The 144,179-nt window shown below is 44.1% G+C and overlaps 1 protein-coding gene across 1 annotated transcript; it reads right to left on the reverse strand.

Moving 5' to 3' along the window:
* Positions 1 to 20,456: 20,456 nt before the first annotated feature.
* On the reverse strand, positions 20,457 to 99,807 carry TNFRSF19 (TNF receptor superfamily member 19; the record flags this gene model as incomplete). Its single annotated transcript, XM_079721774.1, has 10 exons — positions 99,587 to 99,807; positions 89,553 to 89,655; positions 86,951 to 87,061; positions 72,755 to 72,933; positions 62,593 to 62,678; positions 29,903 to 30,067; positions 29,293 to 29,418; positions 25,935 to 26,055; positions 24,929 to 25,334; positions 20,457 to 20,489 (listed from the first exon to the last, which is right to left on the reverse strand). Exons 2-10 carry the CDS (start codon positions 89,619 to 89,621, stop codon positions 20,457 to 20,459), a joined length of 1,296 nt encoding a protein of 431 aa, XP_079577900.1. The 5' UTR covers positions 89,622 to 89,655; positions 99,587 to 99,807.
* Between the last annotated feature and the right edge of the window lie 44,372 nt (positions 99,808 to 144,179).

Genomic DNA, 144,179 nt, shown 5'->3' on the forward strand with positions numbered 1-144,179 from the left:
GGCTAATGTTAGTGTTAGGGCTAGGGCTTGGGCTAGGTGTAGGGCTAGGGCTATTGTTAGGGCTTGGGCTAGGGCTAGGGTTAGGGTTATGGTTAGGTTGAGGGCTAGGGCTAGGGTTAGGGTTATGGTTAGGTTGAGGGCTAGGGCTAGGGTTAGGGTGAGGGTGAGGGCTAGGGTTAGCTCACTGGAGGACAAAGGTTATGAGGGCTCACGTGTGTTTGAGAGCCCAGAGGAGAGAGTGGCGGCGAGGCCCACCCAGGTCCGTGCCTGAGGCAGGGTGTCGCAGAGGAGAAGGTGAAGGCGAACAGCGACTGCCCAGCTCCTCCAATGTGTGGCCGCACTGAGACCCGGCCCCTCCTGCTTTCCTGCTCCTTGGTTCAAGAGCCGGGAGGAGGGGGGCCGAGCTCCCTACAGAGGCCCGGAGTGCAGAGTAGTTCAACATTCCATCTCTCACCTGGAGAAATGTAGCTTTTGGGGAAGGTGTGTATATATAATATTTTTAAGAAGCAGAGGTGAATACATTATAAATTAATTTAAAAATCAGTGTCTTCTTCCTTACCTAAGAGATTTGTTGAGGTTTCTCCCCAGGTTTTTCTGACCCCAAGTCCTCTCCTGGACCCTGAGCACCTCTGCCCGGCACCTCCCTGGCCAAGAGCCCGAAAGGGGAGCAGGACCTTCAAGCACTGCATTTAGGTGAAGGATTTCATAAGCACTAAAATACTAACGATTTTTGCTTTGATTACTTATCTTCCCACCTGGGGTCACCTATTTTTGTAGAACTCATTTTTTCTCCTTCAGCTGCCCCAGCATGATGCATTTTTTTTGAGCCAAATAATAAACTCTGACATTCATTTTTGTTTGTTCTTTTGGCCATAAGTAAATACATGTTTAAGCAATAGCTCTGTACAGCTCCTGAATGACGCAAAAACAGCAGCATGTTTTAATTTTAGGTTTGTAGGTCATGGAATTGGAAAATGATTTTAAATATAATGAAAAAAGTAATATACTTAGAAATCTATACCATGAGAGGTAGAAAGCTATTTCTCACCTCAGTCTCCAAAAGACCCAAGGCCTGTGCCTGCCCGAGGTGACATCTTGGGCGTCGCCCTCCTTGTCTGCCCCCTTCCAGCCCTCGAGCTTGTGTCTCTCTGTCCCGTCCAATCACACTGAATTTTCCCAAGTTCTCCCAACACATGACAAAAGTCAGCCGCTCCCGTTTAACGAGCACTTTCTTTGTGCCGGACACGCATCTAAGGTCTTTAAATACATCAACACGTGTAATCCTCAGGACGACCCTGGGAGGTAGGTACCATTTTCCATCCTTATTTAGAGATGAGGAACTGAGGCCCAGAGACGTTAAGTTGCTTGCCTGAGGTCACACAGCTTAAAGGTCAGGCCGAGTGAATCCAGCCTCAACCTTATACTCCACACCTGTGCAGAGCTGCCCTCACCCCTCCCCCTGCCTGGCCAGACCCTTCTCGGTCTGCAGGAGCCCGCGCATCCCCCCAACAAGGTCTTCACTGTGGGCAGAGCGGCAACTCCCACCCCAGGGGTCTCATTTCACGCACCCACCACCCCGAGCACGATCATCTGCTTCTCCGTCCATCTCCCCCTATTCCATGTCCCTACCGGGGTCCACACAGGTCACTTTGCACTTTGAGTCTAGTGCAGGGGATCAATACACATTTGCACAAGGCATGGGAGACAGGCGTGCATCACACAATGGATGAGCCTCTCAGCTGCTTGTGGCTGAAAGCGGGCCCAGGTCCCGGGGATGGTTTCCTGGCCTCAGCCCGCTGTCTGATGCCCTTGGAGGCTACCCCCAACACTGCCTTGGCCCCTGTGCCCACTCTGTGCCCACCCTGTGCGGGGCCTTCTTGCCTTCTGCTTCTGTCATCCCCAGTCTCCTCTGCTGCCAGCCCTTCTCTCAGCTTGAAACATGGGCAGACAATAGACCCCAAGAAATGACAGAAAGACCAGGCCTGGGTCTCGGTGGACAGAGGTGGGAACAGGCCACCCAGTCCCTGCCAAGTTCAGCCTTTGATGGCGTCCGGCAGGGCTGCCTGGAGAGGCTGAGAAAATGCCCATCCCTTCCTGAGGAGCTCACCCAAGGCTCCCAGGGGGCCACGGCCACGGCTGCTCTGCAGACCCCCCAAGAGCCCATGGGCCGTGCTGTTGCCTGTCCCCCAACATGCTTAGAAGAGCTGCTTGGCCAGTGGCCCCACGGCCTCCGGGTCTGCACGCAGTGGGTGATGACTTGCCCCGCCCTTGTGGGCCTCCCCGTCCCCTGGGGCTGGGCCTGGCTGGCCTGTCCACACGGAACCAGCTCTGCTGGGAATTCTCTCCATCCAGCCCTGCCCGCTCACCCTCTGCAGGGCCCTCTTTCCATCCCCTCCACCTCAGCTAAATCTCCGCCATCTGTGGGCCGGCCTGTGGGCTCTGGGGGCTCTGGGGAGACGGCCCTCTTCCCTGGTCCATGACGCGATACCTCAACTATGCGGTTCACAACTGCTGGGCTCTGTGCGGTTGTATCCCTGGATCCCGTTACGAGCTCACATATAATTTGTCGGCCTTCTCTCATTCCCCTGAGTTCTTGCTCAGTGTTTGTTGTTTCCAAACACTTTATCTCCTTGCCATTAATAACTATGTTTGGGATTCTTGTCCTCCTTAGGGTAATCCTTGCATTTTTTCCACCCTGGACCGCCTTTTATTTACTGCCCTTAATGATCGCCCCTTGCTTTTTGCATCCTATTCTCATCCTCAACTGGGAGGCTCCTGCAGTTTCGGTTAATGGGCAGCTGCCTCCCCGGGTCTTCTGGGCAGGAAGGCGATGCCAGAGGGACGAACGTTACCACGGACACCCCTCCTCCTCCTGCCTCCAGGCCCTGCCTGCTGGGGCCTCGGGGAAGTCCTGCGAAGACACAGAGACGTGAGCTCTGATGAAGACATAAAATAACCAGGACCGCGTGACTAGGATCTCACGCTCGGGCCCAAGTGTTCCTCCAGGGGTGAGGCATTCTTTTATCAAGGGCAGAAATTAGCTGTGTTTCCCATCTCTTTTACATGATGCAGATGGGTTAGTACTAGAACAAGATTTGAGATAAAGTTTCTCCGTAGTTAATCCTGAGGCATGGGATGGGAGCCAAGGAAAGATTTCCTGGGTTGGGAGTGCAGGTGCTGGTAGGGAGAGTCTCTTCCTGCATGATCTTTAGAAATAAAATGGAGATTTTTCTACCAGGAGGGCTCAAGTCCAAGCCTTGTCAAATGGGATCCTTAATACATTTAGATTCTATCAACATCTTCTGGCTTTGATTCCAGCCCTTTGGATATTGTTCTCAATAATACTCTCTCCTTCTGTTCTATGTAATTGTTTATCTCAGTATCTCCAGAGTTATTTTGGTTTAGGAGCACACTGTAAATTACAAAGGAGCAGGTTTACAACAGGCGTGCTTGATCCTGGAAACTTATTTGATCTCCATGCATCTGCTCTCAGACTCTGAAGATGGTTTACACGTGAACCATGTAACCACCCTCCTCGGTTCTCAAATCTCACCTTAAATTGACAGTTTCAGGATCAACCGTCTTGGCCGTCAGCAACTCCGGGGCGGGATCTCAGCTGAGGGAACAATTTGAGCTGAATACCTACACTGCTGACACTTAACACTACACCCCAGTTGCCTGCGTCCTGGGACAGCTGTCGCAGGAAATGTGGCAAATGCAGTGCATGAAACAGACTAAGTGGTCGGTGAATGTGTGGACGGTTAATGGTGATGATAACATGATGGCAGAAGTGGTCCTAAGTCAGTGTTTTCCCCTCTGGGTCTCACTTTTCCCATATTGATTTTTTATAGTCAGGACTTTCCCCATATTAATTGTTTATAGTCAGGACCTTTCCTTTACCCTCCCAGACGCCAGACCATACTACAAAGCTACAGTAATCAAAACAACATGGCACTGGCACAAAAACAGACATGTGGATCAATGGAACAGAATAGAGAGCCCAGAAATAAACCCACACACCTATGGTCAATTAGTCTTCAACAAAGGAGGCAAGAACATACAATGGGAAAAAGACAGTCTCTTCAGCAAGTGGTGCTGGGAAAGTCGGACAGCCACATGCAAATCAATGAAGCTAGAACACACCCTCACACCATACACAGAAATAAACTCAAAATGGATTAAAGACTTAAATATAAGACATGACACCATAAAAATCCTAGAAGCGAATGTAGGTAAGCCATTCTCTGATATAAATTTTACCAATGTTTTCTTAGGTCAGTCTCCCAAGGCAATAGAAATAAAAATAAAAATAAACAAATGCGACCTAATCAAACTTACAAGCTTTTGCACAACAAAGGAACCATAAACAAAATGAAAAGACAACGTACAGAATGGGAGGAAAATAGTTGCAAATGATATGACTGACAAGGGCTTAATTTCCAAAATATACAAACAGCTCATACAACTCAACAACAAAAAACCAAACAACCCAAGCAAAATATGGGCAGCAGACCTAAACAGACATTTCTCCAAAGAAGAAATACAGATGGCCAACAGGCACATGAAAAGATTCTCAACATTGTTTAATTAGAGAAATGCAAATCAAAACTACGAGACACCACCTCACACCAGTCAGAATGGTCATTTCTAAAAAGTCTACAAATAACAAGTGCTGGAGAGGGTGTGGAGAAAAGGGAACTCTCCTACACTGTTGGTGGGAATGGAAGTTGGTGCAGCCACTATGGAAAACAATATGGAGGTTCCTCAGAAAACTAAAAATAGAATTACCATATGATCCAGCTATCCCACTTCTTGGCACACATCAGAGAAAACTATAATTCAATAAGATACATGCACCCCTATGTTCATAGCAGCACTATTTACAATAGCCAAGACATGGAAGCAACCTAAATGTCCATCGACAGATGAATGGATAAAGAAGATATGGCACATATATACAGTGGAACACTACTCAGCCATAAAAAGGAATGAAATAATGCCATCTGCAGCAGCATGAATGCAACTAGAGATTATCATACTAAGTGAAGTAAGCCGGAAAGACAAATACCATATGATATCACTTATATGTGGAATCTAAAATATGACACAAATGAACCTATCTATAAAACAGAAACAGTCTCATGGACATAGAGAACAGACTTGTGGTTGTCAAGGGGGAGGGGGTCGGGGGAGGGATGGATTGGGAGTTTGGGATTAGCAGATGCAAACTACTCCTCTATAAAGAATGGACAAACAACAAGGTCCTATTGTATACCACAAGGAACTATATTCAGTATCCTATGATAAACCATAATGGAAAAGAACATTTAAAAAAGAAGGAATTTTATATATATATATATTTTTTATATTTTTATTGTATATATATATATATATAAAACTGAATCATTTTGCTGTACAGCAGAAATTAACACAACAGTGTAACTCAACTATACTTCAATAAAAAAAAAATAAATATAGTCAGGACTTTTCCCATATTGATTATTTATGGTCAGGACTTGATTACACATAAGTCCTTTCCAACTCTCAGATTTATTCCATACATGGGGGTTGGCAAGGCACACCTCTCACCCCACCTCACCCAGACCAATGCTCATTGAATGGCATGGATTTTCATGGAATCGGCTAAATTTTCCAAAATCCTCTATGTTCCCTAAAGTGCTACTTTTCCAGCCTTTTTATGTTTGCATGAGAATGAGCTGGAGCTGTGGGTGGGGAGGGATTGGGATTGACATGTACACACCACTATATATAAAATAGGTAACTAATAAGGACCTACCGTATAGCACAGGGAACTCTACTCATACTCTGTAATGGCATATATGGGAAAAGAATCTAACAAAGAATGGATATGTATATATATAACTGATTCACTTTACTGTATACCTGAAAATAACACATTGTAAATCAACTACACTCCAATAAAAATTAAAAAAAAAAAAAAAAAAGAATGAGCCGAGGCATCGTAAGGTCAGAGAAAGAGGCAGGATTCTAGGGTTCCCTTGTCCACTCTTCCAAGGTTCCCCCAATTTCCGTTCCTTCCTTCTCCCCACACTGCACCCCCCCGCCATGCTGGTCATTCAGGGCCCCTTGTTTGTAAAGCCCAAGGAAGTAAATACTGAGGCCAATCTTCTCCCAGACTGAGGAGATCATGAACCCACACCCAGAGAGAGTGGAGTCACCAGTCAGGCTTTCTTGGGATAACCTGGACTGCCGCCCTCAGAGCATAACGAACACCATCCATTCTCAGTCTCTGGAGGATCACGCCAGGCATTTAAAGCCATCACTGACTGCTTTTGCTACATTTCAGAAGACATTTGCTTTTCTCTGATTAGCCTATACCAGGAAATCCAAAGGAAGCTTCATCTTTGTTTTCAAGGCACCGTAATTTGAGATGCTTCGGACACAGTAAAACCAGAGGCAGGGGCCCCATTCCTTGTCCCCAAGGCGGGGGTTACTTGGCTCACGGGGACAGGGCTGCCCGGCACCCTTCTAGGCCCTGGTCCCAGCAGGCACAACGGACATTTAGAATGAGAGACACAGGAGGGTCGGGGCAGGGGAGGAACGTGGGGAGGACCCCGATCCCACCTCCTTCCCCCTCCCCCTCGGTCTCCCCGCGTCTGCTCACCCCCAAGTAGTCACGTGAACGTGCTCCAGGCCGGGCCCAAGTTTCTACCCCACGGGGGCCCGATCCTGAGTGAACACAGGGGACCCTGTGCAAACAAGTACTGAGAGTTTCAAGATGCTGACGGCAAACGGGGGGTGAAACCAAGCGAGGGCCCTCCTGCGAGCGAGCGGGGCCGCGTGGGGCTCTCGGGCGGCACAGCCTCGAAGCTGCCCGATCCCAGGACATGGTCACAGAAGCTACGCAGCCGGGCCAGGCCCAGGCGGGCTTGTCAACACCGGGGCCCGGGCCCCTGCGGCTACTGGGCGGGCCTGCTCCCTCTTCCCCGCTCTGGGGGTCCTTCGCTGGGGGGAGAAAACAGCCGCGGCCGAGATACAATCTCAGCTTCAGCCCCGAAGTCGGGGAAAGGGAGGCCAGGAGAGCCGGGCTGTGCTCGGAGGGCTTCAGAGGAATGCGAGCCCAAGGTCTTCAAAGGAGCCACAACAAAGGAGAAATCCTTCCTCCCCACCTCGGGCTACGGCTACGAGGACTGGGATCAGATCAAGCCCCGCAGCGCACTGGGGAGGGAGAGCTGCAAGAACGCCGAGTTAATGGCTGCCTCGAGGCCCGAACCCAGGCTGCTCCCCCGGGCGGGCGCGCACCCCGCGCGCAGGACGCTCGGGAGGACCAGAGCATCCGGGGGACCTCCGGCGTCCGGAGGCTCGGTCACCACCGCCGAGCTGGCGCCCCCAGTCTGACACGGTGTCCCAGCAGGACAGGGCGCTGGGTCCCCGCAGGGCGGGCACAGGGCGGGTGACGGGGAAGGGACCCGGACAGGTTAATGTCCCCAGCGGACTCTCTCCGCGTGCTCCCCGCCTTCTTCTGCCACAAGAAAAGCAAAAGAAAAGCAGCCAAACCCCCAAACAAACCACCTTTCTTCCTACCAGCGTTGGAGCGGTCTTGCCGAGAAGGCTTGTCCGGCAGTTCCCGGTGCTTGGGGTCCCAGTGCTGGGGTCTGAGCCGACGGGTGTGGGTCTCTGTGGGGACGCGGGGCCGCTCCCAGGCCGCGTCCCCCGGCCTGAACCTCAGGGAGAAGGCCTGCTGACCCCCGCCCGCTTGGCAGTGCTCCTCCCGGGCCGCCGAGGGGCCGGATATGCGGGCTCGCTGATGGATGTTACTGGGTGCAGGTGTGGCTGCAGCCGCCCCTCCTGCCCTCCATCAGCTGCATCAGCTGTGGAGCCGGGGGCTGGGGGCTGGTTATTCCAGCAGCAGCCGGCATCCTGCGTGGGCCCCAAGTCCTGAGGCTTCGCAACTCAATTACTAATCATTCGGCCTCCTGACTTCCTTACGCTGCACGTGGTTTGATTGATTCTATTGTTTGAATCTTGCAATGCCATATACCGATGTTCTTGCACTTAAGTGCACCTTTGGGCCTGCGTGTTCATTTTGAGCATTAAATTATGCCCCAGGACAACCCAGAGGGGCAAGACTCGATGTCCCCATAAGCCAGATAGAGAGCCAGAGAGTGCCTTGAAGGGGGGGAACCAGGCCTCTGGTCCACCCTGGCTTGTTCCAGGCGCTGGGCATCCTGACTACACACTGCCAGCCCTGCTAATCCTCGCCTTTGGAGGGGGTGTAGAAAACCTTGAGCAAGGCACTTGGCAGCCCTGGGGCTCCCTGAGATGCAGGGCCCAGGGCAGGGTGCCTGCTTTCCTGGATCTAAGGGCATGACTGTAGAGATACACACTTGGTCCCGGAAAACGGCCGCTGCGAATTTTCTTTCCCTCATCTTCTATTTTCTTTCTTTCTGAAACTTCTTTTAGATACATGTTAGACTTGCTCACCTTATTTTTCACGTGTTCTATCATATGTCCCTTCTATTTCCTCAGATCCAATTTCCAGCCCACTGATATTCAACTGTCTCTTCTGCTTCGTAGCCATTTGTTGTTTTAAATTTCATTTATCATGTTTTTAATTTTTAGAAGTTCTATTTGTTTATTTTCTACACCTGCTTGTTTTCCTTGCCCATAATTTTTTTTTTTTTTTTTTTGGCCATGCCGTGCAGCATGTGGGATCTTAGTTCCCTGACCAGGGATCGAACCCGTACCCCCTGCAGTGGTAGCACGGAGTCTTAACCACTGGACCACCAGGGAAGTCCCATAATCTTCTATTTCTTTTTTTGTATCTTTAATCATGTAACAAGATTTATTCCAGACGGTGGCTGGATGGCAGCAAGTTCTTGGAGATGTAATCTGGCCCTTGTTGCGTCAGCTGGTTCTTGCTCTGGGTGTCTGCTCTCCTCTTCTGAGATACTTTGGTGACAGACCGGGCAGGAGGGCTTTCTCAGATTGTTCTGTCTGGTCCCTCTTGCCCTTGGTTCTTTCTTCAGAGTCTCTTCTGTCCCTGCAGGTAAACTTCTGTGGCACATCAGCACGGACAGAGCCCCCGCGTGGGGTGCAGCCGGTGCTGCCTGAATCCCTGGCTCTCTGGGCTTCCTGGGTAGCTGGTTTTTCCCAGGCCTTCATCCCCTGAGGCAGTATTGGATAGGTTTACCCAACAGGGACCGGTAGAATCCCAGAACAGAATCCCAGAATCCCAGAACAGAATCCTCACAGAACAGGTGGATCACAGCAAACACTCTGGGCCACGTGCCGACACCAACTTCCTAGCTGCTGTCACCTCTGCAGCCTCTGCCCGTCACCCTTGCTGCTTCCTCCACACTTGCTGGTCTGGCACCTGCAGCCCACCCACAGCCTTTCATGGCTGAGATCTCCTTCCTGGATGCCAGGTTCTGGGAGATTCCCTGGGAAGCCTGGCCCGCTGCTTCCCAGCTTACTGCCGTCTCACTGTCTGCACACGTGCATGTGTGCACCCAGGCTTGGGGGGTGCGCATCTCCATGCCGGCCCAGAGCAGTTTGCTTGCAGTGGTGCTGGAAAACCACCCCCGGCTCCAGGATGAAACACCGCGGTCTCCTTGTACCCCTCCCACCTCCTCCTCCCTTACACACACCTCCTGGAGGGAACAAGGCCGCCAGACCACAGTCTGGCCTCAGTCTCCCTCCGCCTCCAAAGAATCCCACGTTACTGTGGGGAGCTCTGAACCGACCCCCACAAGCCCAGAGGAACAGGCAGAAGCAACTTGTCGACTGAAAAGGAAAAACGCACGACCTACAAGTTGCGAGTTACGCTTTCTTCGGGGAGCTTGCTGCTGAGGACCATGGCCCAGGAGACAGCCTCTCAGATGCTCTGAGAAGCTTCTCCGAAGGGGTCAGGGAGGAGCCGGGATGCACAGGAGTTTTTGCCGGAAACAATCAAACATGTAGTGGAGCATCTAATGATGACCGCTAATCACAGAACACAGACATCGCAAGTTAATGATTTTCGTGCTTTTCTGTGGATGGGAAGATGCGAGAGTCTGGGCTCATCGAAATCCTTCCTTAGATCTGCATCTGAACTGTCTAGGGCCAGGGTCCTGTTTTTCTCCATCCTGAATCCCCTCAGGGTGCACCATCCTGGCTGATGGTTTGATGCAGGCAACATTCCCTGTTTACTGGAAGGCAGGCAACATTTTCTTGTCCGAGGCCTCTTTCCATTTTGCTTGCAGACTCTTTCCACATCTAATTATACTGGTAATACATGTAGAGACAGTAATATCTTCCACTTATGGAGCACCTATTCGGTGATAGTTTTACATATTTTCTCTCTGATTTTTACTATATTCTTTCTGGAGAGTTAGAAATCATCACCATTTTTTTTTTTTTTTTTGCAGTATGCGGGCCTCTCACTGCTGTGGCCTCTCCCGTTGCGGAGCACAGGCTCCGGACGCGCAGGCTCAGCGGCCGTGGCTCACGGGCCCAGCCACTCCGCGGCATGTGGGATCTTCCCGGACCGGGGCATGAACCCGTGTCCCCTGCATCGGCAGGCGAACTCCCAACCACTGCGCCACCAGGGGAGCCCCCCCTTCCTTTTTAAGGCTGAATAATAGTCCATTTTGGGGGTAGACCACGTTTTGTCTATCCATTCCACTGCGGATGGATAAACATTTTTGAGAGAGGAATAAAAGGATCAGACGACCTCCCAGGGACCCATGGCTGCTCTGGTGTTCCATGGTCTGCACACTTTTCATAGGAGCCTGGTGTTTCCGCCCCAACAGCATCCAGAAATAGTGGAGGTGCGGGGTACGGATCACAGCCAGGTCCTACTATTTTCCTGGGGTAACAGTAAAAGAAGGATGGGACCCTGGGGCTTGAACTGGAAGCCACCAACGGTATGTGGCAGGTATGGAAGGTGAGCTTGGCTATAGGGGGCAGGGACAGTGCTGTGACATGAGGGGCTGTGCCCTTGTGGTGGCTGCTCTGAGTCTCCATAACCTGGGATTCCAACTTGAAGAACACAAGGGCCTGAAAGAACCTCTGATTCCTTTATATTATAGAGTAAGAAAAACAATCCAGAGAAGTGATGGGCCCAAGCTCCCTCAGCTGTTGGTGGCTGAACTCAGACTAGAATCTGGTCTCTCTGCTTTTTGTCTTGGTATTCATTATCATGAAGCCATTGCTGTCTTCCATGGATTCAGAGCCAGGAGACCAAGGATGGAGTGGGGATTCTCTGGGTCCACGTCTGTGCATTTGCAGAGTAAGAGGTGAATGGTTCTGTGTTTGGAGCAGCGCTGAGATGGGCCAGGTACCCCCTGCAGGCCTCTCTCACTCCCTGGGGCAGCCTCCTCATAACTCTGGGCTCTGCAGATCTCCAGGCTGAAGCTGCAGGACTGGACAATCTCTACGGTCCTTCCAGCTCCATCCTGGGGCTGTAGGTGCAGCCAGGAGTCCCACGCCTTCATCCCACACAAATGCGGCCAGAAGCCCGGGTCCCCTCTCCCTGCACCGCAGTGTGGAAAGGGACTCCTCGGCTGCATCGCGTGACCAGATCATGGCTCTGAGGGTTGGAATCCAGGGTTCACATCTCAGCTCTACCACTATTGGCTGAAAACCTTTTTACATGTTTTCTACTACTTTCTACCATTTACTGACTTTAAGGCTGGTTTTTACTGTCTTTGAATCTCCATTTCTTCATCTGTAAGATGAAGATCGTAATCCTGCTCGTAGGACAGATGTGAAGACCAAACGAGATAACGGATGTAAAAGTGCTGAATAAGAGATGAGCTGTTTTCAAATGTCACGTTATTATCAGGAGGTCCCCAAGCGCGGAATCTGGCTTTGAGCATATTCATCACTTCCGACAGAAATGTGCAGCGTGTAAGGTCTAGCAGTTAAGTATTGAGATTTTAAACAAGCCTTGAATATCCAGATAAATACCATTAACTTCAAAGACGTTCCTTAATTGGGCGATTCATTATTCTGATAATGTTGCTGTTACTTAAGATTTCTTTCAAATGCATCTTTTAGAGCTGTCTCCAAAGCCGGTATTATCTTTGGTAGAGGTAACTCTTTATCCATTGGATTGAATTTTGGTGAAAAAACAATATTTATACCCATGGAGCCATACAGACTTTTGACCATAGGGGCAGATCAAGCCAGATAAGGCACATGTGTTTAAAATGAGGAACACCTTCTACGCCATGAGCTTGTTATCCTGTGTGGCGGACTCTACTGTTCTGTTTAATGTAGGATTTTTCTAAAATTCAGGCTCCTGCTCTACACTAACAAATTCTACATTTTGTTTGAAGAGGTGTGGAAATTGACAGCTGAATTGGTTTGCTTATGAAAGGGCATGCTGGATTTTTAGGAGATGCCATTCCTGGGACCCAGAATCCCAGTCAGAGGGCAGCACAGAACTTGTGTTTAGAATGAAGACAGTGTTCCCCCAGAATGACTTATACGATCATGCAGGTGGGGTTGGCTTTTCGGGAAGGGAGAAGTGACGCCTGCAGGGACTTTGCTTTGGGTCTTGGGGAACAAGTTTCTCCTGGACTCCTGAGAATGTCCTTGGGAGCTGTGGACGACAACAGATGTTCTTGCTCCGATTCTGTCTTTGAGTCCCCGGAAGACCTTGGGCGCTTTCTGTGCTTCACAGGAAAGCAGTGCCCACTGCCCGGGCTGCTGAAGAGGCAGAATAATTACAGGTTCTCTGTACTGAAGCTCTCAGCCAAAGGGAACCACACTCGCTGGCTGTTTTGCATGTTTCACAACAAATGACAACAGTGTTTTCAGGCAAGCGCTCACCTCAGAAGTGTCATTTTGGCCGTTCCTCCAGAAGAGAACCATAGCTTTCTTTCTCTTATTCTCCCTGAACCAACGTCCAGTCATCGTATCAAAACCAACAAGAGCCAGGCCTTTCCCTTCACGGACGAAGCCTCTTTGGCAGGAGGCCATCTGCACAGTAGAGAGAAGAGAGAGGAGGGGGGAGACCGGATGGGAATTACGAGAAGGGAGGAAAGGGAGTCGGGGGCAAAGGGAGCTGGGCCTGAAGAAAAAGACGAGACGGTCCAGTGGTTTCCGAGCAGTGACCTCTGGGTTGTGTGACTCGGCCTTTAAGAACACCTGGGGCCCCTCGAGATTCTACAGTCTGCCCGAAAGAGAACCTTTCACTCATATTACAGCTCCACAAGTTCTGGTCACTGGTGTCTATGCAGCTTGGGGACTGACTGATTGATTAGTCTTTGGTCCTTGTATTAGTCAGGTTTTCCCAAAGAAACTGAACCAGTAGGGTGTGTGTGTGTTGTAGGGGGGGTAGATGAAGAGAGAGGTTGATTTTAAGGAGGTAAGAGATTGCGGAGCTGACGAGTCTAAAGTCTGCAGGTCAGGCCAGCAGGCTGGAGACCAGCAAAGAGATGATGGTACAGCTTGAATCCAAAGGCGCCTGGAAGCAGAATTCCTTCTTCCTCAGGGAGCTTCAGCCTTTGCTCTTCAGTCCTCGACTGATTGGACGAGGCCCACCACACCGTGGAGGGTCATCTGCCTGACTCAGAGTCTGCTGCTTCAAATGTTCATCTCATCTAAAAATCTTACCTAAAAAAAATGCCTTCACAGCAACATCCAGACCAGTGTTTGACCAAATACATGTCCACCGTGGTCCAGCCAAGTCGACACGTAAATTAACCATCACCCTCCCCAACGCCATATCTAACTGGGATCCACTCAGAGAGTGACTGGAATCCACAGCATTATGGGTGGTTGACTGGTTTATGAGCTGAGAGAAGACATTCTCTCAAGGGGCCTCAGCTGGAACCTGACCTTCCATAACCTCCTCATCAAACTCACCTTCCAGGAAGGGACGACATCCGTAAAGGCGCCTTGTCCTAGGCTTGACAGCCGAGCGCAAGAATTACCGCGCAGGTTTATTAGATGTGCGAGTCCTCGAGGGAATACAACGTTCACGGTCGGATGGGACTCGGATGCGACCTGAGCTCCCCTCCTGGACGCGTTTTGGGTGCTCTGCGTGGACGGAACGGCGGCCATGGGCGGCCCAGGAGGTGGCCCCCGCGTTAGCTGGAACCTGCATGGCCGGGGAACGGGGGACCCAGACCTTAGGCCACGTGGTGAGGGCCACAGTGGGGGGACGGCAGCAACGGAAGGAGGCAGGCTTCCTCTCTGCAAGCTCACACGCGCGTCTTCCCTCCCCACTTTTGAATGGCGCATCTGAAAAAACACTGAATCCCAGTTTCTCTCCCTAGGCTTTAGGGACATTCGGATTAACACAGTCATTCGGCAGAACACGGGACCCTTGGGTCACGTGACTGCAGCCGCTCCTCATTTGCTCCGCCCCCCATCCCGCAACCCGCATGGGGTCGCTTCCCTCAGTGAGGGCGCAGGTTCAGGGAGGGCCCTGGGTTCTCTGTGCAGCTCCTCCCTCACCTTCCTGCTTGGGCTCCATCTCCAGCCACCTGACTACTTCTCTCTCCGGGCACTCACCTGGGGTTAAAGTTGCCCGGGCAGATCTCCCAGCAGGGGTGCTGAGTGCCAGGGAGCCGACAGGCTGCACCGCGGGGACCAGGGCGAGCAGTGGGGAGAGCTGGGGGAGCAGGCAAGGCTGCACACAGGCTCCCCGGGCCTCGCCGCCCTCCCCAAACCAGGGGCCAGCTTCGAGACTTTCTGGGCCAGGCTGCTCGGCCACCCGAGGAGCAAACAGCCAACGTGGCAGCGTTTCTAAGACAAGCGCGAGGGGCTGAGGAAACACGGGCAGGCAGGATTTTTGCTCTCAGACGAAGGCGGCTGGCTCAGATCTAGAAGCGAGTGGACAGACGCCTGTCACCCAGTGGCCAACTCAGGCCAGGCGTCTGAGCAATGCTGCTGTGGGACATACGGCCACCCCGGGGCTGGGGAGTGAGTCCCGTCCCCAGCCGAGGCCTCTCAGGGACCGGGAAGTGCGGATCTGACCTTAGCAGGTGCTTCAGCTGAGCCCCAAGCGTGCACCTCGTGCTCAGCCCCGTCTCCGCTGAGATCGGAACAGGACAAAGGTGAGCCCCATGAGAGAAGAGTCTCAGCCCCGGTGTTTCCAAACAGGGACTGGCCGTCCGCCTCTCCATGCACAGCTGGCCCACGCCCTGCTCCCAGCCAGAGGTCTAATTTCCAAGCTTCTGGAAGACTAGAGATTTCAGGGTTTTCAAGGCACATCACCCATCTGTTTAAAGGCAAGTAAACTCCCTCCAGGGCAGAGTCGACACCCCGGGCACCACAGGCTTCAGGCCCTTGTCAGGCTGGAGCCTCGGCCTCCCCCCAGACCTGGTCCCACCGCTCCCAGAACAAGCTGGGCCTCTCCACATGCTGCTCATGGGGACCTCGGCCGTGAACAAGGGTCCCCAGCTTCCGTGCTCGTCCGACTGACCACAGATCGTCGCTGCTCCCTTGCGCCTCAGAGGAAGCTGCACTCTCCTTACAATCGCGCCCCGTTTGGTAAATACTTAGAAGGCTTGTCTCCCTCATACTTAGTGTCTGCTTCAACCTCGGCACTGCATTTATGACCGAGCACATACCCTATACAACTATATACATATATCAAGATATTGAAGGAAGGAAGGAGGGGCTGACACAGGAAACAGCTTCTTCCCAGTGAAGACCTCTGAGAGGAGTTAGATTTGCGCTCAGATTTCAGGGGACACAGTTCTTACCTGATTCACCAAGGGGTGATGTGTACCAGGCTGTGGGCACCTGCCTCTCTCACCTGCAATTAAAGGATTGCCAGCCTATTCTGCAGACCTTCTATTGACTGTAAACAGTCAACCCAGGGGAGGAAAATCCCTCTGCAGGACACTGCTGGCTACAGGCAACCCCAAACAAAACTGAGAGAACACAGCTATTTCTGTCTTAAGGAGGAATAGTTAATGCCATTAGAAACTAAGATAAAAAAGAAGGAATCCTCTGTCTTTACAGATGAATCATTGAAACCTGCTTCAGAAGACCACCCATGGTTCCAGAGAAAGTATTTTGCTGGTTAAGTTTTTAACGTTCAAGTCTCTTGGAAAGGCTAATTTGAAAGCAGCCAGAAATCACACTAGTTCAAATGCCACTGGTGGTTTATGAAAGGACTGGCCCTGGCCTGCTGAATCTCTACGGTAGAAACCTTGCAACCTTCCTCTGGCTGAAATGTGACATTAAGCAATATTCCTGAGAGCTGACGGCTGATTGGGACAATTACGTGTTTAGAATCATCCACCGGGTCTTCGTGAAATGTCTTCAAAATTATAGAAGATTTTGGAAATTCTCAGATTGCTGTTTAGCTTCAATATAACTGAACGATACAGTTAAGCTGTACTTTCCTACCTTCTTGGATGCCAAATACGTTTTTAAAAACTCAGACAACTTCTCAAGTTAAAATGGGACAAATGGACATATTCAGAATGACAAGTGGACAGCTGCAAACAGACTCATCACAGCTGTAATCATGCAAATGTGTCATCTGTGTGATGACAGAACACTTTGGGCCTCCTGCTAGACCCTCCTAGGACCTGAGCTACTTTCCTCAGAGAGCCGGTGGTCCCCCAAGGCTCCCTCTCCCAAGTCCGCACGGACACTGGGAAAGAGGAGAGAAGCTAATGAATGTCCTTCCCTCATGGAGTCCACAGGGACATTTAACACCAAGCTGGTGACACTGCAAATAACCTATTCTGGAAAAAGAACCTGAAAAAGAATAGATACATGTATATGTAGAACTGAATCACTTTGCTATACACCTGAGACTCGCATGACATTGTAAATCAACTATACTCTAATATAAAATAAAAATAAAATTAAAAGAATAAATGAGCCATTTTTTTCCAGGAAGTCTAAATTCCTCTCAAAATCTAGGAACAGCTTACAAAGCTTTACTGAGGGAAGGAAGGGAAGGAAGACGGGGGCGGAGAAGGGAGAAGGGGAGGAGCTGGGAAGAAACACGGGCTCTCACGGTGACCAGCACTGCCCTGTGCGCGTCCCGCACTCCCACAGCCCACCTCTCCCAGGAGAACACCCCACTGACCTCAAAAGAGAATGAATGGAAAACTTCTCCTTCTTCAGACCTTCCCTCTCGGTGTCACAAAATGAAGGAAAAAAAAGAAAGAGGTCATGATAAAACCTTGATACTAAAGCTTCTCAAATAACTCGGTACATTTTTCAGTAGCTTGACCAGCCCGAGAGATGTAACCAGAGGATTCCAAATCTCCCTCCTAGAGTCTGAAATCCAGAGAGGGACACGTGGGGAAAGAGGAGATCTTGGTGAGACCCTCCATGCAGAGCAGAAGGGGAACACATACCTGCATTCACACCATCAGCCATTTTCTCACCAGACGTGTTGGTAAGAGTACCAGGTAACAATTTTATTCACAAATTTAAAAAAAGGTCTTACAAAACTACTTATGTAAGAAAACCAACATTTACAAATTTATCAATTCCAGTATGCAAAATAGTCATGATAAGGTCTAAATTGATGCAAGCTGACTGCCTTAAAGCAATGATGGATATTTTTTCCTTTTCTATTTTTTTTTTTTACTAGCACAGACAATAGTGCTTAACCTAGGTAACAGCAACATTAACACTTTATCTAAAGTAGAAAAATCTACATTTGAAAAATACATTCCATATACACAAGATTAGAAAACCCCATGCCTTTACGTGGCTGTTCTCCAACCCTGAGCTCATCCTTGTCAGTGAGCTTCTGCAGTGCCGGAAGTCACAAGCACCTGCACTCCCAGCCCTGTTATTAGCTGATGGCCATTCCTGGCATCAGCACCCTAGCAGCTGTTTATCTGAGTTCTGCAGGATATTGATATGAACTGCCAACTGGATTGTCCTCTACAGCATTTACAAAGAGTGTAGACTATAACATCGTTGTATGTTTCCATAGCACATAGTAGTAAACTGTCTTCCTCTGGATAAAAATAACCCAGGATTGGGACTTGCCTGGCGGTCCAGTGGTTACGACTTCGCCTTACAATTCAGAAGGTGCGGGTTCGATCCCTGGTCAGGGAGCTAAGATCCCACATGCCTTGGGGTCAAAAAAACCCAAAACAAAAACAGAAGCAATATTGTAACAAATTCAATAAAGACTTTAAAAATGGTCCACAACAAAATAACCCAGGATTTTTCAAATGCAGTATCAAATGAAATCAATTTTTTAACCCTAAGTATTTCTCTATTGATCAAAAGTGATGTTTCAGGATTTGTGGCCAAAGTCTCATTCCCATCCATCTTAGCTTTCTCCTGCAAGGGTTTTTGCCTCCGAAGTTAAAGAGGGCTCTACATGTGGAAAATATACTCAGGTTACAAAAAGGAGCACAACCCCGGCCCACTCTGATCACCCCTCTGTCATCACAAAAGTGATCAGATTACAAACTACGGACGGCACACATGTGACTTACAGTGAAACTTGCATTTTCGTGGACCTCTTGTGATCAGGTCCTAAATACTTTACATATATTTCGTAAGGGCAAGTCTCAGAAGAGTTGGTGAGTACCAGAGCTTAGGAACCATTGGTTTAGGCTAAAAAAGGAAGAGAAAAAAGAAAGTCAATCAACTATGACTGGACACCAGGTAGACAGGAAAGGCTGTGCATTACCACAAGACCCTCTAATTTCCCATTTCAGTGAAAGGAACGGAGGTCACGTGCACGACATACCCTGAGCTCATGTCTGCACAGGGATTCTGAGCTGCGGATGGAGGGACACTCCCAGCACGAGGAAGAGGCCTCGTGAGAGCTCACGACTGCGGGAGAGCAAAGCACGGGGCAGCAAGAGGGAAGATAAAAGTGTCCTCGGGAAAGGCAGTTCTAATGCTCACTTTAAACTCTTTTTTTTTTTTTTTGGCTGCATCGTGCAAGCTTGCGGGATCTTAATTCCCCGACCAGGGATTGAACCCAGGCCCTCGGCAGTGAAGGTGCTGAATCCTAACCACTGGACTGCCCAAGAATACCCTCTAATGCTCACTTTACATGTCAAGTAGAAGACTGATTTGGAAACAAAATATCTCCGCGTTCTCTAACACAGGGATGTTCAAAGGTCTATTTCTTTTTTAAGTGCAAATAGGACAGAGCTAAGAGTCATCACTTAACAGACAACAGCCAGAGCCGATCACGTGCGTTCAAGCAGGAAAAAAATAAATGCTGCTCAAATAATTCCTCTCCAGGGCGCAGAGACGAGCAAACGAGCCATCCCCTGGCTCATGACTGCGCTGGGTTATTTCTGTCTCAGCTCTAGAGCTAATTCTAGTAGGTCAATACCAAGGTGGTAGCGGATGGATCGCCTTCATAGAAGCACCAGACTCTTAAATCCAGCGTCGTTGGGCTACGGTGGGAATTACTGTGCTGAAGAAGCTTAGGAGATTGGTGGGAGCCCTATGATATCCTGGTCAAACTACACGATGGCAGTTATAATCCATTCACCTAAATGCTGCCTACAAGCTGTGCTTTTTCTTCTGGTCCTAATATGCAGAGTCTCCTAAGACTACTCACCTGGTGTCATGCTTCAGCAGCAGGGAAACCTGATATGTTGTCATTTCTAAAGCCTTTAGTATAAAATACGATGCAAATAAAAGGTCATTATCAATACCGATTCTCTATAAAAGAGAAATTCTGGATCTTTTAAGCTCAGTCCCAGGGACAGAAGGAACAAATGCTTCCACATCAATGGATTTTCACATAAATCTGCTCATCTAGGATGCGCATGCTAAGGGGTTTTTAACGCAGAGGGAGGGGCAGTCCTTTCCCAAACACACGCCCTAACTCAGGCCCCTCTTGTTAACTAATTCAGCCGCTGTTCACAAGACAGCAGCTGAGGCGAGAAGCGTCAATTCTGCAAGATTTGGTCTCTTCTGATTCCCAGTTAGGACAGCTGACATCATCTAATAAACCCAAGACTCAGGCAGGCCATGTGAAGTCAATTCTAACCTCCTATGCTAATTATTTAGAAGATGAAAAAGTGACCTTCAGGAAATAAAAACACTCCCTTTTGAACCCATCCTACCTAAAAACTAAGGTAACTCATCTGACGTTGCCTTTTCGTAGGATGTATGAAATTATTTCTGGAAAGAAAATGTAAATGAAAATGTATACTCCGGGTCTTCAGTCTTGGCAAACCACCTCCACCGTGAAAAGAAGCATGAATGCATTTCTGTTTCTCGTTATACCCCTAAGCTCGGTGGCTGCAAACTTGGCCCGTCAGCCTCTGAAGTTAGCCTGTAGCGTAGAAGCTTCTTGTGTAAGAAAGATGCAAAGTCTCAGAAGTGCTTGGAGTGTATTCCTTGAGGTCTCAGCTTACAGCTGGTCTGGCTCAGAAGCAACTGGTTGAAAGGCTTAAAATGCCATCAGTGTGGTTCAGATTTACTTTCTTCCCCCAGAAGCCACGCGAGGTCCAGACGGTGCTGAGTCCATAAGCAGAGGAGGGGCTGCCCTTTGGGCTCCATACGACGCTTCACTGCAGAAAGAAGCAAGTCCTTTCAGCCTCCTGAAACGGTGACAGAGGGACAGCTTTGAACACAGCACCTGACAAATTAAAGCCTTAAACTGTGACTGTAAAAATTTATGGTGCTTAGCTTTTACTAATTGTGCACATGAATTTTATAATATATGGACAAGAAGTTCCTGTAAGGGTGTCGCAATATCAGGGATCCATGTGCTCTGAGAATAAAAATAAAGATTTCCTAATAGCCCACAGTCACTCCATATGTGCAAACAGTCCTTAAAAGATGAAAAAGTGCCCCAAACAAACTATATCAATGAACAATTCTTTTGCTGATTTTCAACTTCAGTCAAACATTTAAAGCTCGTTTCTGTGTTGCACTCCTTTAAAGCAATTGTAGGTAAAGATTTTAGGATTCTTTAGTCTATTCTTTAAAAGAACAAAGATGGTTAATAATTAATGCTATTCTTAGTCTTTGAACTTAAAACTTCTGTGAAGCCATTGGAGAAAGTTTAGAAAGAGTCTGGGAATGAGACTGCTCTTATAATGACCTCCCTGGAATACTCACACATACGTCACAGGGCAAACGTCCTCGGGAGAGAGCAGCCTTTAGATCTGTCCCTTATCACAAAAGCACAGTGACCTCACTTTGGGAGGGGCTGAGGCTTGGGTCACCTGCGTGTTATTGTACGTGAGTGAAACCTTCATTCACGCGGTAACCCTTCATTAACTTACCACTAATTTGGCATTAGTGACATATCAGACACATTTACAGAAAAAATTTTTTTCAAAGGTCTAAGGAGATTATCTAGAAATAGAAACTTCTGAGGTTCTCTCAATAATAAGGTAGTTTTATCAAATATGTTGATCAACTGATATAATAATAACAACCATATTAATGCTACCAGGGAGGAAAATTATACTTAATTGGCCAATAAGGAAAGAATAGAGATTTTGAGAGATTGAGAAACTAGAACCCAGGTCATCTCATATCTTTTCTACCATCCCTTCCATTATTTCATGTTGACATTTAAAATGTGGGTTAAGAAACACCACCAAAGAAAGCTTTTCCTGTTATTAAACAGGCTGGCTTCATTCTCCCAAATATCTTAGCAAGTGATGGCTCAATATCTTAGTCCTGGTTCCCTTCTGGGGAGGTGTGTTTAGGGAACATTTGATTAAAATGGAATCATGCAGACTAAAGACAGTCCTCACTCCTATTTGCTTTATCCTGAACCATAACTATCATTATCAGACTCTGGGTGGCATTAAACTACCCACAGGAAGACTACCATGTAAAAATAAATTTTCGGAAACAAATGCATCACACATTAGAAATCTGAGCCTCACAGCAAATACAGACAAAAGTCCCTTGGTGCACTTGGCAATAAATCGAATCGTCACACTGTATACCTTTAACTTATGCTATGTTATATGTCAATTACATCTCCATAAAGCTGGGGGAAAAAGAGTGAATAGAGGTTAAAATACAAGTGAATGAAACTTGTATTCAAGTGAAATAGAGGTTAAAATACAAGTGAGTGCCTGGGTAGGAATTTAAAGTTCCATTGAAAATAAAATAGAAATAAATTGTTTAAAAAGGGGTGGGGCTGTTTTGGCAACAGCTGCCCTCATCCACCCCCCAAACAGAAACCCCCAAACAGAAAACAGTGCCCTCCTGAGTTAGGAGTGAGCCCACATCAGGGGCCAAGCTCACTGTACTTGAACTTGAGGAGCCAGGAGTCCTGCCCTCTGGTCCATTAATAGAAAGCTTCTGAAATCAAATTCTTTGCAAGAGGTAAGTTCAGTAACTACAACTAAAAGAAGTGTTTTTCAGAGTTTAGAAAAGATTCTCGCTTAAAATGGGCTCAAAATATTATTTGCTATTTTTAATTATATGGAGAAAATGGAAATGACTTACATTTTAACAATCCCTTTCCTGAATTCAGGATGTCTTATTTAGATTTGCCAAAATTATCTAATAGTTCTAAGACAACATATCTTGGAAAGCCTATAAAAACCCTTCATTAATAAATTACATGGAGTGGGGCTTCCCTGGTGGCACAGTGGTTGAGAATCCGCCTGCCAATGCAGGAGACACAGGTTCGAGCCCTGGTCTGGGAAGATCCCACATGTTGTGGAGCAACTAAGCCCACGTGCCACAACTACTGAAGCCCGCACGCCTAGAGCCCATGCTCCGCAGCAAGAGAAGCCACCGCAATGAGAAGCCTGCACACTGCAAGGAAGAGTAGCCCCGCTCACCGCAACTAGAGAAAGCCTGCGTGCAACAATGAAGACCCAATGGAGCCAAAAATAAATACATAAAATAAATAAATTTATAAAAAAAATATTTGGTGATGTCCTTAGCCACTGAGAATTACCTCAAAAATAAATAAATAAATTACATGGAGCAACCTGAATGTAACATTTCCTCATTCATCTTATATGTCATTATAACTTTCCATCAGACTTTGAGTTGAAGGTATCTTTATGTAATCATAATTACCTTGACAACTCTCTTTGAAAAGAATTCATGTCCTGATGCACCAATCTTACATACTAAACTACGTTTCTACAATTTTGCATCCATGTAGCTGGGACAAAAGGGCTCATCCACCCTACCTCCACCTCCTCAATAACATAGACAAGAAAAAGGGCAGGCTGAGTTGCTTCTGACACGACTTGGCTTCGAGGTGCTTTATTCCTTAGTTTTAGAATTTACACCACAAAATTGGGGACAAGCTACAAAATTAAGATGAGCAGTGATTCTATTTACTGACAATACTCAGAAGAACTGTAGCTAGTCTGATGGTGGCACCGTCACTGCAGCCACTCAGACTTTCTTCTGACAGTAGATACACGAGAAGGTGAAACAGATAATTCGTGAAGGTAACACAAGCAAGTTTATCATCAGAACCAAGTGACTTGATGGAGAAGAAACTTCAGCATTTTGTAATGAAAATGTGACTCAGATTAAATATTAAGTGTCCTAAGATGTTCATTTTAGAGTACGTGGCAAGGCATCCGATTGGGATGTTGGGATTAGCTGCCAAAGGGCCCTGTATCCTGTCTTCTGCGTCCTCCTCCCACCCGTTCTCGGGGCTCGTTAGCTGCTCTGGGCCGCTGGGGGTTCTCTGTCCAAAGGTCTGTGGGCCACGTCCATTCTGAGACCTATATGCACCTAGGCCAACTCTTAAGTCTTTTCTTATCATCCTCATGAACAGTGTGAAAATTAGAGGCCGGCTCCAAAGAACAAGGTCAGTAAGTGACCTTTCCCAGCTATAGCGGTACGTAGTCTGTGCTTTTTAAACTGCCTAATTTGTTTGATTTTCCTCCTTTCATTGATCTCTTCTTCATTTCCGTTATTATGAGAAAACCAACATCGTTTTTTCTCCAAAGCCAACAAATGTTTTCAGTACAGAATTTCCTGTACATGCTTTATAGATTTTCTTCATAGTTAAAAAAAAAGTACTGCAGATTTAGATGCATATAAACCCACATATTTGTTCTTAGAAGGAACTATCTCCATCCACACTGACTTTAGACTCTTTCTGATTTTATTAGACAAAGACAGGACGTCTCAAGGAAACAGAGGTGCTTTCCAGGAGCCCGCGCAGCGTGCTTGTGGCTCATCGGCCGCGTCCCTGATCTGGGGCAGGAAGGACCAAGCATGAGAGCAGCCCTGTCTGTGCAGAACAGGGCTTGCGGGGCCTGGGAGCCCCTGTTGCTGTGATTCTGCCCTTTCATACTCAAGGCCGGCATCATTCTTCCAGAAGAACGTACACCAACAACGTATGTGCTCACATTCAGGAAACGCTTATACACATTAAGCCAAACTCAGCAAAGGCCACCTCCTCACCTGGAGGAGAAAGCAGGGACAGGGCCCATCTCCCTTCAGTCACGACCTGCCCCACCCCAAAACCTGATTTCAGACCCTTCCATCTCGAAGATTCTTCTGCTGTATTTGGTGCCAGATCACAAGCAACAATCAATTTCCAATGAAACTGATCAATCAGTCAAAGCAAAGCGATCTAGAAAAACCACAGTGAAAGAGAGAGGAGGGAAAAGGGTAGCCGTGGGGGACCTAAATTCTCATTAACTTGACCGTGAATGGACAGCATGTAAGTACTGGGCATAAGAACATCCCAGGGGAAGACAAAGGTGAAGAACTGCTTCCAAGAAGCTCCCATAACTAATTCATCTCTCAGTCAGGATGGTGCTGGGGTGCGGTGCTGGGTAGCTGGAGTGACAAGAGGAGAAAAGAATGAGGCTGCCCTGGATGGCCTTAGAGATGAGCTGTTAGTTAAAAAAAAGGACTCCTGAAATTTAATTTAAATATATTCTCCTATAACATACAAGAAGTTACGAAGGATGGAAAGACCTTCTCCCCAGGTTCCCCCACATTTAATGGGGGACAGAGTCCTGTTCCCTCTGGGCTTCCTTAAGTCACTGCTGTGCTCACACCGAATCCATCGCTGCCTTACCTGGGGTGACGGCTGAGTGGCCAGGTGATGGACATCTCCTCTCTCCTGAGCCAGCTGATTTCTGGCAGTGAGCGCGTCCTGAGTTAGCGCTGGTTCTGGCACTGAGTTGTTGAGTCTCGATAAATCAGTAGTTTCTGTAAAGTTTTCAGGATGAGCTTGAATTGGAACTGCTCCACCAACCAGACCTCGACTACTGTTTGAGTCCAAGGATGCTGAACTTGCACTCTCTGGATTGAGAGACTGAACATCTTCTCCAGGGAGCTCAGGATAAGAATCGCAAGAAGAGATGTCGTCACCACAGCTGGGATTCTGCATCAGAGGCCAGGCATCCGAAAACTCGCCACAGATGGACCTCGAAAGGGACCCGAAGAAAGTTGGCATTGCTTCCCCCGCTGGACCTGTGTTTCTGGACACATGGTCGAAAAAGCTGTAAGTACTCTACTGGGAGAAAAACCTACTACAAAGCAACATTCCAGCTATGCTTTTCAGTTTTCTAGATGAAATAAACAACAAGTTATTGAGTCAGAATTCTCATGCTTCCTTTGTTATAAACTTGCTTCAATATAGTAAGTTAAATTACTACGTTTACTTTAAAACCGAATTTTTATACCTACTTCTAACCAATATAGTTAAACTTAATCCGATGTCTAAAATAGGCAGTTTCCTGGGTCTTAATTGAGTTCCTTTGATTGCTGTTCTAAAATTCTCTGAGTATGTGACATGCTAAAAATTACTTACAGATGATGGAAGTGTCACAAATCATGAATATAAGACAAAAACAAAATTAGTGGAATATAAAGAATAAAGAATGTTACACTGGCTATCAGTAACCCTGAGACACTTAGCTAATTCTTGCCAAAGTTCCCACCCCCTACAATGTCTAGAATGTTATTCATAATACTAAAAAAGTGATGTCCCATAGTTTCACATGAAAATTGGTAAATGAGTAGCCTGTATATTTGCACGCAGGAACACGAAATTATATAGATTAAAAATACCCATTTACCTGTCCTGAAGAACGGCCTTGGAGTGCACCCTACAAGCAGGAGTCTCCCGGCCGACGCTGCAGGCCCCGTCACAGCACGGGGATGGCATGAGATGCACGGGCCCTAGGAAAGTCGGCAGGGCTGTGAGGCGCAGTGCTTGTTTATACCAGTTCAGCGCTGCTCTCGAAAATTTACCTATTCCCCTTTGGGTGACTTTCGGGGGGGAAGGGGTTATGAGGTTTAAATTTTTCTCTTTTTTCTTATCTTAAAAATGATGGACCACTTCTATGAAGGACCCGGAAGAGTCAAATTCCTGGAGACAGAGAGTAGGATGGTGGGTCCCAGGGGCTGGAGGGCAGGAAGAACAGGGGGGTGAGTGTTTAAAGGGGACAGGGCTTCAGTTTGGGGTCGTGGAGAAGTTCTGGGGACGGTGGTGACGGTTGCACAACAATGTGAACGTGCTTAATGCCTTCCAACTGTACACTGAGAAACGGCTAAAACGGTAAATTTAAGGTGATGTCTACTTTACTACAATGAAAATAAGGATGAAGAGGAATGATGAGAGGGTACGTGAAATGAGACTTCCACCTATGGCTGATGGTTTGTGCAGAGTGGGCTATAGCCATGCAGCGCAGAACATAAATGTCTAAACCCTTTAACTCAACACACACACAACTTTCTGTTTTTTTACTGCTACGAATGTATCTTAAAGAATAAGTATCTATGTGCACACAGCTTTGCAAACTATTATGTTCACTGAAGCGGTATGTATTTTTGGTTACAAAGATAAAACACATTCACTGAAGAAAAAAACTTTAAAAATAGAGAGATGAGATCAGAAGTTAAAAAATGAATCTTCCTTAATTCCATAAGCTGCAAAACACTGTCCACATTTCTGAACAGCCTTCTAGACTTCTCTCTCTACATATATAGACATGTGTAATTCTGATTTTATAAAGCTATAAAAATAGTAAAACATACAGACAAAATTAGGAAATTAGCATTAATCATGCTGTTGCGTAAGAGAACATTCTTGTTCTTAGGAAACAAGCACTGAACTAAAGGGACACCTTATCTGCAACAGATTTTTCTCTTTTTTTGGCTGCACCGCACAGCTTGTGGGATCTCAGTTCGCCAACCAGGGACTAAACCCAGGCCACAGCAGTGAAAGCCCAGAATCCTAACCACTAGGCCACCAGTGAACTCCCTGCAACTGATTTTTAAATGGCAATTTAAAAACTGTGTACATGTCTATGTAAAGCACACAGCTGGCCCTTGAACAACGTGGATTTGCACTGTGTGGGTGCACGTATCGGAGGATTTTCCTCAACAGTAAATACTACAGTGCCACACGACCAGCGGGCGTGTGGCTCCGAGGATGCAGGACCACGGATACGGAGACACCGTGAACACAGAGAAGCCACAGAGACAGAGGGCCAACCATAAGTCACAGGTTGATGTTTGACTGGGCGGAGAGTGGGTGCCCCAACCCCCAAGGTGTTCAAGGGTCGACTGTGTACACCCACCATACTTGGAAAGAGATAAAAATGATAAAGCCAATGTGGAAATGAGATAAAATGTTAATACTGGGGGAATCTAGGTACAGGGTATGTGGGAATTCTTTGTCCTATTCTTCCAACATTTTTGTAAGTCTGAAATTATGTCAAAATGAAAGTGAAAAGAAAATAGGCACTGCCACTGAGGAGGAAGCAATTTATATGATGAGCGACACTGAACCTGGGCGGGCGACAGCGGGGGCGGATGCTGTCCAGTCTCTGCATTCTATTACAAAAACGTGCAACAAAGCCATCCACGTATTTAATCTTTCTTTTCAGATAGAAGTGACGATGAGGCAGGGTTTGCACAAAGCTGTACTTGATCACATTTCAAACCCAAGTTTCTCTCTCAAGCGATCCTCTTTGCTAACTCTGATTTAGGGGCAGTGCCTGGGCTGCCTTGAGAATCACCAAGGCATCGGTGCTGTCAGGAGCTGAGTCTACGATCTGTGCAGGCAAAGGCAAAACCAGATCCACGCACGCTATGGAAATCCCATGTTTTATTCTTAACCCTAAAGCAGAAGACAGTAGTGGCCAGTAGAGAAATAATTACGTTGAAGATGCCTTACCCCACATATTAAATATTAGACTGAAAAGCTGAACCCTTCAACTTCTTGAAAAGAAAGATCGGACAGTTCTGAGACTATAAGCAATTGAATTGGGAAATGTTTAACTGCAAGGAAGGTTACAGGTGACAAAATGCTGCTGCGCTATTGCAACCACAGGTGCCGGGGGACCTGTGAGGGGGGGATGGAGCATGTGGAGGGCAGGCTTCCGGAAGGGCTGCGGCCGCCTTGATTCTTACTTTGCAGAGGAGGTGAGTTTGTGGGGACAGGGGCAGGAAGTGTGCCAGCTGCTGTGACCTTTGCCCGTTTTTGCCCACGTTAGACCCCAAGTCCATCTGAATCACAGGCAGACGTGGCTGTGTCGTGCCTCACAGTTATTGCTTTTTCCCAAAGTGAAGGTTTGTGGCCACCTTGCGTCGAGCAGGTCTACTGACAGCATTTTTCCTACAGCATCTCCTCACTTTGTGTCTGTGTCCCATTTTGGTAATTCTCACAATATTTCGAATTTTTCATTATTTTTTCATTATTGCTATATTTGTTATGCTGATCTGTGATCAGGGATCTCTGACGTTACTACTATACTCGCTGAAGGCTCAGATGATGGTTAGCATTTTTCAGCAATAAAGTATTTTTAAATTAAGGTGTATATATTATTTTTTTAGACATAATGCTGTTGCACACTTAATAGACTACAGTACAGTGCAAACATAACCATTATATGCACTGGGAAACCCCAAAATATCACGTAACTCACTTTATTGCAATATTCACTTTATTGCAGTGGTCTGGAACCGAACCCACAGTATCTCCAGGGTCTGCCTGGACTTCCCTGAACTTTCACTTCTGTCAATAACCCCAGAGGCAATTATGGTTTGTGGAAAACCCTGTAATAGGTCTCCCTCCTCCCTCTTCTTTAAGATATCCCAAAACACACTAAGACACTTACATGCAGGTTCAGGTGGAATCCACCAGACAAGAAAGGAGATGGGTCCCCTGCTCTACAAAAGGCTCATAGTATTTTAAATCAATTCACCCCAAAATAAAGGCAAACTTGCTTAAAAAGTTACTGAGAAATTCTAAAATTTTAATGAGATGCTTCTTTTCTGTTAAATACTTAAGAGACACAAAACACCCAAAACATCAGGAGACGGGGGAGAATGACTGTATTAGATTAGCTTTAACTAGAAAACTAGTGGGAGCAGTTCTTTGCAGCTTCAGGGCCTGCATTCCTAGTGGCCCCCAAGTGCTGAACTTACCGCAGGTCTGGGCCGAGTCCCGGTGGCACTGACAACAGGCGTGGGGCGCAGGGGCGCTGAGCCGAGGTCTGTCGAAACAGGACAGTTCAGAACTGTTGTACTGCAGGTCCTGTGCCCTCAGGGACCCTGCAGAGGCCAAGAACTCGGTCAGCAAGACAGCTTCCCCAGGAGGAGCCCACAAACATCCCAGTGCAACCAGAACTACCCCAGCTTTTGCTGTTATAAAGGAAAGGAGAGCTGTTGTTCACATTTAAAAATACTTCTTCTTACACGGAAGCAAAGATATGAAACAATCGGTCAAGACAGCTCGAGTTGTAAGGTACTTGTGTTGCCAGAACTCAGACGAGCTGTGTTTCTGCCGAGGGGCGGGGGTCCCCCTGCCTCCTCAGGTCCCCGGGAAGTGGTGCTGCCCGGTGGCCGTGCCCTCAGCGCCTTTTGGCAGGAGGCCTCTTGGGGAGCAGGCCCCTGGGATGCCTGTTTCCACATGTCCTCTCTGTCCCTTTGGCTGCAACCTGACTCTCCTCTTAGGTTCTCGTCAAACACCCAGATGGCAGTGATGACCAACACCCTTCACCAAGATGCTAAGACACAGAAAGAGCTCAGAACTCACAGCTGGGTTTCTTCTCCATAAACTGCCGCTTACAATATATGACGCAGAGGATGAGCAGGGCCAGCAGGACGGTGGCCAGGGCGCTGCAGATCACGGCAGCCAGGGCCGTGTCCCGTGGGCTGGAGGCCGTGGACGGGATCCTCACCAGGTTGACCTTGCTGGTACCTGAAAACCACGTGGTTGGAATCAGCACATCTCGACCACCTAAGGGGCTCAGGTGCTCACACTGAACTCGGGGTCCCCTGCAGCAGTGGCCTTCATGCAACATCAATGAGACCAGGGGGAGGTGTTCTAGAGGGCTCAGACACTCCCTCCGCCCGGGAGATCGCTTGAATACCGCACCTCTACCTGCAACTCTCCTCTGTTCCCATGACACCAACCACGCGCAGCCCCGACACGTGTGCTGTCGGGCCCGTTGGACCAGAACCGTCTGCGAGTTGGGAATCTGTCATCTTGTTCTTCCTCCCCAGCACTTGGCAGTGTGGGCCACAGAGCAAGCACTCGACATGCGTTCTTTAATTGGAATTAGATCTTCTACAGTTTTAAGCAGGCTGAACTAAAGTATGCTTTGGGGGTCAACTTTAGGGGAAAACCAGGACTTGGATCATTCATAACCTCACAGTAGGCCTCCAATTTCTGAGACAGTGAACATTTTTTAACGCCTTAGCTGTTAAATTACTGAACAACACCTAAGTTTTGGAGAAAAAGACCGAACACTGCTGTGACCTCAGATTGACAGCACATCTCAATTTGGATGAAGCACATCTTGAGGGCCGTTTGCCCCTGTGGCTCACGGTGATGGTAATGGACTTGGCAGCCCTAGAGATGACAGGTTGGTGTCTGCATCTGTGCTGCATACAGCACAAAAGGCCACCTGGTACTTTCTCCCCACCCCTGACTGCATAGGCCCCACCCCCATCCCAACCCCTGAAGCCTGATTTCCACTGTATGACCCCTGAGGCTAGAGCCAGAGAGAAACTTCAGGGTTGATATTATTGAATCATAAAAATACAACAGCAGGAGCGATCGTTTTGGAATGTTGCATCTTGGTGTATCTACACTCAGTGATTCTGGGCCACCCTCATACACGTTTCTTATTGCCACTGGGAAAGGCACGTAAACCATATGCCTTGGACCTGGATGAATAAGAATCTTAATCCAATCACACATTTTGAAGGATATTTGTTTGTAAACATGTCTTAATATTCATAAAAAAACAGTGCTTCTAGCTATGTAGATATATTGTCATAATCAAATTGCACACGTTAGATGTTCATCATACAGCAAGTTAAATAGATTACACCTCTGACCTGATAGAGATGAAATCTAAACCTGAAACAGCCTCTGTCAGTGGACAAATTCACAAGAGGATGTATGAACACAAGCACAGCTGTGCAAACACTGGTAAGTAAATACACGAACAGGAATTTATATCGAATGCAAGTAAAATCGTGGGCTATGCTTGGGAAACATTAAGTATTACCTATTGCGACCAAATGGTGAAGTTGATTTATGTCTGTGAGAAAGTGGTTTAGTTCAGAGTGAGATCAGGCCCCTTAGCTGAAACTTTCCACCAAATAACCAAGCTCTAGTCAATACCAGGCTTTAGCAGAACTGTTATCAAAATGAGACTGAATACATTATTTGAGTGAAGATAAAGTTCTTAACTACGATGTAAGGATTAAGTTAAACTCATTAATCAATGGAGTATTAGATATTCAGAAAAACCCTAATGGGAGCCAGGAATTCAGGTTAAAGTAGATCAAGATGAGAGTCTTCTGGGTTCTTATTGTTTAAAACCTTTCTAAAATGGATTAGTCAACTTCCTTGCCTTCATAGAAAAAGAACTGTTTCTAACACAAATAAGCTGAAATGCCCTCAAATGGGTATTATATTTTTAATTTGGTGGTTTGTGACTCAGGGTTTATTTTCCCCAAGCCAATCAGAAAAGTCTTGGTAACACATATCTTTCCAAGGAAGGGTGCTAATACTGTGATTTCAATACTACTGAGTTGTCATAACATCCATTTTAAACATAATTACACCAAATAAGCTATTTCTCTATGCATTTCCCAGGCAGGAGCATCTGAAGATGAACAAGAAAAATACGGACATTTCACCTCTCAGTTTTTGACACCTATATACGAAAAGGCATCTTGTTAACGCAAACACCCCTCCCAAGAGTCCCCATGGGAAGCACGCTCCGAAAGCCACATCCTTTATTCTTGTTTATATGGACAAGTTTATGACAACCCTTACAGCAAACACCATCTTTTTTTTTTTTTTTTTTTTTTTTAAGGGGAATGGGTTCATCATTCTCAAGTCTGTCACATCAGCAATGCAGACATAACTACAGAAGCTATGAGAGACCGGGCCAAATATCATTAGATTTTAGAACCACCCTCAGAAACTCATTCACATCAGTTCCCGATAAAAGCCTATTTTCTTATCATTCTTTTGACTTGAGCAGTAAAAACAGAGGGGAGGGAGCGGTACCAGCTGTATGAAGTGGCTTCTACCCTACTAAGTTCTGGCTCAGAAAAGGATTTATCGACTACAAACCAAAAAAGATTGATTCTCTGACATGTAGCTGCTGCCATGATACTGAGATTCAAGATTCTTTCCACCCACGGCTTTAACTCAATTCCCTGACCAAGCACCTCGATGCCTACAAGGCATCTCACCCTCACCTTGCTAGGATCCTGAGGGTACTTCCAAGGAATCGGGAATAGGACTATCCACATTCTCTGGAAAGTTTTAACTTTTCTGGAATACAAAGGCATGTCTTACCCTAACCGATTAAGCTATCAGATTCTTCCCTGATCTCAGCACTACCCTTTGGCAAGTTACTTCAGAGTGAGAGCTGTTTCTTGGCTTAAATTTTACGTTCCAGGACACACTGTACATGGGCTCAGTTTCACGCTGAACATTTCAGTGGGCTCAGCTCAACTGGACGATGATGTACTGAGTGTCTGTAGTGACTAAGACGTCTCAGTCCTACAAGGCCTGACGTTCGCTGAGTGAGGATCTGAACAGATGAGAACACGGGGGGCACCTGCAAGGCCTGCTCCCCGCTTTGGAGTGGGACGAGGTGAGCGAATCCGAGTAGCTGAGACGCCCTCCTTGCCCCTCAGCCTCTAAAGAGCTTCGGAACGTGGCTGGGGAGACGTGTGTGTTGGGGGCATTTGTTGCCGGGCTCTGACTGCTTTCGGGAAAGTCCGAGGAGGAGCTCAGGCCGAGTGGACCTTGGTGTGCTTTCCTCCACCTGACGCTGACACGCACCTCCGGTGACCCCACCCTCCTGACGATGGGGTGAAGTCCGCTGACCACCCTCTATTTATGGAGGAGAAAACCCAGACTTTGAGGGACTTGCTCAAGGTCACACAGCAACATGCAGGCAGCTTGAGAACCGGAACATGGCCTTCGGATCCTTTCTGGCGGACCACCCTGTCCAGGGATGCAGGTAAAACATCTGTCAGGTAACGACGAGCAGAACGTGGCTCATCTCTGTGGGGAGAAGGTGGCCGGGCCCCAGAGAGACCATGGGCCTCCTGATCACAGACCTGTCCACGTGTCCAGGTGTGCAGGTGTCCAGGTGTGCATGGAAGCGGGTTGCACTTGAGGGTCTCTGGCCCAGCGTGGATCTCAGTGTCGCACGATGAGCTGGGCAGAGGGGAGACTGTACGGAGGGGCTTGAGTCTGGAGTGGATTCGAGGGCGAGATGGCAGGAGGGGCAGCGCCCAGACGCCCTCCACCAGTAACCGTGGCTCCACTTCCTCTCGAGCCCCTGCTTGTTCAACCTCACGCCCGAGTAGGCGGTGTTTAAGAACCTGCTGAACAAAAGCGCCCCCTTCCCAGAGCCCACTCTCCACAGAGGGTGCTGAACAGGGACGGAACTGGTTGGCGCCATCTGGCCCCTCCCTGCGCCTCAGCCTCCCCAGGGACAATTACACAGGGCCTCATACATGGCACCGAGGTCCACTGCGAGGGGCCATGAGAACTTCTCTCAGGGCGGAATGAGCTCCATACACACCTGCACACCTGCACACCCGGACAGGTCTGCGGTCAGGAGCCCGTGACCTCCCTGTGGCCTGGCCGGCTTCTCCCCACAGAGGTGAGCATGGTCTTTACAGTAAAGAACAGGATTAAGTCAGACGCTGCATCTCACTTCTCTGAACTTTAGGTTCCCAGTCCAAGCTGCTTTCCCAACTCCAGAGTCACAAACCCAACGGCCAGCTGGACGTCTCCACGTGGATGGGGAAGCACCTTAAGCCCAGCATATCCAAAAACGAGCACTCCACCACCCCGACCCACCCTCTTCCCAGCACCCGCCCTGCGCCCCACAACTCTCTCCTGCCATGGCCTCGGTCTGCAGCACCCTCCCCGGGCTGCGAGCATCACCCCGTCACTGCTGTAGCTCTCTCCTCAAGTGTCACCTACTCACTGAGTCTTCCCTGCTGAACTCCTTAAAACTGTCATCTCTCTCCAATGCCCCCCGGCTTTCCTTTCCTCCCCAGCACTTGCCACCATGTGACATTTCATATATTTAACCTGGGTGCTTCCTTGCCCTTCTCCCCTGTGGTGGCAGCAGTACAGCCCACTCTGCTTCCCCAAACCCACCCCCCTGCCTTGTGTTTAAGCTGGTCCAGCAAGAGACTACATTTCCCAGCCTCCTTTGTAGCCAAGTGTGATACGTCCAAATGAGAGTCAAGGGGGCCCGGGAGGATGAGCAGAAGGGATGGTGTGGCATCTGTGTCATCTCCACTTTAGGGACAAATTACTCCAGAGTCCCCTTCACTGGGGCTGGAGCTGCATGTAGCAGCAGCCCAGTCTGGATCCTACGGGTGAGGAGGACAGATGAAGAAGCTACCCAAAGGCTGACAAAGCAGCAGGGGCCAGACGCTGGGCCTCTGAAGGATGCCTGCAGCACAGCTGCTCCACCAGCTGCACCACCTGGACGGTCACAGAACAGAGAGGACCTGCTGTCTTATAGAGGCTGCAGTACTGGGGGGCTTCCTTGTTACAGCTGCTTAGCCTTGAGCACAACCAATTAAGTCCCTCCCTGAAATACAGGCTCCACAAGGGCAGAGATGTCATCGGTTTTGTTCACCACTGTATTGATGATACTTACAAGAGTTCTGGGCACACAGCTGGCACCCAATAAATATAAACGATGAAACGAATGCATGTCTGTGAAAGAAACAGGAAAACCCTAAGTATTCCCCAAAGTTTGTTAAATGGCAAATTGTCCAATCACTGAGACGAGATTATACCCACAATGCGTTTGTCCTTTACCCCTCCACCTCTGGCTGGTGACAGTCCAGGTGCAAACAGCTGGGGGAAAATAACAGTTTCATCTGCAGGCACTTACTTTACGTTATGTTAATTTGACTCTGGGAGAAAAAGCAAGGGTTGCTCAGATTTATCAATACACAAACCTTGAAGGTTATTGGCTATAACCTCAGAGTGAGAATGAAACAAACATTTAGCTCTCTCTATTCAATCTGAATTAGCACCCCATGGACTCATCAAAAAGGGATCTGATTTAAGTTATTATCTGCCAAATGTAATCTCAGTTAAAAATCCACACTTAGCAACAATTGATTTATAGTGAAATACCAAAGAAGCCAGAAAAGGAGAGGACCTTCCGGAGGTCAATCACATCTTCCAACAGAAGCTGCTTTGCGGTCAATTTCAGAAACTGACCGTTAGGCAAATTGGATACAGGGAACGATTAAATCGCATTCCTATCATTTAACCAAATTAGCCATCTTTATCTTACATTTTTACCCACCCCCTCCCCCTAAAACCACTCAGAGGGATGGAGAAAATTACATGAACATTTAGAGATCTGCTAACAACAGAAGCCCATGAATTTTTTTTTTTTGTAGAAAGTCATCCAAATTAACATCAACATTATCACAGACACCAAACACCTACAGAGGGCCGGCCTCTTATTACCCACTTTTGAAATGTCATAATAATCCTTCACAGCAAGGGTTTTACAGATGAAGACGTCTGTTCAAATCTATAAACAGTTTTTCATTTAAACCACCATTGGGTATTCATATTCTGGAAAGCAAACCAGACTACAGGGTTCCTTGGTTTGTACTCCGTTTGGCTGGCTTGTTTGATTTCAACATGAGTATATTTTTAAAAACTGATTTCTTTCCTCATTCTTTTCAATCAAATTTACTGTAATATAAAGTATTCAACAATTTGAATAAAAGATAAATTATTTTTAAAAAATGAAGACATCTGTACAAATCTATAAACAGTTTTTCATTTAAACAACCATCGGGTGGTTGAATCTAGATTTAGGCCCGATTTGTCTGTCTGCTCTTTTAAAAAATATTAAGCTATGCTCCTTCCAATATTCCAACAATATTGCTTAGAGCAAAAAATATACTATGGTGTGAAGGACTGCTAGTTCAAATTTTGTACAGACCAGTAAATTCTACTTAATTAGCTAACATATACAATATAACTTGACCTAACTTAAAACACAGACAGAGCTTCACAAATTCAACCTCTCTCGCCCCCAGATTGAAGAGGCTCTTGCATGTCATCGCAGTGAAAAAGACATATGGCTCTTTAAATTTATTTTTTAAATGTTCTTTTTAAGGTCTATATGGTAGAACTAGATGAGTGTCACATAAATAGAGTAGGGAAGAACCAGCTGTAAATGAACTAATCATGCTTTCTGTCTGGGCTTCCATGTTTAAGATCTCACTAATGCCTGTGTTTTCATCAGACAGTTCACATAAGAAAATAATACAGCAGGTGCCACACTACGTGACAGATCACTTTGGAAACTCCAACAGAATTGGAAATGTGAGCCTTTTCACTTGTCGATGACCATGCTTTGGCACATGCAACTCAATTAACAATTAGTTCAGGAAGATAAACTTACAATTTAGACGTTTGCTAATAATTTTCAGTAATACATTTTATCTTTGACTTTTATATTTCTTTCAAGGAAAGTACAAATCAATCCACTGCTTTCTGTGCGCTTTCATTACCACAACCACTACCAAACAAAAAACCCATGCTGAATAACTGTTTAACAAATTTAAAACCTGATGAAGCTATTTCTAGGTATGTTCTTTCATTAAAAAAATATATTAACAAAGAGCATCTTGCAATCTTAACTGAGGCAAGGATATAGTCCTGGAGTGTAAGGTTTATCTTGTCAATCTAAACTGGTTAAACAAAACTATCTATGGTAACACTCAATGTATGAATTCCAGATGTACTAAAGAAGTCTGTCAATAAAAAAAATAGTTGGATTTTTTTCCCCTCTTCTAATTTATTTATTTGTTTATTGAGGTATAGTTGATGTACAGAATTATATAAATTTCAGGTGTAACAATGTAGTGATTCACAATTTTTTAAGGTTATATTCCATTTATAGTTATAATAAAATATAGGTTATATTCCCTGTGTGGCACATTATATCCGTGTATCTTATTTATTTTATACATACATTCTCTTCTAATTTAGATGAGGGTATTGATATGCAATTATGATTTACAATTTTTTTTCACCTCCTCCCCTTTCTCTTGCCCTGCCTGCCCCTAGTTACAAGGGACACACACATTAAAAGAAAGCTTCTATTCTTTTTTTGGCATTTGAAGTATCCTTGGTTTTATTTAAAATAATAATAATGATGACGAAGGAAGGGCAAGAAGACATGATTACATTTTATTTGACATGCTAGAATAGCACTGTTCCTTTTGCTTTCCAAGTGGAATTTGTTGATTATGGATAACAAAGGAACATGTAAAGAAATAATATCAGTAATTTATTTCTGAGAAATGAAGACAGAGAGTATCAAAAGTGTCCCTGAGTATTTTCTTCTGATTTTTTTGTAGACCTAATAAAACTAGTTCTTACTTTTCTAAATGCAAAGTATAAAGAATATAAGTAAATATAAAGTATGGTTCTTATCCTCAGGCAAGTTATAATCCAGCTGGGAGGAAAAAACTGTGTAATTCTTATTCATGGAGATATCCTTACCTAAATGTGCCCGGGTTGTTTTTTTTGGCCAGCCATGGGGATAAAAGTTTGTTACTGAGGATGTTGGAGTACATTGTAGAGGAGGCTTGAATCCTCAGTGATGTCAAATATGAAATGGAGTCTCTAAACTGAGGGTGGGCAAGCTTTTCCTGTAAAGGTTTGCAACCACTCAGCTCTGCTATTGCAGTGAAAAGGAGCCAGAGACAATATGTACCTGAATGGCTAGGGCTGTATTCCCATAGAAAGAGCAGGGATCAGGATAGACAATATGTACCTGAATGGCTAGGGCTGTATTCCCATAGAAAGAGCAGGGATCAGGATAGACAATATGTACCTGAATGGCTAGGGCTGTATTCCCATAGAAAGAGCAGGGATCAGGATAGACAATATGTACCTGAATGGCTAGGGCTGTATTCCCATAGAAGGAGCAGCGGTTTACTGATCCCTGCTCTACATCCTCTCTGCACTGTCTACCACCAGATTTCATTTATCTGTTGAGATAAACCCTTTGGAGTTGAAGCCACCGGCATGTTCATCTGAAATAAACAATAAATAAAATAGTTGGATTTTTAAAATCCATTTAATATCAAGCACTCTGACACTGGATATAATGTAATGTAAAAGAGTGAGTCTTTATCATTTTACTTATCTTTCATTTTAAACTTTGGTCTTTGAACTATGTGGTTTGTTTTTCAATAACTGATACAAAAAACATTATTTGAAAATGAGATTTTTTTCTGTTTGCACAGAAAAAAACATATTTTTTAAACTGAATTGATTTTTTTTTATTGTGGTGAAATATACATAACATAAAATTTACATTTAGTGACACTGAGTACATTCACAACATTGTGTGACTATCACCACTAAAGTGATGGTTTTCCTCCCCCTTTTCGCCCCATGTCCTGGTAAGCACTAATCTGCTTTCTGTCTCTATGAATTTGCCTATTCTGGATATTTCATATAAATGGAATCATGAAATATCATGTGACCTTTTGTGTCTGGCTTCTTTCACTTAGTGGAATGTCTTTGAGTTTCACCTATGTTACAGCATGCATCAGAACTTCATTCCTTCTTATGACTGAATAACATTCCATTGTATGGATGGGCCGCATTTCGTTTATCCATTCATCAGATGGTGGATATCTGAGTTGTCTCCACCTTTTGGCTACTACGAATAATGTTGCTATGAACATTTACGTTCAATCTTTTTCCATATATGTTTAAACTTTTCACGAAGATACACAGCAACGGTTCCACACGCTATCAAAAGGTACATTATTGCTATTTCACTAAGGAATTAAGTTAATCAGTCACTCACCTATTTAATGTTATTACACTAAAGCACTAAGTTAATTAGTAAGTCAGGAAATAAAAACAGTTCCCGGGCAAACCAAGAGAAGAGTGGAAGGAGACAGCGCCAGAGAACTGGTCAGGATCAGTGCATGTAGGGATTTGTAAACCATAGTGAGGAGTTTGAATTCTATTCTAAGAATAATAGGAAGTATTCAACAATCGCAGAACATATTTATAGCAGCAAATGTCTACATTTAAAAAGATCTAGGGCTTCCCTGTGGCGCAGTGGTTGAGAGTCCGCCTGCCGATGCAGGGGACACGGGTTCGTGCCCCGGTCCGGGAAGATCCCACATGCTGCGGAGCGGCTGGGCCCGTGAGCCACGGCCGCTGAGCCTGTGCGTCCGGAGCCTGTGCTCCGCAACAGGAGAGGCCACAGCAGTGAGAGGCCCGCGTACCGAAAAATAAATAAATAAATAAATAAAGTAGCAAATCAAAGTCAGTGCATATTAAAGGATTATACACCATGACCAAGTGGGATCTATCCCATGAAGGCAATGATGATTAATCATAAAAAAAATCAATCAATGTAATACACAATAAAAAAATGAAAGGAAAAAAAACACATGATCATCTTATTTATGCTAAAAAAGTACTTGACAAAACCCTAACCCTTTCACGATAAAAACACTCAATATATCAACAAGAGTCCTTGCCTGCGCCTGCCCCGAGCCGGCGGTTCTCCGTACACCCAGCACCCAGCACCCACAGAGACATGCCGTGTGCCCACAGAGCAGATGTGGGCAAAGCGGTGGTGGCCAGGCTCAGACTGGGCTGCTCCGATCCAAGCAGATTTGTTCAAATCCAACAACTCCTGTAACACTTTCCGGTCTTCCTCTCAGAACACCACAGCTGCCCCAAATCCAGCGAGTGCCACCACGAGGCACGTGGCAGTGCTCTGTAGTCAACAGCCAGTCTCTCGGGGATCTCCTCCTCCCTTCCACATCTCTGCTGTTAAGGGACTCAGGCCTGGAAACATCTCCACTCCCCCATCTTCTAAACCCCACCCAAATGGCATCCAGACATCCAGTATGGCAAGGATGAAGCAGGTCTTCATCGAATCTGCTAGTTCCACAACTTATTTTATTGACACAGAAATGTTGAGGATCCCACATTAGATTGCTTTGAAGAGCATGATGAATGCCAATACTAAATTTGCTGGAGTTTTATGTACAAGATGAAGACAGACAACATTTAAAATTACTTAAGATATGATTCCTTTAAATGTGGCTTAAGAAACATGGACACTTAAAACTCCACTTTGAAATAAGAATAGATTTTGTCTTACCTAGAGATAAAGGATGGGATGTGGAACAGAGATTCAGTTTTCATTTGGTTCATTAAATCTGTAAGGCCATAAGACAAGTCATATAAAAAGCTTCCAGGATTCTACTTATATGCACATTGGAAGGAATTTCCAGGTGTTACTGCAAATCTTCAAGGTACTGTTTCAGCAGTGCTAATTTAATGCTGATACACTCTGGACAAAGTTTTACACTGTCAGGCTCTCACTGCTCTCTTGGGGACTGAACTCTTTCCTCTGAGGCTTTGGATTTGACATTTGATGATTTATGTGCCAGGGCAATGATGGTTTGGAATCTACCCCAAATACAAGCATAATGAGTAAATTTTGCTCATATACTTCCCACCTATTCCTGGTCCACAAGAGCACTAGATTCATTAGAGTAAACTGATTCCAAAGAGGTTGCACTGACCTAACCCTAACTCTAACTCACACATGTAAGGTCAACTGATTTTTAACAAGGGTGCCAAGACCATGCTCTTCAACAAATGGTGCTGGGAAAACTGGATATCCATGTGCAAAAGAATGAAGTTGGATACTATCTCATACCATATTAAAAAAATTAACTCAAAAGACGGATCAAAGATCTAAGTTTAGGAACTAAAGCTATAAAATTCTTAGAATAAAACATAGGGTAAAATCTTCATGACCTTGGATTTGGTATTTGGTTCCTTAAATACGAAAGCATAGCATAATAAAAAAATAATAATAATGGGAAGGGATTGGAGGGTTTTAAATGTGGAGGGTGACATGCTCTCACACTTTAGAAAGATAACCACCTACTGGATGCTGAGGTAAAGAGAGAAGGACAACAGGTGAGGGAGAGTGCAGTGGTCTAGATGATAATGATGGCTTGGGTTAAGACTGTAACCATGGAGATGTTGCCAAATGGTTACGTTTGAGAAATATTTGTTGTAAGAGCAACTGGATGTACTAGTTGTGAGTCATGTGCAAGGAAAGATGGAACCAATAATGATATGAGGTTTTGGAGTGAACCCAGAAAAACTATGGTGCTATTTACTAATTGGGAAGGCAGAAGCTTGAAGGACACTGCATTTGGTGGGGGTCGGGAAGGAAGGGAACTCTATTTTAGAAATGTGAAGATTCAGATACCTGTTACCTGTCTACCCGGAGCTGCTGAGTTGGCAGCTGGATATCCTAACAAAGCATAAAAGAGACTGTAATTGGAGACACAGATTTCAAACTCTTGAGTGTATAGATAATGTCCAAAGCCAGAGGACTGTAAAATCACCTACATGCGTAGTGTAAATAAAGAAGAGGACCTAGGACAGAACTCAGGTACACTGTGAAATTAGGAAATCTGATAGAAGAGGAGGAGCTAGCCTCTGAGATAAGAAGAAAAGAAGCCTGAAAAAGAATTCATTTCAAGAAAGTAGTGGTAAACAAAGGTTAATGGGATGAATTCTTCCAATTCTTAAATAACTAAGCAACATCAGGATTTATTTGGGGGATTGGTTACAGAAAGCAAATTTCAACAATTCCAGAGGAAAGTTAAAACAGATGTGTGATTTTTCGCCTCCGACTCCAGACTATACTACAAAAGCTACAGTCATCAAAACAGTATGGTATTGGCACAAAACAGGTACATGGATCAGTGGAACAGCACAGCCCAGAAATAACCCCATGCACCTATGGTCAATTAATCTACAACAAAGGAGGCAAGAATATACAGTGGAGAAAGACAGTCTCTCCAATAAGTGGTGCTTGGAAAACCATACGCAAAAGAATGAAATTAGAACATTTTCTCACACTGTATACAAAAATAAACTCAAAATGGATTAAAGACCTAAATGAAAAGACCACAAAACTCCTGGAAGAAAATACAAGCAGTACTCTCTTTGACACTGGTCTTAGCAATAGTTTTTGAGGTCTGTCTCCTCTGACAAGGGAAACAAAAGCAAAATGAAACAATTGGAACCTAATCAAACTAAAAAGCTTTTGCACATCAAAGGAAACCATCAACAAAACAAAAAACCCTACTGAATGGGAGAAGATATTTGCAAATGATATGACTGATAAGGGGTTAATATCCAACATATATAAAGGACTCATACAACTGAATATCAAAAAAACCCAAACAACCTGATTAAAAAATGGGCAGAGGACCTGAACAGGCATTTTTCCAAGGAAGACAACAGATGGCCAACAGACACATGAAATGCTCAACATCACTAATCATCGGGGAAATGCAAACCAAAACCACAGTGAGATATCACTTCCCACCTGTCAGAATGGCTATCATCAAAAAGACAAGGAATAACAAGTGTTAGTGAGCATGTAGAGAAAAGGGGACCCTCCTGCACTGTTTGTGGGAATGTAAATTGGTGCAGCCACTATGGAAAACAATAAAATGGAGGTTCCTAAAAAACTACAAATAGAACTACCATATTTTTAAAAAATTACTGACCTTGCCCATTGCAGCTGTCTACAAATTTATTGTTGAATGAATCTCTGAATTAAAATGAAACTAAAATGTGATTTCAAAATACGATATCACAAAGTAAAATAAGAGGAGCGAAGCCCAGCGGGAGTTTATAACAAATAGTAATCACAACTCAAGCAAGATTTCATTACTCATTAAGCAAGATTATTTACATTAAGAAAGTATCATTTTCAAAGGAATGATAGAAGGATTATACTACGATTTGCATCTTTTTTTTAAAAGGAATCATTCTGACCTTACTTTTGAAGCTTCACCCAAATCATCGAACTTGACATTTCTGTTTACCAGAATCTGAGCCAAGTAAACATTGGCCAGACCATCTTCTAACATCTGTATTTGGGGCAGTCAGTTGTGTGCAAGTGAAACCAAAAGTTCATCGTGTCACACCAGTTTTCAAACATGCTCTGAGTGCTGAGTTCCCAAGTTAGTGCCCTAAACTGTTTTTATTGATTTTCCTTTTTGAACTGAGAGCACATCAAAAACAGTGCAGCTAGGCAAGCATTCTTCCTTTGTTGAGCAATGTTTTAACATTTGTTTATAAATACAGAACTTCTGAGCTCGTTTCCTTCTTTTAAGTTCCCTTGCAGGCACTGCCCTAATTACGAGTCCTTTCATGATTTAAATGCAAGTGAATCAAGGCAGAACCCCAAGGGGGCCTCAAGCTTGCTTTCTTCTAATACTAATACAGATGAGTCACAAATATGGTTTTATCATAAGCAGAACCCACCTCTTAGAAGTAAACTCTTGTATCTTTATTTCCCACTTGGCCAAGTTGGGCTAACCACTGAGGATAAATAAAGTGACATGTAAAAGCTGAAAGGCTACAGAACCAAAGAAACCCAGGGTACCCTGTGATGGCACGGTTGGGCGCCCTGATTGTGGGCGGCTCTCAGGTTTCTGAGACCCCCACAGAGGACCTCTGAGCCCTCTCTCCATCTGCCATTCTGCCTTGATCAATTTCTGTTTCCCTCTGGGCTGCCTGCCCATCGCTGCTTTATTGCTATTCTCAGCTTGTTACCATGTTTGTTGGGAGGAAACTATGAAGAAAATGTGAAGTGTCCTTCTGGAAACTGGAGGGAGGGGGAGGGTGGTGGATATAATTCTATGCATTCTTAAATTGAAAGCATTTAGAAGTGTCCTTCGCATTTATGTCTATTCTCATAATCTTTATATACAGAGTCTTTCCTTTAGATTATTAATAAACATTACTCTCTATTACAAAACATGTTAAAAGATATGATTATAGTCAATATTCCAAAATGGTTCCGATTATTCCATTATTATCTTTTGAATTAAAGAAGGAAAGTCCAAATCTTGCAATGAAAACACTAGCGATATGAATCAAAGCTCTGTTTTGCATTCTGGAAAGCTTTCATCAAAACATTTTTCTGAATTTCTTACCCTAGAAGAGGTGTGTGATTAAAAGAAGAGGTGTGTTATTTAAAGAAACTTCTTTAAATAACAGGCCTATCAGTTCTTATCTGCAACTTTATCTCTGCTCCTGGAAAATTCTGTTTTTTGTTGCTGTTCTTACTTTTTAAAATATTTTAATTTTAATGGAGCATTGTTGATTTACAATGTTGTGTTAGTTTCAGGTATACAGCAAAGTGATTCAGTTATACATATATATATATATATTCATTCTTTTTTAGATTCTTTTCTCATATAGGTTATCACAGAATATTGGGTAAGTTCGCTGTGCTATACAGTCGTCCCTTGTAGAAAATCTTAACTAAAGTCAGTGCAGAAATGAGATAACTGATTGTTAATAGTTTGGAAGTGACGGAACACTATTACCAATCAAAGGGTTAAAGATAAGAAAACAGTAGCAGTGACCATACAGATAAGTTAATACACGTAATAACGAACAACTAGCAGATTCTAGTGGACATCAGCTCATATAAGTGGAGCTCATGCAAGTTGTGTTCACATGAACCTGATTCTACTGAGTGAGAATTAAAATAGCAAACGCACAGCTCTTTATCCCAGAGCTGCCGTGTAGGTGGATGCTGCTCGAACTGGAAGCACTGCTGGTTGATGAATTCACTTTGCTGCTGAAGGTCCAGAGCTCCACTTTCAAAAAGGATTGGACAGAAGCCTCCCTCCACTGGTCCAAGTGTGGTACGTGGACGTCTGCAGGCCTTTATCCTTTCTTCCTTCTCTCTTTTCCTGGCTTTAACATGTACTGTAAAATGCTGCACATACTCTTTTTTTTTTTTTAACATCTTTATTGGAGTATAATTGCTTAACAATGTGTGTTAGCTTCTGCCGTATAACAAAGTGAATCAGCTATACGTATACATACATCTCCATATCTCCTCCCTCTTGAGCCTCCCTCCCACCCTCCCTATCCCACCCCTCTAGGTGGTCACAAAGCACCGAGGTGATCTCCCTGTGCTACGCGGCTGCTTCCCACCAGCTATCTATTTTACAGTTGGTAGTGTATATGTGTCCATGCCACTCTCTCACTTCATCCCGGCTTACCCTTCCCCCTCCCTGTATCCTCAAGTCCATTCTCTACGTCTGTGTCTTTATTCATGTCCTGCCCCTAGGTTCTTCAGAGCCATGTTTTGTTTTTTAGAGTCCACATGTATGCGTTAGCATACAGTATTTATTTTTCTCTTTCTGGCGTACTTCACTCTGTATGACAGTCTCTAGGTCCATCCACCTCACTGCAAATAACTCAATTTGATTTCTTTTTATGGCTTAGAAATATACCATTGTATATATGGCTGCACATACTCTTGGTTAAGAGCTGGCTCTGCCATTTACTAGCTGTATTACCACCGGCAAATGACAACCCCAGTTTCCTTATCAGTAAAATCAGGAAATAACAGTATCTACCTCGTAGGATTTTTGTGAGACCTGAACGATGTGATGCACATGGAGGGTTAGCATGGTGCCTCCCACAGAGAACCTTCTGTGTTAGCCATGCTTCCTCCTGTTATTACTTGGAACCAGACATTATATTCTAACTGTTATTATGTCAGAATCTGGAGTGTTTTTTAAACCAACTGAATCACCTGCGTAGTGGGCAGGCCGCTGAATACACTGATGGGACAGCCTGGGTCCTTGTTACATGGCCCTAGAGGGCAGGAAAATTCAGATGGAAAATTCACAATGAAGACAAACCAACATGACTCCCCAGAAGTTTAGACGCGTTTCTTACAAAAGACACAGCTATCACTACTTTTATCTAAGTACCTCAAAGGGTCTCACCATGTGATCTCCCAATGGTAACAGAAGCAATGTTATATAAGAATAAGCGACCATGAGCAAAATAACTCAACCTCATGGAATACTGTGAATGAAATGGTAAAGCTACTACTAAGAAAAGCCTTTAGGAAAAACAACTTTAGGCAAATCAGAAAAATATTAATGGTCAGGCACAGAGAGAGCTCAGAGAATACAGAGCAGGGGTACACCTGCCAAGACTCTGAAGCAACCCTCCGGTCCCTCTCTAGAGGGATGTGGCACACAAGCTATAGGACCTGTCCTCACTGCTTCTTCAATACACTGGCGGAGCATTCCGTGTGGATGAGACACAAGGTGAGAGCCCCAACTGAGGATAACGTTTGTCCAAGATCTCCAAGCCTCTCTCAAAGCCTTGTATTAAGCACTGTTGGTACAGGATTTGGAGAGAATAAACTAAAACAATATGCTTCTTTCTATTCTAGCTCCTTGAGCACTAAGACCACAGTTTGGACTTATTACCAACATATTGACAGATAAACAGAAACAGACTTTAAGCATAAACAATGATACATATTTAAATTCAATGCAAAAAAAAGGGGCATTGAAGGAAGAGGGATTAATACAAATGACTCTCTGAAATCTGTATTTTGTCATGTATGTATTTGCCTGGTTCTATTGCCAATATTTAGATGGTCTGGCCTCACTGTGAAATTACAGCAGAAAAAAAGGCCAGTTCCATGGATGCGTGATAACTGCCTTTGTGGACAAAGGAATTTGACTTATTCTTTTCTGAGGGTGGATGGTGATGCTCGGTGAGCATCTGCAACGTGGTGGATAGCCAACGTGGGAAGAGAGACCCTCTTATTTGAGAGGAAGAGGGGTAAAGGGGAGACAGTGAAGAGGAAGGAGGCTGGACCACCACCTGGCCAGCACAGCGCTCACGACCAAAAAGACATGCTGACCGACGGGAAATTCTACCCAACGTCGGGGATGTTTCACCCTCTTGTCTCTCCTCGACTTTACCTGTGACCTTTTACCTGAGAGTCACTCTTGCTCCCACCTGGGGACACCTTAGGGTCAGGAAGTCAGTGATGCATGTATTTGCAATAAGCTGATGGTGTGAACTGAAGGAGGAATGTGGTGGGTTCAGATTCTCACCAGCACAGCTACCCAACTACATCTTCTGACTTTAATTACTAACCTGCGTGGTTACAAAAAATGATTTTTAAAAACCGGCGGAAGTCACCAAGTCTCTGCTTGGTGTGTGTAGAGACGGGCTTGGTTCCCTGTCCAACTGAGGCCATGTTTTCCACTGCGAACCTCATCCGACTAAGTAAACGAGCCCCCACAGCCTGTCTCAACGGAGTCTTGGGGAGCCCAGCACCTTCTTCCTGAGAGACGGCACCACCCAGAGCGTCTCCGTCGCTCCATCCATCACCAGCCGCGTGTTCACCGGTGCAAATGCCCTCTGAGGCACCGAGGGAGCTGACAGCCCTTAACCCCTGAAGGACAAGCACTGTACTCTGCCAGCAGGGTTCTGCTTTGTTCTAAGCTGAAAAGCCACAGTATCATCACTCTGACTACAATAATGAGTACTTTGTCTTTCAATGGCCAGAAGAATAATGATTTAAGGATGTCCTTTCTCATCCAGCAGGGTTATGTATTGCTTTGAAAACTGTCTTTCCAAATACCTGGATCTCTGTCCCCTTCTCCCTCCCACCAGCCTCCACTTGGTTCTCACCCACCATCTCCTCTGCACCCTGCAGACCCTGCCCTGCTGCCCGAATCTGCCAGCAGTGGCTGCTCTGGACTCGGAGCCACCAGCTTTCACCAACACTGGCTGGGAGCCCCGAGGGGCCAGGGGAGGACAACCCACCCAGGGGCGGATGCACTGAGCCCCGGCGTGGTCCTGGCGGGAGGGGTGAGAAGCAGCTGGGAAGTGAGCCTCGTCCTCACCAGGCCTGTTGTTCCCCAAGGGCTCTGGTCCCTGAAGCTGACCAGTCACTGCTGATCGACTGTTACCACACGGAGTGGTAAAGGTTTCCTTTTTTCATTTCTTTAAATTTGGCTTTGGATCGTATTTATTAGTACCAAAGGTCAATGTTTCTATCCAGAAAATGAAAATTAACTACATTTATAAGGCATTGAGGACTTCCCTGGTGGTGCAGTGGTTAAGAATCTGCCTGCCAATGCAGGGGACACGGGTTCGAGCCGTGGTCCGGGAAGATCCCACATGCTGTGGAGCAACTAAGCCCATGTGCCACAACTACTGAGCCTGCGCTCTAGAGCCCGTGAGCCACAACTACTGAAGCCCGCGTGCCTACAGCCCGTGCTCTGCAACAAGAGAAGCCACCGCAATGAGAAACCCACGCACTGCAACGAAGATCCAATGCAGCCAGAAATAAATAAATAAAACAAATAAATTTTTTAAAAGAAGGTAAGGCGTTGAAGTGAACAGCTTTATTTCTTCTCAGCAGGACAAAAGGAAATTATAGATGGACAAGATAAACAGTTTTCTACTCCTCAAGGTGTGTGTGTCCTTGGAAGTGCCATCAGAAATGCAACAAAAAAACCAAAGGAAAACAGGATTCAAGGGCACTCAGCAGCCCAGTGATAGGCCTGGAACAAGTGTGCTGGAACAAGTGTGATAAGATGTCGGACAGGCAAAGGGGTCAGGAGGGTGTTAAGAGAGGTGCTGGGGTGGGGTTAGGATGAGGGGTTCGGGCTCCCAAAAGGTAGAAAGGCAACCCCAGAGGCCTGGGGGGTGGGGAGTGACCTGAAAGGCTGGCGGTCAGAGGGGATCCTGAAGTCCAACCCAACACACAGAAGCATCCCCGAGAGGGGGAAAATCCTGGCTAGGGACCTGTTGCCACGAGGCTGAAGGTCCCAGTAGCTGTGACTTGGTCTTGGTCAATTATCTAACTGAACTTGGTTTCTGCTCTTCTTTTTTTTTTTTTTTGAAGCTGAAACAAGCAGCTTACCTATCTATCTATCTATCTATTTATTTATGGCTGTGTTGGGTCTTAGTTGCAGCATGAGGGCTCTTCATTGTGGTTCGTGGGTTTCTCTCTAGTTGTGGCGCCCGGGCTTAGTTGCTCCGCAGCATGTGGGATCTTCCTGGACCAGGGATGGAACCTGCGTCCCCTGCACTGGCAGGAGGATTCTTAACCACTGGACCACCGGGGGAGTCCCCTGGTTTCTGTTCTTCTTAATCTTGCTTCCAGATCACTTGGCTTAGAGACCTGTCCCCCACCAGAGCTGTGCCACATATTATCATGCATATCTTTGTGGGGAAAAGAAGGGAAGGACAGACAAGGCAACTGTCACAGCAGAGTGGCTGGTGAGACTGGGATGTGAACCCCAGGCCACCACTACCCGCAGTTCAACCGCACGATCGACCAGCGACTTTCACCGCCCGGTGCTGTTCGGAGAAAGTCTGTGATGCCCAGAGAGAGCTCGGTACTTTAGACTTGTCTCTGGCACTGGGTGGATTATAACTGTTTGGTACTGTAATTATGATAAATACCATATTTAACACTGAAAAAAATTATAAGCCACACAATGGCCGCAGATTGTCTATAGCATTCCTCTGTAAACAGAATAAAGAAAAAGATTTTTTTCCTGCTTTCAAGGATGTTTTTCTTCCTTTTATTATCCCACAGTCCCATAAGGTCTTGCTGTGTTTATTTGACTGATGAAACAATGAAGCTTTTAAACTTCTACACCCAGAAACAGAAAAGACACCATAAAAGAAACACATTATTATGGCCTCAACCATCTGTGCTGTAGGATACACAGACTCAAAAATAGTTTTGCTTCAACTGCGACTAACAGACCGGGTTGCCATCTGGGAATTGGAACAAAGACATGAAACTTGGGCCCCTGCCCTCCTGGTTCCTGCGCAGGACTCTGCTTAACCCCTTGAGTGCCAGGCTGCACTGGGGACCCTGGACTCCGTGTTCCCGTGAAAGCACGACCTTGTTCGTTTGACCTCACCCTCGGGGAAGGCAGTGTCCAGCTCAGCATGCTTTCACCTAAGGACTCTGCCTCCTGAACTTCTCAGCTTTCCTGTTATTAGTAAAGTGGATAATTCTTATTTACCTCCCTGCAGTATTGAAAGAAGTAATTTTTTGTTTTTGGCTGCATTGGGTCTTCGTTGCTGCATGCAGGGTTTCTCTAGTTGCGGCGAACGGGGGCTGCTCTTCCTTACGGTGCGCGGCCTTCTCATTGTGGTGGCTTCTCTTGTTGTGGAGCACGGGCTCTAGGTGCGCGGGCTTCAGTAGTTGTGGCACGCGGGCTCAGTAGTTATGGCTCGCAGGCTCAGTAACTGTGGCTCACGGGCTTAGTTGCTCCGTGGCATGTGGGATCTTCCCGGACCAGGGCTCGAACCCGTGTCCCCTGCATTGGCAGGCGGATTCTCAACCACTGCGCCAACAGGGAAGTCCCTGAAAGAAGTAATCTTTTGTGAAATTATTCTAAAATGATGAAACTCAAATTATTTCCACCCATTTTTAACTTCCAACGAAGAAAAAAAAAATGTGTGTATGTCTCTGCCCAGTTTCGCGTGGCTGGGTCTAGACTGAAGAGAAAATCTGGATTTGGACTGTGTTTCTTGCTGTCTCTGTTACAGCAGAATTGACCCTGCTCTTAATTTATTTATAACCTGACAGTTGACAGACCTTATGGTAAAGAACCCAAGTCTGGGTTAGGTTGGAAAGAGCACATATGTCCTGAGGTTTGGAATGTGAAGCAGATTCAGGACTTCAATTGAGGGGGCTTTATTTCCTCTCTTAAACCTATAAGAATCTTCCTTTGGTAGGTGAAAAAACTGGGACACAGACAAGTTAAATAATTCATCTGAAAGTCAGCTGTTAGGACCAGGACTCAAAAGCAAGCCTCTTCATAATGAAGATTAAATGAGCTAATCCACAAAAACATCAAGTAGATATTGGTTGGCAATAGTCTTGGGATGATCAAATGAGGTAGTTATGTGAGTGTCCCTTCAGTGCTAATAAGCGTTAGAAGTAAGAGAGAAACTTCCAGGATCTTATTTTTTAGATCCTTCTTGTGTCCCCAGGGCCTAAAATAATAGAAAACATTTACCATGCAGTAAAATCTTACGACGTGATATAAAATCGTAAGTTCACCTCTTCAAAATTTGTGTTTTGCCCAAGTTTAGAAAAAAATCAACTGAACGCTATTGTTCTGTAATTTTCTTTGACATCACAGAGCAGGTAAAATATAACAAATATTATTACGTTATTAATATATGCAGCCAAAAAAAAAAATTAACTCTTGAGAAACGGGTGGAAAGCCCGTTCTTCTAAGTGCATCCTTTTATCGAATCAGCTAAAACCGTTGCATTGAACTGGTCCCCTGCTTCTTCCCTTGCTCTCCTGAAGTCCATCCTCAGGAGCACAGAAGGATCTCTGTGAAATGTGACGTCAGACCCTGTCACTCCTGCAGTTACCATTCTCCCTCAGAGGACAGGGTCCTCCTTGGTCTGCATGGTTTCCCAAGGCCCTGCACCCACTGGCTGGGCTCCTGCCTCTGCTCATGCTCTGCCCTCCTCCCTGCATCAGGGACCCTGGGACAGGCCTTCTTCTGGCCACCTTATCTTACATAATACACCCCTTCCCCGGAGTATTAGGGCGTCGACTCCTTGAGCACTGGGAATTTAGTCTATGTTTTTCACTGCAGGGTCCCTGGTGCCACGTCAGTGCCCAGAGTAGGATCCAGTACATCTGTCCGTGAACAAGAGGTCAGACTGGTCGACAGTTATCACATCAGAGAGCTGTCTTTATGCCCTCTGCTTTCCAGACTAGCATGAGGCCCCCAAAAAGGACTCCCTGGGAGACTTCCTGAGCTAAGCAGCCAGGCTAACACCAAAAATTTGAAAAAGTAATTTTCCTCATTTTAAAGAAAAGCAGGCCTCTTACGACCACTGGAAAGCTTTCCAGGGATGATTGATTTTCAGTGCACTTTTTAAGTTTGATACTGAAGATTTTGCAGAAAATCATTTAAACACAAAATTCGACATTTCACACCAGAACCCTTTGGTCTCCACATAGAAAAGGAAACGTGGACAGAAAACAGTAATATATGCACACATACATTTTTTTTAAATGCAAGAGAACAAAAAGGTGTCTAAACGCTGTCTTCAAGACAATGGTACGTATGATAAAGAGAACCCCTCTGAGGTGACTCCAGGCTCTGCTTGAGATGCTCCCCTTTGGGAAGACTTTCACATCTCCCCTGGGGCAAATGATGACACAGCTGTGCACATCTGTCAAAACCCACTGAACTGTGCACGTAAAATGGATGCCTCTTCTTGTATGTCAAGTACATTTCAATAAAGTTAAAAAATTACTTTGGAACAGTTAAAGACAAAAGAAACACTTCTTCCCTTTCCTTATAATTGTACAGTATTAAGAAGCGTCCTGAATATTTAAGAAAATGGATACATGATTAATATACAGACAAAACCCTCACACTTAATTTCTCTGATACGGTCAAAATAATAAATGAAGCAGTTAAAATACTTGTTTAAACACCTGAAATGGGATATATATTTTTTTAATTCCTATTTGATATTTGAGTTTAAGCTTCTAAGTTTTACTGTCTACTACCTTTTCCACCCTTTGAGTTATTAAAAATAATTTTTTTTAACTTTTTATTTTCCCTTTATTTTACATTACTTTTTCAAGTAGGATGACTCAACTACACTTCAAGTATAGTTTCAATGTTTTTTCCTTAAGTTTGAAATTAAACTCTTACTCCTGGTCCTTCTGAGCTGGCCTGGAGGGGCAGGCCCGACCTGGGCGCCAGTCCTGGCTCTCTTCCCTGTGACCACCTCCCGGCTATGTGAGGGCAGCGCAGGCTGTGGGACACGGATGGGGTGTCGTACCCTCCGGAACTCAAGCCCTGCTTGCTATTTTATTTTATTTATTGATTTTAATTAATTTATTTATTTATGTTTGGCTGTGTTGGGTCTTCGTTGCTACACACGGGCTTTCTCTAGTTGTGGCAAGCGGGGGTTACTCTTTGTTGTGGTGCGCGGGCTTCTCACTGCAGTGGCTTCTCATTGTGGAGCACGGGCTCTAGGCAGGCGGGCTTCAGTAGTTGTGGCACATGGGCTCAGTAGTTGTGGCGCACGGGCTTAGTTGCTCTGCTGCATGTGGGATCTTCCTGGACCGGGGCTCGAACCCGTGTCTCCTGCAGTGGCAGGCGGATTCTTAACCACTGCGCCACCAGGGAAGCCCCGCTGCTTGCTATTTTAAACTCTCCTGAGGCTTCTCTTTTCCCTCCTCAAAGCAATGTTCCTCCAATGATATCCCTCGTCAAGCAGTTGGCGTGGGAAGCAGCCGGGCGCTCACCCACGTTTCAAGGCGAAAACACCCCCCTCTACGGGGGCAGCTACATATTCCAGGCGCCCTTGGCATGTGGCCCCTAAAGGACCAAGCGCTGGTTTCCAGGCAGCAGGAGCCCTGGCACACCACCTCCTGGGAATAAATACTCTGCTGCGAGAGAGGGAGTCATCGCTAAGCTGCAACTTCGAGTGTTTCCACTACGGGTCGGGCATAAGCTGTGAGACGGCTTTTCTCCACACCTATTTATTTCAAGCGTTTAACGGGTCCACACACAAATCACTGTACCCTTTGTAAAAGTCCACAACTTAATGAAACAGGCCTGCTGGATTTTATATTTTTTAAATAAACTGCCCTTAATCTAACATTCATTTAATTTAGGGATGGCCTTTAACAGACCACAACCTGTTTCTTCGTGAGCAAATATTTAAACGAGTTCATTGACTTTAAATGTCTGAAAGAGACTGAAGATAAAGGCCGAGAAGCTAGATTTATAGACGACTGGGTAATAATCAACTGCCTGCTCGAAGGGCGGGATCAAAGCCTTCAGCGTCTCCAGACCAGGACTCTCCCACCTCCCAGAAGGCAGCCAGCTGACCAGAGCTCTCAGAGCATCTCCAGACTCAAGGGACACGGTCCACGGACCCAGTGAAGGCAGCTGAACTGCCCTTTCCTGTTCGTCTTCTTATGCGGGACCAAGTGAATGGCTTACAAATATGTGGCAATTTTATATCGGGAGAAAAGAATGCACATAGAGCGCACGAGTGTAAGAAACAGTTTGCTCTTCAAATTTTTTGATTTTTATACCTTTAATGAGGCTAGGGCTACGGAAAGATAAATACCCGAAACAGCTAAATAATTGTTCAAAGCAGATGTATTTACCGCGCACTGTTTCCTCTCTAAAGAGGCCGAGACGTCAAAGCTGTCCTGCTACGTTTTCAATATCCTTGGAAAACGAGGAGTTTGCTACAACGAATCGTCAGCCTATATGTAGCACACAGCTGTTTCCCTCCAGAAGCTGATCTGCTCGACACACAGGCTGACCATCTGCAATGGAAATCACGTCACAGGCGTGACAGCAGCTTGTCCGTTTCACCGACTGTGACGGGGACTCCCCCCGCCTCCCCTGTCTGCGTCCAGAGCAGTACTGAAACCGGCAGTGCCTGTCGTGAGTGACAGTAGAAAAGCCCAGGCGGGCTCCGTCGTTGAGGTGGACTTGGTCCCTCTGCTCTACACTGCATGGCAGGAAGGCACGGCGTGCCTGGCGCTCTGTGGCTGCCCCGTGGGGTCCTGCGTCCCCCCGCTGCACGCACAGGCTGCCTTTGCGCTTCTCCCTGCGTCCATCTCTCTGCCTGTCTCAGCTGCTCCCCCGCTTCCTGCCCTCCGCCAGGCCGGCTGGGCCGACAGAGCATCATCCCCAGTAAAGCCTAGGTGGACCCCACGGGGGTTCACGAGGCGTCCTCGAGGCAGGACATTCGTGCCGGGACCCTGCAGGGAGCCCCGGTGGATCTCCGTCTGCTTGGTTCCCCCATAAGCAACCTTCCGTGACCACTGTTTTAGACGGTTTGTCAATAAAGTAAGGGAATCACATAATACTGAGAAAAAGAAAGGGAGGAAAAGCAGAGAACTACGGAAAGTGGAAGGAAGAGAGGAGAATGGTTCCCTAAACCAAAGAATAAAGAGTGACCAGCACGGGGAACCTGCTTCAGATGCCTGTGGAGGCTGCCCTGCAGCCCAGGCTGTCTTCTTTGATCTCACTGTCCACCTATTCCCCACCCTGTTCTGTTTAACAGGAAAGACCCAAATCTTGAAGAAGCTGCCCTTCTCCACCGTTTAGGAGGTCCAGGAGCCCCCATCTGTCCTGAAGCAGTCTGGAAGCTAGGCTCCACCAGCACCCCCAGGGCACCAGACCCCCCACCCGACACTTAAGAGTCACGGCCTGAGGACCACAGACTCTGTGAGCATCCTCTGTAAACTGAGCCGTTCATTAGCACAGGGTGGCTTTGTGGGCCTGTCCTGCAGAGGATCCAGGAAGGAATCCAGGAAGTCAGGCCACTAAGTATTAGCAAGCCCAGGAGAAGAACTCGCTGTTGCAGAATCAGAAAACACACACAGATGCAATAACATCACATGGTGTTTCCAAAGCAAATGGATTTGCTATAAATCTTTTGGATTATATGCATCTCTCCGCATCTCATTCTATGTCACTCACTCTGATCAGATTCAGTGAGTGTTTTAGTCCCTGGCAGTATGAAGAGTCCTGGGTGCTGGCAGGAACTGGCTCCTGAACCTCAGGGGTTCAGCTGGAACACAGGTAGCAGCTGAGGTCACCTGTATTTCACCACAAGTAACTGGAAAACCCATACTGGCATCGATTTCAGAACACTCCCCATTATTTCCTTTTAAATTGGTTTTCTTTAAAAGAGGTGTTTACCAGGCACCCTTACTTCAAAACAATTTAGCATTGCAGATCAAGAGAGAAAAATATCAGTGCCTTTGGACACACTAACACCAGTGGGCATCCATCCACCTGGCCACCTGTGGAAGGCTCACGCAAACATGGACAGAGCAATGCGTGTGGCAGAGACAGCCCTGAAATCCACCTGAAATCCAAAGCCCACGCCATACTCACTCGAAAATATCATTAATGTTTAGAATAGTATGTGAAAATTATATATCTCAAGTGGAAAAAGGATACAAAATTGTATGTACAGCATAATTACACCTATTTTAAAAAAAGATCAGTAGTAGAGATAGAAAAAATACTGAAAAGAAAACCACCAGAAGGCTGTATTTTGTATGTGCTAATGCTGGAAATGTTTTGTTTATGATGTTCTCCCCTTCTTTTTTTCTATTGAACTTTAAAAACTATCTTTAATGAGCAAATAATTCTTTTAAAAGTTTACTTTGAAATTAGTTTTACTCGTTATTTAGATGACAGCTTGAGTTTCCTTTGGAAAACAATCAATCTTTCATAATGGAATATATTACTTACGGGTGCAGAGACCTGCGGGTGTTCTGAGAGTACTGAGTCATGTAAATTCCTAAATAGTTGCAGGTTAGCACAGCTCCTGACTTTCCTTCTCCCCCACCGGGCGCGACTTATCTGATCGCTTATCTCTTCAGAATCACGTGGCTCATTTTACAAAGCCCCCAAGAACAAAGCAAACATCTAGGTTAAACACCCTTAAATAAAAACCGCTTTGAATTTTTTCAAAACCATTTGTTCCAACTACAGTTCCAAATTAAGTAAACACGCCTGAAAGAAATCACACCAAATCTGCATTTCTTATCAGGCCCGTGGCAGGACACAGTTCTAAAATTTCCTGGTGTTTTTCTCTATTTCTCCTAATGCTCTAAACAGCTGCACCTCGTCAGGAGGTGAAGCTACGATGAGGGGCAAAGCCTGAAGCAGGGGTTTCTACCTAAAGGTTGCCATTTATTTATCTGCTTCTACAGCGATGTCAACCAGACATCCTCACAAATTAATGCTACAGGCAGACTAACTGATGTTCACACATCCATTATTACTTTGTGGGGAGGAGAGCTTAAAGCTCATGTTGGCTGGGCAGCGGGCACGAGGCCTTGGGCAATGGGACAGAGAGGAAAGCAGCCAGCCGGAGTAGGGACTCTTCAGCCTGATATTCTGGCCATCCGAGTAACCAAACGCAAAAGTCCAACGCAGCCCCTTTCTAGGTAACCTTCATTGCTCAGCCCCCAGTGCAGGGGGAGGACCAGCAAGGCAACATCAAAGCCAGCTGCATCTGAGACCCTCCCCGAGTGGGGCAGTTCCCAGCCCCCGTACCCCACAAAGGGTACACCTGGGGTGGGAGGGGCCGCAGGCACCATTGGGAAGAAGGCTGGTGTGCTTCTGGATGCGAGTCCATTCAGTTCTATCTAAACTCGGCCAACATGGCATGCTTAGCCCCATTTTCCAAGGAGTAAGTGGAGGTTCAAAGTGGTGAGCTGACTTGCCCAACGTGACGCCATCGGTCCAGGCAGAGCCTGGATGTGAATCCAGACTTCTTGATGGTCCCAGGCTGTGTCCTACACTCTGCTGCTGGTAGACGCCAAGGTTCCGAGGACTCTTTAAGACTGGGCCAATATAAAGAGTCAGGGGGGATAGAAATTTCCTTCTAGTTTTTTTTTTAATATTTATTTTATTTAGCTGCGTCAAGTCTTAGTTGCAGCACGCGGGCTTCTCTAGTTGTGTCGTGTGGGCTCTGTACTTTGTGGTGCACGGGCTTAGTTGCCCCGCGGCATGCGGGATCTTAGTTCCCCGACTAGGGATGGAACCCGCGTCCCCTGCATTGGAGGGCGGATTCTTTACCACTGGACCACCAGGGAAGTCCCTCCTAGTTTTTGAAATCAGTTTACAAGGAATACAGGTATGCCCTACAGGGAGAGAAACGCCTATTGAGACATTCTTGATCACAAATCGAAGCTGCAGAGAACAGATCTGTTATCTGATGGCTAACGTCTCCTCCATCTCCTGTTACCCGCTGTCCGGTTGAGTGAGGCGGCTTCCCACACTCACTGCTGGTCTTTGAACCACTGCCTCTGCTAAACACCAGACCCCCGGGCAGGCCCGCGGCCCTTTCTCCAGACAGCAATTTCTCCCAAATGCTAGGAGGTGAGGCCTAGGCACCCAGGAAGCACTGCATGGTAGAAGGGGCAAGGAAGGAGCTGAGAGCTTGGAGCTCCTGCCCGCCCGGACACCACACAGAGGATCACAGATACCGACCATCTCCTACTCACATCAGCCTTAGCCGGGGGGTGGGGGGCACCCCATTTTACAGACATGAAACCCAGCCCCTGGGGAGTTCAGTCACCCGCCACAGTTACACCAGCCAAGACAAGGATGGGCCTGGGTGGCCCTTTGGAGAGCTGACGGAAATATGGGAAGTCTTCAATCTTGTGCTTTCTGTTAAGTTTTCTCGTAATCTCACGAAGCAAATCTTCGGTTTGCTTCAGGTATCATATATAAAAAAAGTCATTTATTTACAGTCATTTAAAATTATTCTGGTGTTATTAACACAGACAGTCATCCTCTTTAAGGACTTCTTTGTTGCTTGCTATAAGCTGTGCATCTGGGGCACGATTTCGGTATGTCTTGTGGCAGCAGAACCCCTACAATATCACAGCAGAGGCAAACAAGGCCTCACCACGACCACTAACCCCAGCGGAGCCTCAGTGTTCCTGGGAAACCCACCGCTGAATCTAATCTAGCCCGTCCACTCTCTGGGATGAGACCCTCAGCCACCTGCGCCGGTCCAGCCTCACCCGGCAGAGGGGCACCTCGTGCCTGCCGCACACACAGCCAAGAACGAGAGCGCCGCGCCGGACTCTGGACGCACAAGCCCGGCTTCCTGCCCACCTGCCCCCCGCCCGGCCCTGGTTACAGCACGGAGCCCTCGCCGCCACCTTCTCTGGGTCCTTCAACAAACCTCACGTGACATCAGTCTTTTGTTCTCTCATATAGAACAGTCAGCCTCTCTCCACCGGACCTTCCCCTCAACCTGCAAACAGGCAGATGTGTCTCCTGCCTGCAAACAACACAAAACAAAACCCCTGGCCTGACCGCGCCCTCCCGCGCGTCCCCTTCCGGCCAAAGCTCTGGACCGAGTGGCCTTCCGTCGGCTCGCTCCTCTCCTTGCACACCCCCTACATCACCGTCATCTGGCTTCTGTCTCCATCACTCCCCAAAATGGCCGCCAAAGACCTCCGGGGCCAAGTCCAAGGGCACTTCCCGCCTCGGCTGACCCACCCCGCCCCTGCCCCGGCTTCCTCCTTCTCGGGCTCATCCTCCCCTGGCCGATCCTTAGATCACAGCTGGAAAGTCACAGTCGGGGCAGCCCCCCTCCAGCTCCCGAGTCATCACCCATCACTTTTTCTTAAAGCCGCAGATCCTCCCAGGCGGGACTGATCGGTCGCCAGGTGCGTCCAGGTGTGCAGCGCCTGAGTGACTCGACAGCTAGCCGCCTACACCCTAAGCTCCGTGAAGGGAAGGACTGGGTCTCTGTGTCCCATGGTGTGCACGCTCCCAGCAGGGACCCAAGTATTTGTTCAGCAGGTAAGTGGGAAAGGCTGTACCTCCCAGGACGATGGTGTTTACCTGCACCCATCGGATCCTCTCCTTCAGGAGCCTGACCAGGGAAGTACACACCCCAGCAGCCCGCTGAGAGTATTGGGGGGACGGGGGACTGAAGCAGAGCCTGAAGAAGTAGCTGCAGCGAGCGTCCTGCTGCAAAGGCCACAGCCCCCAGACTCCAGGGCTGCCGCTGGGCCTGGGGAGTCCAGCCTCCCACTGCCACGTGTATCACTGAAACAAGCCCCATCATTCCAGGTAGCTTGAGAGGTGCCACCACCTTCGAGCTTAGAGTCTAAATAACACAGCAACTCCTCCGGGGAAAATCACTGAAGGAGCAGTTTTTCGTGGATGAGTTCAAAAGCCCGAAGCAGAAGAAATGAAAACATAAGGCGCCTTACATAATGTCCCCCAAAGACCTCAAGATCTCTTTTGAAGAGATTAGCTGCGTTCTGGAATTATTCCCAAGAACTGTGCCAAAGGCAGCAAACTTTCCTTCCAAGTGATAAGGATTAAGTCTCACTAAAGACCACCAGACAGTTGTTTCATAATTCCAAAAGCTATTAGCTGTGTGTACTGCATTTCTGACTCTGAAAAATAATTTATATTTCTTTGCTTTCTAAAAAGTCTCATATAGGGAGAAACATATCTATACACATAAATTAAACTAGCCAATTTTCTTTTCAAATTATAACTTACGGCTTTACAAGACATTAAAGGTTAAATGTGAAATCTACATTTAAAGGCTAATTTATGATGTCCAAGCTTAGCCAGATCCCCAAAGGCAAAAAATTCCAGTGCCTCAGACTTATGACTAGATTACATTAAATTTAAACTCAATAAATTAAAGGGAAAAACAAAAAACCTCTAGGACTTTCCAACTCTAAACTGGTCAATACTGATTTCTTCCCTAAATCTTTTTATGGTAGTTTAGCATGAAAGGCATAATCTTGGCCTTCTGGATGAAATGATGGCCGAGCTGAGCCACTGGCAAGACTAGGTTGCTGCCACATTTTAACTGGCAAGGGGACGTGTCCTTCTATGGGCTGTGTAGCAAATAGAGACTCTTTCAGTATCTCCCCTATGTTAGATTTTTAGAGTTTTTGTTAAATGACGAACCTCAAAGCAAATAATACAGGAAAAAGTTAACATGGAGTGGATTACACCAGCCAACTGAGAACAGACTGGACAGCTGGGTTTTTCTAGCGAGACAGTAGGGCGTGGGGGGGAAGAACACAGTATTTGGAGTTGGACCTGGGATTGAGTATTGTCCCTGCCAATTACCAGCCAACAATGGAAAGTTATTAACCCCTCTGGACCCAGCATGCTCAATGACAAATGCGAGCTGATGATGAGACATTGAGAAAATTAAGTAAAACAAATTGTGACCAATACACAACAGGTATTCAATATGGCATCTGTTAATTGCAATGAATTATTTGGCGAACGTTTACCTATTATAAAGATGGGGGTCAAGGTACGTTTCTATAAAAGTTGGAAAGGGTCAAGTTCTTTGCCTTTCCATCACTTCAAATGTAGAAAGTAATGCGTTTTGGTAAAGGACCTGATAGTAGGGACTGCAAAATGCCATGACATTCTTGGAAACAAAAGTGACCTTATCAAATAATTTGACCATGTGACCTTATCAAATAATGTGACCATGTGACCTTATCAAATAATGTAATGACTTTCAATGGATAAAAGGGGGCTTCTGTCACAAAAAGAAGCAAGAGGTCAGATCCCATGCATGGAAAATTATATTAAACTAATCCCTAAATAAACATCTGTATTACTCATGTTCCCCGAAAGTCAAGAGCAACTCATGCAGGGATGGCGCCCTCCTCCAGCCTTCCTCCTGGACCTCGCTGCTCCCACAGCTCAGGAAGGCCCTGCTCAGCGGAGACAAGCCTGCCCTGAGCACACCTGGAGGCCGGGGTTGGGGGGCGCCCGCCCTCTGACTTCTCTCCTGGCCCCTCACTGGTGGGTTTTCATTGGCCAGACTTGTATTTAGGATTAAGAAGAGTGAGGAATCACTCTTCCCTATTCAAAGTCAATGGGGGTTGATAACCTGAAACAAACACCTTTTTCATCTAAGGAAAAAATATGGTCAAAAAGTTCAACTGATGTTAATACAAAGAAGAAAAGGCACAATTTTCTCTTTACCAACACATAATGGGTTTTTCTCTTTTTACTTATTTGTTAAATGAGAAAAGTGAAGGAGGGAATGAAATGAACTAGGATGCACACTCATTCGGCAGGTGATTGCCATTCCCCGAGGGGGGTGCCTCCAGAAACACCTGGGAGCCACCCCATGACAGCGTGTGGGGCCTAGGAAGAGCCCGGCACAAAGACACGACGCAGTAGGATGTGGACCCCCTATTTAACTGGAGTTGCCTGAGTTATGATCTAGAATGAAAGATAAGAGTCTGGGGTTTCCCTGGTGGCGCAGTGGTTGAGAGTCCGCCTGCCGATGCAGGGGACACGGGTTCATGCCCCGGTCCGGGAGGATCCCACATGCCGCGGAGCGGCTGGGCCCGTGAGCCATGGCCGCTGAGCCTGTGCGTCCGGAGCCTGTGCTCCGCAATGGGAGAGGCCACAACAGTGAGAGGCCCGTGTACCGCAAAAAAAAACCCAAAAAAAAACAAACAAAAAAAAAAGATAAGAGTCTGAATGGAACATGGCAGCAGCAACGCCTCTGTGCTTCACCCGAGATTCCAATCAATGGATGCAGTTTGCTGACTGAGACACACAACAAAAGGGCTTTCTGTCCTGCTGGACTCCTGATAAAAGGCCACGCACTCTAAGCCGCGCAGTAGAGAGAGATTTTGTTCCATTTGCCCAGTGAAGAAAGGTTTTTAAAAAGGCCCAGAGCCCCTCTGCTCTTTGTATGGCGTTACTCACAGTGCGGCTCGTAGTGGGGTGGGGGGTCTCCGCAAGGCACACACTCCATGTCTTGAAAACCAACAAGTTTGGTCTTCCTGTAAAATCTAGAAGAGAAAGGGAAATAATCCTTGTTAGCATTTTCATCTAAGCTCACAGTTGCAGCAAACAGACTTATGTGATAAATTACTGGCAGTCTCCATTACCAGTTCTAGTGTTTAAAAAAAGGTTATCAAAGGCTTAACGATAACAGCAGACAGACACATCCTTAGAAAGGTCTCTGAGCACGCGGTGAACGCTTAAGAAATAACAATTCACTAAATGTAACTTTGCAGGTTCTACTCAGCCGCAATTTTCATACACTGAGGTGGGGTGCCCGTGAGGGCGTATGAAATCTGGACATTTCTATTGTCATTTAAATGACAAAATGCCTTGTGAAGTGCTAGTTTTTAACCTTTGAAATTCAGAGACCAAAAATGCTAAGCAAACCATAAAACTATTGGAAAAATGCAGGCAGATACTGATACAATCGTGATAAAAGGGGGCCTCTTTCTAGGCATGACAAGAAACCCAGGAGCCAGAAAGGAAGAGATTAACAGCTTTGAACACACGTGCGTGTGTGTGTGTGCACACACACACACACACAGACGCACAAATACTAGAGGCATCTGAAGAGCAAAAACAAAGTATCATCAACATAGTGGGCAAAAGAAAATTGGAAAATAGTTCTAGTCATGGTATTGTCTATAACTTAAGACTATAACATAAAACTTAAAAATCATTATGGTGAAAGTGAATAAGGCAACTGAAAAACAGGCAAAAAACACTAATTCCCAAAAGAAGAACATTTCATAATTTTAAAACTTCACAATTAAAACTAAAAAGATGATGCAATTAAATTTAAAAAATTAACAGTAAAATGGTTAACCTCATTACTAACAAGTAAGTGCAAATTGCAGTGAAAATATACCATTTTCACTTAGAAAGTTGGGAAAGTGTTGGCGTGAGTCTAGGTAAATAGGCACTTGTGTTTATTGTCAGTGGGTATATAAATTGACACTTTAGGAGGGCAATTAGCTGTAGGCCATCAGAACTCAATAGAATAGTTTACATTCTACCCAGTAATTTAATTTTTTGAAATTTATCTTCAAAAAATAATCAAGTGGGTGAAGCTGGATGTAAAGAGTGTAACCACCGCATTGCTCATAAAAGAAAAAAAGCCAACGAGGCACAGTCCCATACCCAAAGCAGACATGACCAGCCACGGTAGACCCAAGGCTGTGGAATACAAAGGGGCCTTTAGAAATGATGATGCAGATCTACATATCTATTTTTTTTAATTTATGAAATATCAATAAGTGGAAAAGAAAGAAGTGTGAATAATATAATGCCATTTTGCACAAACACACACTTTGGTATAGATTCTTTCAGATCATTTATTTACCAATGCAGCTAAGAACAATTTTTGTGTATATATTGGCATTGTAAACAGTTTGGAAGGATATTATATACCACATATTAACAACTGATTATTTCTAGATGGTGGGGATTCAAGTGATTTTACATATATGTATATCTTCCAACTTTTTCATGACAAAAATAGTGACATGGAGAATAAATTACAGATCAAGTTTATAAAGACACATAGATGCAAGTATTTTGTGGAATTGATAATGTAGTAGCAAATCTGTATGATTTGTGGTTGAAGCAAAATTTGCATTTGAAACTAGATAATTAGACCAAATGTCCAGACACATCCAGCACTTGCTCCACCTTCCATTTTCATTTGATTGTGAAAATCTGTTTAAACGATTGTAATATGGTGATTTTCCACCAGAATTTATAAAAAAATATTTATTTTGGAATTTATAAAGTAAAAGTTAAAGAACAAAGTTGGAGGATTCACACTTTCTGATATCAAAACATATTACGAACTCCAATTATCAATACTGGCATAAATGCAGACATACAGACCAATGGATCAGAATAGAGAGCCCAGAAATGATCCCTCACACGTATGGTCAAATGCTTTTTGACAAGGGTGCCAAGACCACTTAATGGATATAGGACAGTCTCTTCAACAAAAGGTGCTGGGAAAACTGGATATCCACATGCAAAAGAATGAAGTTGGATCCTGATCTTTCACCATATACAAAAATTAATTCAAAATTAATTAAACATAAGACCCCAAACTACAAAACTCCTAGAAGAAAATATAGGAGAAGTTTCATGACATGGACTCTGGCAATGATTTCTCGGATATGACATCAAAAGGCAACCAGAAGGCATATAATAAATAGGCAATAAAAGCAAAAATAGACAAAGGGGAATATATTAAACTTAAAACTTTTCTGCATCAAAGGATACTATCAATGTATACTCATTCCCAAACTCATGGAGTTGTATACAATAAATATGTACAGCTTTGTCAATCATACCTCAACAAAGTGGTTAAAAAAATGTCACAACCAAAAAAAAAGAAAGTTTTAAATTATAGTAATTATAGTTTCTTTGGTGGTTAAAAAAAAAAGATACAATGAAAACAGTGAAAAGGCAACCTACCCCTGTGGGAAAAAATATTTGCAAATCATATATATGATAAGGGGTCAATATTCAGAATATATAAGGAACTCCTACAACTCAACAACAAAAATCAAATAACCTGATTTAAAAATGGGCAGAGGACTTGAATATTTCTCCAAAGATGGTATATAAATGGTAAGCAAGCACATGAAAAGACGGTTAACATCACTAATCATCAGGGAAATGCAAATCCAAACCGTAGTGAGGCATCACCTCACACTCATTATGATGGCTGCTATTAAAAAAAAAAGTGTTGGCGAGAATGTGGAGAAACTGGAACCCCTGTGCACTACTGGCAGGAATGTTAAATGGAGCAACTGCTATGGCAAATGGTATGGAGTTTTCTTAGAAAAGTAAAAATAAAACTACCATAAGATCCAGAAATTCCACTTCTGGGTATATACCCAAAATCTTTTTTTTTTTTTTTTGCGCTACGCAGGCCTCTCGCTGTTGTGGCCTCTCCCGTTGCGGAGCACAGGCTCCAGACGCGCAGGCTCAGTGGCCATGGCTCACGGGCCCAGCCACTCCGCGTCATGTGGAATCTTCCCGGACCGGGGCACGAACCCGTGTCCCCTGCATCGGCAGGCGGACTCTCAACCACGGCGCCACCAGGGAAGTCCGCAAAAGCATTTTTTTAACTTTTTAAAAAAATTCATTTATTTATTTTTTGGCAGTGTTGGGTCTTTGTTGCTGTGCGCAGGCTTTCTCTAGTTGCGGCGAGCGGGGGGCTACTATTTGCTGCAGTGCACAGGCTTCTCGTTGCAGTGGCTTCTCTTGTTGCAGAGCATGGGCTCTAGGCACGCAGGCTTCAGTAGTTGTGGCACGCGGGCTTCAGTAGCTGTGGCTCGTGGGCTCTAGAGCGCAGGCTCAGTAGTTGCAGCGCACTGGCTTAGTTGCTCCACGGCATGTGGGATCTTCCCAGACCAGGGCTCGAACCTGTGTCCCCTGCATTGGCAGGCGGATTCTTAACCACTGCTCCACCAGGGAAGTCCTAGCCAAAAGAATTGAAACCAGGATCTTGCTGAAGAGACTGTCTTTTCTCCATTGTATATTCTTGCCTCCTTTGTCATAGATTAATTGACCACAGGTGCACGGGTTTATTTCTGGGCTCTCTGTTCTGTTCCATTGATCCATATGTCTGTTTTTGTGCCAATACCATGCTGTCTTGATTACTGCAGCTTTGTAGTATAATCTGAAGTCTGGGAGGGTTATGTCTCCAGCTTTGTTCGTTTTCCTCAGGATTGCTTTGGCAATTCTGGGTCTTTTGTGGCTCCAAATAAATTTTAGGATTTTTTGTTCTAGTCCTGTGAAAAATGTCATGGGTAATTTGATAGAGATCACAATAAATCTGTAGATTGCTTTGGGTAGTATGGCCATTTTAACAAAACTAATTCTTCCAATCTAAGAGCATGGGATATCTTTCCATTTCTTTAAATAATCTTCAATTTCCTTTATCAATGCTTTCTAGTTCTCAGTGTATAAGTCTTTCACCTCCTTGGTCAGGTTTATTCCTAGGTTTTTTTTTGGACACGATTTTAAAAGGAATATTTTTAAACTTTATCTTTCTGATATTTCATTGTTAGTCCAAAGAAATGCAACAGATTTCTGTATGTTAATCTCGTATCCTGCTACCTTGCGGAATTTGTTTAACAGTTCTAATAGTGTCGTGTGGAGTCTTTAGGGTTTTCTATATAGAATCATGTCATCTGCGTATAATGACAACAATGTGAATATACTTAACACTACTGAACTGTACACTTAAAAAATGGTTAAGATGGTAAATTTTATGTTACATTTTTTTACCACAACTAAAAAATGCATTAAGAAATCTAAAAATAGGTAAAAACCATAGGACAATATAAGGGAGCTTTCTTAGATGTACTTCTTGCTAAACATTGTAATATATGCGGACTAATTCTCTTTATCTCAGACAGAAAACATGCCAAATTATAAGTTGATTAAATTAAATTAAATATTAAAATTAAATATAAAATATAAAAATATAAAATTAAAATATAAAAATTAAATTAAATATTGAGATAGTCTAATATAGTTTTTAAACAGAAAAACTCTTTCTATGTAAATAAGCTAAACAAGTGCTGGGAATCAAATGTGGACATTACTGAACATTTTTAAAATAATGAATTCTACTTGTGACAAAACAGTTTGGAGGTCTGAGCTCTCCCTGAAATTGAACAAAATATATTTGCCAAAAATATAATTATTAAAATATATGATCAGTTTGAGGGCTGTAACACAAATGAGGCTAGCAGGTGAGAAAATCCCATGTTTTCAATGACCATTAAGTCTAACTAGAAACCCTAACTTAGATAGGAGGTTGGATGGGCCTGCCTTGTTGCCACTGCTCACAGGAGAGGTGATACTTGGGCATGATGCTCATAGCAGCTATCAGCAGCGGTACAGAGATTATCCAAAAGCATTCAGAACCTGCTCTGCCAGCTTCTTGATTACAATGGCTGGATGGCAGAATCTAAGATTTTTTTTTAACTGCTACGAAATTTTGAAAGCCATCAACTGACTCTCACTTTTTCCACTTAGTACAAAATGAGATTAAGGTCTGAATCCTAAAGCACAGAATAATTACTGAATCACCAATTATGTATTAACGATCAAAGACATTTTTTTTTATTTTTAAAAAGTCTCCTTAAAATTATCATCCAATTTGAAGATGAAGATACAGAAATTAGAGTTTTAAGATGTGACAAAAGATTAAGTGGGTAAAGAAATCTATAAATCTTTAAAAATTATTCTACTCTCTATTTTGTTTAGATTGCCAAAGTTTGGGGGACACAGATATATTTGCAACTCTGCTGCTGACCAAATGAGACAGGACACAAATTTTTAAACATTAAATAAGACAAAAGAGAACAGAGACATATACACGGTGTCTGGTTAAACTGCTTTTTATCGTTGAACTTTAAATTTTACTCCGTGCTTTCAGCTAATGCAAAGAGACAAAAGGAAACCACACTGAGTTTTATCTAATTTACTGTCTGATGAGATGCAGCATATAAATACATCTATCCACCCAAAATATTCCCCAACACTGAATGTGAAGAGGCGTTTTTAATTGAGCTGAACCCAAATAATACTATTTAGTCTAATGAACACCAGCTTGATAACTGCTATTTTAAGAAAGCCTGGTTGCAGACACTAACTCTTCCACCAATGAACGCATTTCTGCAGGGGGATGACAGACCCCAGTCCAGCCCTGGTTTCAGAACGATCTCCCTTAATACAGGTTTGAATGCAGCTGCCACGTCCTGTGTGTGACATCAGGTCCCATTTCCTGCAGTGCGTCTGTTGGGGACGGGTGACAATTCTGCCCTCTTCTACACACCCATGGGCTCCGTGTTTGTGCTGGAGGGTCAGCCCCCTGTTCACAGTTCTCGGCAGCCAAAGCGATGGCCCCAGTGACACTGAGAAGATGCTACTGAAAAGATGACCGTCAGGGGAAGAGCCTGGTGTTGGCTGGGGCGCTTGGGATGGGCAAGGGTTGCCAAGTGCCACTGTAAGCAGAAGGACGGAGGACGGACCAGGCGGCCGGGGAGCAGGGTTGATGGGGGGGTGGGGGGGTAGTGGGCACAGAAGCGGCAGAGGCCATCCTCAGGGGCAGCGAAACAGGACTCGAGCAAGTCATTCATCCGCTCCAAGGATGGACTTCCTCCTTTGTAAGGAGGGGGTGATGTTAATCCCTAGTGTTAACCATCCCGGTTACTAAAAGCAGCAAAGAACTGGCAGGGGCTGGGCTACTCTTCCAGGGCAGGGCCCCAGGTCCCCTCGGCAGAGAAGGGAAGGGGGCGTGGGCCAGAACAGGGGCTGGAGGCCCTTTGGCCACTTTCTGCAAAGCTTTCACTGGCCCCCAATAACATTAATTGGCAACAATGTCAATGATTTATCTAGTGCTTACTGTGTACCAGGCGCTCTGCTAGGCGCTCTACATGAGCTATGTTCTTAATCCTTCTGACAATTCTGTAGGCTGGTATTATTATTAGATGATATTTTTATAGGTGAGAAGAATCAAGGTCAGAGAAATTAAGTAACTGGCCGAAAGCTGCTGACCATATTTGGGAACAAGGGCACTGAATTTCCCTAACTGGTCAAACTGTAGCACAGAGGAGACTTTCCACACCGGTGTCCTGTGGGGGGCTGGGCCTTTGGGCAGCAGCAGATCCTGATCTGAGTGAGGCCGCAGCCGCACAGGGCAAGTGTCACACCAGGAATAAACCTGCCCACCTTATGCATTACCATGGCATTTTTCTGGAGCCAATACTCAATTTGTTTATTTTCTTTCTGCCTCAATTTTCCTGTCTGTCAAACAGGTGTCAACTATTTTCCTCTTTCACAAAAATACAGTCCAGCTGGGGGAGCACTTTGAAAACACCCTGGAAGACCTGGAGGAGTAGAAGTCACTCTATAATTGTTGCCTGCCTCATACCTTCATGCTTGCTTAGAAAGGATGTAATTTTAAACTAATCATATAAATAAACTAGGAAACACCATTCAAATGTCTACTCATTTCTAACTTTCCCACATCTAAGCACCCATTTACAGAATGAGCAAACATCGTGACACTAAAGCAGTGGGCTCAGGTGACAACAGATTTGGTGAAGCAGGAGGAAGCGTGTTTGGCGGGGGCTCCCTCTCACGCTCCAGCAGCCCACGCCTGGGTTCCCCCTTGTAAAAACTGAGTCCTGGGTCTCTGGGCACTGCCCAGCTCAGCCTGGCATCCCCCGTGGACCCCTCCTCTCCCCGACCCCCATCCTCTTCCCCGGTGAAGAGGGCAGAGGGGCCAAGACACGGTTCTGTCAGAACAGGAGCAGAGAGGTAGCAGGTGCCCAGTCTCTGTCCTTCCATCAGATTTTCACAAGCTCAAGACTCTGGGTAATAATACTCACAGCTATCAGTGTCTTCTGAGATTACAGGTCACTACTTTTTAAAAAAAATAACAGATCACTGAGATATACTTCACATACCACGCAATCTACCCCTTTAAAGCATTCAAGTAAATGGTCTGTAGTACACGCACGGAGCTGTGTAAACATCGGCACAGTCACTTTTAGAACATTTCCATCAGGGAAGAGAAGGAACTCTGTACCCTTTGGCAATCACTCCCCCTTCGTCTCAACCCTTCCCAACCACCAGCCCTAGACAACGACGGATTCACTTTGTGTTCCTCAGATCTGCCCAGTCTGGACGTTTCACACCAGTGGAATCCTACAATATGTGTTCTTTTGTGATTGGCTTCTTTCACTCAGCATAATGCTTTCTAGGTTTCTCCATGTTGTCATATGTGTCAGCAATTCCTTCCTTTTTACTGCTGAATAATATTCCATTGCTAAATGCACTCCATTTTGTTTATCCATTCATCAGCTGATGAACATTTGGGTCATTTCTACTTTTTGACTCTCATGTATAAGGCTGCTATGGACATCTGTGTACAAGTTTTTGTGTGCACATGTTTTCAGTTCCCTTGGTTACATGCTCAAGAGTAGAAGTGCTGGGTTGCATGGTAACAATATGTGTGACTTTCTGAGGAAACGCCGTACTGTTTTCCGAAGTGGCTGCACAGTTTTACATTCCCAGTTTCTCCACATGCTCACCAACACCTGTTACTGCCTGTCTTTTGGTTATAACCATCCTGGTGGGTGTGAAGTATGTGGATTTTTTTTTTCTTTTTCTGCATTTGCTGATGATTAATTGACGTTGTGTATCTTTTCGTGAGCTCTCTTGTCACTTGTGTCTCTTCTTTGGAGAAATGTCTATTCAAATCCTTTGCCCATATTTTAATTGGGTTATTTGTCTTTTTGTTATTGAGTTGTAAGAGTTCTTTATATATGCTAGATAAGATAGTCCCTTATCACATATATGATTTACGAATAGTTCCTTTAATTCTGGGGGTTGTTGTTTCAATTTCTTGATGGTATCCTGTGAAGCACAAAAGGCTTTAATTTTGATGAAGTCAAATATAGCTATTTTTTCTTTGGTCACTTGTGCTGCTGGTGTAAGACCACTACTTTTTGCATTTGTTTGGGTTCTGAGTCTTCGCATAAGGACTTGCTTGACCCATGAGGCTATTTCCTGCCCTGTTTCTGGCCTTCAGGCCCAGAGCTTTATCTGCCCTCTGGCTTCATTAAAAGCCCCAGAGCTGGCACCCAGCATCTGTCAAATCCCTGCTCCTGTGGGCATGAGCTGGCGGAGTGCAGTCAGGGTCCTCCGTCTACACCGACTTGGAGCGTGGATTCTGGTGGCAGAGTCCAAGCCACACTGCGCACTGCCTGTGCCATCTCACCTGAATAACCTTAATGACGAGGCTCACTTTCTTCGTTTTTAAAACACTGTGAACGTCACAGACAATAATTCATGTAAACTGCTCAGCCACTACATAATACAGTTTGCTGCTCCTGTCATGCTGCTGGCCCTGGTTGCTTTACTTCTGCAGTAAAGCCTGGGTTCCAGGAAAGCTCCAGGAATCCTCATCTCCCCTCTGTTGGCTCTACTATATACTAATTAGGTTCTCCTGATGCTCACTTTGTCCCCTCCCCTCCTTACTTCCTGCAGCAGTGCCTCGCCCCTAACAGACCACCACACTGGCCCCACTGAGTCCCGGGCTTCATCAGGACTCTGGCTTCCAACTGCCTGTTTTATCTGGCATGTCCGGCCAACCGTTACCTAGAAGCACTTAAAATGTTAAAAGTTCCTCCTCCTGGGCTTTGTCTCCCCACCTGGCCCAGGTGTGGTCCCCTTTCTGTCCACGGCCTGGCTTCCTTCTCAACGTGCCCATTTAAGGTCTCCACCGGTACAGCTGCCCACCCCCCGCTGCTCTCACTGCCCCTCCCTCTCCTCCGCTCTCCCTTCTCCTGTAGCTGCCTTGGCCTCTTGGCAGTTTCTGAAATACTCCAGGCCATGTCCACCTCAGGGTCTGTGTCCAGAGAGAGCTCACCTTTTCAGCATCGCCCATCCTGATGACCCACTCTGACCCTGCAACCTGCATCCCCTGCATCCCCCGAGGGGGCACGCCCAATGCCCTGAGCTGCTTGAGATTTTCTTTTTTTCCATAGCAATCGTATCTTCCACCTTTTTGTATAACTTATCATTTACTGTGTAGGTATTTGTCAAATCTTATTAGGATATAAGCTGCCTGTGGGGGGGATCTCTGTCTCCCTCCCCAAAGCGATGCCTTACAAAATACTGCAGAAATGACTGGATGGCGGTATTTGCATTTCTCCGATCATGTTGAGGATGGACATCTTTGTATGGTCACAGGCCACACACGCTTCCTCTTTTGTGAACTGTCTGTTTTTTCTTTCGTCCCTTTGTCCATGTTTTCTTTTTTATCGATCTGCAGGAACTCTGAGGATTTTCGGGACACTGGGCCTCGGTCACCACGCTTATCCGTTTCGTTCTAACCACGCCTGTCGCCGTGCAGGGCACACAGGAGGCCCCGAGAATAGAAGAGCCACGAACCTCGGCAAGTGTGCTCAAGTTAATATCAGCGGGCATCTTCACTTGGAAGGGAACCAGGGAAAAGCCTGTTCAGACTAACTGACTAATGACACGGGAAGGACCGGCCACGTACCCGGGCAGGCAGTCCCCACAGATGGCGTCGCGGGTGGCAGAGCAGTTGGCCTTCTGGAAGCGGCTCAGCAGGGCGCAGTCCAGGCACGGCTTGCACTTCTGAAAGCCCCAGTGCTCCTTGAACCTGTGCGGCCAGCACCTCACACACTGGGCATCCTCCCCGTAGCCAAAGCCACATTCCTGCGGGGATGAACAGGCAAGAGACAGCTATTCAGACCCCGCGAGCGTGAAAAAGGAGGACGAGGAGATGGGGGAGAACTGGGCTGGTGGCTACCCAGCGCCCGCCTCTCTGGACACAAAGGCCGCCCTTTCAGCGAGTTCCAATGTGTCTCCCCCGGCTAATAATCTCTCTTACGACCTAAGTATACTTAGTCATCCACTTTATTCCAGGAGCACGAGCATTTGAATAAGAAAGGCTCTCCCCCTACCCCCGCCTCCCCCGCTGCTGCGGCATTATCTCCAGCTTAGGGCAGAATTACGGCACTTTCTTCTCCAACTCGGCTGGTCATCTGAGTGCTCAGAAGCTAGAGTCGGGGAAATATGTAGACACCTACTCACTTATCAAGGCAGAAAGTAAGTGCTTTGATAAGTAACAGAACACAAGGACAGCTGCATATGAAATGTCAGAAGCTTACAATATCCGTAGAGAAACTTGGAATGGTTAGCTCTTTATTACTGTCTGAGAGAGGGAAGATGCTTACACAACGCTTATAAGAACACTAAATCCTTGTTTGGACCAAACCCTGTGATACTAAAGGTCTGAAGCATCTCTAGATTTGGCCATCAGAACCCGGAACTGCTTTCCAAGGATGGGCTTCGCAGACGGCTCTTTGACCTGCATACACTCATTTCCACAAGTTCAAGTACTAAATCAATCACAGCATGTCATATGATGTCATTATAGTGCAATCACAAAAAGAATGTTATAGACAAGTGTTCATGATAGTTTAAAAAATAAGTTATAAAACAGAATGAGAAATATGATCCCATTTCTTACAAAAACATTAATAGTAAGTGCTAACATTTATCGGGGGCTTCCTCTATGCCAGGGTCTCATTAACTCATCCTCCCCCACAATGAGGAAAGCGCTTCCCATGCTCCTATTTCCTGGATGGGAGTATGGGGTTTCCCAGAAGGCATGCGCCTTAACCAAAGAGACATTGCTAATGTCAGAACCAGGATCTGAACCTACACGTTTTTAAAATTAATTAATTAATTCATGTATTTATTTATTATATAGTGCTTTATGTGATTTCATATAATCCCATAATAATCCTTTTTTAAAAATCCTCTATCCCTATATTGCGCCTCTCCCTCCCTCTCCCCACTGGTAACCACTAGTTTATTCTCTTTCATCTGTGAGTCTGCTTCTTTTTTGTTTTACTCACTAATTTGTTGTATTTTTTAGATTCCACATATAAGTGATATCATACAGTATTTGTCTTTGTCTGACTTACTTCACTTAGCACAGTGCCCTCCAAGTCCTTCCATGTTGCCACAAATGGCAAAATTTCTTTCTTGTTTATGGCTGAGTAATATTCCATTGTATATACGTACCACATCTTCTTTATCCATTCATCTGTGGATGGGCACTTAGGTTGCTTCCACACCTTGGCTATTGTAAATAGTGCTGCTATGAACACTGAGTGCACGTATCTTTTCAAATTAGTGTTTTTGTTTTTTTCAGACGTATACCTAGGAGCGGAATTGCTGAGTCATATGGTACGAACCTGCATGGTTTAATTCCAGAGCCAGACTTCATACCACTACACTCTGGGACTTTCGGGCACTTTATGTGACATATACACAGGAAGATGTCTGAAAGATTACATATCAAATGTTAACACGGTTATGTGCACTATGTGATGGTTTCTATAGAACATTGGCCATTAAAAAGAAAATCAGACAGCAGCTCTCGAGCTGCAAACAGAGCCCCACGTGGAGGCCATGCTGGGAGCCCCCACACAGCCAGAGGGGCAGCGGGGGCGGGCGGGGGGCGGGCAGGGCTCCCACTCACAGCCTCAGCTTCCTCATTGGGAACCACGGAAGCCAGAACACAGATCCAGTGAGGTCAGAATTCTCGTTTCTCCATGAAATTTATATATATATATATATATATATATATATATATATATATATTTTTTTTTTTTTTTTTTTTTTTTTTTTTTGCGGTACGCAGGCCTCTCACCGCTGTGGCCTCTCCCGTTGCAGAGCACAGGCTCCGGACGCACAGGCCCAGCGGCCATGGCTCACGGGCCCAGCCGCTCCGCGGCACGTGGGATCCCCCCAGACCGGGGCACGAACCCGCGTCTCCTCCATCGGCAGGTGGACCCTCAACCACTGCGCCACCAGGGAAGCCCTTCATCCATATTTTTATACAAAGTCAAGTAAGCAGTACTTATTGGCTGAAAATTAAATCAAAACCAACACACACACACACACAAAGATACAAATGAACTTATTTACAAAACAGAAATAGACTCACAGACAAAAGTATGGTTATCAAAGGGGAAGGACGGGTGGAGGGAGGGATAAGTTAGGAGGTTAGGGTTAACATGTACACACGACTGTATATAAAATAGATACTCAAGAGAGACCTACTGTAGAGCACAGGGAACTCTAGTCAATATCTTGTAATAACCTGTAAGGGAAAAGAATCTGAAAGAGTATATATATACATACATATATATGTATAACTGAATCACTTTGCTGTACACATGAAGCGAACACGACACTGTAAATCAACTATACTTCAATTAAAAAACAAAAACCAACACAAAGGATAGTATTCCCTGTACTCAATAAGCCACTCAATAAAGGATATTAGCAATGATACTTCAATCCAGACCTCACTAATGAACTCACTCACATTTGGGAGGGGCCATCCCTTCCTTTCCCCCTTCAATTTCTCTGCCCATCTTTCAAATGTGTGTCTTGAACAAGCACAGCAAAGAGCAGGGGAGAAAAACAAAGCAGAAGGTCAGCACCTTCCTAACCCTGAGGGCTCCAGCTAGTTCTGAACCAAAGGCACAGACAGGAGCAGGGGGGAAAATTTTTAAATACTAATTCACAAATTAGAATTTCTTTAGAATTGTTAACAGGGATTATCATTTTTTTGGCGGGGTAGTGGAATTATGAGGTGTTTTCAGTTTTTATACTTCTGTAATGATTTGATTTTCTTGCACAAAGCATCTCTAGTAATCAGGAAAACAATACAGACACACACTGAGAAAGAATTTCTTGGGATGTGTACTTGGTCTTGGTGGGAGGGAGGCCACTGCTATTTTGGGGGACTGTGCACAGCAGTGGGATCTGCACCAGGACAGTGTTAGCTGCTGAGAGAGCCGCAGGCATCCAAAGGCTTTCTTTAGGCACAGAAGGGAGCCTCCCACCCCGAGTCCCAGGATCAAAGCGTGTGCACATGACATCCGGGGCGGGACCTCCTCACTCACAGGCTGGGCATATCCCTCAAAGTTCCTGCGGCAGCGATTTCAACATCACGCTTTGATCCAGGCAGCTGGGACTGTAAGGGTCTCATATACAGGTTAACACACAACAGAGAAGGAAAGAAAAAGGGAGGGGGAGGAAGATAGGACAACAAAGGGAAAGAGGTAGGCGTCTATGAACTGGTAGCAAACGTCAGAAATGTTGCTTTTCAAGCCAGGCTGATACAGGGGGAATGTGTATAATTTCCTGCATTGGAGCCAAAGACACATCAGCCACTTGCCAGCTAAGTTATTTTGGGAACTCTCTGACCCTCAGACTCTTCATCTGTGAGATGCGATAACAATGCAGGCCCTACAGGGTTACTGTGAGGAATAAAAGGGAAAACATATAAAGCCTCTAAACTCTAAATCAAGCAGAGGTGTCCGTAAATAAATGATACCGATGGCCATTACTATTTTGGATTCTCTACAGCCCAACAGACCAATTTTCTTGATTCCAGTATAATAAAGCTTCACTGGGGAATAAAGGGATCTTCAGACCCCAATTTTTTCTAGGCTAGTTCAAACATCATTTTCCATCTAAAACATTTTTATTGAATAAAAATTTTTCTAAAATGAATCCCAAGTACCTCTTTTTTTTTATTTTTTATTTTTTTGCAGTACACGAGCCTCTCACTGTTGTGGCCTCTCCCATTGTGGAGCACAGTCTCTGGACGCGCAGGCTCAGCGGCCATGGCTCACAGGCCCAGCCGCTCTGTGTCATGTGGGATCTTCCCGGACCGGGGCACGAACCCATATCCCCTGCATCGGCAGGCGGACTCTCAACCACTGCGCCACCAGGGAAGCCCCCAAAACCTCCTTTTGAAAATGGGTACATAAGATAGAATTTAACCTTTCCTGGTTGAATCCACTACTGCGTTGCACCGTCATACAAAGAACTAGGCAGTCCTGGGCCTGTGGGCCGCTCTGCTGTTCTAACGCCTCTGCCACGTGGTCAGCTGCCCTCCCTCCCTCCTGCCAAGCCTCACCGTCTACAGCCACTCACTTCCTCTCTCCAGTCCTGAGAAACTAGAGAAATGATCTGACTAGAAATGAACTTGAAAGAATACACACAGGTGTGTTGACAGTTCCATCTCTTTTGAGAAAGAACATATACTTTAGTGTTGGGAAATCTTTGTGCTTCTTTTTTGATTCCTGGCCGTGTCTAGAGTTTATATTGTACATAAGGACCGCTTTGACCAATGAGTTTTTGCCATGTATCGTTGTGTGTGATTTATATGTCATTAGATTTTATAGAATGAGGATTTCATGAAACTTTTGTGTTTTTTTTTGGTTCACTCTACACTGGACCAAATCATGTACAGAAAGAAAACAAAGCCAGGCTCCAAATGCATCAGAGCTTGCCTTTATTAACTGGATATTGGCTTACTATTTCTGCCTGCAGCTTATATGCTCTGGTGGCAGCTGTAGCAATTTTCTTTGGGGTAGATTTAGGTGAGGGGTTGAGATAAGGCTTTGTATCATCACTATCACAAAAGAGTACCAAAATGTACAGAGCAGGTACCATGAGCCATACTTGTACAGAGATTGATTATTTGGGGGAATTTTACTCAAAATATATTTTCCCTCAGAAACAGACTCACAGATACAGAGAACAGATGTGCGGTTGTCAAGCGGGAGGGGGGGTGGGAGAGGGATGGAGTGGGAGCTCGGGATTAGCAGATGCAACTAGTATGTGTAGGATGGAGAAACAACAAGGTCCTCCTGTATAGGGAACTACGTTCAATATTTTATGATAAACCATATGGAAAACAATATGAAAAAGAACGTACCTATGTACAGCTGAGTCACTTTGCTGTACAGCAGAAATTAACACAACATTGTAAATCAACTACACTTCAATAAAATTTTAAAAATATACACTTTCTCTAAAGTATTTGCCATTTAAAAAAAGATTATTAGAAACACAGCCTAATATTATTCTTAAACTTTTAAGAATAATATCATCACTTTCAGTTCATGAGAGTCTAAGAAGTGTATGAACTGACCATTCCACATGTTAAATTAACTAGACATCCTGAATTAACTAGAAATTCAGAGCAATTATTTCCAAAGAATTACTGTATAGCATCCATGGCAGCAACCACATTTAGAGCTGATTTTTCATATTTCTAAAGCACCATAAACATAGAGACGCCACAATTATTTGAAATCCAGGCTATAAAGTAAAAAGCATATAAATATTAAATTACCCCCCATATAAATGTCCACCTTGATGTTTTTATTTCATTCAGTAATACAAGGTGGTTAAAATGCCTTGAAATCTTCCATATTAAGTTCAATAAACAACTACCAAGAGAAACGGAAGGAGGCGAAACAACGGGGAGAGAGAGACAAAGACGGGGAGAGAGAGACAGAGACAGAGAGAGAGATGGGGGGTCACCAGCCCCTGTCCCATGGTAACCCCTGTCCATCCTTCGCCCCTAACTTCCTACTCCCCCACTAAGCCAGGTTTGGGGAAACCTCCCAGACATACCCTCCTCGTGTGTGGACAACTATTCTGTGTCTCCTTTTTGTTCACCCCACTCAGCGCATTGTGGGGAGCGCTGGCATCAGCCCCCGAGCGCAGGTTCCTCCACAGGGATGCAGGTCGTTACCCCACGGGAGCTGCTCTTACGCATCACTGCATCCCAGGTGCTGGGGCACAGAGGGTACCCTTCGAGCGCGGCCAACTGAGCTGGCAAGCATCACGTGATCTAATTGGGCATCTCATGAAAATATCAACAGCATTAGATCTTTTAGTTTTTCCCGTGTTACCTTGGGGTACAAGGGGGCGGGCTCCCAGGCACAGTACTTCCTTTGGGGACAGAAGCAGAGGTGTGGACAGGTCCATGGTTGACAGGAGGAAGGGGCACGCTGCCCACGCTGGCTCTGCTTAGTCTTTCCTTTGACAGACTCTCTGCTTGACCAAAGTCTGAAGGCGTCCCTGAGCCACTTTTTCGACTGCACCCTGTTCTTAGGTCTGGTCTTGAAGAAGCCGGTTGTCTGAGGATCCTGTCCAGTTGGTTTAACCAGAATCCCCCCTCCTCAGTACCTGCTTATTCTCCATATCTGACCTCCCAAGCCACCCACCCTACCCCCCGCCCCAGGTGATGCCTGGTCCCCTGTCCGGCTGCAGCAGGAATCCTGGTGTCTGTTTAGCCAGGATTCCCCCTTCCTCTGCTGCTTCCTCTTGGTGATTGTCCACCCTGACCCCCACTCTGCTCCTGGGCTATAACCCCCCATGTGTCCACGTTGGATTTGGAGCTGAATGCAGTTCTGGAGCGAGGTCTCTCTTTTCCTGTTGCAAAAGCTCCTGAATAGAATTTGTTTTTACTGCTTTAACCTCTGTCCTGTTCTGGTTTTCTTTGACACTTTCCAGGTTGTACTGAGTTCTCCCTCTCACCAGTTATTAGAAGGACTCTGTGTGTGTGTGTGCGTGTGTGTGTGTTTGGGTGTGTGTGTGTGTGTGTGTTTGGTGTGGGAGGCTAAGGGAGAGGGAGGAGAAGGGGGAGGGAAGAGTGACTCGTCACTGGCCTGGGCTCCAGAACTAGCTACAGGTTTTATTTTTATGGACGACGGTCTGCCATTAATATCAATGCTAGAAATGCATTGAGGCTTTAAAACAATATGGCAGTTCTTTATTTTTGAAATTATGACCTGGTACCTTAAAGCTTAAAGGAAATACCTAGGACTTCCCTGAATCGCCGAGAAGACCTTTTCATTAATAAACTTGGAGGTGGGAAAATATACACATGGATAAAAAAGAATGCAATTAAAAAAAATCATTGCCATAGGGTTCCTACTTACTTCCCCAAATCATAAAATAAGTGACTAACCCTTGGCATCTGACGTCACCCCCCACCCCGCCTTCCCCAGAGCCCTCGTCCCTGGAGCCGTCAAAGGTTCTCTGCGTGACCACGCTTGAGTCGGCCTCCTGAACCTTCTCCCGGCCCATCTGCGCATGTCCTCGTGAAATCTAGTTCCAGGAAGAACCCTGCGGGCTCGGTTTAACCAGGGCCCTCACCCTCAGGGTCCTCGGCCTCCCCCGCCCAGGTGACATCCGACCGTCCCACCCTGTGTTCAGCGAGAACCCCGTCGGGTCGGCTTCGGTCAGAAACTCTCCGCCTCTCGTGTCTCCTGGTAGAGTCATTCCCGCCGCTGACTCGACCCCTGCTCCCCGGCTGTGAATCCTCACTTATCCAGCTGCATTCGGAGAACAGCCCCTTCGCTCCCCCCGGTAAAACCCGCATGCCCACTGCAAAGGTTCTGAGTAACGCCTGCCCTGCCAACTTCAGCAAGTGGCACTGAATATCTTTTCTTTCACTGTAGTTAAGCCAGTGCGTAATAAAGAGCCAATGGGGCTTCCCTGGTGGTGCAGTGGTTGAGAGTCCGCCTGCCAATGCAGCGGACGCGGGTTCGTGCCCCGGTCCAGGAAGATCCCACATGCCGCGGAGCGGCTGGGCCCGTGAGCCATGGCCGCTGAGCCTGCGCGTCCGGAGCCTGTGCTCCGCAACGGGAGAGGCCGCAGCGTTGAGAGGCCCGCGTACCGCAAAAAAAAAAAAAAAGCTAATGCTGGGTAAACAGACGGATGAACAAATATTGTGTGAAGCAGTATTTGCTAAAGTTTATTATTAGTAGTAATATTAGTACTACTACTATTATTTTATCCCAGGAAGCAAAAGCCCGTAAGGGCCACAGCAACATCTCCTAGCTGGTAAGGCCAAGTCTTCCCTCTGGGCGGGTGGAGGTGTGAGCAGCTTCCTTATCTTGGTTCCAAAGCAGGAGAGGGCTGGACCCAGCTGGGCTTCTTCCAGCCGAGCTAGGGGCAGCCGTGGCTCTGTCACTCTGCCCAATATTTTTAAGCCACATTTGGTGGCTTTCCAGTAGCAAAAATGACTGAAAGTAAACAGTGCTCATATCCCCTTCTCTCTTCTCTCCCTCTGCAAATCCAGAACTGAACAAAAAACACCAGTGGATCCCACCTACACGCTGGGGGGGAGCAGGCCCGTCCCCGGACAGGGGAGATCCTCACAGACCATGAATTATCCAGGAAACACATCCAGGGGCCTCCGGTCAAAAGCACTATTTATTTGCACAGCCAATAAGTATTAACTTGGGTTCTTTCTTTGAACTTTGAAAGCTCAAACTGGATGGAGAAGAAGTTATTTATAAAGAAAATCTAGGGCACACAAATGGAAATGACAAATTAGATTCAGGTGTGGCTGGTGTTCAGCAATCAGCTTTTTAATTTCCTTTAAGAAAACAACACCAAAGACATATCCCCCCAACTTCTGGTTTGTGAAAACCCATAGCTGAGTTTTCTAACGAAAAATTACAAGCTAGAGCTTGTTAATATCTGCCAAACACCACTGGGCTTGATTAGGTATAATTAAACACAGATAAAGTGAGCGACACTGTAATTAAATGGCAGAAGTGAATCTTTTTTATGCTTGAAAATTACATTAATGTTTTGTGTGATTTTCTTTATAAGGATGTAAACAGTTTTCCAAAGAGGAGACGTCTTTAAAAATAGGAAGCCCCGCACGCACCCCCGTGGAGGGAAGGATGCTGTTGTTTACAAGAATTAACTTTTTTCATATTAACTAAAGTCATCCCAATAATTGCTTAGCGAAGCTTACTTTGAAAACCGTTCCAGAGACGTGAAGTCTGTTTCCAGAGGCTCATGCAAAAACTAGTTTTCTGATTTACTGCCGGGAGGCGATCGTGTTAACAGCACACTGTTGGCATTAATGCTTGGTGCGGAGGAGGGGCCGTGGCCGGGCAAACTAGTGAGAATTCAAGTCTCCTGTGGTCACTTCGGGAAAACAAAAATCATCTCCCGCTCGCTCTCACGAGCCCCCAGGACGCCACTGAACACTCACGCACACGGCCGTGGTCAAAACGCCCAGCGCAGCTTGCTTACAGAGCCATGGAAATCATACTCGGTATTTTTTGCCTCGGAAATAGGAAAAAGACATTATTCATTATCTTTATCATAAACTTTCAAAGACTAAAAATTAAACCCTGCAGTGGGGGAGAGAGTAAATATGGCTCAAGGGGATAAAATCCTCAACACAGACTCTAAATGGCTCGGTGATCCGTCACATATTTTCCCAAAGATTCAGGAAAACGACTTCCTAAGCTGAGTTACTAAAAAGAGCAGAAATGACAGAGATGGTGCTTGGGGCTCTGTGGGAGGGACCTGGGAACCGAAAGGACTGCTGAGATGCTACTGGCTCAGCGTGGCCCCAGGGCGGCGCTGGTGGGCGGAGCCAGTGGAGTGGGAGGGACAGGTGGGGACCTGGACAAGGAGCACCGCCCGGAGGAGGAGGGGGAGAAGGCTGCCCGAGGAGCTCCTGCCTCGCACACGCTGGGATATTTGTCTCTGTTTTCGAAGTTGGTCCTAAGCCATAGCTTCTGGAGGGGAGTCGATCATTCTAGAACGACACTGTCCAATGTGACAACCATAACCTCACATGGGGAAACTTAAATTTCATTACTTAAGATGAAATAAAATAAGCAACCCAGTTCCTCGGTGACACCAGCCACAGTTCACGTGTTCGATAACCACAGTGGCTCGTAGCACCCGTGTTGAACGGCACAGGTAGAGACCACGTGCATCAGCACAGAAAGTCCTTCCAGGTGCGCTGTCCTCGGGCATTATCAAGACGGGAGGCAGACGGTGACCCCAAGAGCCCCCCTCCCCCCCGACACTGTCACTTACTTACAGGGCTGGTGGACACACCGACTAACCTCTGTGTCTCATCTGTAAACAGGGGTAGTTATACTCCCCACTTAAGACCTATGCTGTAAGAATTCCTTATGTCGTACAAAGATCACATAGAACCTGGCTCACGATAATACATGTTGGCCAATTTTCGTTGCATGGTATATATCACAGACTCACAATTAAAGACATTTTGAGAGAGTCCATATTTTTTAGGTTAAGACACACCCTGTAGATGAACACACGCAAAGTATCCAGGGTGAGAGGTGAAAATAAGTACTCATTTAAAAAGTGCCCAAAGATGGGGCTTCCCTGGTGGTGCAGTGGTTGAGAATCTGACTTCCAATGCAGGGCACACGGGTTCGAGCCCTGGTCTGGGAAGATCCCACATGCCACGGAGCAACTGGACCCGTGAGCCACAACTACTGAGCCTGTGTGTCTGGAGCCTGTGCTCCACAACAAGAGAGGCCGCAACAGTGAGAGGCCTGCGCACTGCAATGAAGAGTGGACCCCACTCACTGCAACTAGAGAAAAGCCCTCGCACAGAAACGAAGACCCAACACAGCCAAAGATAATGAATAAATAAATAAAATGTGACACCTTTATATAAAAAAAAAAAAAGTGGCCAAAGATGAGAAGGGTACTGCTCTCCACAAGCATCAAGGGTCTTACTGAACCTGGAGCTGCTGCGTAGACTCCTTCCACTCTCACAACTGAAAGGAAGTAAAAAGCGGTCGGGAAGCGCTGACCACACACCACAGGCGAGCAGAGCACATGCTGCCCCAGGAAGGCTCTTCCGGCACCTTCCAGCAAGCCCAACTGCACGTCCCAATGTAGAGACCTAACCGTGGGAGAGTAAGCCATACCTCGTGAAAAGGCAGGACTGAATGCCTTCCAAAGAAAATAATAATTAGGAGTAATAAAACCACAGATGGAAATTTTAACTATACCTGCTTACCCAAGGTATTTCCAAGCTTGAGTTTTAAGGTATAGATACATGTTTGTAATTCGAAGAACCTCATGACCCGGAATGTATTTTGGATAGACATGATAGTCGAAAAATGGACAGAAGTTTTCAATTATGCTTAGTACAGCAGAATAAGTTACATAATAATGTTAGAATAAAGATGATTAAAAACTCTATGTTTGGTGAAAATGCTCTTTTAAAAATTCTTAATATAAAGAAAACTTTAGTTATGGATATCAATAATTTGATCCAGCTTCCCTACTTTTTCATAACTAATTATAAAATATTTGTTATTTATTGTGCTTTCAAAATTTCAAACACCACTGGTAACCAAAATGGTGCACCTCAGTTACAAAAGTAAAGACTCTTGTACTCATCTGCTTTATTACAAATTAACAGGTAACCCCCCCTTGATATATTTCGTATTCCAAGCAACAAGCAAATAGACTATTTATAAATGTAGTTATCTAACAATTTACAAAAACTTATTCTCAGTGAAAAGAATAAATTTTGCCTTGATTTGCAAAGCTTGGAAGTGACAATTAACCAGTTGAACATACTTGTTGATTTAAGTGATTTATCTGATTTTAATATACTCAGAACTTACTCTTCTTTCCTTTGAAAGATATATGTTCTTGCTAAAAATTTAATAAAGGCAGCCTGGAACGAAGAAACTGCAAATTCATGAATGGACAGTTTAAAACTTCCAGCTCCAAAGTAATTGTTTATAAAAAACTCACACCCTTTGCCTTGATTAATTAACTAGAAAATAAAAATGTATTTTTACTTCCATAGGTATGTTTGACTCCTTTGCCTTTCTTATGTTTTACATTTTAGACCCTGAGTGAGGCTCACTTGCTAATTTTATTTACTAAGAGCTAAAACCAAGCTAAAAGGCTTGGTAAAACATTATTTGCAACACACAATCACACATTCATTAACTTTTATATTACTAGATTTAACTGTCACCTTTTTTTCCAAAACCTATCTGAGGCTGACAGATTCGTCCACTCCTTGAGCAAAGATTCACTAAGTGTCTATTACAAGGAGCTGGGCGGTCTGTTTAGACATTGAGGGTGAAAGCTGAGGGGTTGCCTGCCTGCAGGGTGGACACCTCAGGACAGGCAGGAACACGCTCTACATTTGTAAATTTGTGCTTCTGAGCGGGTCCTGAGAATCTAATATTTCAGTGGCGTCGTTACCTTTACTTTTACTCTTTCTCACTCAATTTTTTGTCCTGGTCTTTTTTTTTATGAGGAAAATGATCATAAATGTTAATAACTAAAATAAGTACACACAGGCAGGGTTATTCAGATTGCTTCCTTTTGGTTGCTCCAATAAAGTTGGACAGCTACTGCAATACTCAGGGAAAATTACTACCTAATGAAAAATACTTCTTATGGATATCTGTGGGAAATTATGAAATACAGAAACTGTTATCAGATAATCTCAGAGGATGGATTTGAAGAAAAATACTGCGAGCTGATAGAACCTTCATCTTCATTCTCTAGATAAAGGATGAAGGTTAGGGAGCAATTCCTTAGAAATGATTCACTCATCTCTTCGAATCTGTGATTCATTCATATTTTCACAGAGATTTGACAAAAGAACTCTGAGGGGTAGAAACATCACTGTTTTCCTCCCGGGCACAATTGCATTCTTAACTACTTTGTTGACAGATCCTAGATATGCAGGCCTGCTGTTATAAAGGACCTTTTTACATCCAACAGAGCAAAACCTATGTCTGAAAACGCATGTTACTACAATCCACAGGGATTTAAAAAACATCGGCCAGGGTGCTTCAGCAACTAGACACCGCAGAGTTCAAAATTCAGCCAGTTCCTTCCAAGCGGACGGCACAAGAAGCTGAAAGCTAACATATTAAACACAACACCCAGAGAGGCCATCCACCAGGAATCACTTGTGGAATGCATAATTCTTTGTTTCCTGCTGTTTGCAGATCATTGATCAAAAATCTATGAATGACAAGACTCAAATTCAGAGAACAGCAGACTGTAGGGGAAAGGACTTCTCTTTGAAAAGTCACTTAAAATAAAAAGACACATCTTTTGTTCCTTTTCTATCAGGAAGACCTTGGTGCCTTCTTTAGAACAAAACGATACATCAATTGTCCACAACTGGTAACGTCTTCAAAAGGTCAGAAAATAAAGCAAATGCATGTGCGGCTCTGAACATGCTCACAACAAAGAAGTGCCCAGGAACACCGAGAACTCTGAATCCACCCCGTTGGAACACAGCTGCTTCACAAGCAGTGGTGAAGATGAATACACTTAAGACGCTCCTGGGAGTAGCATATACTCCAAGTGGGAAAATTAATAATCATACTGGCACTGTCAAAGGAATGTTCAAAACTCTGGCTTGGAAAAGAACTGCGACCTTGGAGCCTGGTTACTTAAGACACTGTTGGGCTCTGTTTTTCTTGACTAGTAATTGTAACCTTAATTTTAAGAAAAAGAAGGCCCAGTAAATAGTATTATTACCATTTTCTGTTATCAATGCTTTATTTTTAAATCTTTAGTAGAATGCTGATTCTTTTTAATTAAAGCAAATAAACCTTAATGATTCTATTTTTTTTTAATTTATTTTATTGAAGTATAGTTGATTTACAATGTTGTGTTAATTTCTGCTGTACAGCAAAGTGATCCCATTATTCATATACTTTTTCACTACAGTTTATCACAGGACACTGAATAATTCCCTGTGCTATACAGTAGGACCTTGTTGTTTAATGATTCTATTCTTTCAATAAAATACAATAAACACTAAATTATACACAACAATGACATTTATTGAATTATGGTTATTAGAATCTATTTCTTTTATCTCAGTAAGACACATGAATCGAATGTATTGAAAAGGGAATTGTGCAATATTTGGCTAAAGGGACATGACGAACCAAGAAATCTTCACTAGTCATTAACTGAAAGAATTTAGCTGAAAAGAACGCATTTTAAAGACATAGATCTACAACTTTCCCACACACCCGACAGTTACCTTGGACAATTCCATGCCTGGCCCACACTGCTTGCAGAGAACACAATTTCCTGACTGATTCCTGAATTCCTGTTGTCCACAGTCTCCTGTTTCACAGATCACTCTACATGCCTAAAAAAAAATGTTTCGCAACACGTTATCTTAAGGGAAGTTAATTCTATTTTTCACAAAAAAGGAACAGTATCTTCAGTGTTAATTCACATAATCACTGAATGTAAACATTAATTCAGAGTGAGGCCAACTCAGTTTTCACTTTAGGAAGAATAACCACTTTCTGGAAAAGTCAGTGGAACAATGAAATCAACAAGGCTGATTCCTCTCTGTATTCCTTGAATGAGAGTTCTCTTTTTCTGGATTTAACTGCTATCTTCTTCTGACACTTTTCTGAGTGCCCAAGGTAAACATAGGTAGAAACTGCTATCTTTTCTAAGTAAGAAGATGTATAAAAGAACAGTTAGGCAGAGACCGAGGTCCTTTTGCAACCCGAAAAAATTTGAATTCAAGAATTTTATTTTTGCTCTTTAAGAAAACATATTCACCCATAATGAGTTGAATAAATAAGTAAATGGAATACATATATAGTCCCAAGAACTTTGCTATTATCCTTTAGACATATCTGATACCCAGCTTTGATGCAGAAGTTTTTCAGCTGAATTCCATTTACTTACAGTTCATCATTCAAAAAATTCTGACAATCGTGAGATCAGTAAAATTCCTGATAATGATGAAAATAACAATGGCCCAATTCTCTGAACGCTTCAGAGTAAAAGTGTCCTGTAAACATGAACTTACTTTCCTACTGATTGCCATTTTGCCACTTAAATTGGACCTAACAATATACTTTTAAAAAAATTAAAGCATAGTTGATTTACAATGTTGTGTTAATTTCTGCTGTACAGCAAACTGATTCAGTTATACATATATATACATTTTTTCATATTCTTTTCCATTATGGTTTATCTCCAGATATTGAATAGAGTTCCCTGTGCTATCTAGTAGGACCTTGTTGTTTATCCATCCTATATGTAATAGTTTGCATCTGCTAACCCCAAACTCCCAATCCATCCCTCCCCCATTCCCTCCCCCTTGGCAACCACAAGTCTGTTGTCTATGTCCTAACAATAAACTTTGGTTCACAGCATAGGACTTAAATGGAAAGATTATCTGCTTAGCAAAAACAAAGGTTGTAAGTCATTTTCAAGATATAGTCTTTATTTCTTATTTTACCTAAAAATGTAAGTTCATCTTATACACACCATCCTACAAAAGTGTGTATATTTGCTTCTTAACAGATGGTATTTCATTAAAAATGTTGATATTAACAGAATCTCAGACTGGTGACAACATTCAGTTCAAACTCTTACATCAAGCAGGGACTCCCTCAGTAACATTCCTGACTATTGACACAATTTTGTTTCCCTAAAGGAAAACTGAGAACCTTAGAAAGCACTGGGGGAACAGAGACTGGTGTGTGTAATGTCCATGGCACAAGTGCACAGAAATGGTTTTTGATGGTTCTAACAATGGGAGGTTATTCAGTACAAACTGCCTCCACCTTGAAGCAAATATCTATAATGAAGTCAGCCAACCTCCTTAAATAAAATCACAGCCTTAACCTCTAGAGCAGGCAGGAGGGAGAATCCAAGGTGGGGTCAAGACGAAACCATGATTTGGGGCTAAAGGTCTAGTAATCACCTCCCACCTTTCTTAACCCTCAGTAACAACCAATCTTAGAGGAGTTTCGTTTTATTGAAGGGAGAGAGGAGATTCCCCTCCACCACAAAGACACTGCATCGCTTTGAGAGAGAAATGCCACAGCTTCTCTTGCGGACCATTTCTTCCAATGCTTAACAACCTCAACTCAAGGAAGGGATGTTTTCCTTACATCTGTCTGCATGTCAGACTCCAATCGGACCCCATTTCCTCTTACTTTGTCTTCCAAGAAGACTTCAGGAACTGTCTTCAGTGTAAATAATTCTTTTTATATTTGTAGATCATGACTGCTTCCAAGAAGTAGTCTTTGTCTTCCAAGAAGACTTCAGGAACTGTCTTCAGTGTAAATAATTCTTTTTATATTTGTAGATCATGACTGCAACTCCAGATTAAATGTTTCAGTAGTTCTTTTGAACACCTTCATAGATGTTTTGTGCTAAAGCTTACAAACGTTACAATTCTCCATCTGTCTTTGACGCTTTTTGAAACCAAGAAGGATATAAATAACTATATAAAACAATAGCATTTAAGAAATGATTCCTAATTTTTCACAAACTGTGAAGTCATGGGCTCCAAACTAGAATCTAAGGTCTTGTTAGGCTGTGCTGTGAGAGGCATCTGCCTATAAACTCAGTGGAGCATCATTATCATGCAGCAACGAGTGATACTGTGATTTTATGATTTCATCTAGATTTAAATAAATAATTGAGACCACTGTTACAAAAGTCAAGACCCAACAGCAACCTTTGACTTATTAATTAAATGCAACAATGATAAAATGAATTTGAAAGAAAATTTTAAGATATGGGGTTAGAAATAGAAACTAGATTGGGTACTAGTTCTATGAATTCTTTCCCCACATTATTATGAAAGTAAAGAGCTGACTTACCAAACAGGCTAGTAAAACTACAACCGTGAAAAATGCTTTCTGTTGTTCTAGTAGCACTTTGAAAGCCATCGCTCTCGTTAAATGTATTTCTGGTTGAAGAGTTCTAAAAGATAAGAAGATACAGTTAACATTAATAACATGAGTGACTGCATTCTGTATTTACTATTCAATGTTACCATTTACTATATACACTAGTAAAACATAATATTATTTAGTATGTTAGTAAAACATAACACTATTTTTTTAAAGGAATCACCTTTTAAAAGGATACCATAGACAAATACGATGTTAATTCTTTACAAATTTAGGTTATGAGAATTGAAGCTTTGTCTACCTACACAGTATATACAAAACTCCTGCTGGCTCTGAGTTCCCAGGCTACACATGCCTTTATTTTCTTTCTATCCAAGTCTCGACAGTGTCCAGTCGACTTCACCCAGCAGAGAATTACATTAAAACTGTGACTTATAGAAACCTTCCATTTATACTGATTTAGTCATACAGGATCAGAACAATCATAAAATAACAACTAACACATGCTAAGCACACCATGCCAGGTACTATTTTGAGCAGAACTCATTTCATCTTCACAACTGCTCTAGAAGGTGGATACTGTCATTATCCCCGTTTTAGAGATGGGGAGACTGAGGCTCAGAGAGGCCTGAGTCACTCGCCCAAGGTCACATCGCCAGTGAGAGGCAGCGCTGGATGCAAACCCAGGTGGGTGGCTCCAATGTCCCCGTGTCACATACACCTGAAAACAACCTGCTCCATTGAATAAAAACTGTGTGCTTGGGTACTGGGCCTTCAGCTCCACTAAGAAGCAGAAATGGCTAACATCTGGCATTTGTGAGCTCTTCCCCAAACCAGCGCAGTGCAAATCACCTACTAGCAGAAAAATGAGCATTTATTTAAAACCATCTAAAAATCATTTACAAGTGATGAATTGGAGGCACTATGCTGACATTTCAAGAAAAGATCAACTAAGCCTCTTTATCTTTACCAGGAGTGATCGAAAGTGTAGAAACGAATCTGTTTTGTTTTGTTTTACAGATTCACTCCATGTCAAGAGAAGAGATTTATTTGAAAATTTTTAAAAAGTGAAGACTCACCTGGTTGCTCCATCGATCAGACAGAGAAAAAATGGTTCAGTTTCTCTTTAACAGAAACCCAGAGCAGATAACCTGACTAATTGGAAAGAAACCAGAGCAGAGAACCAGAACCAAAGAGCTCAAGAAAAACAGCAACAATAACAACAAAGGAAGCGGGCTGAGCAGGCTGCTGTCCTAACTGTGGACCAAGCAGCCAGCCAGGGGCGCACCCCACCCCCGCCTGGAAACCAACCCAGGTGGTCATCCCAGCTGCCCCAGCAGGTCCAACCACCAGGGCAATGAAAAATCATTTTTAAGCTTGGCTGAATGAAAGACCCATTTTGAGTGAATTCAAACGGCTTTTTTTTTTTTTTTTTTTGCTTTTCCAGCTTCTTGGTCATAGCTTTTTTCCCCTTGCATATCTCAAAATCATCCAGCAATTACCCAACCATGCAACCTGCTGCTGTGTAGACACAGCATTGGGGTCAGAAGATAAAATTACATTCCCTGAAAGGTATGCTTTAGGCTATCTCTTTCCCAGCGGGGTCTTCAATTTTTTTTAATGTGTTAATTTTTTAAAAGTAAGAAATATAAAATCTACTTGGAAGTAAACTAATATGGAAAAGAGGGTATAAATACCAAAGCATTTGCATAAAACATGAGAAATAAAGAGATCGATAGAGTCTGTCCATAATCGGTCGATAATCGAGCATCTAGTTTACACAGAAAACTCTCCTGGGATAAGGTGCAGATTACTGTGTAAGGCACACAAACCCTGCAGCATCTCCTTGTAAAGGCACATCAAGCTAGAAGTCATGGTGCTACGATTCTGACTTTGTAAGATACACCCATTGTGTGTACAAAAATAAATATGCCAACATATTATCAATGGTTTAGGTTTATACTGTGGCGATCCAGGTGAATTTTTTACCCTCTTTACCCTAAAAAAATCTTTGTAGTGTAAATATTTCATTAATAATGGAAAAAATATACGTATAGTGCTCTTGGGGCAAAAAAGGTAAGTAACATGATCCTTTTTGAAAGTTTATAAACTAAAAAAGATGATGAGATAAAAACCACATATACACTACCAAAAAAAGGAGAAAATTTGAACAAAGTGTACTATGATTTTTGCATCACAAAGATTTGGGGTTTTTTTTAGATGACAGGGTAGAAAAAAATTAATGGAACTAGATCCAATGTGCTGATTTGTCTTATCTCCCCAACACACATGCTAAATTGAGTAGTTTGAATGGGAAATACAAAAGGAGCATTGCTACACCTAAATTTCCAGGGGTACAGGTGGGTTTGTCCCTGCAATTTATCTTCTGAACTCCTCGGCCCGGCACCTATGCCCTGTATAATCTCACCCGCCGGCCTGCCGGTCCCATCACGGGTCACTGCTCTCACTGCCCACCCAGCTCGGCCATACCCCGATACCCACAGTTCTTCTGGACACCCCTGATCCTGCCCTCTTGGTCTGGACAGCCTTTCGCTTTTTGGGTCCCTCTGGGAACCAGCTCAACTCTCACTCTGCTGAATGCGGTCCACAGCCAAGCAGAGCGAAGAGAGGTGCTCCCTGGGGCTCCACAGCCCTTGCCACATCCATGGACAAGACCCATCACATCGCAGGTCAGTTTCACTCGCAGATTGAATGTTCCTTTAAAGCATTCAATTTTAGGATCACACCTAGAATTCTCTGTGTTCCCAGTGTCGAGCACAAAGGTGCTCAGTGAACATTTCCGGAATTAACTAAGTGAATGAAGAAGCACAAAACAATGAAAACTACATTGTGGAAAACACCTGAGATTTGTTTGCATGTAACAGATCTAATTCTTCTGTGGTGAACAGGATAAACATTCTGTTTCAGATTTATATAAAATCTTATTGCCTTCTCAAGGCATTCAGTGCCTTAGATTAGGACACAGGATTAAATGATATAGTGACGTATTTTTAAAAATCCTAATTGGCTTAAAAAACGCAAGCAGGGATTCCCTGGTGGCGCAGTGGTTGAGAGTCTGCCTGCCGATGCAGGGGACACGGGTTCGTGCCCCGGTCCTGGAAGATCCCACATGCCGCGGAGCGGCTGGGCCCGTGAGCCATGGCCGCTGAGCCTGCGCGTCCAGAGCCTGTGCTCCACAACGGGAGAGGCCACAACAGTGAGAGGCCCGCGTACCGCAAAACAAAACAAAAAAGAACGCAAGCAGTTCTTCACAGAAAATTTCTTACACTGGGAGCTGGGGATTGAACTGTGTCACTGAAATACGCCACTTCTGTATTCTGTGGTTTCTTGTTTAACCTGGCTTTTTATACCAAGAGGCTGAGATGTAATTTAGACTTGGGTGGGTGATCCTGAGAGCCATCAGGGTGATATAAAGGCCAAGTTCAAGTAGTCTTCCGCAGGTAAACCCACCATAACTGAAAACAGCCTGGGCGTTATTGAGAATGGTCACAGGAATGGCAACTGGAACACCTGGGTTTTCAGTCCCATTTCTTAGCAAAGTCCCTCTGAGACCACACATCTACAGAGACAAAAACAGACCCCTTTTCATGGGGTGTGCTGAGAGTCCGCTGAGATAATGCAGGTAAGATGCGTAGCCCAGGGCCTGGGACAGAGTAAGAGCTCATGGCTGCTGATGTTGCCGTGGTTCCTGCTGTTCTTGGGAGCATCACTTACTAGCTGTGGACCTGACCCAAGTCTGTTTCCTTCTCTCTGAACTGGGCGTCGTGACAGTACCGCCTCCTGGACAGCTGTGAGGAGTAAGGGAGCTTAACAGCTGGAAGAAGTGACTGTTCCTGGCCCAGAATAAGTGCTCAATACTCGTTAGCAATGGTGGCCGCCACTGTTAGTGATATTGTCCTTGAGGGGCAAATGGTCCAGTGTGTGTGAGAGTCCCTGAAGGCTGCGACCTTCTGGACAAACGTGGGACATGATGCAGACAGTCGCAATCGAGGGGCAGGTAGTGTTTCAGACCTCTGGACTGAGGCTGCAGAAAGCGTTCGAAGACTGAGAACAGGGTCAGTGTGAACTTAGCATTCATGGTATCAAGTACTGTGTCAGCGCGTTAGAAGTACAGCTTCTTTCCTTACTACCTACCCTCTAAAGTAGATCTTTATCCCCACACAATGGGGAGAACGCTGAGGGCGAAGGACACATGTACTAGAAACAGTGGAAACCAAAGCAAATTCACCCTTGGTGACCCCGGGGCAGGGCCCTGGCGCTCTGCCAGCTTGACTAAGGGCTGTACCCACCGCGCTGAGCATCCAAGTCCCTTCCACTTAGCACAGTAGGACTACATCCAACTGGTCAACACGAACAAAGCTATGTAACCACATAACACGTTGAACGAACACCAACTCTGATTAAGCAGTTATTAGGTGCCTGAAAGGAGGTGGTGCCATCTGGGGGAGGACGCCGCAAAGGTGTGCTTTGCAGGGACTCCCAGCTAAGCAGGGCTGCGGAGACTTTTCATACCACCTGGCCACAGACTATTTAGAAATAAACAATTTAGCCGGTGCAGTGTTATAAGCGTGACCTTGAACTTCCTGGAAACAAATGAAATACCTTATGAAATGCTTTGGCATTCATAAAAAGAAGGAAAAGTTAATGAAATAACAAGCATTTAAGTAATAATATTTAAAGTAAACATAAGGCCATAAAAAGGTATTTACTGAAATTGCTTTTAACTTCTGGGTCTGGCCAAGGTAAAGAAATGCTTTTATAGATGGAATTCCATGTTCTCTTTATTTGGGGGAGGGCTTGTCAAGCACAAGATACACACATTATGAGACTATGTACAATGGGCCCACAAGGGTTTTCATAGTTTGCCTAAATATCAGGAGAAGACCAAGGATGCTGGTTTACAGGAATCTAGGTGTGTGGCATTCCTGCCTCACCATCTGCTCTACAGCAAATGCAAGCAGGTGTCAGAAGAACCAGGCAAGCAAGAAAGAAGAGGTAGGAGCCCAAAGCACAGAGCTGGCAAACACTCTGTTAAGCGGCAGAGAAAGTGGCTGCTTATCAAGTTAACCCGCTTAGCCTGCTCATCTGAATGAATGGTAGCTAACAGGGAGGCGTCCTAATTGGCCAGCTTCCAGACGGGGTAAATCCAACAGATGCTGAAACGAAGTGCAGCCCCCTTCCCTTCCTCGTCCAGATCCTGAAGACCTGGGCTGGTGCGTCACCAGGCAAAGCTCAGGGTTTCCGGGAGCAGCTGCGGAGGGGCAGCCCCCTGGATCTGAACCGCGGTGGCTGCTTCAACCTGCAGGTCCCTCCACTGACGCCCCCTCTTTTGCCTTGGGGCTCTCCTATACACTGTGCCTCCTCTACCGTGCCTTCCCTGCACCTGTCAAACCGGGATCTCCCTAAATCTGGCACGGGCACCCTCCTTGGTGCTTCCACAGCACCCTGGATATCTCTCTGTCTCACAGGATGGTTATCTGGTTCCTTCTCTCTCTTTGTAGTTCTTGTATTGCATCTTGCCAGGATGCATTGTTTCCTTCTGTCAGTACAGCATTTAATTTTAAAAGTAAGTTTTCAATATTAAAAATGAAGCATTTTCCTGAAAAATTAGAAAGCCTGGCATCCATGAGTCCCACATTAAGGCAACATGAGCTACAGCTGAGCACCTGTTGTCCCGTCCATAGAAGAACACAGGCGTCTGGTGCTGCAGTCCCTACTCCTCCCTATTGTCACAGGGGGGCAACCTTCCTTCATTCATCATCAACCAAGCCATGTGAGTTTACCATCAGTTAGGGTCTGAGGACTTCATGACAAGAACTGCGATTTCCCTCTAGAACGGTAACTCACCCAAAATATGTGCCCAACAGATGCTGAATTAATGAAGAAATTCATTAGCTAGGGATAATATTTTTACTCTTAGGGCTGTTGTAAGGGATAAAATAATATAGGGGAGGGCTTCCCTGGTGGCGCAGTGGTTGCGAGTCCGCCTGCCGATGCAGGGGACACGGGTTCATGCCCCGGTCTGGGAAGATCCCACATGGCGCGGAGCGGCTGGGCCCGTGGGCCATGGCCGCTGAGCCTGCGCGTCCAGAGCCTGTGCTCCGCAACGGGAGAGACCACAGCAGTGAGAGGCCCGCGTACCGCAAAAAAAAAATAATAATAATAATAATAATATAGGGGAAAAATCTGTGCAACCACAGTTTGAGCTTGAACTATAAGTGATGGTGGTAGCACACAAATCAGGTGAGGACCCCATTTCTGAATATAGGGCTATAATATCGACAAAGATCACCAAGGAGGAAGATCTGGTATGTATCTTTCTAATTTTAATAATTCAGTAACCCTTTTGAGAATAGTCTTTATTTGTGATCTTATAAATGACCAAAATATATGAATGTGAAATAACTAAAAAAATCTGGATAATTCGTTTCAGAATAAGTTGCTTAATTTTCTTTTTTTCCCCCCCCATCCCTTCAAAGCCATTTGATTTATTATTCAGCACACAGGGCATGCAACATGTAAACATTTTCATCTAGCAAAACTGTATTAACATTAGGTCATGAAGCTACAACCAACTCATACATTTTTCCAATATGCAATAAGCTGAAATATTTTTAAAGAAATCAACATTAAAGTACACTGGCAGGCTTACAATTTACAAAATCAGCACTGAAATGACGCCAATGCCACACATACAGCCTTTTACATTTAATGGTGGAACAGAACCATAAATGGCTGAGAATAATGTCAGTCCCATATGTGAAGAGAATAAAAAATTAATTAGAAATTTAGGGTACTGCTATTTCCAAACGGGGCAATAACCCCTAGCCTCTAACTGTTGTTTATCTTCGTCTTCAATTTCACTATATCCTGAAAATTGTTCTCCCTACATGGTAGGGTTGGCAGCCCTTTTTGTAGCCTAGGAAGCTCACGAAGGCATGCAGTAATAAAAATATACATATTGTTGTTGGCTGGGAAATGAGAATGATTTCCCTTTTCAAGTCAAGAAATATCTTCTACTAAAAACTCTACAAGCTTTAAAATGTTCTGTTGCCAAATACAATATTTTCAATTCCTCCAAAGTTCAAAAACATTAGGGGCCAGTCACTGTCAGGCTCCTATAATTTTTTTCAACAGAACTTAACCTGGGATACGGTTTTTTGAGACTAATTCTTTTCATTTCTCTGAGTTGTAGATGCTATCATTTTTGCTTTAGGAAAATCAGTCATAGTGTTCTCAGAATGTTCAATCAACAAGTGTCTTGTAACTAGTGTACTCTTCCCCCAATTCACAAATGTTTCTCAATCCTAAAATACAAATAGGACAATTGTAGCATCAAGGTCTGAGGGGACCCCAAACATTGACACAATCTATTCTAGAGAATTGTGCATAATAATGTCTACAACACAGCTGTTTAAAATTTTATTTTAGAAGCCTGGATAGATTCCAAAGTCCTTCTTTGTAACATGTTCTCCATTATAAGAGGCCTCCATTCTTTTAGAATTTCCTCAGATTAGAGCCATCTGAGCAGATGGACGGGAAGCGTTGGCTGAATAACATCTAATCTTGAGGTAGACAAGCTCCTTTGTCTTATATAATTGCTGAGGTTGGTTGTTCTCTTTTTAAAAACCCACGTCTTAAAACGTCAATTTAAAAGGTACCTATTCTGTGACGTGTGGACTAGACGATAACCCAATACCGTTTAAACATCTTACTTTTAAATGTAAACATTTGAGACAGACAAAATACGATGAATGAATTCACTGCTCAGCCAGTAAATCATGAAAGGAAACTGCGTTTCTACTGCTTGACTGTTCTTTTTCTTCAGCCAGAAGGTCATTTTAGAAAGGCTATGAACATTTAAGAATCAGCTGCCATGAGACAAACGCCTTGAACTGTTTAACTGTTCCTGGCTCTCTTATCACATAAGCAGCTGTCTCTTTATTTGGGGTGTACATTTATTCGAGGTGGGTATTCTTATTCAACTTGTTGTCAACAGATAGAGCATGCTGGCCTTTTCCAGATTTTTAAATGCTTGACTTTAAATATTGATTCATCAAATTTAAGAGGACTTGGCTTTCTTCATTAAAGATGCCTTCAGTTTTTTTGTGCTGTGTTATATTTTGAATGGTTGAACTGGTTGCAGAGGATTGGGCTAAGCTTGGGTTCAGAGATTTAAATAGGTGAAAAAGGAGAAGAATATTCTCCTCATGTTAGCAGAATTCCTCATTTAGGTTTCAAATGTCCCCAACATACCCTGGATTCATATATTAGAGCTACAACTAGTAAATTAAATTAACACTTAAGCATAGCATGTGATTATTACATGTATGTACAAACATATTATATATAAATTAAATTTGATGACCATCTAAAGTAAAAAAAATTTTTCTGTTCTTTTAAAAAGCCTCTTAAAGGTTACTTAAATTTAGCAGTGTTCCTTATTCAAGTCTTCTGGATAGGAAAGGCACTTTACATTACAATTTCAAGTGCATAAAAAGTCTTCCTATGTCCTTACCTTTCAAATTCAAAATCCAGCCTGGACTCGGAGCCTAAAAATACCCCCATCAAAGAAACAAATAACTTCCATGAATGTCCCAGAAAATGCTAACACAACATCCTAGAGCTAGCACTTAGTATGGAAAAACATTCCAAAGCTAATAAAGCCATGTGGCCTCAGTAACAAAGCAGATGTCATGAGACACTTCCATGGGTTAAAAAGGAATAAACATAGAGCTCATGATAATGCACTATGTATTCATGTCAAGGCAGTATTTTCAAAATGAAATTGTATTTCTATGTTTTGTATTATTCTCAGAACTTGATAAATATTATGCGAAGAAAAACTCTTTTTAAGTACCGACATCTCTGTGAGTAACTGTCAAAAACTGTCTTCCAGGGAAGGACTCTATTCTCACCCCCTCTAGCTACATATGTTTAAATTAGATAATAAGCAGTGCTTGAAATAAACATGTTTTAAAACTACACCTAAGGTGAAGCTGTACAACAGAAAACATATGGAGTAAATCCTGAACGAAGGCAATATAATATTCCCTTTGGCATACAAGTATCTGGTCATGAAATAACAGCATATTAAAATAAATCCTTCTGTTTGTGGAAGTCATGTTTAACAATAACTGTTTCCTGTTTATATAAAGAAATCGTCTTCTAGTAAAGGAAAACTGTCATTGGAGTAAAAACCACCCATTCATAAGTAGTTTGTTAAACTGTTTCAATTAAAGAAATATCGAACAATGCTTATTTTTTTTGTTGTTTGCAAATTGAGTCCTTTTATTAAAATGCAAAAAAAAAAAAAAAAAGTGACCTGGATTTCTTACAATGGTAACTGCAGGTGTGACGCATAGCTCGCTACCATCAAAACAGATCGCTGTATTTGGATGCTTCCAAACGTCATCCTCAAGAGTGTATGAGCTAAATTTCTGTTCCATGAAATGGCATGAGACCCTTGACCAGGGCTGTGAGAGCGGCCCTTCCCATCACTGCGTCTACGGGCTGCTGGCACATCCTCCGAGTGCCCTCCCTTCCGCTCCCCAGTTCCCGCCGGGCCGGCCGGCCTGCAGACCGCTTCCCGCCAGGACGAGCTGGAGCGCCCCCATCCAGGCCCCGGGAGAGCCTGGCGCACACACTTACACACTCACGCACCTTCGCATACATGCAGCCTTTCTATTTACAAGATCCCTGCACAGCGGGGCTCAGCGCGGCCACTCCCGTCGCCCACGGGGGCCGTGGGGTGCTCACACCCTCCGCTTCCTCCAGCTGCAGCATCTCGGTGGCCTTGCTGTCAGCCCTCCCGGGAGTCGCCTCCGCCGGCCCTGCCCGCCCGCTCCCTACTCTGCACGCGAGCAGCCCAGGCCGGCGCCCCCTCCCTCCACCCGCAGCTGCCTCCTCTCCGCGCGCGTCCCGCGCGGATCCGCCGCGCGGCGCGGCGCCACGGCCCCGGGGGTTGGCGGGGCACCTACCTTCCCGGGTGCCTGGAGGCTGCTCCGCAGGTCCCGGCGGCGATCTGACGCTCCGGTACGCGCTAAGCCAGGCTGAGCGCGCGGCACTCGGTGCGGAGCTGGGCCGGGGTCCCCTCCGCGCGCGCACACCCGGCACGTCCAGGCGCCGCGGGTCCGCGCTGCCCCGTAGCCCGGCAACGGCCACCGCCTCCGGCCCCGCCCACAGGGAGCCCCGCCCACATCGGAACCACCGCCCACCACCCACCCTCTGGGCTCCGGGCTGCGTCCCCGCAGTCCCCCGGGTGCCCCAGGCCGCGGTCCAGCCGCTGGTGGCCCCCGGGCTGCGGGAGCTGCTGACTGCATCCCGCTGGCGGACCTGGGCAGGCAGGAGGGGGCTCACCAGGACCACGGAGAGCGAGGCTGTGTCGGGGACCTGCCTGCGGCTAGGGGGGCGCCTTCGCGTCCACCTGGACCTGTTTCCAGGCCTTTGTGCCTCTACGCTGCCGGTGACCTTCTACCCCGCGCCCGCCTCTGCGCCAGGAAAGGCCCGGGAAACAATGTGACACGTGTGCGCGGCTGGTCCGAATCACCAGGACCCAGCCCACAAGCCGCCTCGTCATTCGCAGATGCTTTTCCCGGCGGGTCCTCCCCATTTCGCTCGCCGGACATTGGCCTCCAGAGGTTGGGGTGCGTCCACCGCCTCGGCGCGGGCACAGCCCGGTCCGGCCCAGGCCCCCGGGGATCGTGGGCCGCGCAGGTCCGGGCTTCGTGCTTCCACACGCGGCTTGAGGACGGTGCCGAAACTTCTCCACTTGGCGCGCTTACGAAGCGAGGCTAACGGTGCCCGCTCTACAGATTCAGTGGAAGGAGTAAAAGAACCATGTACAGAACAAACAGGTTTTCGGCGCTACAATGCTGTAGAAATGTAAGCAATTGTCGTTCATCCGTCCAGTGAGTAAGTGGACAAACTTCCCCCCAGCCCAAGAGACTGCGCACGCATCGCGTTGGTGCAGGGGCGCCCACCACTTCCTGTGCTGGTTTTGATTTCCCTGGCACACCTGCACGTCTCTTTGAATGGAACCAAATCCCATGTTTCCTTTCTATACCGCAAGGCCCATAGTAGCGGTCAATCAATGTTTGTTGAGAGAATGAATAAGTTGTCACAGTTGGTCACCAATCCGCCCGTCTCATGACCCCGCACTGAGAACGGCGAAAGCGCTACTAGGTACTTGTAAAAAATACATTAAAAATATCCTTCCAAGTGTCAGCCTCAAGGCTGTCATGGCCGGAATAGAAACCGCAATCACGACTTATTTTTAACCATTTACAAATGATACGCACTGTCTTACCTGAACGCCAAGGCGAGTGTGCCTGTCCCCAGCCTACCTGTCGGCTGTGATCTGGGACCACATCACACCCCGAGGTTCCCTAACAAGCTCGCCCTTAGATGGTAGTTACCTGTTTGTCTAACTAGACCTCACCTTCCTGAGGGCACAGCTTATCTTCTTCGTAGCCCAGAGCCCAGCACACAGGGCATCCTCCGGCCACCGTGGTTAAGCTGACTTACTGCTGCCTCTCTGTTAAGGTCTCACACACTCACCCCTTCCTCCTCGTTTTCTCTTCATCCCACCACCCCGTCCACTGCCATACAGGCCCTCGGCACCTTTCCCCTGAATGCCCCGCCGTCAAACCTCCCTTCAAACCTCCCTCCCGGCTGCTCTGTTCTATCCGTCCTGCTTCCCCCTGCCTTTCATCATGGTCACTGTCCGATGAAAAGATTTACAAAGATTCCTCACTGTGAAGAATGGCTTCTAGTCAGGGATTTCCATGTCTGGGCTCCACCCACATCTTCAGCTCTATCCTTCCTGCCTCTAGACGGGACACTTGAAGTTCTGGCCAAACTGGTCTGCGTGCCTTGCCTCCTGTGTGCCCTGAACTTGCCCTTCCTTTGCGCCCCAAGCTTCCTCTTTATGCTCCCTCCCCTGAGTTGGGGACCAGCTCAGAAGCCACAGCTCTCAGGAGTTAGGGCGAGGTCTGAGGCCTTTTTACCACAATGACAGCACCCTCCTGTCTGGAGTTCCTGTGACTTAGCTTTCTTCCTCAAGGACTTAAAAGGAGTCCTGCTTTCAAGAAGCAGCATATTTTGCTCAAACTTGCATCTCTGAGAGTATCAAACATTCACACGAATGTTCAATAAGTGTTTTCTGAGAGGAATTTAATCTGCCAGCGCAGGAACTACTTTGTTTTTTCTCTGGCCTCCCTTTCTATTCAGAGACAGTGGCACATTATTTAGTTCACTCATTCTTGCATCACATCATCTGTATGTGACTGCTCTTCCCCGTGAGCCCGCTGCTAGCTCTCTGCGGACAGATCTTATTAACGTACACAGTCTTTGGCATCGCATATTCTGGGCTTGGAGGCCAATTGGCCGTTGGCTAGTTGCATGCCCTTGGAAAAGTTACTTGACCTTCCCAATTTTCTATATCTTCTACTGTTGAAATAAGTTGTTTCACTGGTCGTTGTTAAATAAGATACGGTATTTAAAGAGCTTGGCCCAATGCCTGGCACACAGTAAGTGCTCATTAAATGGCAGCCATTGTTGGCAGGGCTGTACCTTTTGTCAGGCACACAATGCCAAGCATCAAAAATCGATGATAACTGAAATGGTATTTGACAGTGGAGAGCCACTGAACCTCTGCACAGTAGCTGTTAAGTGCCTCTTACTCTTTAAAGAAGAGGCCGCTTAAGTTAACAAATGCTCCCCACTTACCTCACTTTGAGTGTAAGTGACCTGGGGACAGTGTCTGAAGGAAGGAGGACCCAGTGGTAGTACAAAAAGAATCATATGACTCCTAGGCTCTTTCAGAATGAAACCAATGCTTAGAATTAGAGCTGCAAGCATTCGCTCCCTTTAGAGCACTATCATTAATAAATTGAAATTTTAGTGAAAAGGCTAAATTCTTTTTTTTTTTTTTTTGGCCGCTGTGGCTTGAGGGATCTCAGTTCTCCAACCAGGGATTGAGCCCAGGCCCATGGCCGTGACAGCCCAAAGTCTTAACCTCTGGACCAACAGCGAATTCCCTGAAAAAGCCAAATTCTTATGAAGATCTCGGCAGAAGTGTTTTTGTTTGTTTTTTGTTTTTTTGCGGTACGCAGGCCTCTCACTGTTGTGGCCTCTCCCGTTGCGGAGCACAGGCTCCGGATGCGCAGGCTCAGCGGCCATGGCTCACGGGCCCAGCCGCTCTGCGGCATGTGGGATCTTCTTGGACCGGGGCATGAACCCGCGTCCCCTGCATCGGCAGGCGGACTCTCAACCACTGCGCCACCAGGGAAGACCAGAGGTGTTGTTTTTAAGACTATGTTACGGGGTTGGTTTTCTGAAGCTAGTTTTAGCAATATCTAAGCTGATACGCAGTGTATTTGTTTAGAATATATTCCTAAAAAAGTTGAACCAATGAAGTAACAAACTTCTTGAGAAAATAATTTCAGTGATAAGCTAGCTCAGTGGAAGCAAAATGAATGGAAAATTGTTTGACTTTCTAGTAATTTCCATGTAGAGCACTATTTCATGGGAAAAAGGCATAGAACGCAAGCTACATGAGAATCCTGAATTCCGTCCCTTTGTTCACAGTGCCTGGCACGTGGTAGGCACTCATTAAAAATTTGTTGAATGAATGAATACATGGGGGGCCACAATCTCAAAGAGTTGTAAAGTTTGCCAAATATAGTTAAGAAAATAAGAGGGAAAATAACCAAGACCCAGCTATTTAAGTAATTCCCAGCACCCACCGCTGCCAATCAGACTATCAGCGTAGGGCTGGGGCCTGATGGGGAGCAACTTGCCCAAGGTCACACACCAAGTTAATAACAAAGCAGGATCCAAAATCCAGGCTTCCTGAACCCTAATATAATCATCACCGTACCACGAATGCTTAAATTAATACGCATGGAAAGTCCAAGGAGGGTATTTATTTAGTTGATATAATGTCAAACTCATGACATTTATAGAGCAAAGGTGCTATAAGCTGCAGCACTTGCACGGACCCTGGTGAGTTTATGACACTGCGTTGGCCAGACTCTGCCCATGTGTTTACTGAGAGGAGAAACGAGCCATTGACTCTCCTCCTCTGCTTCCCTATAAATACAGGGGACTCTTCCGCACGTGGCAGAATTAAGGAACAGGCTCGCAGGGCAGCAACCAATGAGGCTAGGCCATAGGGCTGTCTTAGTACTGGGGACCATTAACAGGATGGGGAAAGCTGTACTTCTCAGAACTCTTCTCACAAAGGGACTGGGTTGTGTTGGAAGAAATGGTTTCATAAAGTCACTCAACACCCCCATCTCACCTCCCTCCACCTTCTCACCAGAGATCTGAGTTAAGTCACAATGGATGATGCTAAAGTAGTTCTCAATCAAAGGATGTGAGACGTGGTCACTTCAGAGTGGTGATTTCAGCAAGTGGGTGGATCTGCGGGGCAGCTTGGAGCAAAGCTGAATGGCTTGTGACAGTTGAGGAGAAATGAAGCACCGCCACCAGGGAGCCTCCTCCTGCCCCCCCTTTCATAACCCATTCCTCTAAATGGTGCTGACATTTTAAAGAATCACTCTTTAAAGGCACACCAGTTTCTGAATGTTTCCAGGGTGCCTTGGACCAGCCCTGCCATCACAGGGAGTCTGACCAACCAGACCAATGGTGGATGCTTGAGTGTGGTCCAGTCCTGAAGCAGAGGAAGAATGAATTACGTCCTGAGGTCCTTTATAGTTGAAGATTCGAGGCCAACTGATGGAAAACCCTATCAAAAAATTCTAATAGCGCTCATAAAATATACCAAACGAAGGAAAGAAAGGAAAACAGAGCACGTTTCTGCCCCCAAATTTTGGCTGTAATGTTTGCTAACAGTTAAGTTCAGCTGTATGTAATTCTTATAACAGAAGGAATTAACTGCCCAGCCCTAGAACAAAAGAACCCGAATTGAAATCAGATAGACTCTAGTGGTGCCACTTAATCAGCCCTGTGACCTTGCACTTGTTATTTAATCCCCCTGAGCCTCACTTTTCTCATCTGTATAATTGGAATGACAAACTTAATTGCTGGAAATTTAAATGAGATGGTGTCCTGAAAAATACTGTCAGAGTGCCTTGCACACAAGTACTCAATAAATATTATTGAATTAATAACCAGTACACTAATAAATATTAGTGAATGTTACTAAGTAATAATCTGTAAAGCTTTATATGAAACCTTTATGAGGGTGATAAGACATGAAAGATATTTGGCCTTGAGAGCAGTGTATATGTGTAAAATTTATAATCAATAAATAAATGTATTCACAAGAAATATATTCCTTTTTTTTCAAGAAAAAACCCAGAAGGAGTTAGTGAAAACATGTTCAAGGATTCTTAACACAATCAAATGTAATAGGGAATATATATCATGTACCAGCCCATAATGAATATGTAAACTGAAATCTCACAAAATCCCACTGGGAATCTTCCTGGAGGAATAGCAACCTTTAATTAACTATTAAACTTTCCATGCACACCACTGACACCTTCTAAGAAAGTATCAGTTCCTTGGAAACACAAAAAGATGTGCATATAATGTCAAAAGATGCACATAATATATATATGTGCACACACGTATATATACATACATACACAGACACACAAATATATATAATTCCACATTGCATTGATATATTAAATTTTTGTGAAAATTATTTTAAGTGTCATGGTAAACTAGGTGTAGCAGTAATTGTGTTCAGACTGGTTAGAGGTACGGAAGCAAAAGCAACTGTTGGAAGTCAGCGGACTAATCCAGGTGACTGACACATCTATCATAGAAACAAAACCTGCATAGCAGAAGGAAGTGGTCATCTTGATCTTTCAAACTAACTCTGGTCTCCAGTCAGCAGTGCATTTGTTTTAGCAGGTGTTGGAAAATATCCATGGTGAACTGGGAAGGACACAGGACCAGGACTTGGAAAACAGGCCATGTAACTTAGTTAAGAAAGTCAAGTGACTTTTCTGCAATCTCAGTTTCCTCATCTGTAAGATGGCTATAAAAATTCCACCCCACTTATTTCAGGAATATGATCTGATCCACTCCCTCATTTCCCATATGAGAACACTGGGGAGTGAAGCAAATCCCTTAAGGTCACATAGCTAATCAGTGACAGAATCAGGACTAGAAATAAGTCTTTTGAAGTCTTGGACTTTCTGCAGTAACAAAGCTGCCATTGAAGCAACAGATAGGAAAGTGCTTAAAAAATGTAATATAAGGGTTTTGTTCTGTGGAAATCTTAGGGTGTATCCCCTCTTAAATCACAGTCAGGATCATCAGGCGGCAATTAATTCAGAGACTTTCGAGACTACCTGTACATTCAGCAATAGGCATCCTTCTTTTAAAATCAAATACAATCTGTTTCATTTCTCAACCAAGACACAAGAAGTAAACAATTAACTGAATTAATTCAGACACTGAAGTGAATTTTCAATGACTTGACTTGCCCAAGCTAGTTCTCTACAAAACCTAAATTAATCAGATAATTGCTAATTCTCCCTTTTGTTTTGTGTTGAAGGAAGTCTGTCTGTTAGAATGAACCTAGTAGCAGAATAAATAGTCATTAAAAATTTTTTTTAAGTCCCAAACATGAACTAAATGACCGAGTTCTTAAGCACACTATTTCTTTGGGCGTCTTCTCCAGTCATTATCTTAAAAGTTTAATTTTCTTTATCCTAATGTGAACATTACTACTGCTTTTGTGATTTAAAGAGGACTTTTTCAGCAAACAAATGAAAAAAATCAACCTAAGCTGATAATTCAGGATTTTGTGAACATGCTTTGTCACATTGTCAGTAGAACAAAAATTTAAATGCCGCTCTTGGCATGACTAAAAACAACAGTTAAATCTTTCAAATTCTCACTGACACATCTTAAAAATATAGTCAGTTTGGTATGGTTTTAAATAATCTCCATTTAACTGCTATCAGTTTTAAAATTCAGCAAACAATGCCAATTATCCTCCTTAGAATATCAGGAGGAAAGTTTAGAAAGTAATTTAATTAATTGGCTCTGAAAAATTAATTACACGTGAAATGAGACTCATTAGGCCCTTCCTGTCTCATCAGAATTTCAGACTAAAGAATAACCCATCTCTCTCATCACTTACACTTTCTCTGTGGTTCGGCTAGCATTAAAATAGACTACTGTGATGATAAATATTTTACCCCCCCAAAATTAAGACCAGAATATTATAATGAATTAATGTGAACATGGTGCTCTTACATTTCCACTGTGTTTTCTTGCATCTCGATGTAAAGACTTCGCTCTGTGTGTGTGCACACGCGCACACATGTGATCACTGAATTGACAAAACAAGTTAACTTTCAAATTCAGCACAGCAATATATTTTGGTTTTGCCATGTTGAGCGTAAACTAGTGAAAATGTGGCTAAAAACTGTATGTAACATCATAACTGCTGATTACTCAGTTTTCATAAAGAGTTGGCAAATTTTAACTCACAACAGCTGTCACTACATTTAAAGTACATTTTAATTTAGGAATATTAACTTTGTGAATGTTTCTGTACATGAGGCTTGTGCTGTTGCCAAAGGTTCCAGAAAACCACTAGAGGTTTTTTTTTTTTTTAAAACAGACTTAGCACAACTTAAACCTCCTGTTTGAAAATTCTTCAGTTTTACCCAGAAAAGGCTTTAATCATACTTGAATGCCTCTCCAGTGATTCCTTTGAGGATACACACTGCATAAGGAAATGTATTTGATAGGTTGGAGTCTTGGAGGTGAGAGAATAAATAAAGAAACAGTATTTCCAGAGATGCACTGTACTCTTTTCTATGAGAAAACAAGGAAAACATTGGCATCCAGTAGAGTTCCTCCGCCCGTTTACTAAGTAAAGTAACCTGTAAATACTTAGAGCAATTACAGCCTACAGACCTCGGGCTCTGCAGCGGCGGGTGATTGCTAAAGTTAGCTCTCTCCCTTTCTGTCCTGTTGGAACAACTCATTTCCAAGTAAAATGTGCGCGACAGATTGCAAACCCTTTGTACAAACTACTAAAACGGCACCGAGTATCGTGTTTCCTCTCATCCATACACATAGTATTCAAGCACAGAAATGCTCGTGCACTCTGGACTAAAACCATCTTTTCTGAGAACGCGCAGGAAAAGTGAACTGAAAGCCACAACGAACCGTGAACGCTGTGCCTTCAGCGTGCTGAACTCTTTGCAGTACTCACCCTTTTCGGCAGCTGAGTGTCTCCTTGGCGGCGCTTCTGTGCCAAAAGCTCTACCTTCCCCAAAATGTATGTCAGCGCAAGCCCAGACGAATCTTCCAATCCAGGAGAAGAAAAAGAACCCTGCAGATCAAAGGCAGACGAGCAGCGAGATGAAATGCCCGTAATCTGATCGGTGATCAGTTGCAGCACATCAAAGGCAGGCCAAGTTTGCGTGTGTGCGCGCAGGGCTCTTGGAACGCTCCTTTCAGCAGGTAGTCGCCCTCCCGCCTCCCCGTCCTCGGATTCTTTTGTTTGACCCGGATCACGTTGCTTTCCTCCTTTTTTCTTGCACCCAGTTGGCCCGGCGGTGCCCCCAGCCCGGGCTGAGTGGCGGGACCGCAGCGCTCGGGTCCCCACGCTGCGCCCTGATTGCGCGCTGGAAGCTGCGCCTGGTGCCAGCGGGCCGCGCTGGATCCCTTTCATCTCGCCGAGCCGCGGATCCCATGACATCACCGCGCCGGGCCTGGCAGGAAGGCTGCACCGCCCGCGGGGAGCGCGCCCCGCCCCGGGAAGCAGGGCGGCCCGGCCTCTAATCGCGCTGCACGCCTGCGACTCACGCAGCGCAGCTCTGTCATCTGCTGCCCAGCTGGAAGGCCTGGCGGTACTGCGGGGTGATTCCAGCGGGAAAGGCCCCCTGATCCACCCTGGCTCCAGAGGACAGCATGTAATAATCGCCTCTTCCTTAGAGAAATCACAGTTCTTCCCAAAGACCGGGGGTCCAGTATCCAGAATTGTTCGGAGAAGCACCAGGACCCTGCCAGGGGAGAGGGTGACTTCTTCAAAGTGTGTTTTTGTTTGCAGTGTGACAAGTCCTTAAGGATTTTAAGTAAACTGTCTTTTCTTTGAAATTTAGACTTTGCCAATTAAACAGCGGTACTTTAAAGTAATTAACGAGCAGATAACCAAGAGTTACCTAGTGTCTGATATCTGCCACCCTCTCAATGCCCTGGGCGGACACTTAATCTTAGTCTTGGTCTTAGTTTGGGATTCAGAAAATTAGACTTTAAAACAACGTGTACTTCTTAGATAGGTGTAATTTATTAACACTTGTGAAGCATTTAAAATTCACAAAAGAAAAGCATGATGTACAGGACAGTCTTGCCCCGTGCTTACCCCAAAGCTGTGCTCCTTGCCTTTTAGGGCCGTTTCTGCTAAATCCATAGTTTGAACTCCTTACTCACTAAAAAACCATCACATTAGTCTATTTATCCATAATTTAAGATTAAACTTTGTACTTCCCTGGTGGTACAGTGGTTAAGAATCCACCTGCCAATGCAAGGAACACAGGTTCGAGCCCTGGTCCAGGAAGATCCCATGTGCCGCGGAGCAACTAAGCCCGTGCGCCTCAACTACTGAGGCTGCACTCTAGAGCCCACGAGCCACAACTACTGAGCCCGTGCACCACAACTACTGAGGCTGCGCTCTAGGACCAGTGAGCCACAACTACTGAACCCATGTGCCACAACTACTGAAGCCCGCGTGCCTAGAAGCCTGTGCTCCACAACAAGAGAAGCCACTGCAATGAGAAGCCCTCGCACCAAGCCCGCACGCACCAACCAATGCAGCCAAACATGAATTAATTAATTTAAAAAAAAGAAAATGTTTCAAAAAATGAAGAAATTTATTGCACATTATTTAGAATTGTCTTGCTACCCTTCCTTAACAGTAGCAGATTCAATAAAATAAGCTTACTTTATTTTTAGTATTTATCCAAATAGAAAATAAAGAATTTCATCTTCTTTACGATCTAGGTTACAGTGCATTTCTGAATTCCAGACCACTCTTTTACGGCCTGAAGGAAATTTTTCTATTTTCTAATGGCAACTTGCCAACTTTTAGAAGGCCAGTTAAAAATATTTTTGCAAAACTTAGAAGACAACAGAATTTAATTTATATAACTTATATAACTTCCCTTCCTAATTAGTTTCATCTAATTTTTTCCTGATGTGGTATTTGAAAATGTAGTTTATGGTGTGTTTATTTCCAGACTTCTATGATTCTCGAACAAATTTTGATAGCAAAATTTTTGGTTTCAACAGTTAATGAGTTCAGTATAACATTTAAATAGTCATTTTAGGGGCTTCCCTGTTGGCACAGTGGTTAAGAATCCGCCTGCCAATGCAGGGGACACGGGTTCGAGCCCTGGTCCGGGAAGATCCCACATGCCGCGGAGCAACTAAGCTCGTGCACCACAACTACTGAGCCTGCGCTCTAGAGCCCGTGAGCCACAACTATCGAGCCTGCGTGCCACAACTACTGAAGCCTGCACACCTAGACCTGTGCTCCACACAAGAGAAGCCACCGCAAAGAGAGGCCTGCGCACCGCAACGAAGAGTAGCCCCCGCTCTCTGCAACTAGAGAAAGCCCGCGTGCAGCAACGAAAACCCAACGCAGCCAAAAATAATAAAAAAAATTTTTTTAAGTCATTTTATCCAACATTTCTTGTATAATTTTCCTCCCTCACACATCATTTCTCAAAGATGCTCAGAGTGGGGCTTCCCTGGTGGCGCAGTGGTTGAGAATCTGCCTGCCAATGCAAGGGACAGGGGTTCGAGCCCTGGTCTGGGAAGATCCCACATGCCGCGGAGCAACTAGCCCCGTGAGCCACAAATACTGAGCCTGCGCGTCTGGAGCCTGTGCTCTGCAACGAGAGGCCGCGATAGTGAGAGGCCCGTGCACCGCGATGAGGAGTGGCCCCCACTTGCCGCAACTGGAGAAAGCCCTCGCACAGAAACGAAGACGCAACACAGCCATAAATAAATGAATGAATAAATAAATAAATAAAAATTAAAAAAAAAAAAAAAAAGATGCTCAGAGCTTGGACAGTATGTGATACAGGTGTGATTTTCCATGACTTCTCCAAAGTACACCAGGAAAACTCCTGTGATACTCCATGTAACGTTTCCTGGGCTCCATTGAATGCAAAGAAAATATCTCAAAGGACAAAATATTTCCCAATGGAAATAGGAAATATGCCCATTTCTTCTCTGAGTTAATCCAACCTTGCAACCAGTGTTAAATCCATATTCCATCAAACTGCCCTCAGAAATTAGGTTTCCTGATACACCGACATATGAACTCGTAACACCTACATGCTCTGTAAGGCTCTATGGATAAGCAAGTAAACCCTAATGTCTTGAAAGAGCTCAACACCAATAGAAATAGGTGAGGGGCTGAATTAGGATTCTTACAGTTCCACTGGAACCTGGCAGGGGGTATTTGAAAGCAGGGACTTCAATGAAAACCCCTCAAATGATCCTCGGTTTACACAAATCTCAGCAAGGACGATCTGTAGTTCAAAATATGTCTAGCAATGCGATATCATCTCCAGTGGGGGAGTTTATTCACCAAGTGGCTGAAAATTATTTTGAGTTGTTTCTCTTGTGGCCAGGACCCCCCACGTGTAAGATGAAAGGGAGTGAGGTGAGCAGAGCGTGGCTGAAGGCCGCCTGGAATGAGGCCTCCCCGACCGGGCTCATTAGGGCTGAGCCCCAGGCCACGGAGCCCCCCTGCATTGTGGAGGCGTGGCTGCACTGCTGTTGCTTCTGCAGGACTCCGGGAAGGGGAGCCGCGGCACAGCTTTCCTCTTTCCCCTCCAAGAAGCTCAGATTAGAGCAATTAAATCTGATGCTGTCACCACAGGCTACATAATGATCGGTTTTAACAGCACCAAGTGGCAGTATTTTATTGCTGGTTCCTAGTGCCACGTCGTGTGTAAATGGCATACTTCGCACTCTGCCCCAAGTCCTGTCTCTGCCACCTGGCTGTGCCGTGGGGCTGGGCAGCCGTCTGATCCACAGCGAGGGGCCCAGGCTGCCTTGTGGTGCACTTAACACTGAGGAGACTTCACTTGTTCATGTCAAAGAATGGAGGGGGCTTCCTGAGGTTCTTGAGGAAGGGGTCTTATGTCCCCCAATTGCCACCGAGTGCTTTTTTCTTTCCCACACCCGAGACGTGTCTCCTTTGTTTCGCTACCTTGACAGGCACATCACATAAATTCCACAATTGTGAGATCTAGGCTCAGGGAACACATATTATTTTTCTCCCATCACTTTTCAGAGTTCTTGGAGCTCCCTAGAAGTCTTCTCTAATGCCATCTTTTCCAAACTTTCTGTTCAGAGGATATATCCTGGATGATATCTGATAAGCACTGCTTTATATACATCAGTTGGGAGGAATCATTTTAGAATTTGTTTCATTTACACATTTTGTGTGTGTCTATGTGTGAAGTAGCTCAATGTCAAGGAAGGAGCATGGGCACTGGAGTCAGAAAGGCCTGAGTTTCAATCTCTCTCATCATCTCTAACTGGGTAACAGCTTGGAGAATTGGCGTAAACTGGCTCAATCGCATCGAGCTTCATTTTCCTAAACTATAGTTTAGGAAAGGGGAAGGGGACATCTACCCTGTTAGTGCCACTGAGACAATGACCTTATGTGAGAATATCCTGCTCCTGGGTATTTGTCCGACGAAATGAAATCACTGTCTTGAAGAGACACCTTCACCCTCATGTTCATTGCAGCATTGTTCACAGCAGCCAAGACCCGGAAGCAACCTAAGTGCCCACCCACAGGTAAATGGATAAAGAAGATGTGGTGTGAATATATACAACGGAATATTACTCAGCCTTAAAAAAGGAGGAAATCCTGACATTGGTGACAACACAGATGAACCTGAAGAACATATGCTAAGCGAAATAAGCCAAACACAGAAAGACAGGTATTGCATTGTTATATGAGGAATCTTAAAAAACAAAACAAAACACTGAACTTATAGCAACAGAGTAGAAGGGTGGTTGCCAGAGGCTGGAGTGTGGGAGAAAACAGGAAATAGAAAATTTTAGAAAGAAAGAAAGTAGAATGGTGGTTTCCAGGCCCTTGGGAGGGGAGCCGTTGGGTGTTACTGTTTACTGGGTACAGGGTTTCAGTCTTGCAAGATGGAAAGCCATCTGGAGATGGGTGGTGGTGATGGTCATGCCACAGCATGAATGTACTTAATGCCCCTGAACTGTACACTTAAAAACGGTTAAGGTGGGGCTTCCCTGGTGGTGCAGTGGTTAAGAGTCCGCCCGCTGATGCAGGGGACACGGGTTTGTGCCCCGGTCTGGGAAGATCCCACATGCCGCGGAGCGGCTAGGCCCGTGAGCCATGGCCGCTGAGCCTGTGCATCCGGAGCCTGTGCTCCGCAACGGGAGAGGCCACAACAGTGAGAGGCCCGCGTACCACAAAAAAACAAAAACAAACAAACAAAAAGAAAACGGTTAAGGTGGTAAATTTTATGTTATGTGTATTTTACCACAACTTTAAAATTGGGGGAAAAAAGCGTCAAGCAGAATAAACCCTCCAAGAGAAGCTAAATTCCTTTTCCTTCCCTGTGAGGATTAAAGAACAATATTTAATTGGGATATCGAACTCAAATTTGAGTTGGGGTCAGTAGTCGAAAGGGAAGGGCAGGCTATCACATAGCTCCTGGGTCTGGTTAATCTGAAGCCTGGGTGAGTCAGGTGTCCTTAAGTTCTCCAGAGTCCTGGGACCACTTTGGCATGATCTGGGACCACGCTATATGTGATTATAAAAAGAAAATGATTCAAGCCTGTTACGAGTTGAATTGTATCCCCCAAATTCATATGTTTAAATCCTAATCCCCAGTACCTTAGAATGTGACCTTATTTGAAGACAGGGTCTTTACAGAGGTAATCAAGTTAAAATGAGGTCATTAGGGTGGGCCTGAAGCCAGTATCACCGATATTCTTATAAAAGGAGGGAATTTGGACACAGACACACACAGAGGGAAGATTATGTGAAGACACAGGTAGGAGACGATGGCCACCCAACAGCAAAAGAGAGAAGCCTGGGGCAGATTCTCCCTCACAGCCTCAGAAGAGACCAACCCTGCTAACACCTTGATTTCAATTTCTGTTGTTTAAGCCACCCAGTCTGTAATGCTTTGTTTGGGCAGCTCAAGAAAATCAATACAGAGCCCTGATCCAACATCTCAGAAGGCTGACAGTCTCCTGATCAATACGCCCTCCAATCTGCTTCCTAAAAATTCCTCTCACCCCCTGCTCTGGCTGGACTTGTCCTCCCTGGTGGCCAGAAGACTCCTTCCTTCTCCCAAAGTGCCAGCCAGGGGTACTGTTGAGTGAAGCAGAGTATTACTGAAAGTCACTGAAGAGAGGGATTAAAGCACAATTTTTGGCTATTATAAATAAAGCTGCTATGAACATTTGTGTACAAGTCTTTGAGTGGGTATATATTTTCATTTCTCTTAGGGAAATACCTAGAAGTACAATTTCTGGGTTCTAGGGTATATGTTTAACTTTTTAAGAAACTGCCAAATTTTTCACAGTGATTGTACCATTTTACATCCCTGTCAAATAAAGTATGAGATTTCCATTTGCTCTACATCCTTGACAATACTTGCTGTTGTTGGGACTTCCCTGGTGGCCCAGTGGGTAAGACTCTGCGCTCCCAATGCAGGGGGCCCGGGTTCAATCCCTCGTCAGGGAACTAGATCCCTCACGCATGCCGCAACTAAAGAGCCCACACGGTGCAACGAAGATCCTGTGTGCCACAACTAAGTCCCGGCACAGCCTAAATAAATATTTTTAAAAATTAATTTAAAAAATCAACTTGTTATTGCCTGTCTTTATAATTTTAGCCATTCGAATGGAGTCTACTGGTACCTCATGATGGTTTTAATTTGCATTTTGCTGATGCTACTGCTTACTTTCTTATGCATATAGACTTCATTTTTTTAAATAGTTTTAGATTTACAGAAAAATTAAGCAGTTAGCACAGAGATTTCCCATATACCCCCTGTGCCCTGTACACAGTTTCCACTATTTTTAGCATCTTATGTTAGTGTGATATATTTGCAATAATTAATGAACCAATTTTGATACATTATTATTAACTGAAGTCCTTAGTTCACACTAAAGGTCACTCTTTCTGTTGTACCGTTCTTACGGATTTTAACAGATGCATAATATCATGTTTCATACAGAACAGTTTCACTGCCATTATGGTATTATACAGAATAATTGTATAGATTTTGACAAATGCAATGTCATGTATCATATGTGGGATTTTGACTGAGATTCCATTGAACCTATAGATTACACTGGGAAAAACTGACATCTTAACAATAGTGAATCTTTCTATTCAAGGACATAGAATATCTGTCCATTTGTTTAGATCTTCTTTGATTTCTTCAATCAGAGCTTTGTAGTTTTCCTCATATAGATCATGTATTTTAAAAAATTTATACCTAAGTATTTTAGGTTTTGGGGGGGTTGTTAATATAAATGATATTGTGTTTATAATTTCAAGTTTCGACTGTTCAGTGATTGTATACAGGAAAACAATTGACTTTTGTGTATTATATCTTACAATCTTGCTGCTATCACTTTTTAGTTCCAGGAGTTATTTTGTTAATTATTTGGGTCAGTTCTTTGGATTGTCTGTAATCATGTCATCTGTGAACAAAGAAAATTTAATTTCTTCCTTCTCAATCTGTTGATTAGTTGTAAATGTGTATTGCAAACTCTAGGGCAACCACTAAAAACTAATCTAAAACCACTTTCATATAACACTATGCTGCTCCATGGGTAGTACAGTTACCTTATAACCAAGCATTCCTATTCCTCTCTCACATCTCTTATAACACTGCTGTCATTTTTTTCAAGTATCTATAGGCTGTATCACTCAATACACTGTTGCTGTTGCTACTCTGAACAGTTATTTTTTAGATCCATTAAGAATTTTTAAAAATTTAGCCTTTATTTTACCTTCATTTACGCATTCTTCCCTTATGTGGATTTAAAGTTTCGACCTGTATTACTTTCCTTTTCTTGGAAGAATTATTTGGTGATTTTTTGCTTTTCTTTCAACATCTTAAATATTTCTCTCCACTCTCTTTTTGCTTTCATAGTTTCCAATGAGAAGTCTGATGTAATTCTTATCCTTGTTTCTTGATAGGTAAAGTCTTTCTGTTGTTTTGATTTTTGTTTTTAGATTTCTGTCAAGATTTTCTGTCTTTTGTTTTCTGCAGTTTAAATAGGATATGCCTATGTGTAGATTTTTTTGTGTGTTTATCCTGGTTGGTAGTTTCTGAGTTTCCTGGATCTGTGGTTTGGTGTTTTTCATTAATTTTGGAAAATTCTCAGCCATTGTTATTTAAAATATTTCTTCTTTCTCTCTCTCTCTCTCTCCCTCCCTCCCTCTCTCCTTCCTTTCTTCCTTCCTTTCCTTCCTTCCTGCCTTCTTTCTTCTCCTACTGACATTCTCATTACTTCTGTGTTATGCCTTTTGTAAGTATCCTGTAGATTTGTTTCATTTTTTTCTTTGCATTTTAGCTTGGAAGTTTCTACTGATATTTCTTCAGGTTCATTGGTTCTTTCCTTCACTGTGTACTGATGAGCCTATCGAAAGCATTCTTCATTTCGGTTACAATGTTTTTGATTTCTAGCATTTCTTTTTTATTCTCTCCTTTAGAGTTTGCATCTGTTTGCTTCATTACATCTGTTCTTGCATGTTGTCTTCTTTTTTCCATTGGAGCCCTTAATATATTAATCACAGTTAGTTATGTGATAATTCTAAAATCTGTATCATGTCTGAGTCTAGTTCTGATGCTTGCTTTGTCTCTTGAGACTGTGTATTATCTTGCCTTTTAACAGGCCTTATGATTTTTTGTTGAAAGCTGGACATGATATATGAGGTAATTAGACTGCTAATGGAATGGTGAGAACGTACAGAAAGATATAGTAATGAATGTCTTCAGAATAATACTACAGAGAGAGAGAGAGAGATTTTGGCTTCATTGGGAAGTACAATGTTAGATAAAGAAAAGCCTGCCCTTAAAATCTACTTTAAGAAATGCTGATCTAAAGTCAAAACATTTAATGATGCAATGATTTATGAAATTGAAAAGCACCTAACACATAGTTGGGGGCATAAAACACACAGAATAATTATAACTTCTGAATAAAATCAGGACAAGGTAAAATTTATTTTTAAAAAGAAGTGTAATAGAGCAGTCCTGCAAAATAAAACTGAATTGCAAAGTAAAGTGTTAGAGTAGATGGATAATCGTTCACTTTCACACACTTTTTCTTGCCTTACTGCACTGGCTAGGGCTTCCATTAGGATGTTGAATTGGAGCAGGGAGGGAACACATCCTTGCCTTTGTCCTAATATCAAGGATAAAGCATCCATCTTTCACCACTAAGTACAATGGCAGCTGTTGGGATTTTTTTCTGGGATTTTGTTCTTCATCAAATTGAGGAAAGCCTCCTCTATCCTTAATTTTCTAAGGTTTTGTTTTTATCTTAAATGGATGGCGACTTTTGTGACATGCTTTTTTGTGCATCTATTGAGATGACTATATGGTTTTTCTTCAGTTTGTTTATGTGGTGAATTACACTGATTAATTTGTAAATGTTGGGTCAGCTCAGTCTTGCATTCATGGGACTTGGTTGTGCTGCCTGAGCATTTTTTTTTTTTTTTGTGGTACGCGGGCCTCTCACTGTTGTGGCCTCTCCCCTTGCAGAGCACAGGTTCCAGACTCACAGGCTCAGCGGCCATGGCTCACAGGCCTAGCCGCTCCGTGGCACGTGGGATCTTCTGGACCGGGGCACGAACCTGTGACCCATGCATCGGCAGGCGGACTTTCAACCACTGCGCCACCAGGGAAGCCCTGAGCTTTTTAATATATTGCTGGATTCAATTTTTTTGCATTTATGTTCATGAAAGATAGTGATCTGTAGTTTTCTTCTCTTGCAATGTCTTTGTTTGGTTTTCGTATAGAGTAATGCCAGCCTCATAAAATATTGATAGGTTGGGAAATCTTTCCTCTTCTATTTTCTATGAAAGTTTGTGTAGAATTGGTATTATTTCTTCCCTAGATATAAAATTACCTTTCAATAAAGCATACACTATGCAGTTGCTATTTTTAATTTGTAGAAAATGACTACATTATGGACCTTTCCTAACTTTATTCAAGGTCATAGCCTATAGGTTGTATGAGCCTCAGGGTTTAGCCTCTATTTATTTTCCATCTTCACAGATCATTAAAAGCAAGTAAGAGATGCATACACTGCTGGAAGTAGATATAAGGAATTTTGCAAAAAGAAGCTGTTCTAGTCAACTTTCAACTTTCTAATGTCTTAGCTGGAGCCACACTGCTTAGGTGAATGCTTGCTCATGCCCGGCTGTGTTGGCTTGAATTCCAGTATTTCCACATGAAATTCCGAGTGTGAGTAAGTCACTTTAAACTTCAGATTCCTTATCTCTAAAATTTGGGACAATAAGTGTACCTACTCCCTAAGGTTTTTGTCAACCTTAGAATAGTACTGGCATATAGTAAGTATGGAACACATCTTAACTCCCAGCTATTTAAAGTATTGCTAAAAGAAAGTCATTTCTGACTGTATCGGGTGAGAAAAAATTCTCTTTGGAAGAGAAAAGCACCCTGTATTCTGCTTTTTCTGAGCATTTCTCATGGTGAAGTCAAAAGATATTTTGCATTTTGTCAAGCAACGTGTTTTACAGCATTTGAAAGTGGACAACTTTGATTTTTTTTAAACTGCTACTGTGATATTTTATATTATATTTAGTATTACACTATACCATCAAAAAGTGCAAAGAGTATTATGACAATTTTCAGAGGGGATACTTCATTCACATTCGAGGTTAAGGATTCACCACTCCTTAGATAAATGTGTAAGATTATAAATAAGATTCTCGCAAAATAAGAAGTGAAGTGTCTATTGTATGCATAAACTTCAATGATTTAAAAGGACTTTCATACACAGGCACAGCTGGACAGTGAGCGAGTCCTCCACTACTGGAGAGGCAGAGTGCCCCCACACAGAGAAGGACGTCTGGTCCTTCACCAGCTAAGGGTGTGGTGGAGGGCAGGAGTCACCATGGAGACAGGGAGGAAGGATGGGAAGACAACAGGAGTGGCCTGTCTGTGCTGGGGCTGGGGGCATTTTGTGAGCCTGCCATCCTGGTGTGGTGCAGGCTGCCTAGAGAGAGGGCACAGACCTTGAGAGGCTAGGAAGGCCCAGAACTTCTTGTGCTAAGACTAAGGGTATGGTCTGGAGGGGCTGCACATGACATGATGAATAGCAAAGACCTCAGCCCCTGAAAGATGTAGCAAGTCCAACTGGTAAAAAGTCAGAAGTGAAGGACCCTGGGGCCCAGTGCACCTGAGATGCTGCCAGGAGACAGTCTATGATCAGAGGCAGAAAAGTGTCCAGTTCTCCTCAAATGCCTTGATGATCTGACAGCTCATTTGGGGTCTCCAAGAGGTTGGGAACATAATGGAACACTCAGTTTTCATGTGCATTCTGCAGAGCTATTAACAATAGCTCCTGGTTAACCATTTCCCTTCAACCTGGTCTTCTGCTAGGTTCATAATCAACTCCCCCAGTTCATAGGCCAGGAGACCAAGGGTCTGAAAAGATATATCAACCTTCCAAGGTCACAGGGCTAAAATCAATCTCAGGAGTCTATGACTCCAAACCTGTGTTGTTTTACACTATTGCACTGTTTTTTCTGTTAATTAACTATCTTTCTAAAACACTGTTTTAGTTTTCACAAGTAGGGAGCCCTGGCAACTTAAGTGTTAATAGCCTCTGTAAATTAACCTTGGCTTCTTGGACTACAGAAATTCCCCGTAGGAGGCTTATGGGTACTCCTATGAAAAGTGTTAAATTTCAAGGACTGGGTTTTTTTTCTCTGATTACAAAACAGTATATATTTATCATAGAAAATTGGATAAGTACAGAAAAACAAAGTAAAAAACATTATCACCCATAATCCTAACTTATTCTTCTTTATAAAAAATTATATGGATTCAAACGATTAAAGCAAGAAGCTTGGGACTTCCCTGGTGGCGCAGTGGTAAAGAATCCGCCTGCCAATGCAGGGGACACTGGTTCAATCCCTGGTCTGGGAGGTTCCCACATGCTTCAGAGCAACTAAACCCGTGCGCCACAACTACTGAGCCTGCGCTCTAGAGCCCGCAAGCCACAACTACTGAGCCTGCATGCTGCAACTACTGAGGCCCACACGCCTAGAGCCCGTGCTCCGCAACAAGAGAAGCCACGGCAATGAGAAGCCCGCGCACCGCAATGAAGAGTAGCCCCTGCTCGCCGCAACTAGAGAAAGCCCGCACACAGCAAAGACCCAACACAGTCAAAATAAATAAATAAAAAAATTTTTAAATTTAAAAAGCAAGAAGCTTTTCATTACTGGCAAATCTTGCATGGAGAAGGCAGCTAGCAAGCTGGTTTCCGACAAGGGAGTTCTTCCACTCATGTTTGTTTAACCTTCTGGTCGGTATCTTAAGTGCTACTTCAGTGCGATATTTAATACAGGAAATGCGTTGCTGCTGCTTTATCTCATAATCACATCTGCGTGCAAAGCTTTAGGAAACAAATATCTCTGAAAATCACTCCCTTTATTGGGAACCTCTCTGACACTGGGGGAGAGACTGCAAAATAAGACACTGTCCTCAAATGAGGTTGCTAAGAAAAAGGTCTCTTGTGTTGGAATTCGAATAGAAATTGCACGATTTCCTCTCTAAAGGTCTAGCATGAAAAGAGAAATGTGACTCAGATCAGAACATCGGTACAGGAATCTGTAATAAAAATTCAAAGTACACTGAAATGTGTACAGTGAAAAGGAACTCCCTTCCTTCCTTCCATTCTAATCCCATTACACAGGCCAACTCTGCCAGCCCTGTGATGGGGGCCCTTCCAAACGTGCGTCTTTGCAGGTGCACACGCTGCACACACACCACACCAGCCATACCACGCACACACACCATGCATGCACACCATGCCTACACCACACACACTGCTCACACACCCGCCACACCATACACGTATACCACACATGCACACTGTGCACACGCACACACACATTTACTTATTTTTAAACAAAAATGTGGTTTTGCTATATTCTGCTCTATTGTTTTAAAACTTATCTTTTGTACACTAAATATATCAGAATGCTAGCATGGTATTTCCTTATTAGTGGATATTAAGTTATTCCCAATTATTTTGTTATTGTAAACAGTACCATAGTTAATATCTTTGCCAGCAAATGCTAATATTTCTTTAGGAAAGACTCCTAGAACATTGCTAGGTGAAATGATACAACATTTTATGATATCTCTGCATTACTCTCCAAAAATGTTTTTATCATTTAGTATTACTGCCAGCAGCATATAAAAATGAGCTCTTTTGGCCTTCCCTGGTGGCGCAGTGGTTGGGAGTCCGCCTGCCGATTCAGGGGACACAGGTTCGTGCCCCGGTCCGGGAGGATCCCACATGCTGCGGAGCGGCTGGGCCCATGAGCCATGGCCGCTGAGCCTGCACGTCCGGAGCCTGTACTCCGCAACGGGAGAGGCCACAGCAGTGAGAGGCCCGCGTACCGCAAAAAAAAAAAAAAAAAAAAGAGCTCTTTGACCCCAACCTTCACCTTTGCTTCACACTGAGATTTATCAGTATTTTCCACATTTTTTTTTTGCCAATTAGACAGGTGAAAAGTATTGTCTCATTTTAATTTGCATTCCATATTAACTACAAGTGAACTTAGGCAACTTTTCACATATTTATTGGTCATTTGTATTTCCACTATTGTGATTTCCTGTCTTTTTCTTTTATTTAATGTGTTCTGATTGATTTGAAACAATAATTTTGGTATTATAAATAATCATTTATCTGTTATATATGTTGCAAATATTGTCTCCAAATCTGCTACTGCGTTTTAAACTTTTCCGTATTTGTATACGCATTTAACACAATCAATCGTTATTCTTAGCTCAAGGCACACTATTATCTGCTTACAGACTCTTCTGACATATTTTACTTTATTCTATTTTGTTTTGCTGTGTTGTATTTTACTTTATTTTACATGTTTTCCCTTATATCCTCATTCCTAACTTCATTTCCTATTCCCTTTCTCCAGTATCTACCCTTGCATATTAAAGCACAATGAAACAATTTTACATTTTATTTTGCCCCTGATTTCAGGATTTTGTGTTATGATTAGGAAGCCTGACTTCTCCGAGCTAGTCTCCTTGTTTTTACCAGCAATGTCAAGCTAGCAAGTCACCTCCAGAGTACTTAGTTCACATACTAAAGGGTTTTTAGCATTTGTATGTATGATGTGATTTACAATAAGAAACACATATTCCATCGGCAAAAACACATATTCCGTTGGCAGTACTTATCTCTGTGGGACTCTCTATCTCTACAGCACGTGCTGGCCCTATCATAGCTCCCTACCACACAGTGCTACAAATTGGTCTCTGTTTCTACTTTGCACATCAGACCCTGAGCTCCTGGAAGGCAGGAACCACGAGTCACTCATCTTGGCCGACCTCGAGACCAGCTCGGCGCCGAGAACCAAACAGACAGTCAGTGGAGGGTGAGATCAGGGGGTGAAATGCACCATTCATCACTGTGTGATGCAGTTCGCTCACCACAATCATCTCGCCACTAGTGAATTTCTTAGGTAGAGAGAAATAACCATAGTCCCAACCTTCAACACTTCCCTTGGTAAGACTGTCCCAGACTCTGGGGAGACTGTTACAGGGTTCTTGGCAACTCAGTCCTCCTACGTCAGACTTAGGTGTGCCCAACGGGAAGCTCTAGCTCCATAGAGAAGCTGCGCGGAGCAGCGCTGCTCCTCTGTGTTGAGGGAGAAACCATCCCTCTCGGCTCCAGCTGCTCGCCGTGTGGAGGACAGTGATGGGCCGACACTCAGGGAAGTCTTGTCCAAAGTCATCTTCCCATTAGGATGAGAGCTGTACTGTGAATGAACCTAATGTGCAAATTTAAATAGATCTCTTCTTAGCAATAATAAAAGTGGGAGAATTTGGAAATCTGGTAAAGAAACATTTCCTACAATTTGCTAACTGTAGCTTTAAGAAAAATGAAATTGAGACTGTCATATAGAGTCAGAGAGCACCGAATTTTTGGAAAGAAAAAGTTTTTGCCGTAGACTGGGGATCAGGCCCCACAGTGGTGAGACCTGCTTTTTTCTTCTCCTCAATCATCAGGCTGGTGCATTTGGAGAAGTCAACCAGCCTCTCTGATGACAGAGGTTCCCTCAAGCTTGCTTCTCGTTCTTAAAACCCTGTGATTCTAACCTTTGCATTCCTTGATTAACAAAGATGCTACATATGGAACACATACAGCGATGGCCACTTTAGAAAGCTTCTTATTTGTATGTCTATATGACTTGGCTACGTAAATCATATTCTGCCAAAAAGTGGGTACAACATCACTGATGGGATCTCTAAGGATATGAAAGAATTTGAGCAACAGGTAGAAGAAGGTGGGTTAGTAAGCATTAAATGTTGGATAATAAGGTAAGAAAGACAATGATTCTCAAACAAGAGAAGTTATTCATGGTTAGTTTCTACTATGGGCATAGTGGATCTAATGTTTGACATTTTTCAAAAACTTCAGTTGTTATTTGTAGGAAATATTTCCTGATATTCTGGGTACTTTGTTCTTTCTTTACTTTTACCTTTACTGTTTCACATTATGTCACCTCCAAGGAAGCAAAATAAGGACTTGCCTTCTCGGGTGTTAACACCTTTCAAATATTTGTAGAACTCTTATCGAGCACCTAGGCAGCATCCCCTCCCTCTCCACCATTGCTCAGCCAGTCTACACTCTGCCAGGCCTTTTGACCTTAATGCACAGCCACTCCTTTGATCATTTTGGTGCCTTGCTCTGGACCCTTTCAACTATATCAACTTACTCCTGTTAACAAACACTGCTCTGCGCAGCTCAGCGGTACTCTTTGGAGAAGCAGACTGCAGAGAAAATATTCCTTTGCTGTTCCGTGATGTAAATCCGTGGAGCATTTGATCCAGCTCAAGATTTTCCTTTTCACTCTAACTGAGGCTATTTCAAGCACACAGTTAAATAGGCTGGCCTTTCAAGTTCCTAACAATAATAAAATGTGAGATAGTTTACCTGGGAGGAGGGAGTAATAGAAAGGACTTTTTATTGTCATCGTCTGCTGATGGATTGTTTCTACCTTCTTCTGATTTCCTTTACTGGAGCCAGTCAGCCATTTTAACTGAAGTAGTTAAGTTTTAAAACAGGAATACTATTGAGAGAGGATACTTGACCTAAATTCCCACTAAGACGTAACTATTTATGTATTCAATTAAAATAGATAAACTTTAAAACAGGAATACTATTGGGAGACCTAAATTCTCACTAAGACACAACTACACTAACTATATATATATTTCCTATAATAAATTTTTAATTCTGGTGTCTAAAGTTCAAAGATGAACCACAGAGAGGGGAAAGCGGCTGGGAGAAGCTTGCAAAAAGAAGATTAAGAAAAGCAATGATACGTGTTGTACTGTTTATTTCATAATATGGCTCCAGGCCAGCCCTGCCCTTTGAGCTCCTTTAGCGACTGGATCAATGCCTTTTAGGAGTTAGTAGTAATTCTCAGCATCTCACGTGGGGTATGGCACAGCGGATGGCCAATAGATAGTGGTTGAAAAAATAAATGACTGATTTCTGTTAGGAATGACCTGTTTCTCAAATTTGATCCCCTTGATTCTATTACTCTTTTGATGGGTAGATTAGCATGTATTCTCTTTTCTAAGCGATGCCTTATGCTGTACTATGTTATCTCTGATTCTCCTCTATAAATTCTGTGGTATTATTCTCCAAACGTGAGTGTGTCCCGGCCGCCCCGCCTCTCCACACAGTTTATCCCAGCATTTATGCCCCGGGGACACTTTTCAGAAACTCGGTGGGGCGGGAGCAGCCTGCTCTGTGCAACAGCACCTGCCACCCGCCTGCCCTTCCTTTGGGATGCACAGGGCTGCGGGGCTGCGTGCTGGGCCTTCACCCCCCACTCCCCTCCAGGCCTGCGGGCCCCCAGTTCCCAGGGAGGAAGACCTGCCCCTGCCCCCAAGGAAGGCTCACAGGGGAGAGGGCAGAGGGGAGGGCCGCACACAGCAGGAAGAGCTTACCCTCCATGCTGATCCTGGAGTTAGAGACGAGTCATAGAGTATACAGCAAATGAAGGAAGGAAGAGAAAAAGGGAAGGAATACCGAAGGCAAGAAGGGGAAAAAGGAAGGAAGGAAGAGGAAGGAAAGGCAGGGAGGGAGGGAGGAAGGATCCTTCCAATCATACGTTCTAACCGGGAGGAAAAGGAAAAGGCCCTTCTCTCTTTGTTATTTTCAATTAAAAATTTTAAATTACAAAATATTTTAAATATCCAAAAACATGCAGGTGGATCTTACCAACATTCTAAATTTCTAGTTACCAAAAAACATCATTAAGAACGTGGAAAGCAAGCCAGACTAGGGAAGGATATTCACGATATGAGGACCTGAAGAGCCTGTCTCAGAACAGACGAAGAATTCTTACAAATGATAAGAAAGGCAAACAACCTAATTGTTAGATGGGGCACTTCACAAAAGTGGGCTCCCAAGGCCAACAAGTAAATGAAGGTGCTCAATGTTATTACTTAGAATTTGCACAGCAAAGGAAACCATAAACAAAACAAAAAGACAACCTACAGAATGGGAGAAAATATTTGCAAACAGTGCAACTGGCGAGGGATTAATCTCCAAAATTTACAAACAGCTCATGTGGCTCAATATCAAAAAAACAAACAACCCAATCAAAAAATGGGCAGAAGACCTAAGTGGACATTTCTCCAAAGGAGACATACAGATGGCCAAGAGGCACATGAAAAGATGCTCAACATCACTAATTATCAGAGAAATACAAATCAAAACTACAGTGAGGTATCACCTCACACCAGGCAGAATGGCCATCATCAAAAAGTCTACAAACAATAAATGCTGGAAAGGGTGTGGAGAAAAGGGAACCCTCCTACACTGTTGGTGGGAATGTAAATTTGTAAAACCACTATGGAGAACAGTATGGAGGTTCCTTAAAAAACTAAAAATAGAGCTACCATATGACCCAGCAATCCCACTCCTGGGCATATATCTAAAGAAAAACATGATTTGAAAGGATACATGCACCCCAATGTTCATTGCAGCACTATTTACAATAGCCAGGACATGGAAGCAACCTAAACATCCATTGACAGATGTGGTACGTATATACAATGGAATATTGCTCAGCCTTTAAAAAGAATGAAATAATGCCATTTGCAGCAACATGGATGGACCTGGAGATTATCATACTAAGTGAAGTTAAGTCAGACAGAGAAAGACAAACATCATATGATATTGCTTATAAGCAGAATCTAAAAAATTATACAAATGAACTTATTTACAATACAGAAACCGATGCACAGACTTGGAGGACGAACTTATGGTTGCCAGAGGGGAAGGAGGGGACGGATAGATTGGGAGTTTGGGAATGACATGTACACACTGCTGTATTTAAAATAGATAACCACATACATGCATTAATATACGATATTTGTTTTTCTCTTTCTGGCTTACTTCACTCTGTATGACAGACTCTAGGGCCACCCACATCTCTACAAATGACCCAATTTCATTCCTTTTTATGGCTGAGTAATATTCCATTGTATATATGTACCACGTCTTCTTTATCCATTCATCTGTTGTTGGACGTTTAGGTTGTTTCCATGACCTGGCTATCGTAAGTAGTGCTGCAATGAACACTGGGGTGCATGTGCCCTTTTCAGTTATGGTAAAAAACATAGCTAGTGGGAACATGCTGTAAAGCCCAGAAAGCTCAGCTCATTGCTCTGTGAGGACCTAGATGGATGGGATGTGGGGAAGGGAGGTCCAAGAGGGAGGGGATATAGGTATACATACAGCTGATTCACTTCATTGTATGGTGGAAAATAACACAACATTGTAAAGCAATTCTATTCCAATATAAATAAATAAATAAAATAGGTCACCAACAAGGGCCTCTACTGTACAGCACAGGGAACTCTGCTCCATACTTTGTAACAACCTAAATGGGAAAAGCATTTGAAAAAGAATAGATACACGTACATGTATAACTGTATCACTGTGCTGTACACCTGAAACTAACACAACATGGTTAATCAACTGTACTCCAGTATAAAAATAAAATGTAAAAAATAATAATAAAAAAGAAGGAAAATGCACACTAGAACCTTAAACAAGAAGCTGCCACAGCCACCGGAATGGCTAAAACCTAAGAAGACGGACAGTAGCAGCAGGTGCTCGTGAGGATAGGAGGAGCTGAAACTCAGACACCACTGGTGCTGGTGTTGATGGTGCGACCACTTCAGAAAACCACTTGGCAGTTTTTACCAGATCCAAGCATATCCCTAACCTGAGACTCAGAAATTCTAGTTCCAGGATCTATGCAAAAGAAATGAAAGCATATGTATACAAACAAATATGTTCCTGAAATGTATAGATGCTTTATGCATAAAGGCCCAAAACTAGGGGAAAAAAAATCAAACTTCCACCATAGAAGGTTAGATAAATAATTGTGATCTATTCACGCAAGGGAATACTATACTTTTTTTTTTTTTTTTTTTTTTTTTTTGCGGTACGCGGGCCTCTCACTGCTGTGGCCTCTCCTGTTGCGGAGCACAGGCTCCGGACTATACATTTTTTTAAAAAGTGATCTACTGCTACATGCAAGCACATGGATACATCTCAATGAAATTAAGTTGACTAACAGAGCATATGCTGTATGAAGGCATTTATATGAATATCAAGAACAGGCAGATTTACTAGTTATTGAAGTCAGAATAGTGGTTGTCTGGGTCAGGAGTGGTATAAACCTGAAGGAGCACACACAAACTTCACAGGGTGCCGAACATGTGAATGTTAATTTAGCTGGTGGTCACGTGGGTATATACATGTATAAAAACTCATCAAGCTGTATATTTGAGATGATTGTGCTTTGTTATACAGATATTATTCATCAATTTAAAGAATATGAAAAATTATATAACAGACAACAAGATGTGTCACTTAGATCTGTTTAATGCCAGCATTTGCCACATTTACTTCTATTCCTTTGTTGTTGATTAAAACATAAAACAGTACAAAATATATTTGGAGCCATCCCCACATCCCACCCACATTTCTCGGTCCCCAGAAGCAATCACTGTCCTGAAAGAGGTCAGCCTCCTGACCGCTGTGCCTTTATATTTCATTCTGAGCCTACTCTGCACCAGGCAATGTTCCAGTTTCTGGGGATTCAGCAGTAAATCAAACAGACAAACATTCCTGCTCTCCTGGAGCTGACATTTGAAAGAGTGCAGGGACAGACAGTAAATACGAAGTAAAATATATGGAGTGCTGGGTGAGAAGACGTGTGCTTTGAAAGTTTACATGTATGGATTTATGCTCCACAAATTCTTGTGCAGGTCTTTTCTCTGAGATTCATTGATGTTGATGCATGTAGGTTGTTTTATGTGCTGTATGAATGACACAAGACGGTGTGAACGCACTAGAATTCACTTACTCGTATATATAACAAGTATTAATTGAGCATCTACTAAGAGCTGGGCATGGTTCTAGGTGCTGAGAATCATCTCGGCCATGTAGATCTTAATGTCTAGTGTTTATTCATTGCCCTGGTGCTGAGCATTTAGGTTGCTTCCAGCTTTTCACTGTTACAAAATGCTGCAGTGGACATCCACTAAAGGTCTTTATCTACAGCTGTAAGTACGCATATACGAGAGCTTTACAAGGGGATCTAAACGCGGAATTTAGGGATTTGCTAGGTGTTCCCAACTTGCTTTCCAAGAGGCTGTTCTGGTTCCCAGTACTCCTCAACCAATGCTTGGCTTTAAGCTTTGGCCAGCTGATAAGTATGAAATAATATTTCATTATTTTTAGCTTCATTTCCCTGATTACGAGTGAGGTTGAGTATCTTCTCAAATGCTTACTAGCGATTTCTATTTCTTCTTCTTTGAATTACCCATTCATATACTTTGCCAATTTCTGCCATAGTTTGTCTTTTACTTATTGATTTGCTGAATGTTACACATAAATTTTGATACTAATTTGTGGCCGGTTGTATGTGTATCAATTACCATTTATCTTTGCCTAAGTTATTTTTTTATACTGAAGTTAAAGAATGTTAATGTAATAAAATGTATAAATCTTTTTGATGAATGGATAAGGTGTTTGCTTTTTCTATCTTGTTTAAGGGATATTTAACCTATTCCAAAGTTATAAAGATATTCTTTAGTGCTTTCTTCTAGTTTTCAGTCTTTTACTTTTTATACTTAGATTTTTAAATGCATTTGTGCATGGAATGAAATAGATGTATTTTCCCCCAGGGGACTGCCAATTATCCCAGTATATGCAGTGTAACTATTTGCCCACAATAAGACTGTATCTGAGATATTATTAGTAAGAGAGGAGGTATTCAGCTTTCTAGTGTTCTGTTAAAGTAGTTCAGACTTTTTAATCAAAGATTGCTAGGACCTTAAGATTACCATAGAAAAAATAAAAAAGTCAATTCCTTCCAGGTGGTAAAAGGGGCAAAATTGGTTGAATACTTCATACTTTTCTCACTGATTCGTAAAGCTACATCTATAGTATCACATATACATTAAATATTTTTAAAAAAACTGTTCCTTGGTTTTCATTTTATTCTGTAAGTTTATTTAATCTTAGATTTGGGTATAATACTTTCCAAGTTAAAGAAGGTCTCTTCCATTTCTTGTTTGCTAAACTTTTACAAAGTCATGAATTTGTTAGACATTATATGTCAAAGCTGTGATACATCTTCTAACATGATCATGAGATTTTCCTCCTTTTATCTACTGATGACATGAATCACCTTCCTAGATGTTTCTTAAGTTAACTTTCTTGGGAATACATCAAGTCGGTCCATCACAAACTGATCTAAGTGAATGTGATTACACATAACTCTTAGCTACTATTTAGTAGAAAGCAGGAACCCCTGAGAAGTTTGTGGTGGGAGGTTGGCTATTGCCCCCAAACCTCCCTACCAGCTGTAATGAAAGCATATCTTAGACCCGCTTCTGCACACACACCAACATTTACTACACAGATCCTGATTACACAGTAGCTATGACGCTGGTTCTCTGACCAAGACGCAATCCCAGCTCTCTGTACATGGGGGTGCTCTGCATGGCAACAGTCCATAGCTGCTGTCAGGCAAACATATCTGCTTAGAAATGGCTGGAGACAGGAGTGTTTAAAGAGTAAGCCTCGGGCTTCCCTGGTGGTGCAGTGGTTGAGAGTCCACCTGCCAATGCAGGGGACACGGGTTCGAGCCCTGGTCCGGGAAGATCCCACATGCCGCGGAGCAACGAAGCCCGTGAGCCACAACGACTGAGCCTGCAGTCTAGAGCCCACAAGCCACAACGACTGAAGCCCGGGTGCCTGGAGCCCATGCTCCACAACAAGAGAAGCCACCGCAATGAGAAGCCTGTGCACTGCAACGAAGAGTAGCCCCTGCTCAATGCAACACAAGAAGGCCCGTGAGCAGCAACAGAGACGCAATGCAGCCAAAAATAATTAATTAATTAAAAAAAAAAGATTAAACCTCATACTATCACTAAGGGTTCAGACTACAGGCTCACTGAATTCTTATGTCCTATAAGGGTGAGGAATGTCTTTGAAATATGCTAGCCTATCCCCATATTCTGAATACCTTTAATTTCACCAGTGAGAGCCCATTTTTCACATACATTTTTCTAATTAGTGATGCCTCACATGCTGACTGATGTAATACTAGCTAAACACCCCTGAATGTGGACTCATGATCACGAATATTGACTGTGCCATGTCAAAACCTGAATTTACTGGAACAAATATAGTGTCATTCTTTCTTGGCTAAAGTACTTCAAATTGCATAAAAAATAAATAATTGATTCAATAATGTAACAAATATTTACGGTATATTTTAGGGAATGGTGATGTAGCAGGAAGGAAACAGACTGAATTCCCTGACCTTACAGAACTTACATTCTAGTAGGAGAAACTGAAAACAAAAAATGGTGGGTAAAGGGAAGAAGGCTATATAATTAGTGTGTTAAAAGCTTATCAACAAGTTCCACTTTCAGTCATGCTGTCATCGTTGTCATGGACTTGTCCTTCTGCCATGGAGAACTAGAAAAGGAGACAAAATTTTTGAAACAATTGCTTGAAGATGTTGGATCACAGAGAGTACAGGGGTGTGATTCTGGATGGAGGGGAAACCAACAGGGTGAGTCCTACTGTCTTCTGGGCTTTAGACCTGGAAGAACTTAATCAGATGTACATATATCGTATTACTTCTAGAGTTGAAAATTACAGCACCTGGAAAGAGAAAACTCACTCACTGAGATTAACAGCAGATTAAACACTGCAGAAGGAAGTAAGTGAAATTGTAGACATAGCAATGGAAACTCCAAATTGAATCATGGAAAGAGGGAAAAAAATGACCGGACAAAAATGAATAGTGCTTTAGTGACATGTGGGAAAATCAGTGATTTAACATATCATTTGAGTGAGAAGAGGGCAGAAAAATTTTTTTGAAATAAGAGTCAAAATTTTCAGAATTTGATTAAAACTATAAACCAATAAGCTCAATAAATTCCAAGCAGAAGAAACATGAAAAAAAAAAACATACTAAGGCACATCACACTCAAATTACTGAAAACCAATGATGAAGAGAAAATTTTAAATGCAGCCCCAGGGTGGGAGGGAGCATTATGTACACAAGAACAAAATTAAGAATGTCCCATCCTTCTCATCATAACCAGTAAAAGCCAGAAAACAATGGAAAGACATCTTTAAGTTGCTGAAAGAAAAGTGGGAACATAGGAGTATATATCCAGTGAAAATATTCCTCAAAAATAAAGACAAAATGGTCATTTTCAGACAAACAAAATCTGGAAAGACTTTTCCCCAGCTTGTACTGTAAGAAATGTTAAAAGATATTCCTCAGGAAGAAGTAAAATCATACCAGTAACTTGAATCTTAAAAAGGAAAGAAAAACATCAGAAATGGGAAATGTATAGGTAAATGTAAACGACAGTTTAAAGAAGAATCTATTGTGTAGTTTGTAATAAATGTAGAAGTAAAATGTCTGACAACAGCAGCACAGAGAATGAGACGGAGTGAAAGGGAAGTATCCTGTTATAGGCTCCTACATTACACATGAAAAGTTACAATATTATTTGAAGATAAGACAAAAATTAAAGATATTTATTGTAAAATATAGAGCAGCTAATAAATAGTAATACTAATAAAAGGTGAATAGCCAATAAGTCAATAATGGAGATAAGAGAGAATATGTAAAAAATACTAAATTAATCCAAAAGGAGGCAGGAATAAAAGAATAAACAAGCAAAGAACAGATGAGTTAATGAAAAAATAGATGGCAAGATGCCAGATTTAAACGCAAATGGGCAGACTTGTAAATAAAAATTATCTAAACAATTGAATTAAAAGTTAGAGATTGCCAAACTGAATAAAAATGCAAGGTCTATAAGTATTTGGAGATCAAACAATACCCATGGTACTGTTGATAATGAAAACACAATATATAAAAATTTGTAAGGTGCAGTTTAAGTAGTATTTAGAGGTATTATATAGGCTAGAAAAAGTAGAACAAATGAAACCCAAAGTAGAAGGAAGGAAAAAAAATAAGGACTAGAGCACATATTCATACATTAGGAATCAACCAAACAGTACAGAAAATCAGTGTAAGCAAAAGCTATTTTCTGTAATTATCAGTATAATCTACAAATCTCTAGCTAGAGTGGTTAAGAAAAAAAGACACAGATTACTGTTAGGAATGAGAGTGGGTCATCATACAGATCGTGCAGATATTAAAAGGATAATGAGATATTGTGAACAACTTTATGTCAATAAATTAAAAAACTTTAAATGGACAAATTACTCAAAAGACACAAACTACCAATATGATTCAACAGAAAATATGAATAGGCTTATGCTTATTAAATATTTTAATCTGTGGTTAAATCTCTCGATAAAGGAAATTCCAGACTCAGATAGTTTTGGACTGCTGAATTCTACCCAAATTCTATCAACCTTTGAGAAAATACAGAAGTGAATACTTCTTAATTTTATGATGTAAGTATTGTCCAGATACCAAATCCAGAAAATGACATTACACGAAAAAAGACAGCCATTTACAAAGATATACTGTGAATACACAGGCAAAAAATCCTTAACAAATGTCAGCCAATCAGGCACATTAATATATAAAGAGTATAGTGCATCATGGTTAAGTGGGTTTCCTGCTGGGAATCTAAGGATGGCTAAAAATCATCAAGATACTTCACCATATTAACAGAATACACATAACTGCCAGATAATCTCAGTGCATGCAAAGAAAAGTATTTGACAAAATCCAACACCCACTAATCAAACTAGGAAACAAACTAGGAAAGAAAGGGAACTTCCTCAATCTGGTAATCTGCGAAAAACCTAGCGTTAACAACATACTTAATGGAGAAAGACTGAACATTTTCTCTCTAAGACTGGGAGGACGGCAAGGATGCCTGTCTCTCCACTTGAGCTCAACATCGCCAAAAAAGAAAGAAGAGAAGGAAGGAAGGCAGGATGGAAGGAAGAAATACAAATTAAGAGGAAGTAGGAAAACTATCTTTGAACAACACCATTTACAATGATATCAAAAACATGAAGCCTAGCAATAAATTTAACAAAATATTGTAAAATCTGGTCATTGGAAACTAAAAAACATTGCTGTGAGAAATGAAAGAATATCTGAACAAATAGATACACTGTGTTTATAGACTGGAATATTCAATATATATTTTAAAGCATTAATTGTGGTAAAATACACTTAAAATTTACCATCTTAACCACCTTTAAATGTACAGTAGTGCTAAGTATATTCACATTGTCATGCAACCGACCTCCAGAACATTTTCATCTTGCAAAACTGAAACTCTGTACTCATTAAACAATGTAAGCAAACAACCCCTCCCAATAAACTTCTCTCATATCCTTGACCAGAATGAGTAACATCCCTACCCTTAAACCATCAGTGGCAAAGGTGACTGGGATCACCGTGATGTCATAGGGCAATCAAAGGTAACCACCTGGGCCTAGGAGAGCCCACCTTTCCTGAGCATGTTGGGAGATTCCTGAACAGACAGGGTTCTTTGCAAGGAAGGTGAGGGAATGGTTATTGGGTGGACCAGTAGCAGCAATACCTGCAAGGAAAATCTAGACTATTAAAGCATTTGTTTAAAGAGTCTCATGTGAGACAAGATATGATAGGAAAGCATCCTGCTGATAACCACAACCAAAGCTTTATTTGAATTGATGAGCTCTAGCAGGCTTTGTACTTAGGGGAGGACCTTAAAATGTATGCATATCTTGAAGCAGAGCCTTTAAAATCCAATGTACTCCCCCACTGATTTGCTAAATCTTTTATAATAAATTAAACACTACTACTTTTCCTCACCACCATTTTCTGTTTTAGAAGTTTCTTGAGGTAGAAATTTTCCTTAACTTGTACTTTATGACCTCAGCTTTATCTCTTGTATCTTCCAAGAAGTTAGGAAAATTCATTTGTTTCTCTGAAAGGTTATATCTCTCCCTTTCCTCTTCTCTCTTCCCTTCTGTCCATTTCTCAAACAATTAAGCACATCCTGTATGTAAGACTCTGTGGAGAATAAACAGTAAAATCCTGACCTTAAGGAAATCATAGTCATATTGGCTGATGTGTAAGGTTTAAATAGAGGAAATAAGGCTAGAAATGTTGGCTGGACCTGCAACACGAATGTCATGTATGCCCACTGTCACACTCTCCCCTCAAGACTTTTTTTCTTTAATTGAAGTGTAATCAATTTACAATGTTGTGTTAGTTTCAGGTGTACAGCAAACTGATTCAGTTATACATATATATATATATATATATATTTCTCAAGTTCTTATAGGTTATTACAAAATATTAAGTAGAGTTCCCTGTGCTATGCAGTAGGTCCTTGTTGTTTATCCGTTTTATATATAGCAGTGTGTATATGCTAATCCCAGACTCCTAATTTATCCCCACCCTTCCCCTCTGGTAACCATAATTTGTTTTCCATGTCTATGAGTCTATTTCTGTTTTGTAAATAAGTTCATTTGTATCTTTTTTTTTAGATTCCACATATAAGCGATATCATATGGTATTTGTCTTTCTCTGTCTGACTTACTTCACTTCGTATAATAATCTCTAGGTCCATCTGGGTTTCTGCAAATGGCATTATTTCATTCTTTTCCATGGCTGAGTAATATTCCATTGTATGTATATACCACATCTTCTTTATCTGTTCATCTGTGGATGGACATTTAGGTTGCTGCCATGTCTTGGCTATTGGAAATAGTGCTGCTATGAACACTGGAGTGCATGTACCTTTTCGAATTATGGTTTTCTCTGGATATATATAAGCCCAGGAGTGGGACTGCAGGATTATATGCTGGCTCTATTTTTAGTTTGTTAAGGAAACTCATACTGCTCTCCATAGTGGCTGAATCCCTTCAAGTCTTACTGTTTTATTTCTTTTTAACAAATGTAAACTCTTCGAAATATTTGAGATTTAAAGAAAAATTATGAAGATACTGAAAAGATTTCCCATACACCTCTTACCCAGTTTCCCCTATCATTACCATCTTACATTAGTATGGTACATTTGTCACAATGAACACATCAATACTGATGCACTGTTATTGAAGTTCATACTTTAGACAGATTTCCTTAGTTTTTCCTAATGTCTTTTTCTGTTGCGGGATCCCATCGAGGACACGTCACATTTAGTCCTCATGGCGCCTTAGTCGATCCTGGTCTTTGACAGTTTCTCAGATGTTCCTTATTTTTGCTGACCTGGACATCTGAGGAGCACTAATCAGGTATTTTGTGGTCTGTCCCTCTGATGGGATCATCTAATGCTTTTCTCACGATTAGACCAGGGCTCTGGGCTCTGGGGAGGAAGACCACAGAGGTGAAGTGCCCTTTTCACCATATCATATAAAATCAAGGGCATGTGCTGTCAACATGGTTTGTGACTGCTGATGTTGCCCAGGGTCGCCTGGCCGAGGTCATGTTCGTCACTCTCTCCCCTCCCCTTTCTGTGCTGCACTCCTCAGAAGGAAGCTTGCTCTTCTTTTTTCTGTCAGTTAAATTAATCTGTGAAACTGAGCGGGGACAGCGATGCTGTTGGTATCACACCAGGCTTTCTTCCTCCAAAGTCCTTCTAGGATGACATCGCCTCTTCGCCTTCTACTTGGTGTCCAAGTCCCAGACGAGCCTTGCCTTTCTGCTGTGCAAGCAAGGCCAGCACTTTGAGACGTGCCGGGGGCCCCACTTCACCAGAAACACTGTTCTCAGGGCTATGAGGTCATCTTCTCTCCTCCGTATTTGTCCTAAACATTCCCTTTAGGAAGACACCTGGGCAGGGTTACATGGAATATGGTCTGAATGGTCCCCCCTGCAATTGTGCGGTGTGATGAACCACAAAGGTGGAGATCTGTGTCCTAAAGGAAACCAGTACAAGGTCCCTGTGGTTTCTGGCATCAGGGCACGTGCCCTTTCTCACACTGTCATATGCTCCGGGAGAGCAAAGAGAGCACCTCCACTGCCTCGAGGTCTGTGCAGGACTCACGGAGGACGGATGAGGACCGGGGGGCAGGGAGCGGGTGCTGGGGAGTCCCCGGAGCCAGGGAGGAGGAGGGGTGAGGGAGGAGCGGGACTCCGGGTGAGTCACTTTGTGCTTTTGACTAAAAGCCAGGAGGGTATGGAAGCCAGGGCACGTCAGAAATAGATGTTTTCAAAGAAATAAGTAGACAGTGGTATCAAATACTTTAGAAAAGAGAAGCCTTACAGAGACTGCATGATAATAATAGCTAAGATTTACTGAATGCTCATTATGACGTGGCTTAACTTGGTGGTTCTCAAAGTTTTGTGTGCATCAGAACCCCCTGGACGGCTTATGATTTAGTGGGTCTGGGCAGGGCCAGAAAATTTGCATTTCAAATAGTTCTCAGGTGATGCTGCTACCAGATTGTGGACCACATTTTGAGAACCACTGATTTAACTAATTCACTTCTGACAAATACCTGTGAGGGAGATGCAATTATTATTCCCATGTTACACACAAGGAAACAGAGAGATTGAATCAAGTGGCTACACTCCCACCTTCCAGTGGTAAGGCTGAATATGAACCCAGGCTGTCGGACTCCGGTTCTGGATTTTCAATGCTACACCACCCAGTGTCCTATATAATTAGCTCCACCACAGAAATCTTACCCACCTAAGACAGCATCCTGGCAGACTTACTGTCATCTATTATAGTTTTAAAGATATTATCCCCCCAAAGGCAGCAAATATTTGAGAGTTAGTGAAATAAGCTACATATATTGGCAAAATCTAGGTTAAACACAAAAGAAAACAAAACCAGTCATTGTAAGAACTGTCTTTCAAAGCAATTAAGTTAGATGCTAAAGAAGGTAGAAGTTAACATAATAGGTGGGTAAACCTTATAAAACCTTCAAATCTTTCTGGAATTTCAAGGTTTAACCCTGAATGTGGATTACTGTTTGCACTGAATCGAAAAACTTTTAACATCTATTTACGGTTTTCTCTTCTGGCTTGCTGCTAGGCAGAGCTGGTCAAAACATGTTATATAAACATGACAGAAAACATTTCCAAGTTAAATTTAGTTATTATGGAGCCTACAATTTAAGGCACAGTGGGCAGATGGAACACAAGTCAGATCTAATGATGATCGTGGTTACTCACCTCAATGACATCTGATACCCTCTAAATGGCTATAGTTGCTTTTAAGACCTTAAAACCAGAGTAAAGGCAATATTAATCTATAGTCAAGTCAGTTCAGAAAATGAAGAGAAAACATATATCCAGACCAGATTGTCTAAAATTACATGGGTCTTTAGAAAACCCTCTGCAAGCCTGCATTCCCCACCATCTTGTCAAAGGGAAGAGCACCAGTGAAGGGATGGATGTACATGCAATTGTGGAGTTACTTCTCAGCATCAGCAATAGGTAAGAAGAGAATGGGAATAAGTGTCACCACACCCTTATCCGTTTTCTCTACGTCACAAGATTGGGAAAACTCCCCTAGTTGTGTGGTTCAGAGACAGGTGTGTGGTCGTCAGGAAGGTGTCAATCTCACACAACATTCTTTTGTGGGGGGCTGTCCCCAGCACTGTAGCGTGTTCAGCCACACCCCTGACCTCTACCTGCTACAAGAGAGTAGCAGCTGCTCCCAAGCCCCAGTCCAGATAATGAAAAATATCTCCAGACATTGCAAATGTCCCCTGGGAGGCAAAAAAGCCCCCTTGACTTGAGAACCACTGATTTTGACCATTCATCCTCTTCTGTCTTAAATCATTGCTACTAAGGGTGAGGCTGGCTTTACGGACCTTGATAATAATTATTAAGTAATCCCTTTGATTTTTTTTTTCCTCTGGATGAAACAACTTTAAATCAAAAGAGGTACCTTCCCTTACCTGTGGGCCCGTGTCTTCTGAACTGGAAGGACTGTTCGAGATCCCGTACTCCACACTCACATTTCATATTAGCCTCATGAAAGAATATATTCGATCCAGTTCTGTAAGAGGATGGATAGAAAACATGGTTCAAAACTGTTTGAAAAGGGAAATAATGAATGACAGAAGAAAGATGGCTGTTTCTGGTCCCCTGAGAAAAGCAACACTGTGATTAGGTGACGGCAGAGGTGGACGGGCCCCAGCAGGAGCCCCAGAAGCATTTGGCTGGTTTCCACGAACTCAGGAACTCCATTTTCTAGTTGTTTCCCTGTGAGTAGACACAGGCAGTCTGCCTTTCAAGGAGCAGCTTAGAAAGGATCAAATCAGCAACATTGTGGAGTCATTGAACTGAGGCAAAGACATTAGAGAAAAAAAGGACAGTGATGAGAGATTTCTGAGGTGCACAGAGCTCACTAGAGAGGATTTCTGTTCGTGATAGGAATGCAAGTCAGGAAAAAGAGGGAAAATATACTAAATCGGTGGACATTTTGTTTAGTCACAGGAGAGACATATTTGTGTGCTTGATGATGTGTCTATTATTCAACACTTTAATGAATCCAACGTTAATCAGTGTTTAGCAAGAGATAAATCGCATGTTTCAACAAGCAGTCAGGCAACATGGACCGCACGCTTGCTCCCGGCAGGAGCGATGCTGGGGGCTGGGGTTCCGTGGTTTGCAGAGGACTCAGCCACTGTAGCCAGAGAAAACGGCAGTGGTTCCATTAACTCTGTCCCCAGACTGGCATTTTCAGGCCTATATGTGGCAGAGTAATACTATAGCAAGTTCTTTTTGTTACTTTAGGTATACTGAATGCTTGTCACGTTTTAAAGGCTTCTATTATATCCAGGTTTCCAGCACTATTGATTTAGCTTTACAGTGACTGTGTAAATGGGTGAGAAACTTCACCTGCCCCAGGACTGTGTAACAAAAGAATTTTACAAAATTTTGATCAAGGATAATGGTGTGAAGTGGGAAAGAATGGCCTTTAGTAGGTCAGACGGATGACAACTCTGACACATACTAAGTTTAGATGTCTCTAAATCTCAGTATCTGCACCTGAGATGAGCATCACTGTAAGAACACTTGTGTTTGTTACCTCCGTTCTAGGCTTGAACAAGTTAAATTGTAGGGAAGTGCTTTTGCAGACTATTAAGAACCATACTAACTCTATTTCGTACTATTTACAGCATAATGATATTATAGAGATCACATTTTTATTTTAAAAGCACCTGGACACCAAGCACTGTTAAGTCATATCATAATTTTAATTATGAAAAACCATGATTATGAGAAACCTGAATGGGGTTCTCTCTACTTCCAGTGTTGTCTTAATCAGTTTGGCTGCTGTCACAGAATACCATCGACTGGGCAGCTTATAAACAGCAAACACTTATTTCTCACAGTGCTGGAGGCTGGGAAGTCCAAGATCAAGGCACCAGCAGGCAGACTTGGAGTCCTGGTTCACAGACAGTCATCTTTTAGCTGTAACATCACATGGTGCAAGGGGCGAGGGAGCTCCCTGTGGTCTCTTTTCAAAGGGCACTAATCCCATTCATGAGGGCCCCACCTTCACAGCCTCATCAGCCCCAAAGGCCCACCTCCTAATACCCCCACTTGGGGGTCAGGACTTCAACACAGGGATCTGGGGGACACATTCAGTCTGCAGCAGACCTTTTACGGTGAAAGTGGTGCGGTGAGAGGTGCGTAAAATTCCCAGGTCATGGTCCAGGAGGGAACTTCAGCAGCTTCTCCGTAGCCTTCTCACCCACACCCCTCCCTGGAGCCTGTCACTGGGAGGGTGGCCTTTGCTCTGAAGGGATGAACAGGTCCAGGTGAAGGTGAGAAGTGGACTCTGAGGGCAGAGGGCTGTGCTCGGAGAAGACGTTTTCTCTTAAGCCTGTGAGAATCCCTGTTCACAGTGGAACAGTTTGCCATGCCTGCGGCCCTCACCCAGCTCCTTGCCAGGGGCAGAGTTACCCAAAAGGAGACAGACGTCTCAGGGCCGCCCAAAGCCAGCCCTTCGCCACCAGCAGCACTGCCTGGAGGAAAGATGTGCTTTGTACCCACAGGCCTTGAAGTGGAATGAACTTGCATCTGTGTTCTACCCAATGCATTTATCCTTGATTCAGTATATATTTAAATCGACTCCACTATGTTCCTAGATATTCCTTGCATGTGTGTGGTATTTTAATCCCATTATTCTCTTTCAGCAGAATGGTCCTAGTGATTGCCCATGACAGGTAGTTTTTAAAATCTCAAGGATGGCAAGAATGGGCATAGCTGTCAAATAATCATAGAGTGTCTTTAAACAAAATGATTACAAAATAAACAAATCCATACATCAAAGCAGTGGAAAGATGAAACATTAAATGAACCAACTGTGCATTAGCAGAGAGCTTCAGAGGCCCTAAGTTGAATTTAGCTTTCATGAAAATGAGAATTATCACCACTGGTTAAGGTAAAGTCCTGAGCGAGATGCTTCCTACTGTTTTGGCAACATTATTTAGTTTCAATCCACAGCTACTAAATTACCCTTTGCTTCTTTCTGAGGGAAGCAAACCTGCCCTGTACTATCTTGAAAAATTCTGAGGTAATTTCCAGAAATGCTCAGTGAAATAACGTATGTTTACTGGAGCTTTCCAATAAGATTTGTCCTAACCTTTAAATAGCGCTGTCTTTGAAATGAAACCCATTATGACTGCCTCCAAAGAAAGGAAGAATGTGGTTATAAACAGCCCATTGGATGCGCGTCTGTAACGTCCGTCTGTTCTGTGATTTGGAGTTAATGGACTAAAGAGAAAAAAAAATCTGTTTTTAAATTTTTTAACTAGATGGAAGCTCTCTATTCCACACACACACACACTCACTCACACACACTTCTATTAAGTACTCGATTTCATGTTACACTATGATAAATGCAGGAAACCTCCTGGATCACGTTTTAGTCTTATTACCATCATTTCCATTTTGTAGATGGGATAACTTGACCTAGACACTCAGTTTGTGCTGACGGAGCAGAGACCCTCTGAGAGGCTAGACTCATCTCCTGGAGCAGACCCCGCTCAGAGCCCTTTCTGTGCTGGGTGATGGCAGGGCCCCAGCTTGCAGTGTATCCTCGGTCCCCTGAGGCCCTGTCTTGGCTCCCCCGCTGGCTGGCCGCAGCCAAAATAAAATCACTTCAGGACTTGAAAGGATCTGCCTGGTCCACATAGAACTTCAAAAGACACCTCAGATAGCAGCGCCTTAATGGATGCTAATGGCTCTGACCTTAACTGATTAAATCCAGTCTGGGCTATCTGGCCCCTGCAGGTATTAGAGGAAGGCTTTTAGAGAGACAATAACTTCCATTTTCCCTGCGCTGAGCTGTCTTTTCATAAACGAGTAAATGGAACTCCCTGTGCTGTCTGAGCAAAAGCGAGTGTGTGGTGCCTCTGAGGCAAGCTCGCCCATAGGTGGCTGTTCTTCCTGGTCAGGAAGTCAAGAGACCACAAGGAAGTATGACTTGCTGTGTGTCCTGCCTCTGTGTCCTCAACGCTCAACTCACTGCTTAGCCTTGTAACGTGCCTTCTGCCCTGTCCTGACAACCACTAACCACTTAACACCATTTCAGCGTCTGTCCTCTCCCCCACTTCCCCATGACTCTTGCCAGGATGCTGGAAACTGGCTGCCTCCAGGGCAGGTGGGATTTGTCTGCCCCACAGAGTGTTGGCCATCACAGTTTTATTTTCTGAACTGGAGTCAGTTGCTGAGGTTTAATATTCACATGCGCATCTGCATTCTGGCTTTCCTTCAGAACTCAGAAGATGTGGATCTACTGAGCCAATGTTCCCTGGATGCTGGCCCCCCATGATGATGCCGTGGTCCTTCCCCCAACCCCTAACCAGTGTATCTCCCAGCCAACTTCAAGGGTCCTGGCACCCACAGCGTTTGTGTTTTCCTTCCCTCTTCTGTGCCTCTCTCAACATGATACCACTGACCTCTCTGTTTTCTAAATCTCTTCTCTTGTCTCATCCGAGGCAGCACCCTACCCTCCAACTACCTCTCCTTCTGTGCCCGATTTTCACTGCTTTCCCCACTTTCTCTTACCTTTAAATGTAGGTGTCCCCTAAAGGGGAGATTTGCCCTTGGTCTTCTGTTTCCTCTCTCTTTTCACCCTCCCTGGGAACCTCATACATCTCTGCGATTTAAATTAGCAGCACTCTAAAGACGATGTTTATATCCCTTTGTCAATTCAGCCAAATACGGTAAAAAAAAAAAAAAAAAAAAAGATGAAAACAAGACATGTTACTTTCCTTAAGGAGCTCAGTAAGTTACATGTATAAACAAATACAGTGCAATTTGATAAATACAATAGTGTCCACAGAGGGGGCAGCTTTTGAGCTACATTTTGAGGACTGAGTGGAGATTCATCATGCGAATAATAGTAGAGGGTAAATCTTATAGGTTTTGTTTCTCCTGTGTTTTGGGAAGCATTTGAAACTGCTTACTCTGTACCTCTATTTGGGTATTCCACTAGTGACCAAATTAAACACATCCAAATCTGATCCCATCTTAATAACCCACCACACACATCCTCTTCCTCCAAACAGGGGTTCTTTCTTGTACTAGTCTCTAGCACCCCATTCTCCTGACAATCTAACCTTAGAGACGTCACCCTTGAGGCTTCACTCAGATATCCAACCCTGTCGAATTCTGAGATCCTCCCTTTCAGTATCTCTTAAATCCACCCCCTCCAGTTTTAGGTCACCTCTGTGCCCTCCCAGCCTACGATGACCTCAGCAGCCCTGCCTGGCCTCCCACTTGTGCACCTGCCGTCTAACCTGCGTGGAGCCCAGATCTGAAGGTGTAACTCTGAGTTCAGCACATGCCAGGGCCCCCCTGCAATGTTTTACACGTGTTAACTTAGTTAATCCTCACTACAGCTGGACCAGGTGGCACCAACGACTATCCACCTGTAACTGGTCCAAGCGGACAGGTCCAGTAGATAAGAGACTGGGGCTCAAGCCAGTTTCTAGGGCCCACCCACCACTCACCACCCTGTGTTGCCTGAGCACATCCTTGCTGAAAAGCCACCACGAATCCCCTTTGCCTCTGAATCCTGTCTCGGCTTTATAGAGCCTTGGAGGCTCTTGACAACCTGGCTCTCAACCTGCTCTTTCATTTCCTTCTCTTCTCGGTTTTCTTGGGGAGTTTGTCCTGAGGACACAGCATTAACACATGTGACACGCTTGCAACAATGCCTAGTGCTTAGGAAGGGCACTGCTGAGTCCTGCGGGCACACGGGGCACTTGTCGAATTCTGAGGATTCGTCTCTTAAATGCCTCTTGAATCCACACCCCCTACCCTTTTCAATTCAGTGCTACGGATGGTCTCTGCTCTGTTCTCTCACCAACTGCAGCTGCAGTAAAAGCCAACTGCTGGTCCCCTCTTCTTGGTTTTGGCCATTCTGTGCCTCTGGCTGATATGAATGCCATTATCCTCAGATGCACAGACCCCCCCAGCCCCCATCCAATCTCTAGCCTGCCCTCTGCCAGAAAGACCTCTCCCTTGTCTGTGTTTCTAGACCACTTTGTTTACGCCTCTGAGATAGGCTTGCCCTGTTCTGCTTCTTAGCAGAAGTGTGTGTACATTCTTAATCTTTTCCCTTTTCAAAATAATAAACTCTTTGAGGACTGAGAGCATTACTTTTTCATTTTTTTCTTTCCTGGAGCTAAATTCAGTGACTCGTATTTGGTTTATACTTAATAAATATGTACTGAATAATATGGCTAATATGATAAGTGATAGGTGGTCTCTGCTAC

Source organism: Hyperoodon ampullatus (genome assembly GCF_949752795.1).
Source record: "Hyperoodon ampullatus genome assembly, chromosome: 16".
NCBI lineage: Eukaryota > Metazoa > Chordata > Mammalia > Artiodactyla > Ziphiidae > Hyperoodon > Hyperoodon ampullatus.